General features: G+C 43.5%; 2 protein-coding genes across 3 annotated transcripts; one reads left to right on the forward strand and one right to left on the reverse strand.

The window, feature by feature from the left end:
- Window positions 1-11,464: 11,464 nt before the first annotated feature.
- LOC147458075 (zinc finger CCCH domain-containing protein 30-like) lies at window positions 11,465-16,849 on the forward strand. Of its 2 annotated transcripts, none has more exons than XM_086512824.1 (3): window positions 11,465-11,885; window positions 13,735-13,836; window positions 13,994-16,849. In XM_086512824.1, the coding sequence occupies exon 3, from the start codon at window positions 14,017-14,019 to the stop codon at window positions 16,333-16,335; it is 2,319 nt and encodes a 772-aa protein (XP_086368950.1). In that variant the 5' UTR covers window positions 11,465-11,885; window positions 13,735-13,836; window positions 13,994-14,016; the 3' UTR covers window positions 16,336-16,849. The 2 variants fall into 2 exon arrangements, with proteins under 2 accessions (XP_086368950.1, XP_086368951.1); XM_086512825.1 differs by having other exon boundaries at window positions 13,740-13,836.
- Window positions 16,850-19,652: 2,803 nt separating this feature from the next.
- On the reverse strand, window positions 19,653-87,774 carry LOC147458076 (rhodanese-like domain-containing protein 14, chloroplastic). The gene is made up of 6 exons (XM_086512826.1): window positions 87,478-87,774; window positions 44,931-44,977; window positions 44,735-44,827; window positions 20,770-20,908; window positions 20,585-20,687; window positions 19,653-19,875 (listed from the first exon to the last, which is right to left on the reverse strand). Exons 1-6 carry the CDS (start codon window positions 87,653-87,655, stop codon window positions 19,755-19,757), a joined length of 681 nt encoding a protein of 226 aa, XP_086368952.1. The 5' UTR covers window positions 87,656-87,774; the 3' UTR covers window positions 19,653-19,754.
- Between the last annotated feature and the right edge of the window lie 56,405 nt (window positions 87,775-144,179).

A 144,179-nucleotide genomic window follows, 5' to 3' on the forward strand; every position in this document is an offset into this window, starting at 1 on the left:
ACGTGAGAAAGTAATGTATGAATCTCATGCTCCCCCATATGCAGGGCATAGAGGGATTCAGTCTACCCTAAAGGGAATTGAAACATATTTCTATTGGCCTACCATGAAAGTGAACATACACGAGTATGTTTCCAAATGTGTGGTATGTCAAAAGACAAAATTTGATAGAGGGAAGCAACTTGGATTGCTTCAACCCTTGCCAATCCCTAATTCACCGTGGGAGAGCATATCCATGGATTTTATCTTTGGATTGCCTAAGTCTATCCATGGGAATACGGGAATATGGACGATAGTAGACAGGTTCAGTAAACAAGCTCATTTTATACCTGTCAAAAAGACTATCAAAGCCCATCAAATGGCAACCCTCTTCATTTCACAAATTTTCAAGTACCATGGCTTGCCAATGTCCATAGTGTCGGATAGAGATCCTAGAATGACCAGTAATTTCTGGAAGGGTCTCTTTGAGAATTTAGGAACAAGGCTAAACTTCTCTTCGGCCTATCATCCACAAACTGATGGCCAAAGTGAAATAGCTAACCTAACCATTCTTGATCTACTAAAAGCCTATGTAACGGAAGTAGATCAAAGATCCCAATGGGAGAAGTACTTACCCTTAGTAGAGTATGCTTACAATAACACTGTACATACTTCCACAGGAAAAGCACCTTTCGAGGTAATTGAGGGAAGATCAAAAAGTCCCTTGCTACTTAAGGTACATGGGAAGATCTTCGCTGCAGATGAGTATAGCCGAGACCTACAAGAATCTTTCCAAAAGATTAAGGATGCTATCTCTATCTCACAGCAAAGGCAAAAGGCTGCTGCTGACAAGCACAGAAGAGCCCAAGCCTTTAAAGAAAACGATTGGGTCTTGTTAAAGTTTCCCAAGGCTCGATTAAGGCACACGACGGGCAAGAATCCTACGGGCCACCAAAAGTACTATGCTAAACTAGCAAAAAGGTATTATGGTCCCTTCCAGATTCTTAGGCCAATCAATGAGATGGCCTATCAACTTAAGTTGCCCAATCATTGGCTCATACACAATGCTTTTCATGTGAGCCTATTAAAGCCTTACAAAGGAGAGCCACCTCAAGAACCAACTATTGAAGATCCACCGGAGATCGAGGACCACGAGGAGGTGCTGCAGCCCGAGTCCATTCTCCGACATGAAGACAAGGTATTAAGAGGCGGTAAGACTATCCGACGATATCTTATTAAGTTTAAGAATTATCCTTTTGAAGATGCTAGATGGATGCAAGGCATACAATTAAAGGATAACCTAAACCTTGTCAATGCTTACAATGCCTCCCAAGAGTAAGCAAATGTACAAAATGTTAAAAATGAACAAAAATTTTTGTCTTATAAGACTCTCTTTTTCTTTATTTGTGCACAAAAATGAAGTAGTATGCATGCTTAGATCAAGTTTGCGGAGACGACGTCTCCCGAACACCAAGTAGAGCTTGTCACTCTACTATGGAAGACTGATAGGACTAATGTGCAGACATGCTTGCGGCAGCCTCAGGCTCTCAAGCGCCAAATGGACTAGTCATCCATTATGGAATGATGTCGTAGGGTAACATAGGGATCCTCTACCCGCTAAAGAAAAGGACTCATGCATATGCTTTATCTTCTCTACACCATAGTCGAGGACGACTATGATTTCAAGAGAGAGGTAATGTCATAATAATCAATATCTAATTCTCCTAAATGATTTTCTCATATTAAACTGATCATTTAATGTGGGGAAGTGCCAAGGGAGAAAAAGCTAGAATATTGGTTAAGCTAGCAGACCGGCCACAGTAGGGATCCAAAGGAGGGAAAATAGGGATCCAAAGGGGGGGCCATCTGCAAAAGAGCCATGTGAAACAATGGGCCAAAAAGACCCTAAGGTTCAGCCCATTAAGACTTCCAAAATGCTAAGGTTCCAAAAATTCAAAGGTTGTGTCCAAAGGTCAACCCTAGGGAAAATTGGATGCTTAGTGTGTGCCCTAAAAAGTCTTTGCACATCCCTACATGGGAGGGGGCGAGCCCCAAAGCTAGGGGATGAGAGAGAAAACCACACACACACACACACAGGCTCCCTTTACACAAAGGGAATGAGGGACACATGTCAGCTCCCTAGGCCAGATGCCCACAAGGTGTGCCCAGTTCCTATTGGAAGACCCTTGAAGTGGACCAATGAGAATTAAGCTAGAGTAAATCTAGTTTAATTAATTTAAAAACATTTAATAAAAGAAACCAATGAGAATTAAGTCTCTTAGAAGACTATTGGGCAGTCTCCCAAGGGGTCCAATGAGCATTCAGGAGCCCCATGGCTTGCCTGATTCCTATTGGCCAGGAGGCAAAGGGGTCCAATGAGAGTTTAGTTTAATTATTTAATTACCTAAAGCTCTCACAAAAGGGGAAAGGGGGACACATGTCAAAAGGCTATCACTTATGCTGCTTAATTCCTATTGGCTTGACCTGGGGAGGTCCAATGAGGGAAAAGCCAGACTTAATTAGCAGCTAGGGCTCGCCCAAGAGAGAGGGGGGGCTGATTTTTGCTTGGCATTGACACACACACTCTCACACTTGACCATGTGTGAAGGGAAAATACTCTATCTCCTCCCAAGCTTTAATGGAGAGCTCATCACCTACTCCAAGCTTGTGAGATAGAAGCCTACATCAACACTCTCTTGGCATGTGGATGCAAATCCAACCAAGAGCCAAGCTTCAATGCATGCTCCTCTTCTCTACCAAGCTAATTACTAAGCTAAGCTATGCTAATATGAGTGATTATGTGAGGAGATGTACATCTTTCTCGTAAGATACTTCTTTTTCTTCTCAATCTACTCTCATACCCTGCTAGCTCTCACCATCTTCGAAGGTGTGTGAGGTCTTGGGTCTGAGAACGGGGATAATTCAAGTTGTGTTTGATTAAGTGTTTTGCTTGGTGTATGAAGCTTCCATCTTCATTGCACTAGCTAGTCTTGAAGGAACACAAAGAATTGTATTGTACAATGTCTCTCTTGATGGGAGAAACCATAATACAAAGCCTTTTGGAGGGGGGACCGGCTCCATGCAAATCCGGTCCTCAACTGTTGTCAATAGCTTAATTGCTCTCTCTTTTGAAAGTATTGTCGATGCTATCTAACTAGGTGTTATGCTTTTTGTTGCTCTCTCTCCACCCAAGCACTCTTGTAATTCTCATTAGGAATCTATTCTAATGAAATGCCCACTATATTCATGCTAATTTCCGCTACACATAAGATTTTAGGCCATTAAATGTTACACTTATTCTAACTTGATGATAGCCTGATTGTAAGTCGATCTTGGTAAAGTACTTGGCTCCCTCTAGTTGATAAAAAAGATCTTCCATTCTAAGCATAAGAAACCGGTTCTTAATTGGTGAGATTATTTAGTGCTCTATAGCCGACACAAGGTCACAAAGAACCATCTTTTTTCTTCACCAATAAGATTGGCAAAGCCCATGGAGAATCGCTGGGTTTAATGAAACCTTTATCTATGTAGTCTTGCAATTGCCTTTATACTTCTAAATGTTGTGCTTGGCCTAATCTATAAAGTGGTTTACAGACATGCTTTGCATCTTTAATTAAATCAATAGCACGATCTACTTCACCTCTTTTAGGAGACAAACCTTTTGGCAAATCAAAAGGAAAAACATCTTTAACTTCCTCTAACAAGACCTTTAAATCACTCTCATAATCACCACGAGAAGACAAAGATGAGTAAGAAACTTGATTTTTTATTTCTACATCAGAGTCCTTATTTACAATAGATCGACACCAAAGTATACGTACGTCACAAGACCCTTTATTTACAAGCTTTTGCAACTCAAGAGAACATACCAAAGGACTATTATGTACATCATGCTCATCTTGTCTATAAAAAAATTTATCTTCTTTTTCAAATTCAAGTGAGTTTTGATGGTAACTCCATTTCAAAGAAAGTCCTAGTCCCCACAACCATTCCCTTCCCAGAACCAAGTCCGCATGATCCATGTTCATAATTTAGAAGTCAAGCTTATCTTTATATCCTTGTATCTCAACTTCCAAAATGGATACCAATTTATCCCATATCTTCTTGTCTTCACCATGCATCATGGAGACGATATATTGGTGAGTACTTGGTTGTTGAGAAAGTTTTAGTTTCTTAACAATAGCATAGTTTACAAAGTTGTGTGTGGTAGAGTCATCTATCATAACCTTAACCCTTTTTCGTTTACAAATCCATGCATTTTTACTAGCTCATGTGGACCAAAACTCTATTTCCACATGTTGGTTAAGAACAATAATAATGCTCTTTGTTATCGTGCAACACTTCTATGAATTTATACCTTTCATTACCATTTATCAGAAGTGTTTGGACAACATGGATCATTAGGAAGGGAATGGGATATAGGAGGGCCTCTTTATTTCCCATGCGATTAAAAATGAGATTAAGGAATGAGCAAATGGGGGACTGCCATGTGGACTAAAATGGTGGGTGTGGAAGGTCCTGAAAGTGAGTGGTCGGTTTAGAGGTGGAGGGATCTTTTCTTTATTAATAAAATGAGAAAATAATAAAATTTGAACCTTTTTCCATAAATCTGGGGTAAAAGCCTACTCTTTCTCTCTCTAGAGGCTACTTACTCCCTCCCTTCCTAAAAGGGGGTCTTTCAAAAAATGTGATGGCATTCTCTCTCCTCTTTACTCTTTCTAAGGCGGCTACATACTCTCTCTCTCTCTCTCTCTCTCTCTCTCTCTCTAGCTATGAGACCTACAACTCCTTCTTCAAGGCCGCTTTTCCCTCCAAATACCTCTTGCAATAGAGGCTTGAAACCTCCCTTCTCCATTGATCAAACAGCCTCACCTTCACACCTCTACAAAAATCTATAGATCTATAACATTGGATACTTCTACGACATCTTCATCAACACCTCCCTTCATTGATCACTCATCCTCACCTTCATACCTCTATAGAAGCTGCAAATTTGCAACACGACTGCTTCTAGAGTATCTTTATCAACACCTTCTGTGGTCCTTCTTCCTCATCTAGGTACGAAGGTGAGGTTAATCACTCAACCTCACCTTCAAACCTCTACATGAAGCTATAGATCTGAAACACTAGCTACTTCTTGAGTATCTTCATCAACACCTTCCTTGGTCCTTGGTCCTTGTTCCTCATCTAGATCCAAAATGGTCTCCCCTCACTCATCCACATCATTTTGGAGATTTTGGTATAGGAGCCTTGTTGGGTAAGATTATTAAGCTTTTTTAGCATATGTGTTGGTAGGAACAATGAGCTTCATTCCTATTTTTGGTGTTCTCATAAATTTGGTCACTCATCATAGTGTTTTTTGTTTCCATCTTGCATGTAGAGATAGTGGAGCTACGTAGATAGAGGTTGCAGATCTAGAATGAGATATTGGAGCTATGGAGAAAGAGGTTGCAGATCTAGAAGAAGATGTTGGAGCTATGGAGAAAGAGGTTGCAGATATGGAAGGAAATGTTGGAGCTATGGAGAAAGAGGTTGCAGATATAGAAAGATATTTTATAGCTATGGAGAAAGAGGTTGTAGGTTTAGAAGGAGATGTAGCAGATATGGAGTAAGAGGTTGCAAATCTAGAAGGAGATCTTATAGAGGTAAAATGATGTGTGGTAGACTGCTTTACAAAAAGATGCCCCAGCCCTAGCATGAGAAGAAGAAGAGAGAGAGAGAGAGAGAGAGAGAGAGAGAGAGAGAGAGAGAGAGAGAGAGAAGTCCGTGCATTTTAGAGAGAGAGTGGGGATAAAGATTACAAATCTGCACTTTTCAGCAGCAACAATTGAGGGGAGAGAAAGAGAGCTTGGGACACTTTTGCGGGGGAAGAAAGAAGAAGAGAGAGAAGACAAAGAGGGGATAAGAGAGGGACACTTTAATATTTGAAAATTGAAAAGGTGCTTTTGGGACTAGATCTAATAAAGTTTTCATATCTCTAAGAAAATAAGCAAAAGTATTTTTATATAAGCATGTCTATCCTATCTACCCCACCATTCTAGCCCTTGGTCAAAGCTTGATTAAGTTTGAAGTATTTCCTTAAACTGCAAAAAAAGAGGCCCTCTTATTACCCAGTCTCTTCCTTATGTTGCCAATCTTTATGACTCTTGCCAGGACCCTTATCCTTTTCATCATCTTTTTTCCTTTTGTTCTTTGGACAATTCCATTGAGAATGTTCGATGACAAACAAATGAAGCACAAGTTTTCCTTTTTAGACTTTGCAAAATTCAATCTAGGTCCTAGTGCAACCCTCCTTTTAAACAATGGTTTACTCTCCTTATTATATGGGAATTTCCTTTTTCCTTTCAGAAATGGCCATGATACCCCCATTTCTGTGGACTTGGGCTCAGTATGAGTGGGATTAGAAGCTGTCAAGCGAGTATTATCTTCATAGATTTGTGCAAATTTAATTGCTTCTTCCCAAGTTTTAGGTGCACTTCTTTTTACCTCTCGCTTGAAATGTCTATCTAACCCCATATAAACCCCCTTGTTTTGTGAAAGTTGTCTATCCCCTGAAGCATTAGGATTATTTCTCTATACTCTACAATGTGAGTAAGCAAAGGCCTACCCCGTTGCATAGCTTTATTCCAATCTTCCCAATTTCTTTCTGACTCATTTTTAGGAAGAAATTGTTTCACAAAAATACTCTCAAATTGAGCCCAATCCCCTGGAATCTTTCCTGATGCATTGAGACTCATCCACCATTTGTAGGCTTTTGAACTCAATGATAGACTCACCTCAAGGGTTTGTCACTCAGGTGGAGTGTTCTTTAGCCTATTTAGGTCTTGCCATTTCTGCAGGAACATATAAATAGTATCTTTGTTTCTATCTTTTTCTTCACCATAGAAGGTTTCATATCTTTGAGGACAGGGTTGTCACTAGGTCTCGACTGAGTATCAAGAGGAGGTATAACAACCTCTCTATATATAGCTCCCCCGTCCTTAGACATGGAAGGGACATTTGGATCAAATGGCACAAAAGGCTGTGAATCGGTTGTTTACCCTTCTGTATATACTAAGTCAATTTGGTCATGTGATCTTTGAGACCACCTAGAGCAGCTAGAAAAGTCTGCAAATGTAGTTCTATATTTTTCCCTATACGCACTAGCATCTCATGCACTTCTCCCATGTCCTCTATCCCATACATATTTTGGTCTTGATTGGTATCGGTCTCAAGTGGTATTTTATTTTGATCTTTTTATCCATAGTTATAAGTTTCAAAAGCCGAACTCACTTTAAAGTTTCAAAAAAAGATGGAAAAGATTATGCTAAAAAGGCTATGCACAAATATACATAACACTTCATGAGGTGTGCCACAGATGGCTCTGATGGAGAGTGTTGATAGCGAGCAAAATTTCTCGACGAACGCAGTAGATACCCAAGTATTGCCAATATAGTTTGACCTTTGATAAGTTCGTTTCCTCGCAGCAAACCTTCTTACTACCCAATTAATTGGTTGCGTTATTGTTGTAATGGAATTTTCCTATTCAATTTGAGAGTAGCGGAATTTAATGAGAGTACTTTCAAGAAATGATTTTGTGAGCATAGCGGGTTGACATAATTGAAGATAGCAACATAATCATAGCAATTAGTTAACTTGGCATAGACAATACTTTTGCAAGGGAGAGAATTTAGAGAACATGACAACAGTTGAGGACCGGATTTATGTGGAGCCGGTCCCCCCTCCAATAGGCATTTGTATTATGATTTCTCCCATAAAGAGAGACTTGTTACAATACATTCTTTGTGTTCCTTGTGACCTAGGTGAAGCAATGAAGATGGAAAGCTTCATGCATCACCATCATAGCATAACCTAAACTTGAAGAAAGCTTTAACTATACCAAGCTTCAGTCCCAAGACCTCAAACACCTTCGAAGGTGGAGAGAGCTAGTAGGGAATGAGGGTAGGGAAGAGGAAGAAGAAACATTTCATACGAGAAAGAGCTAGTTCCTCGCTTATCATAACTTTTGTGCTAGCATACATAATAGCATAGTAATGAAGAAGAAATAGATGGCAAGCTCAAGCATTGAAGCATGGCTCTTGGATGGATTTGCACTCCATAGCCAAGAGTGTTGGTGTAGGCTCTCAACCTCTACTTGCTTGGAGAGGGAGAGGGAGCTCTTGCACTTTGCATAGTACCCAATGAGAGTGTTTGTGAGTGTGTGTGGGTGAGTATACCCCCTAAGCACCCCCCTAGCTTGCTTGGGTCGACCCCCCCTTGTAGCTCATGCTTGAAGCTCATTGGACCCCTCCAGGCCTAGCCAATCACAAGCAGGAGCCATTACAAGCAACATGGGTAGCCTTGGGACAAGTGTCCCCCTTTCCCCTTTGAGAGAGAGGACTTGATAAATGCAAAATCAATCGATTAAATATCTTAAATTATCATTGGACCCCTTGGGTGGCCAACCAATAGGCTTCAGGCACACCATGAGGGCAACATGGGGAGGAACTTGACAAGTGTCCTTGCTACCTCTTCAAGCTGGGGCTTCCCTTGTGTGTGTGTGTGTGTGTGTGTGTTCTCTCTCATCTCCCCCCCCCCCCCCTTGTAGGCTCGCCCCCCTCCTTGTAGGGATATTTTTGACTTTGGATGAGCAAGCCCCTTAGTCATCAAGCATGACTAAGCACTTGAAGTAGGGGGTGTTCCCACAAGCATCTCAGGCAAGCTTCTCAAGGCACCTCAAGCACCTTAATCATGCACCAAGTCAAGCACCTCAAGCATCTTAATCAAGCACCTCAAGCATGACAATCACCTCAAGCAGGACAAGCACCTCAAGCACGACAAGCACCTCGAGCTTAGGCCGGGTTCCCACCTCAAGCTCAGCCCTAGCTTACCTAAGGTCAAAGGACTTTTACACACATTATTGGAGGTGTTCAATGAAGCTAACCCTAAGGTCTTATGCTCCATTGGTTAGCTTTGCTCTTGATAGACCATCTTCCATTTGGGCCCCTTTACTATTGGCCCCGTGTTGAGATAGATCTATAAGCACATATCTATATCTTAACACTTGTTCCCATTTATTCTTCCACATTAAGTGATCAATTTAATATGAGAAAATCATTTGGGTTGGTTAGATATTAGATTTTATGACAATTGTTGTAAGCGATTATGCTCTTACTTCCTCTTATTGCATGGGGCACAAACACGGGCAGTGACAAGTAAGTCAACACGCCACAGCCAATGCGAACATGCCTTGGTAATTATCATGTATATGATCTAATGGTAAAAAAAGCAAGTTGACGAGCTGACACGTCGGCAACCAGGGAAACACTATGTGCGTGTGCCTATCAGGGCTTGATAGGAAGATACTAAAGCTTGGTGCAACGGCTTCGACGACAAATTCTAGCAAGCCCTTGCTTTAGGAGGTTGTAGTTGTAAGCGACAACTGGCATGCCAATTTTTGAATACGGCTTGGCCTTCTGTGGTGGCTCATTATATGAGTGGGCAAGGTTTTGCAAGGCTTGCGGGCTGCGTGAAGGAGCGCCGTGTAGCCTGTGTGAGCCCTATGTCCCGCAGAAGGGCGGGGTTGACAAAGCAGCTGACGCGAGTACAAGAAAACGTTGTTGCAATTACAGGCCTTAATTATCAAAGCATGCTTTGATACTAGTGTTGAGTGGCAGCTAAGGCGAGCTAGCAGGAAAACGAAGTAGGAAGCACACACACATAACATCGCCACTCCCCTCTAGAGACCTCGTGTGGGCTGTCGCCCTACTGCATGGGTAAAATCCCCTTTTTTTATTAACACATGGCCTCCTTAACCTTTATCCATGCCTTTAGATGCAGTTCCCACGATCTCGACCCCTAGCCGAGTATGGTGCGTGTGCCCTAGCTATAGGATACTTCACACTCCCCCTACTCTTTGATACCAATTGAAGAGCACGCCAGTGCAAAAGTTTTGTGCATGTTGTGAGAGTGATAGACTACGTGCGGATGGAGTACTCACTACTAAAGAGCGAGACCCCTTATTCTTTTCTGTAGAAAGAATTAGGTCAGTGTTCGATCGAACATTGGATGTCCGGCCCCAGGGCAAGGTACATGCTGCCTTTACCCCAACACAAAATGCATCTAGATTCTAGTCTTTCACCTCGTGTTTGTGACAACGTATAACATACACCTCTTGTTTTTCCTTGCCTGCACTTGCCTTCAATTGGCATTGAAGCACTTTGCCATGATTTTTCTTGGATCCATACTCATACTTCCACCTTTTCTTCGATTGACAGGGCCTTCGGCTGCACCATCATTGCCCAACCCCCATGTTGAGCATTTATGTTCAACCAAAAACCTACTTATTAAACCTGAAAACTTTATGCTAAGCAAACTTGTTATTTGAGAATAGCATACTCTACCATATATACGTCTTGGAACTTAATATGCAAGTTATGCTTTTCATACCTACTTGCTCCATTCTTGGACTCTTGCTAGATTCCTCTACAAGATGTGTTCCTTCCAACTTGGAATCAAATCACTAAGGAATACCCTGGAATTGACCTCGTGACCTTGAGTCTTAGGAAATGCCATATGTGCTATCCAACGTACCACTAAATGCTGCCTGCACATTGCACAACATTCTCCCTGTTGCTCGTCTATGTTTTGCCAGTTGTCCGTCCGTATCTCCCCTTCATGCCCGCCACCTGTCGTCCTCCTCTCTTCAGGCCATGCAATCACTGACGTGCAAATGTCCTCTTCCCCCTTCGTATGTTGGTTGCCTCTCCACCATCTCCAGGCAACCCTCGCCTTTTTTTTTCATAGGGCATCTCCTTAGACACCCACTAATGAAACCACTTCCAATGGTGTACCCACCTAATGCTTCATAACTGGTGAAATTTGATAGATCACAAAAGCTTGCTCACTTCCTTGCCAGTCTACATCTCTCTCTGTCTCTCTCTCTCTCTCTCTCTCTCTCTCTCACATGCTTAGATAGAACAAGTGGATCAATAAAGGTAATGTTTGAAATAATGTTTATAAAAATACAATTGTAAGCAACGAGCTTGCCAAATAGGAGAAGGGAAAGAATTGGCCTCTTTGATTTTTAAAAATTAATAACAAGCAATCTCCACACTCCTCTTCGCCCTTATGCACTAGAGATAAATGAAGCAATTGCAATTATCTATCTACAGTAGATGTAGGGATTTATAGCTTAAATACCCAACTTTTGACCTTGAAAATTAATATCCAGTGAAAGTAGAACCATGTTTTTCGTTTCAGTTGGGAATCTCCACTATAGTGAGAGAATTGAGGGCGTTGCCTGATGCATGTGTGGAAGCTTATCTGGCTCTTGCTCCATGTAAGATTCTCGCCCTGATTTGGTTGTTATCTAGAGTGAGAAATGGTAATGTAATGGGGTGGAGGAGGCGTTAGGGTTAACGGAGGGGGCAAACGGCAGCCGTCAGAGAACAAATTGGAAATTGGATGTCAGGTAGGGGCGGGCACGTGTTAGGCATGCGGAGGGTTTTCACTTCACTTGTGTTGAAATTTTTGCTGGTTCTCTGCCTCTCCCCCTTTTTACTATGCCCCATTTTCACCTGCAACCCAGCGAAGAAGAAGAAGAAGAAGGCATTTGGGCGGCGGTGCCTTGTCCCCTTCCTCCCTCACTGACCCGCCATAGCCCCCATTTTCCCCCACCTGCACTCCTTTACTCTCTCCATTTCCCTCACCTTTTCGGTGGAGCCATGGGAGCCGCACAGTAAGTATGGAAACTCTCTACCTCGCCGGAGGGCCTCTTCTCTGCGCTACCGCTGTACAGAGCCAGAGCTGAAGGAGATGCTGCAACGAAAGGAACTATCAAGGGCATTTCTCCGTTTGAGCAGCTAGCATTTTGTTCCCTAAGGGAAAAGCTTGATTTCGATCTCCGTCAGCTTTGCATCTTGCTCCAGGTTTGCTTATTTTGAAGACCCTTTGGTATGTTAGCTCTCATTGTCACTTTTGCTTTGAATTTATGGAATTTGGTTGCTTAGCTAAAGTTAGATTGCCAAATCTTGGGTACAGACTTTAGAGTGGTCAGGAGTCTGATGATTCTTTGTGATATAAGAGTTTTTATCATATGGGTTTTGTGATTATAATCAATATGACAGATGCAATATATTGATTTTGAAAATTTGTGCCATTTGTTTGATGCCTGTAGTACAGCGGATGACATGTTGCATTCGTTGGGGATGTTATGTTGCAATGCTTGGTCACATAAGATTCTTTGTGATGCTAGATTTTTTCATGTAGGGTTTTACCACTGTATTAATGTGACAGACGTAAAGGATGGTGCCATGTTTTTGGTGGATGGGATGCAGTAGGTGGAAACAGCTGTTTGTAGATGGAAAGCGGTGTCGTATTGATTGGAATGTCCTGCTGCAGTGCTTGTTTACATAATCACCTGATTGGCCCGGTGCATTTGTTGGTTACATGACCTGACACTTTTAAGATGGCCTTAACATACACCAAATAAGTCCACCACTTTCTTTGACCATCATATTTTTAAAATGGCCTTCACATACCCCCACTACTTGGCCATACAAATGCAGTTAGCATTCTCATGCACTGTACAGCATTCTAGAGTGCACTTTGCACATGTTGGCGACTAGAGGGGGAACCTCAAAGTGATGATGTGGGCAAGCGTTTTTCGTACCTGCTCTATGGAGTGTTTTACAGGTTTTTATCTGTGCAGAGTTGCACCCTCTTTGATGGGGAGGCCCGTGACTACTTAAGTGTCTTGACTATTTGGCAGCCCTTTGAGTGCCATTAGTTTATGTGCAGTTGCACTTGCACGGGACGACCTTCCAATGAAAATGCATAGGGTGAACTTTCAAAACTTCTTTCAGTTTGAACGTGGCCCTTTCAAATGAGTAGGATGAGCTTCCGATGAAAATGAGTGGGCCCTTTCAAATGCGTAGGGTGAGCTTCCAATGAAAAGGAGTGGGCCCTTTCAATGCATAGGGTGAGCTTCCAATGAAAAGGAGTGGCCCTTTCAAATGTATAGGGTGAACTTCCACTGAAAATGAGTGGGCCCTTTCAAATGCATAGGGTGAGCTTCGGATGAAAATGAGTGGGCCCTTTCAAATGCATAGGGTGAGCTTCCGATAGAAAGGAGTGGGCCTCCTTTTCAAATGCATAGGGTGAGCTTCCAATGCAAATGAGTGCACAGTGTGTCAAATTTTCATGGGAGGTTGGTCCGTGGCATTTGAAAGTGCCTTGTTGAACTCTAAAGAAATATGTTCAACTCGAGGCAATCTAGCCAACCTTAACAGGGCATTTGTTATTTTTTTATTGCCATCACTCATTATTTGAATTTGTGGTGGAGTGGTATCTTGGCATCTGTGTTACTCATCATCTTTCTTTTTCACAATCATGATTGGTTCCCGACTTCCTCTTTGTTGGTCCTGGCCGTTGCTTTTTAAGACCCTTTCTGAGGGGTGAAAAGTTATGGATGAAAGGGGCATTTGGATGTGGTCGCTTATTTTGATGAGCAGTTTGGATGCGGTGTGTGCTTTTGTTTAGTTTCAAGGAGAAACTGGTTTTGATGGTGTGTGTTAATCAAAGTTTTTTGTGATAGGTTTGTGTAAGCCATGTTTATACATGGAGCAATGCAAGCCTGTCGTGACTCTTCTCTTGTTGAAGACTGTCGTAGATTTTTGATACCTGGCTCTCTTTTGATGAGTTCTCTTCCTTGAAGAAGTGTAAAGTAGAATACTTACTGAAAATGTAACTTAATTACTTTTTTGGGGTGGTTGCAAGGTCAGCAATTTGGAGCTCCATACTGGAGCAATCCCATACCTCTCTAGTGCACGGCTGACTAAAAGCTTAAAGTTTTATCATCCTTATCAAGTCGTATATAAGGTAAACTTTTATCCTTCCATTTCAATTCGTTGCATATGATTTGAGGATTTCATCAGGGCAAGGGTTTGCTTTAAGTTCGTTTGTTTGTGTTTGATACTTTCCAAAAGAATGTGTCATGGACTGGTAGTTGTATTGGCTGTTGATACTTGTTTTGCAGCTTGTTGCTTGTGCAAGTCAAGGATGTGTGAAGGGCCTGAAGAGTTGAATACAGCCGGTTGTAGTGGGCATACAAAAGATGGTGCGGTTGGTGCTTTTGCTGAAAATGAAAATTCTGGAGTGGCGTCTGTTCTGCTGGAACTTGCCTCTTGTAATGATCTGGAGGGATTCCAGAAGGCCGTGGAGGAGCACAAAGTAAAGCTTGATGTTTCTGGTGCTTGGTACTGCAGACAGCATGGGACAGGTCGAATGGTAACGGAGCAACGAACTCCGCTTATGGTTGCAGCTTTATATGGCAGCATGGATGTCGTTAATCACATCTTAACATGCAGCTCTGCCATGCGAGGAGATATAAACCAAAAATGTGGACGTGATGGAAGCTCAGCTTTGCACTGTGCTGCTGCTGGTGGTTCGGAGTTCGCACTGGACATTGTGAAGCTGCTAGTTGATCATGGGGCTGATATGAATGTTCTTGATGCGCAAGGTAGGCGACCTGCCAATCTCATTGTGAAGTTTCCCAAGCATCCTCATTTGAAGGCAGAGTTGGAGATGGTTTTGAAACTTGCAAAACCAAAGCTGTCGTTAGACCTACCTGATGGGTTGGATTATGAGGCCTTTTGTGAAGATAATCGGTTTGGGGTTGCTGCTGGTGATGGGGGGTTTACTACTGTTGCTCAATCTTCAGTATGCTTTCAGACTTTAGCCTTAGAGTCACCAGTTATGTCACCATCTTCTTCATCATCGCCAAGGTCAGCTGAAGTAGCTGCTGTCAAAGTTCTGGGAGAGACATCTGAGAAGGTGAAGGAATATCCTGTGGATCCTTCTATTCCGGATATCAAGAACAGTATGTACACTTCAGATGAGTTTCGCATGTTCTCATTCAAAGTTCGTCCTTGTTCAAGGGCATATTCACATGATTGGACGGAGTGCCCTTTTGTGCACCCTGGAGAGAATGCCCGCCGAAGGGACCCCAGAAGATTTCATTACAGTTGTGTTCCATGCCCTGATTTTCGCAAGGGGACTTGTAGAAGAGGTGATAGCTGCGAGTATGCCCATGGGGTCTTTGAGTGCTGGTTGCACCCTGCTCAGTATCGAACACGGCTTTGCAAGGATGGCACTAAATGTGCAAGACGGGTCTGCTTTTTTGCCCATACAAATGAAGAGCTTCGACCTCTTTATGTGTCTACAGGCTCTGCAATCCCATCTCCAAGGACTACTGGTTCTTTGGATATGGCATCTATGAGTCCGCCCTTGGCTCCAGGCTCGCCGTCATCGGTGCTAATGATGAGCCCTTTCTCAGCCTCAAATCCTGTACATCAGCAAGGATCTCTTGTAACCCCTCCAATGTCTCCGTCTTCTCCATCAGGTTCTCTTCCTAGCAGTTGGTCTCAAGCAAACATACCTGCTCTTCATCTTCCGGGTGCTGGTTTGCATTCAAGTCGGCTGAGAGCTGCACTAAGTGCCAGGGATATATCAATAGAGGATGACTTGGGAAGAGTGCCTGGATTTGAAGGACATTCAGTAACCGAGTTTCCATCCCTCCCATCACAAGTTCTTTCTACTCAAGCCAGATTGAATGCTGCTGTTGCTGCATCTTCTTGTGGGACTACATCCTCACGGGCAAATAAGTATAGGAGCTTGGGCCTCACTGTGGCTCCTACTAATCTGGAGGACTTGTTTGCTTCAGAAATGATGTCTTCTCCGAGGTCAATTGTATCAGATTCTGCTTTGTTGTCTCCTATCGATTCTTCAATGCATGCATTCAAGTCTTCTTTATTACATTCTCAGCTTCAAAGTGAGATGCAGGCTCAACTGCAGCTGCAGGCCCAACAGGTGGCTCTAGATACGCAGCTTCAAGGGTCTTCTTTCCTGTCGTCTCCAACCCATAAGTCATCCTTCAGTCTCGGCCGCCTATCTGCACTCGGGGGATTAGATGTGGATACTACACATGAGAATGGTGCATCTTCTTCTATACCTTCAGCTATGTCTGTCCGGGCGGCGGCTTTTGCTCATCGTGACAATAAAAGCCAGAGTTCACGAGATTTGGGAGCTGGGATGACATGGTCTGATTGGGGATCTCCAACAGGAAAGCCGGAGTGGGGCGTTCATGGAGATGATCTCTCAAAGCTCAGAAAATCGGCCTCTTTTAGATTCAGGAAGAATGAGGATTCAGATGTGCTATGGGAGCAGAAGGGTGTGAGAGAAGGTTCTCCAATTGCCGAGGCCGCCTCTGCTTTACGCTCTCGTGATGAGTCTATTGGTTCACAGAGAGAGTCAGGGGAGCATCACCCGGTGCTAGGGTCATGGATCGACAACATGCAGCTGGATCGAATCATCGCATGAGTGGAGCAGGTTGTTGTCAATAACTCTCTCTCTCTCTCTCTCTCTCTCTCTCTCTCTCTCTCTCTCTCTCTCGCTGCTATCGACCATGACGTTATTACCTTATTGAAAGGTTAAAGATTTGAAAATCGATTAGATTTTCATCTAACATAGGGGCTACGAATTTGCATGGCGGAACCTGCATTTGGATTTGTGCCACTAAATATATTGGCAATTTTGGGTAAAGAGAGGACAGGTGTTTTGCTTTCTCTTCACCTGTCAGACAAATTCAAGGGATCTCGTTGCCTTATATTCTTGATATTTTATGACATTGAGCAGGCATTGACCTGTAACTTAAGAATTTGTAATATCATTTGAGAATATGCCCAAGAATCCTGACCTCCGAGAGGAGCAACCTGGGGGGATGGGTTCTCGTTTTAGTTTAACTGAAGCAAAATTTCATGCCAACTACTCCTGTACTTGGCTTATATTTGTAATGTAAAAATTATCGTTTATAATTCATAATATTTTTCCCATACTTGTCTAGTCAATTTGGATGGAGTTTTACCTGTGAAATTATGGTCATTTGCTGTTTGCAAGGTAAATGGGGGATGCTTCCATTTTGTTGGCACTCCCTTTCGCATGAGTGTGTTGATGGGAGGTTTTTTCAGCGTATGTAAAGAGGGCACGCTTTTCTCAGCCTTGCCATGTTGATGGAAAGAAATAGCAAGAAGTCTCTCTCTCTCTCTCTCTCTCTCTCTCTCTCTCTCTCTCTCTCTGTATATGTGTGTAGTGGCCATCAAAAGGGCGTGCCATAGTTTGCAGAGGCAAATGGCTTGTTTATGTGGCACCGGTAACTTCTGCTGTCATCGTTTGATTTTGGCGTTTTCATTCAGATCATTAAAAGTGTTAAATGCAAGTTCGACTGATTGGAATTCCAAGCGAATGCCTCATACTTTATTGTGAAGTAGGTGTATCAATGTGGCAAGTCTCACAGAATACTCGTCAAGTGGCTGTATCTCTGGCCTTTCTGGGGAAGAAAAATTAATTGCACAAAGAGGGGTGGATTTGTGTTGCCATTATGTGAATTTGTGTGAGGCGGTCTTTAGCTTTTGCTTTGGTCAAGGAATCGTTGTGTCCACATGTTAATTCTAGTTGTTCACCGTCTGTTTGGAATCTATGGGGGCACCACTTTTCTTGTGATTCATTTTGTCATAAATATCTATGATCTCAAGGATAGTGAAGTGTACTTTTATCACTCGGCTCAGCAATTGCGTGCGTTTCCTTAATCCATTGGTTCGGTAACTGTGCATCTAATTGATAGCCATGTGATGATGTTTGTATTTTCCTCTGTTTAGCTACAAAATGTGCACAGAAATCTGGAGTGTTTTTCTTGGAAGAGTTCTTTCCATGTTTGTTTGTGAACCTGTTTTCTACCAAAGATATGTCTGGAGCTTTAACATGACATTGCCGAGTTTTATGTCCTTTTAGAGTACCGATTTGTTAGGAAAATGTAACTTCTCAACATTTCCCACTCGTTTATTTTCAGAAAGAGAATACAGTGTCCGAGAAGAATTTTTTTGCAAAACTGAATGTAATGACAAAACTGAAGTGCTCAAGCCCAAGTGAATGCTTTGAACTTGTTTAGACTAATTTCCAGATACAAGATCTGTAGGGTACTTATGCATGCCAATTACTTATCCTGCACTAGCAACAAGCCCTTGCCTCCCCCTAACATTGATTGTAAAGATCACACAACTGAGTTTGCGCCAAATCTTAAAACAGTTTTGACTACTTTACAGCATGCATAAATGAATGTCAAGTTAGACACTTATTCAAGCCCAAGCCTCCTCTCAATGAAGGTATATAACAACATTGTTTGTAGAGACCATATACTCGAAAATGTGGTTATTGCTTACTTTGGAGAAATCGCCATCAATGTAACGTACATCAATATTTAACAAGATAATGGACTTTCCTCCAAAGGGGTGAGGCAAATGCAGACGATAATGAAAGTGCATACCGAACACTAATGAACGCACGCATGCACAATGCAAACCCATCAACTATCTTACACAGATATGTAAAGGGGGATGAAGATTCAGGTGTTTGCATGTGGATCCTGGCGCTTGAGTGAAGCCCCATGCCCAAATTACTACATTGTGCACCCAAATGCCATATATTTCAACTCACATGTAGGCAGAGTGCACATGGGTTATAGACCCAGGGTGATGGTCTGAAATTTACCTTCACATCCCACCTATGACGCACTATCCCAAATCAACAGAAATGCATCAGATGGTTACATCGCACTCCTAATGCACTTATCCCAAATTTACAGAAATGCATCGGATGGCCCTCGTGTTATTAATTCCAAATGATGTTTGCATGTAAGATAGGGTGAAGAAAACAACAGCATCCTACGCACCAAAGAGGCAAGGCAGATTTGGCTGATGCAGAAATCTGCAATACTGCCGAGAAACAAACCATAGCACTTTCAGTAAATTCATCTCGTAGATAACTGGCCATTCAAAAAGAGTTTTCCATGCTGACATAACCAAATTGAGAACAGATATAGGTTTACACAAGTAGTTCCTTAGATACAATAATTGTGATATTCTGTCCATCTTGCTTAGGAGTTTTAACATCACAAAAACACGTCAATGACCAGTTTAGGGTTATGAATGTCCTTGACATTTGACTGCCACGAACATAATTTGCATGCATAAATGATAAAAACTCATTTCCTCTTGGAAAGCAGAACATATATTATCCCAATAATACCTATCCTCCAAATCCCTGACTGACAGTAACCCAATTGCAGAAAACCAGGAAATCTACGTAACATCTCTGTCGTTCCAAACTTCCGAACCGTAAGTTTTCAAGTAGAAAAGGTGAGCTCTTAGCAGCTTATAATTTATCACATTTTTTGATATGCAGAAGACACACATTTGAATTCAATAAATACTGCAAATACCATTCTCCCTCATACTGTTGCCGCTGAAGAACGAAATTTTTAGTCCAGAACAGAAACTCTCGACAAAACAAGGGGATCACGTTGGAACCTCAAAATAAAACAGCTGAAAAGGAAGCCATGAGGCCCTTAAATGTTACAAACCAAAAGAAGGTATCTTGAACAAAAAGTTGAAAATGTAGACGTGAGGCCCTTAAATGAAAAGATCCATTTACATTTTCCTCTAAGAATGTTTTCAACATGCCAAAAAACATGCCTTTGAAGCTGGACTAAGTTGCAACTATCTTTTGGTTATTTGCTTGAAAATCATGTGACTGCGTGGTATAGTCACAAACAAAAACTGCCTTGAGGCTAGAAAACCTTGAGAGAACCAAAAAAGAACTTTTTTTTTTTAATGATACACAAGCTTCATATTACAGAGAAAATTTTGCTAAACCTATACAAAAGAGGAGTAATGTTACAATAAAAGCTAGCTAGTGTCGGATGAGCTACTTGGTAGATCTTCATTAAACCAGCTGCGTAGCCCACCTTCTAAATGTGCAACATTCTTGTAGCCATCGAGCTTCAGCAAATATGCCGCAATTAATGACCTGCAGAAGACAAAACACTCTCTTTCCAACTCTCGCTAAACAATCCCGTCTATTACATAAATCAAAATGCAGGAATTAGGCTGACTGCAATTTCAATTTTAAACTAGTCTGGTAGTACATCATTTTCCAGTGTGTTATATGACGCTCAACTTAATTCTGCGACTTGAAACCCTTAACCCAAAATGCAACCCTGAGAGCTTCACTTGTCTGCAATGCAATGACCTTCTATTAACAGGTCATATTATCTATGCAACTATCTGCACGTGCACAAACGCACAGCAGGTTGTCTGTGGAATCAACTCTCAAACTAAGTGATCAGTCCATTACAAAACTGTTGTTAGTATATCTCCCCTCTCACAATGACCCAACAACTAAACCAATGGAGAATGCCTTGAAAGATTAGTTGGTTAGTGCACCAGAGAGCAATGGTTGTCATAGAGACGATTGAGTAATTCATATGTTGGTGCTTAGCAGCGATGGTTCCTACCCAATGATATCATAGTGTGTAGTGAGAATCACGTGTGGTGCTTCCGCTCGACATCATGCGTGCTAAATTAGAATCGCCACTGCCAATACGTGCATGGTGCCATTGTGCTATGCATGCCTTGCATCTACATTAAAATCAGTCCCAAATGGCCATCAAATGGAGTTCCTTGCACTCTCATGTATTCTGAGGGTGAGCAAGACTAAATGTCACTCATAACATTACCTTGATTGCTGACCTTCCGCCAAATTTTGTGATGGCCTCATCGTTCCACCAGCTGCACAGGCAACAATAATTCGCTTGTCCTTCTCCAGCTTGGACCTTACCTCTGTTCCAAAGGAAACAAACCTACATTTTTAGCTTTACCAGCTTATTGGCCAAGACAACTCACCCTTCGCTCAAATACATACCATTCAAAAACTCTGGGTTCTCCTCGGTACCCTGAAATATACCAAAGAAAGCAAATGCAGCTCGTCGAGCAATGTCCCAGGCTGTCCACTCTTTAATTAGTCTATAAATTTGAACATTGACAGCTCCTTCAGGATGGATCTGCTTACAAAAAAACAATCATATATTGCTGGAAGAATCAAGAACCTCAGAATCATATGACTGTAACCTCAACAAAGAAAATGAGAGCTAAGCAGGACAAAAATTTGAGCTTCAGCATTCATAAAACCTGGAAGCAATGCTTTTGAAGTCATTTTAACCTGACTCGTGATCTAAACCCCCACAGCTGACAGGTCATAAAAAAACTGAAAGTATCCATGGGGCAACTTCATTCCAGAAAGAGCTCTCGGCCATTAGAAATGAGCCAGAATAACTTTAGAGCATCTGCCACTGAAGTGCAGAAGACATTCAACCGAATACAGAGTACAGAAATCAGAGAAGATATCAAGTCAGGAGATCGACCAATGGTTCTGACGGGAAAAAGAAAACACTAATCCAGTATTTCTACCAAAAATCAGGACAGACAAGGTATCTATGGTTAAATGAGACAACAATTTCGAAAATTTCAGAAAGAATTTGGTTGCATGGTGTCCCCGCTCTCTCTATGGGCGCACCCTCATTGGTTGGATGATTGGACAATCCCCTCCTTGTTCCACTATCAGAGACTCTTCGAGTCCACCATCTCTGTTGTATCGGGCCAGATATTGGAGTTTTCTTTCCTAGGTAGAGGTATCAAGTGCACATGGCTCTGTGTGCCACATGGACATGCATCATCGACTTCTAGAGCCAATTCTGTACATATCCCTAGATAGGAGTTTCAAGTGTCTAGAATCCTCGGGGGATAAGTACCAGCAATTTTGTGAACCTGTTTGCAGGACCTGCATGTCCGGATGAGTCTATTTGGTCAGGTTTTCCAGTTTTGGAACCCCTCTTGCATAAATGGATTGTACAAGCGTTTGAGAGATGTTGTTACACTACGGTGGCATCTGGCATGACGTGCATGTAGTTTTAGGTTAGAGGAATCCAACAAGCCATTCCCCGTGTCAATCTGATTCCAGGTGGACAGCTGTGCGACGTCTTCAACCAAAAACTTTACCTAGACAAATTTTTAATGATCATTTCAAATGATTTATTTTAAAACTTTGTCTTCCAAATTTGCCCTAGCTTAGTCCTAAAAAGTTCATAAGCAATATTTTGCTCTATATAAGGAGCGCGTTTTCCATCATATGAGCCAGCACCAGAGATCAGCCTAGCGTTTCTCCTTGGCATTTTGGACCTTCATCGCGAGCATCCACGTCGGATCAGCCATAGCAGCCAGCGCTTTCAGTTTTCAGCCCTTTCCCTCGCCAGAAGAGCCATGGTCTGCTAATGCTAGTCTCCTTGCTGTAGCCTCGACCTTTGGCAGCCCATCGAGCCTCTTCTCGGCCATTCCCTTGCCGCATTGAGTGCTCCCATTGCTGTCCATCTTTTGCTCCATCATCTGCGTTGTTGCGGCCAGCTTTCAGCCCTTGTTTTTTCTCACATTGGGAGCGCAAATCAGCCCCAGATCTACCCCTTGGAAGTTGGTGGCCATTAGCAACCCCTCATTGAGACTGATCCGAAGGTGCATCAAATCAGTCCCTGGAGGTGCCTCATTTTGAAGAGTTACCGCGGTGACAATTTAAATGTGAGAGCCCTTGTTTCCTCTCACATTGGGAGCACAAATCAGCCCCAGATCTGCCCCTTGGAAGTTGGTGGGCATCAACAACCCCTCATTGAGATTGATCCGAAGGTGCATCAAATCAGCACTGGAGGTGCTTTATTTTGAAGAGTTACTGCGGTGACGATTCCTGTAGTTTGAGCACTGCCAAGAGATACCTCGATTTCTAGTTATCTTCTCATTCCCCGGCATACGGCTTGAGCATCATACTCTAGTGGTGGCATTTGCATGACAATAGGCCTTCGTCATTCAAGGCTCCATCACTTATGACTCAAGGCACCATGATCGGGCCTGCGTTCCAGGTTCCCTAGAGTTTGGATATCTTTAGAGTGGTGTCAGATGGACACGTTATTGAGAGGCTACAAGTGACTAGTCGCCCAGATCAATCTCCGCTGCCACTAGTTTTGTAATGTGCAGCGGAAGTGAATGATGGTGTATGGCTCAGGTAAGTGATCAGTGGGTGCTCAAGGTTCCTTTGTCTGACGGGAAGTGAGAGCCTTCCTTGACTTAATGAGAGAATGTGCAAATGACCAAACAATGAGAGTGGAATGCAAATTGTGAGTGAGAGTGCTATAGAGAGAGAGAGAAGAGAAGACACCAGATGGGGCCCCAAACCCCCCTCCAAGGGCACCCCTCTCTATTGCTAGAGAGGTATTCGCTTTAGAGTGCACATAGTTTGGTACAATGCTTCTAGATGCTCTGGTACTCAACGACAACGAAGATGTTGACGATGACGACGACAAGGCTGAAATCTGAAAATGCTAAGATGCGATGCTGTGGATCTACTACTGCTGCGAGGCAAGGGCTGATTTGCTACCGCCGAGGCCTGCAAGGCTGAGGATTGCAAAAACGCTAACGTTGGCTGATTTGGTCTGAATCTGCAAAACGCTGGTTGGTGTGTGCTGAAAACTGAAAACGCCAGGCTGGAATGGGTACAATGCTAGGGTTGTGACGGCGGCGAGGATTTGCAACCGATGTTGCGGGTTCTCGCGAGGCTGCGGGTTGAAAACTGAAAACGCTGGTCCTCCTTGAGAAAAATGCTGAAGATCCTGAGATCTTCAAAATGCTGAACCTCCTTGTGCTCTTCTGCCTGTTCTGCTGACTACTAGGCGCCTTGGCCTTCCCTTTATAGTTGTCTCAAGCTGGGTCGAGCAGTGCAAGAGGAGGCCTCCACGATTTGACTAATAAAAATGAATAAAGTCACTTATTAATAAGATGACCTTATGAGAGGTGTTTCACATGCAATCGTGAAACTAAGTTCCTATGGTGGAAAATGTTCATGCTATGGGTTGTGCAATCAGAGGGTATGCAGCTACTCTAAGTGCCTGGACATGCACAGCCCGCGTACAGGCTCACAAGGTTGCCAAAACACTTCCTAGGCTACCTAAACCCTAGAATAGGAACATCTTGTTCACATGCACATAGGGTTAGATGTGCACATGACGAGTTCGAACACATGGCACGTGAGTACCCCACTTTACCTCGTCTGGAGCAACAACCACAACGAGCTCATCCTCAATCGACACCCACACCCCCTCGGGACCCAACTTATGTCTAGTAGCCTGTTTACATTCACCATACCTTTCACCATCAGCAACTTGCTCCTTAGTAGGGCGACGAGTCCTGCCTTCATGTTACGTCCATAGACATCAAGATGGGAGTCGACAACTACTTTGACCTAGTGCCTCACCTCAAGGACTAACATCCCATACCATTAGCCCTACCTTGGGTGTCCAAACAAGCACTATATAGAATTCCTAAAACCGCCTTTCTTAATGCAATGTGCAACGGAAGTGATTGACGGTAAATGCTCAAGATGAGTGCTCAGTGCGTACTCAAGGTTCCTTTTACTTCATGGGAGATGTGCAAAGACTCTATAGAGAGAGAAGAGAGGTGATATTGTGAATGAAGGTTCTGTGAGTGATAGGGAGAGAGAGAGGAGACTAACACCGGTCCCAAATCCCCCTCCAAGGGCCCCCTCTCTATCGCTAGAGAGGTATTTGCTTTAGATTGCACAAATACTGATACAACGGTTCTAGATGCTGAAATGCTAATGGGATCTTGCGGTACATGCTTAGATCTACGAGGCTAAAGGGTGAAAACTGAAAATGCTAGGGATGCTGAATGGGATCCGCAAGCTTGACGAGGCTATGGGCTGATTTGCTACGGCCAATGTCGAGGATGGGCTGAAAACTGAAAAACGCTGGCTGATCTGAGGGCTGAATCTGAAAGCGCTGGCTGATCTGCTGTCTTGGGCTGAAAACTGACACGCTGGTACTGATGGCTAGATCTGCGACGATATGGCGAGGTTATGGCTAAACTGAAAATGCTTGTGCTAATGGGGTGCTGTACGCTGACTTGTGCAAAAATGCCAAAGATGTTGAGGTACTACTGGTACTTGGTGTTGGTATTGGAGGTACTGACTTATGCTTGAGAAGTCACTTATATATGGCAATGCCAAAAAAAACCCATGATTTCTTACTAAATCACTTATTAATGAGTTAATAAACTCATTTATAAGAGGTGCTTCACATGCAAATAAATACCTAGGCTGGGTACTAATGCAACTGTATAGGAACACTCCTTAGTACCTACACCTAGCAGACACTGGATGTGCTCATGTGCAATCAGAGGGTATGCAACTAATCTAAAGTGCCTGGACATGCACGTCTTGTGCACGGGCTCATAAGGGTGCCAAAACACTTCTTAGGCTGTCCTAAACCCTAGAAATAGGAGTTACAACTTGTCCACATGCACATAGGGTTAGATGTGCATGTGACACTTAACCTCCGTTCAAGTCGGGGTGTGTTGACACGTAGGGCCAGTTCACACTGGCTAGGAATTGCTCAAATGCTCATCCCAATGTCTAGGGACATATACCACCCCCCTCCAGTTTCTTCAAAGACGGATTTGCCGGCTCCTTCGTAGGTGTTAGATATCCCACCTAGTCCCCCTCCTCTACGCACCCCTACTGCCACTTGGGAGCCTGCTCCTACACTTGATAACCACTCCCCCTCGACCCCTACCTTTGAGTTCCTCACCTCGTAGAGAGCCCGCAATGATGGACATAGACTTCCCTCCATTGCTAGTCATCACTCATGCTACAGCCACTCTAGCTCTACCTCCTCCACCTAGAGCCCCACCATCTCATTGTGATCTTGGCCCCTCCCGATCCCTCGCCTTTGCAACTTAGAGCTCCCTCCACTCATCTTCCCCTTACTCCCTCCTTAATGCCAATTTCACGCATGTTTTGATTGGAACCCTCTCACGGCCTTCCATCGCACTGAGATGAGTGGTGATTGTCTTGCCCCACTCCTTGTGCGGGTTTACTTATTGTGTAGATTGTGATGCTCCATCTTGTTGTAGGGCAATCGGCACCATCCTATGTTTATCTTTCTACCTTCCTTTTACAGGAAAGGAGTCTAGAGAAATGAGATAGTCACACCCTATGTTAGACATCTTTGAAATCTTTGGGTTGGTTAGGCGCATATCCCGGGTATGAATAATAAGGATATCCATATGGGCTCCAACCATTGTACCCTGGTGGAGGTGGGGGCAATGGCGGTTGCACTGGATCAGGGTCAGATGGCTGCACCATATTCCTGAAGACTCCCCCGATTGGAACAGACAGTTGAGAAGGTTGCCGGTTGGAAGCTCTCGTACTTTCTAGTGCCGGAGCAGGAGGTACCACTTGGAGCATCAGAGAGGGTAACATGTAGTTCAAAAATTGTTGAAAACCATAGTTTTTTCTAACGTCAACCATGCGGCATACGCGGGCAGGTATGGAAGCCCGCCACAAGCCCAGTTCAGACCCCCTGAAGATTCCATACGTGGGATACCATACGGCACCCTAGAAAAGACTAGAGAGTAGCACAAAAACCACAGAATACAATAAACCACTCCTTGGTATATTGTAATAGCACTATAGGGCAAAGGGTTCGCACATGGGCGAAATGCCCATCCGGCTCAAAAACGCCCAAAATCTGGCTAGTCTTTAAAATCACTGCCCACGTATGGAAACCCCAATCATACTTCAATCGGGCTCGTACGAGTCCGGAAGCATGGTTGGCCAATTTTTTACTTTTTACTTTTTTGGGCTAGAGCCGGCAAGCCAGCAAGGAACTGCCTTTGCTTCGCGTGCACGCAAACGAGTGAAAGACAAATTACCTTGCGGACTTGCCGACAAAGGGAAAAGCGCTTCCATGCCGTATCGTGGCATGTCAACGGGGAATGGAAGCAAGTTTCCCCCTCGGGGGAGTAAAAAGTCTTTTCATGCCATGTTAGTCAGTCCATGTTCCCTTGTTAGTCACGCCACCCGAGGGTAACGTCGGGAAATCACCAAACGAATTCAGTGATGCATTTAAGGACCAAGGCTGAGAGAGAGGGACAAACCCTTGTAACTCACAGACCGTACTGAATCTTGCCCAGGTACTCCAGGATTTTCGCCTGGTAGAAAAAGGCCCCCGTCCAGCGGATGTCCGGTAGGACTGCCATACCCAAGGTGGGCGTCGGCTCAAAGGAGGCATCCCGATCCGGCCAACCATGGTCACCAAGGCCCGCTCGGAAAGCCCCAGGACCATGTTAGGCGGGACCGCACCGTACGCAATAACTACAAGCCCTACGAGCTTTCAACACCCTCACGGGCCAGAGCATTGTAGTATCGCGGTACGGCCCCGCAGAGGAATGCTGCAACGTTATCCGCATAGGCACTCCTCAGCTGCGGTCCACGACGACCATTATGGGCCCCACGGGGGACAACCCATCCTGGCAATCGCTTTCCGCTAATCTCCCCTCCCAGGAGTAACACTTCGGTATCTTCACCGCTCGGATTGTTCAACAGCCGTCTAGCATGTTCCAAACAGGGTCGTATTGAGCTTCTGAGATTGTCCAGCTCAGGGCACTGTACCAACAAGTGCGTAAGTGACCTTGAACCTTCTTCCAATCCGCATAACGGGCAAGTCCTCGACTGTGCCCGTTCAATCTTATCCTTAAGCCTTAAGCCATCCACTCTTGCTAGTAACAAGACTTTCTCCTCCATCCCACCGGGGTTCTTCCCAATGCTCTGCCTATAGAGGTATCCACGCGTGTCCTCATACTTCCTCTCGATATAAGGATCAAGGGAGACACATTGATGTGAGTGTTCCCAGAGCTTCCAGCTCTCCTGCCTTGCGGCTTCGACAGAAGCGCCGTTGATATACCTCTGCCCCCAAAACTTTGTCCTTTTACACCAGGTCCACTTCTTGAATTGGTTCCATTCTGGTATATTATTAACCAAATCTGCAATCCAAGTTTTTAGACCTGCGTACTTGGTAAAAGCTCGTACCCTCTGTCCTGCACAGTAAGCTGGTACGGGGGGGAGCCCTAACTCCCGGTGAAGAGTTGCTGCTGCCACAGAACTCGACTTCGCGGCCTTACCGACTACCCACCTCATTCCAGTTGCTATAAGCGTCTCTAATGGGTTCAACTTCATCATGTCATGTGAGCCCATAATCTCCGCTCCATAAGTCGCCACTGGGAAGACGCACGCCTTGAGAAAGGCCAACCTTGACCACATCGGAATTTTCTTAGAGCATAGAAGGTGTTTATGAGCATATAAAGACTTACGTGCGCTCTCAATCCTATCTTTAAGGATAGTATCAATCGAGACTTCGCTGTCTATTAAGATGCCCAAGTATCTATATTCCGAAGCTACCTGAATCTCCTCAGGTCCGATGTGTGGTTTGAAGGCAATAAGTTCCTCAAGGTCCCCGTTGAACACGGTCGCCTGGCATTTCTTTATGCCGAACTTCATCCCCCACTTCTCCGCCCAACTATGCAATCTATCTAAACTAGCCTGCAACTCCTCCTTAGACTCCGCAAATAAAACTAAATCATCTGCAAAAAGCAGGCCCTGGATCTTCAGGAGTAGGCCTGGAATAGCCACCCCAAGGTCAGTCGCACTCTCATCCAAGATGTCATTAATGAATATGTTAAAGAGAGTAGGCGACGCGGGACACCCTTGACGCACGCCACGGGCGATTTGGACCTCCTCACTCAACTTCGCTCCCACCCGCACTCTGACCTTGGAAGATTGGTACAAGGCTCGAAAGAAATTCAAGCAGCGACCTCCAATCCCTATGGCTTCCATCTTTAAAAAGAGCGCCTCGTGTGGCACTGTATCGTACGCCTTTTCAAAGTCAATATATGCCGCAAACGTCGGTTTCTTAACAACCTTTCGTCTGAGCACAATCTCTTTCAAGGCAATCACTTGTGCCACACACTCCTCCTGAGTCCGAAATCCGGCTTGCCCACGCAAGAAGAAGTTTCTTTCCTCAAGTTTCACTGAGATCCTATTGATCACAAGTGAGGTCAAGAGCTTCAGAGAGATTGGAATCAGAGAAATCCCTCTGTAGTTGTCCGGATTAGAAAGATCACCCTTCTTCGGGATATACACCACTACCGAGGTAGATGATGCCTCCGGCAACTTCCCTGAATCAAACCAAGTACATAGCAGTTTGAAGACTGCTCTTCCCATGTCTGTATTTGGTTTAAATCGATCTGATCTAATTCCCTTGTCTTGCATAAGGATCTTGAAAATTTCAGGGGGAATGCCATCTATCCCAGCTGCTTTATGCCGCTTGATCTTGCGGCATACCTCTCGAACTTCAGTCCATTTAATAGAGTCATTGATGTCCTCTATTCTAGGCCAAAGTCGCACAGCATGGTTTTGCCAGTGTTCTGGGTCCTTGCTGTGTCCGGAGGGATCGGCGAAGACGCGAGAAGCATGATCCTTCCAAATGTCTCGGATCTTCTCTTCGTCCGCCTGCAGCTCGCCGTTCTGGTCTCTTAGGGGTTGAGCGGGCCCTCCTTTTCTGCTCCCCCCTAGAACAGCTTTCATATGCTTCCACCAAGCATACCATTCCTTGCGTCTTGCCAATTCGACGCTCTTGAGCATGAATCGTTTGAGAGCCTCTCTCTCGCTTCTCTTCGTTTCAGCTCGCGCCTCCTTTCGGCATTCAACAAACTTCCTCCACGCCCTATCTTCCCTAGAGGAATCACTCTCTGCATCCCGCAGAGACTTCCACGCTTCCCGTCTTCGGTTGATGGATCTCCGGGCTCTCGGGTCTAGCCTAAAGCCTCTATTAGGCCTCTTGGGGGGCCTTACGGAGAACGCACCAACATCTCGAGAGACTCTTTCAGCTGCCTCCTCAAAGCTCTTCGACTGACGGTTCACCGCCGCCTGCGTGATTTCCCCCTCCTCCGCTGCTTCTGGTAGGGAATCCCAGAAGTTGTGGTGTAAAAAGAGTTGAGCCGCTGGCTCAATTCTAGTTGCATCAATGGAGGGGGGGGGTGTTGGGGGAGGCTCCGCACACACCGCATCACACACCAACTTCACCTTAACAGGCCAGTGGTCCGAAACATCCACCGATCTCTGGACACTGGCATGGCCGAGGAATTGAAGGGCCAGATCATTGGCCAAAAAGAAGTCAATGTCTGATCGTCCTTTACCACGGGAAGAGTGATACGAGAGTCCAGAGCCTCTCGTTTGGACAATCTTAAAATCAAGGTCTTCATTCCCCAGCCATCTCTTCATCGGGCGCCGTCTAAGATTCCAATCCCCTCCGATCAGGAGAGGAAGGCCCTTTCTGCCCAACCTACGAAGCTTCGAAGCTAACGCACTTAAGACGTCTGCTCGCTCATCCACTAACTGCCTCTGCGGGACATAAACATTTCCATAAATCCAACCATCCTTCATATTTAAAGGGAAGAGTTGAACAAACAAGGAGTTTACGTCCGACATTCCCAACTCAAAGGATCTGAGCTCCTGGGAGACCAAGGTCACAAGTCCCCTGGCTCCTGGTTTATCAGACCCTGGCACTTGGAATGTCGAATACCCCGCCATTCTAAGGGGCCATGCACCCTGAAATAGTCGAGTCTCTTGGAGACCCACCACATTCCAAGTCTTTTGTAACATTATGTACTCCAACTCCCCCCGCTTCGACCGGAGTCCATTAATGTTAAGCGTGGCAAAGATCGGCGATTTCACCACTTCCATCGCCGGCCTCAAACGGTTCCTATCTCTCCTAGCGAAAGGAAGCGAGATCTTAGCAAACCACCTAAGACTACTCTCCGATTGGATGACCTGGAGGACATCTAGGGCTGCTTGTTTACTAGAAGTGAAAACATCAAAGCGGGTGCTCCCCGTTCGATTGTTAAGGAATCGATCCAAAAGCTCAATACTTGCAAACAGGGAGGTTGATCTCAGTGCGCGCCTCAAGGCCTTGCTGAATGACACTTCGGTGTGTTCATTAGCGCCCCAGATGCACAGCTTGCCAACCGTCCCTTCTGAAACACCCCTCCCAAGCCTGCCTCTCATCATTACCCGTTCCTCTCTAGCCGGCTTGCTTGGGGCGGTGACCGGGTCAATCTCGGGTACCGACAAGGATCTTAGCCTGTTAGTTTGAAGTTGATCGGCATTCATGACCTCAATGTACCGTACTTCCCTTGCTGAGTTCGTTCCATCTTGGTCTATGCCCCCGCCCCTCAGCTCCTCAGATGGTTGCCCTTCCGAGTTAACTGTGAGGCGTCCAGTCTCAGCCATAGCTAATGAGTTTTGCTGCCCCGCCACGCACTGGTTCATCCCGTCCTTCCCGGTTTCTGTGAGTTCGGGTTCACCGTAGCAACGACCAGCGGGGCCCCGCTCCCCACTTTCTGGGGTGCTGTCGATCGCAGTACTCGGGGAAGCTCCCAGCGCCCGCCTCCCCGAGGGTACCTGGTAGCAGCCCTCTTCCACGTCAGCCCAGGTACCCTTAACTGGTGCTCCTGGATCGTTTATATAATATGGTTGTGAATTCATAGAAAATGCACGACTATACTTAATGAACGTATCATATAATATGGTTGGCCAATCATGCGCGTGAGAAAAAAACTATGTTGAAAACTTTGCAGCATCGAAAGATTCTGCTGAGGATGCCGCGAAAGAATGTCGTGGAGTTCATTGAGCAGGAACTATAAATATTCTGTTGAATCCATGAATTCCAAGTATTGGGTTCTTAATTGGCTTATGCCCTGTAAGACACTGCGGTGAAGACGGAAGCGCGCCCGATGCGTGATGAAGTAAGGGTGGGAGTGGCTAATTAGTCCGGGTTGGAGGGCGAAGATACCTCAAATAAAATTCCAAAAGCTTTGTCTGCTCTTTTGTAGGCCCGGTATGCTTTCAAAAAAGCACACGCCTGATGCTCTAATACCACTCTCACAAGACAAGCACCACGTGCCAATAGAAAAGAACAGATTGAAACAGACTTTTAGCACTTCAATAACAACTGAATTGAGAGAGAGAGACATGTCACGCGACACGCAGTGGCGGAATTCCACCCAGAGAGAATTGGCCCCAAACCTTGGCGCCCTTTCGGTATTTCTTTATATTGCATCAACACAGTACAAGCCGGTACTCAAGATTCTGCACCTTCTCCAGGAAGCATGCCAGAGAATGAGCCCTAACCTCATATTTAAAGGCACTTGGCCTGAAAAGCAATTACAGTGAAAAGCCTTCAAAACTCAAAAGCTTCTGGTCCAAAAAGCAATGCCAAAAGCTGCCAGCGCATTTACGGAAATCCGTACGGCCTGCCACGTCGTTATGTCAACGCAATTTTCAAAAAACTGCCACGTCATCAATTTTGGTGTGTGTCCGGATCCTGCTTTATTTTAATCCTTTATGTCACTTGGAGCCCCATCGGACGGGGTCCCATAAGTTAGTAGGACTTCTTCTTCTTCTGCTACTTGTTCTTCTTAGGGTTTAGGCCCCTCGGCCGGCATATGTAAGTTGGCTCCATTCTTTAGGGTTTTGCCACGTCGGCAGTTTGTTACATTCTTCTCAACACAAGTGCAGTCAACTGGTTTAAGAGTTGCATTGCTTTTGCCTGCCTATTTCCCTCACTCTAAATTAAGCATGGCAGTTCCCCCAGGTGTGTAGGACTAGAATAGCCGATCTATAGCGAAAGCACTCTAAGGCTCACACAATTACGCTAGCAAATGGTTGATAGCAGCTTGTTCCTTTCAGCTTGGCATCCGGCTCTAACCTCTTCCACCAAACAAGGATATGGTAACAGATGCAAATGCATCTCCTAGAAAGGAGGCAAAGAGAGATCGCACCTAGCTTTGGGGATTGGGTGAGATGCAAGTACAGGTTTGTTGACAGATGCATGGTCTAGACAGACACTCTTCTATATCAAGATTCCTTTTTGTGGGTTACTTACGGATTTGTACATTTTTCCTTGGAGCATGAAAGATTTACTTATTGACTAGTTCTAGTGGACTGCACAAGATGTTGATGCAGCATGATTTGCATGGACATGTGCGTGGGAGTTTGGATATTCTACTTGTGCAAGAGCACAAGCTCTCTCTCTCTTGTTCACTCTCATCGTTGTGGGAAGCTCTTGATTAGAGCCTGTTGCACTTATTGGGATGGCGGCATGCCACATACTTCTTATTGGCACTTGCTTAATTGAGCGCATTCTTTCCACCGTGACACAACAGAGATTCACTTCAAAACAGTTCACAAAAGACGACACGGCCCGGCGTAGTTCCGTGCCAAGAGGGATTGGCCCCAAAGACTGACCCCCCTTTCGGTATTTGTTTTATATTAATCTGTCTGCAAAGTACAGGAGAGTCCGCGGGTACTCACTCTTAGACTCTGCGTCCAGATGCTCTGAGGAGTGAGTCCCAAAGGACTTATTTATTCTTACAAGGGATGCCCAAAAGCAGAGCCCCAAAATCTTTTAAGTTTCAAAAGCAAAGTTCCCAAAAGCAATTGATCTTCCAAAAGCTGCTAAAATAGCCAGCGTAATTTTCGAAAATCCGTATGGCGTCTTTTGGAGAGATTGGATAGGGTTTATGTCGGAGATTAAGAAGCGATGCAAAAAGGGGAGCTCTCCATTTTAGCAAGGATAGTGCTCTCTTTGATCATGCCCGCATCTCATCGATCATTACCCAATAGACTTGCTCAGCTCTTCGCTGTGGCTCCTGCATGCACGACAATGTACTATCTAAGTTGAAAGAAAGCGTCTATTTCACTGGGGTGTGCTCCTCAGGAGCCTACATGCAATATTGTTCATCGTATGGCTTCTTGCATTGTTTTGTCCACCATAGCCTGTAGGGAAACTACCACTTCACAGAGAATCTTTGAGGTGACAGGGGCGAGGGTATCATGCTACTTTGGCTTCTATCTAGTGTATGTTAGAGCAATTCCCAAAATATGCTTTTTTCAATTGGAGAGCAAAAGGTCAACCATGAATTTTTTGAATGTACAGCAATTAAGATCTTAGTTTGTCCATCATGCCTTGGTATTTGCATGGATTGCTAAGGCAAATGGGATGAACAAGGATTTCCCAAAGTCACTTCGCTAAATAATCTAAGGAGACTGGGAACTGACGCATGCAACTCTCCACCCAACCATGTCATATACACACCAAATATAGCCCCTTAACCGCATGAGCGTCCCGGCCCTTGGCCTACTACCTAGACCTACCTTAAGCCTGACATTACTCCCCTCTTGGAGAAGCGTTTTCATCCTCGAAAACAAAAATAGTGATATCTTTGTAAGAACACTAATGTTTTCTACAGTGGCATCCTCCATGGATCCAGCTGTCCATTTGATCGGAACATGGTTAAGTTGAGGACAGAGGAACTGACGCATGCAACTCTCCACCAAACCACACTATATATAGGCCCTTAGCCTCCCAAATATAGCCCCCTAAACCGCATGAGCATCTCGTCCCTTGCCCTACTACCAATACCTACCTTAGGCCTGACATTTAATATGAGGTTAGAGGAACTAACGCATGCAACTCTCTACCGAACCACGCTATATATAGGCCCTTGGCCTGCCATGTATAGCCCCCTAAATCGGATGAGCATCCTGGCCGTTGGCCTACTACCCATACCTACCTTAGACCTGACATTACTCTCCCCTTATAGAAGCGTTTTCATCCTCAAGAACAAAAGTAGTGAGATCTTTGTAAGAAGATTAATGTTTTCCACAGTGGCATCCCTCACGGATCCAGTTGTCCATTTGATCAGAACACGGTCAATAGTAGGTTCAATGAAATCAAGAAGAGCATCTTGATTTTCCATATTTATCCCTTTGCAACCGTCTTGTGTAACCGGCCATAGCCAACATATTGTATAAGAATTCACATGAGTATGCTAAACGAGTTACCACAACTACGAGGTGCCTAAGAGAATAGCTCTTCTCACTTTTCATGAAAGTAACAGGTTGATATAACTCATCAGCAAAGGATAAGTCCTTGACTTGTTATCATTCTTCATCAGTAGACAACTCCATTGTAACTGGTGTTCGAGGTTGAGAACCCGACCTAAAAATAAAGAGACTAAACTTAGACGCAACATGCTTTTCTTCGTGGTAAGCAAACTCCAATTAGAGAGATAATCTTTCTCATTGGATTGCTTTGTGCTAAAGTACGCTCTTAGCATATCCTTTAACACAAGATGAACACTTGTAAATTGCCTATTCACCTCTTGATGACTGACAACACTGAGTTGTGTTTCTCAACTGTTTACGGACAGTCGTCTAAAAATGATTCGTAAACGTGGGTCACAATTCCTTGCAACATTGCTGAAGAATCAACAATGTTAAAAACAACCAACTTGGTTAACTATACAAAGTTTAGTCACTTATCTACCAACACCCAAACCGAGCCATGACCTCTAGCGGTGATTGGTAGACCCACAACTAAGCTCGTAGAGATATTGCACATAAAGTGCGAAGTGCTTCATAAGCTATCAATTTCATGAATTTGCATGCCGCTCCAAATCAGCTTTTATGAAACACTAAGGCCCATAACACCTAGTGTGCATTCCTTTAGCGAAAACCAATCCGAACTTGCATTTTCATGGCTATAGCTGCCAATATGTATTGCAAATGTGATGCTCATAACACACATCAAAGAGGAGAGTAAATAATTCCGAGAAGAAACTAAATACTTCCTACTGCAATTACTTGCAAGCCTTGCTAAAACGTTTGAACCATAATAGAATGTGAAACATAAATCACAACTAGGTACAAACAATGAAACATTTTCATTAACAATCCATAGCCTTGCTATATACATAAATAACCATCCGTTAATGTTGTTTAGCAACATTTGTAACCTTAACAAGTCGTTCTAAGTACCCGACAATTTCTTGCTACTGAAATTAGAGAGATGCATGATGCTTTTGTAGGTATTGATGTTGCCTTTTGTGTGGAGGATGATAGCCTCACTTGACAATTTTTCTTTGGCTATTAACATGTCTTGCATTTGCCTCTTCTCCAAGGTTTCCAATAGATCTTTGACACTGGTCAGATACCTTGGGCTTCATTACGCTGATAACTAAGGGGGGAGATCGCACAATGATAAGTTAGTGGTGTCGCATTATTCTCCTCTCTTCCCTGTATAAAATGCTTGCTCGTTTGATCAATGCTAGACTCCAACCTTTTTTGCTAGATTTGATATGTCCATCTCAAATGGGCTTTGTGCCTGATTGATTCATTTCGGAAAACATCTTCACATTTTATGAGGCAATGGAGCCTGCCAGATAGTTGGTCCTCGCTAATCCTCCTCGCTAATCCTCATCCTTGACTTTGAAAAGAATTATAGCACAATGAGCTAGGATTTTTTGGACAGTTGGTCCTCGGTAATCCGCATCCTTGACTTTGAAAAGAATTATAGCACAGTGAGCTAGGATTTTTTGGAGGGCACTTTACTTAGGATAGGTTTACCCACATGATGGATTCGAGGTATTTTAGTGCTGTACATATTTGGCAGTATTGTGGTCTTCATTAGGGGTTTTGTTGGAGAGTCTTTCCTGTTGTCACCTCTGTATGACAAGGTAGTCCTCTAGCACTACACTTATTTCTTTTCTTTGCTGAGACCATGTCCTCTCATATGCGGTGTAGGATTCCATAGATTAGAGGACTCACTTCGCCCCTTCTAGAGGGAGGGTGCGTGTTTGCTTGATTAGGAGTGTGTGGATATTACTATGCTTTTTGCTGATACTCCTTGCTAGTTTTGGATTCTCTGCGCCATGCTTCGAATAGATTTTGTGTGGCTAGTGGTGCTCTCATCAAATGGAGACAATCGCATGGAAACGCCATTGAGGTGCACAATGCATGCCAGTGAAGCGAGCAGAAGGTTTTTCTTGGCTTGCACCAAGTCAAATGTGTCGATATTTGGGCTTTCACAATGGGATTGATATCCCCCATTGACCGTAGTTTTTGCTAGTTTTACAGTCTATTGGTCAGAAGCTGTGCCATTGGTCCTCCTTGCATTTATCACTAGCTAGTTATGTTTTGGTGACAAACAAGGTGCTTTTGGCTATAGCTTGGTAACCGTTTTATGGTGAATTGTGCATTGGGAGAGTTTGTATAGATTACATCCTCTATTTAGGAATGGGACTATAGATATGAGGGCCAGAGTTGCTTGGCACACATGCATTTGGCTATGATCTACGGGTGGCTTGGGGATAGATCTAGAGATGCACAGTTATGCTTTACTTTCTAAGCTCATTGTTCATGGTTTGTTCTCAGGGAATGAACCTTGGAAAGTCTTTTTGCATCATGCTCTGACATGCATCGTTCCCATATATTGTGCAATGGATGCAGGCTATTGGTGTTGCTTTGTCCTTTGCAACTCATAGTTACAGGGAATGGCCATTTCATGTCCCCGTTCCCATCCCAATTTCCCGTTCCGGATCCCCGTTCCGTGTTTCAAACGTGAGTATCTGAAACCGGGAATGGCATTTCATGCATCTTGCCGTTCCCCATTCCGATTTCCCATTCCGGGTAACCATGCTTTGCATGCATCATTCCCATATATTGTGCAATGGATGCAGGCTACTCGTGTCACTTTGTTCTTCGCAAATGATCCATTGTCCTTTGCATATTGCTCTCCCTTTATTCTTTTCTTCTAGAGGATTCGGGTGTAGATGAGAAAAGATCCTGTTCGCCAATTACCAGAGAGAGAGAGAGAGAGAGAGAGAGAGAGAGAAGAAGAAGAAGAAGAAGAAGAAGAGAGAGATTTTAATGTCGTAGGAAAAATCCCAAGAGACCTCAAATAACGACGAGCCTTGAACTCAAGACCTGATACTCTAGTGAGAAGGGGTAACCAATCTACTACACTTGAGTGATAAAGAAGTTATCCCCTTCTTATTCACATAGAACGCACACAAACCCATGACAAGAGAGATTTTAAGGTCGTCAAGAGACTTCAAAGATCTATCTAACGAGCCTAAATAACCAATCTACCAGTTTCCTCTTCTTATCTCCCCCCCCCCCCCCAATGAGAAGAGAGATTTTAACGTCATGGGAGAGACATCAAAGATCTATCCGACAAGCCTTGAACTCAAGACTTGATACTCCAAAGGAAATTAGGATAATCAATTTACCACACTTGGGAGATAAAAAGGTTACTCCAATTTCCTCTTCTTATTCACACACACATGCCCATGAGAAGAGAGATTTTAACATCATAGGAATAATCCCAAGAGACCTCAAAGATCTATCCGATGAGCCTTGAACTCAAGACCTGATACTTCAAAGGGAATTGGGATAACCAATCTACCAGACTACCACACTTGGGTGATAAAAAGAACATTCCAATTTCCTCTTATTACACACAGACACATAGACATGAGAAGAGACTTTAACAAGCAGGAACAATCACAAGAGACCTCAAAGATCTATCCGGCAAGCCTTGAACTCAAGACCGGATACTCTTATTACACCAAGCCACTGCGACATAAGGTCATGGAAGAGAGTCATGTCCCACCGTATGCAGGGCATCGTGGCATTGATGCGACAATTAAAGCGGTAGAGACATTCTTCTACTAGCCTACCTTGAGGAGAGATGTGGATGCCTTTGTGCGAGAATGCATAATTTGCCAAAAGGTCAAGTTTGACACGCAAAAGGCACCACGATTGTTACAACCACTGCCGATTCCGAATAAGCCATGGGAAAGCATTGCTATGGACTTTATCTTTGATCTTCCAAGAACGCCAACAAGGAATGATGGTATATGGACCATTATCTGCAGGTTCTGCAAGCAGGCCCATTTTATCCCTATCAGGAAGAAGATAAAATCTGATCAGATGGCATGCTTGTTCATGTACAATGTGTTTAAGTACCATGGTATGCCACAATCGATTATCGGTGATCGTGATCCTCGCATGACCAGTTTGTTCTAGAGAGGATTGTTTGAGAACATGGGCACTACGCTCAAGTTCTCGTCTTCGTTTCATCCACAAATTGATGAACAGTCAAAAGAGGCTAATTCTACTGTCTTAGATCTGTTGAAATGCTAAGTGTCAGATAATAAGGGCAAGTGGGAACAGTATTTGCCTATGCTTGAGTATGCGTACAACAATACGGTGCATTCGTCCACAGGCAAGGCACCATTTGAGATTGTTGAAGGCGGCAAAAAGGTTCCTCCCATTTTGCATACAAAGGACAAGATCTTTGAAGCAGATCGATATGTTGAGAATATGGATGAAATGTACAAGAAAATTATAGTTGCCTTGGAGAAGACTCAGGCAAAACAGAAAAAGGTTGTTGATCGTCACCGTCGTGAATTGCTGTTATCACCTGGTGATTGGGTATTGCTAAGGTTCGAAAAGGCAAGGTTAAAGAAGATGGAAGGGCAAGGAACGCTTGTTTCCTAAGCTTAGCATGCGTTACTATGGACCTTTTCAAGTGCTTGACAAGATCAGCGATGTGATTTAGAGGCTGAAATTGCCTCATGCATGGAAGATTCATAATGCGTTTCACGTGAGTCTTCTAAGACCCTTCGTGGGTGATGTGCCAGAAGATATGCCAGATGAGGATCAACCAGAAGTTGAGGAACTTGATGAGATCCTAGTACCTGAGCAAGTTTTGGCACATAAGGACAGAAAAGTTAAAGGACAAGTTGCAAAACGCTATTTGGTGAAGTTTAAGAACTATCCGCCTATGGATGCAAAGTGGATGGAAGAGCATGAACTGTCAGAGTCACCAAATGTATTGCAGCTTTACCTTGAAGCCTTTGGGTTACAGCCTACTTATGCCCCAACCCAATGTGTACAAAGGAGGGGTAATGATAGAGCTAGTACATCAAATGTACATATGAATTCATATAATAGATGGAAATGACAAAAGTATGAAGGTCTCATTAAGTCATTTATATCTATGTGTACGACCTTTCTTGCGGATACATGCGATGATAAAAGAGTGTTGATAGCGCAAGATCATCAGTGGCATGCATTTATGGTATGCAATCGAGGATGTTTGCGATTTCAAGAGAGGGGTATGTCACGAGGACGTGGCCATTGCTAACATTAGTTGTTGGTTTCTTTCCAATGATTTTTGTTTTATTTTTTAGACCCACTTTTTGAAGTAGCAAACGGTCAGACATTGTATGGCCAATGTGAACGCTAGTTTCACCCAGAGATGGAAAGTGGTCGGCACTGAAATTCGTATAGTAAGAGGATGTCTAGGCTCAGAGCAAGATCATATAGGTTCCCCTGTCACACTTAGCAAGTTGGTGGATACTAGGAAGTGAACTCAATAAAGGCCTTAAGAGTCAAGGTGTGACCACCAACAGAAAGTATCCGACAATTGGGCCACATTGCACTTTTGGATGCGGTCCCAATGAGGATAGATGGTCATATGACCAGTGAGAGCCCAACGGAATCATTTCCTAAAATTTAGGGAACTGCTATTTTGGGTCGTCAAATGTGTTCGCGTCATTACCTCCGGTATGACTAGGGAAACATTTTACAACTCTGCCGCGAAGTCAACTGGGCAACCAATCGGGAGATTTTTAAGTGGCAAACCCGAAACGGGAAAATGCTAGTAAATACGCCAGGTGGCAAATTTTCATGCACTTGCCTCATGAAGAAAAATGGGCGCTGAATTTTAAGCTGGAAGGAGACTTCATTTGGTTTTTGTCACAGGTTAAGACCTATGGAGTGCTTTCTTTCCCTCCCACTACAGTGTGGTGCTAGGAGTGATGCCCTGCACGCTACACACTGCTCTCTCTCTCCCCTACGTGCAGTTATGTGATGCCCCACAAGAGGGCTCTTCATTGATTGATGTACAACTCTGTGGGTTCATGCTTTTGTGTTGAGGCAAGAGCCTCCTTGAGCAGGAACAAGGGTAGCTAGCTGCTACTCCAAAGTAGGCACCGGTGAGGGTCATAACCTCACCGTACAGGTGCAAATTCAGCGATGTGTACGCGCAGAAAATTGACTGTTTTTCAGCCATACCGATGCAAAAACCTTTGGGAATCGTGCCCCATTGGCAGAGAACAATTCGGGGACTGTTTGGAGCTGGAAACAGGGCAAAAACCAGTAAATACAGCGATCTGAATTTACTGTTTTTGGGCAGGAATCAGAGGGTTTACGCCAGTGTAAGTGAGATCCAGCAGGGGAATTGATTTCGCGCAAGTTTATGGGTTGTTATGCTGCCGAAATTTGGCCAAATCAGGTAGTATCTAGCGGGATACAGGTAAAGGATTCCCACGACTCTACTCTGTAATTTACCCTCTCAAAGAATAAAGAAATACTGAAAGGGGCGCCAATTTTGGGGCCTACAGGTTGTTGGCATCTACTCGAGGCATTCTAGCTTCCGAGCCGTGTTTGTATTCAAGCATTAATTCCCGTGGCAGGTTCTCTTTGCAAAGTGCTTTGTGTGTGTGTCTAAAGTAAAGAATTTCGGGTGAAAGCCAAAGCCTACCGCCCCACAGGCCGGTTTCAATCTGGCAATGTCATAAGCAAGAAAATAGCTTTCAGCTTATCATCAAGTTGTTGAAGCCCACTATCCTGCAACTGACTCAACGTCTGTAAAAGCAAGAAAATAGCTTTCTGATTATCATCAAATTGTTGAAGCCCACTGTCCTGCAATTGACTCAACACACTTGTAAAAGCACTCAAATGCTCAGAAGTTGAATTCAAGTCATCAAGCTGCATATTCACCAACTTTCGCAAATGGTCTTGCTTTTTTGCTCTCTTCTTTGATAGAACTGTTGCAGTCAAAGGCTCCCCACATCCATAGGTGAGCTTTAGTGTTCAAGCACGCAAGTTCTTTAGATTCTACAATAGCTATCAAATCAAAATCCTCTACGGGTGTTCTTCGTACATCTCTATAGGTGTAGTCGTTTAACGTGGTTCACAGGCATGGTGTTCTCATAATTGGACTTTAGCTTTTGCCATATAGCATAAGAAGTATCCAAACGCTTGATGTCCGTCAAAATGTCATCATTGATAGCCATTTTGATGTAGACCATGGCCTTCTTATTCAACCTGGCCCACTCTAAGTCAGACAAACCTTGCGGCTTATTCTCTTTCAATGCATTTTCACAATCCTTTAAGAAAAGGATACCTTGCATGTGTTCTTGCCGAAGGTCGAAACCTTGACCATCAAACTGTTTGATTTCCATCAAACTTTTGGTATCAGATGCGGAAGAGGTAGCAACCATCTTAACTCAACCACAAGTGTGTATACAAGATAGATGCAATAGGCTGAAAATTTCAGCAAATGGGAGCAACCACAAGACTTTGCATACAAAAGACCACAGTTTCTTTACATAAAACAGTCCAAATCTGAATTTTCAGCTGAATATACGATTTAAATCACCTGTACTCAGCTTTTTACTCAAATCTTTCCAGTAAACATCAATACATGTGATCCCATAAATTTGGTACACCTACGCATTCCTGTTATAACCTGTAATAACTTGTAAATCACCTGTTTAGACCTAAAAACAGCCTGTTTTGGGCTATTTTGGCAGTTTCGGTGACCCTCATGCATGAGGATTCGACTATTTGGACCATGGAAGTGAAAATCTTCGTGGGAAAGCAAAATAGCTTGCTGTCCAACAGCCTGCACAGGTCCTGTTTCAGATCCTAGGGCTCTCATACAGTTGAAAGCGCGAAGGAGAGGCTACCAGGAGATGCGCGAGGTGAAGGAGTGCAGGTTTGGGCCGGGTGGAGCCAGGCATGAGTACAAGAAGACTATAGCGCTGCAGATTGAAAGCAGAGAGAGAGAGAGAGAGAGAGAGAGAGAGAGAGAGAGAGAGAGAGAGAGAGAGTACGATTTGGGGAAACTCAAATAAGTGGTTTTGTGGCCTTCCCACTTTTATTATAAGTGGCTTTTTAAAATGTGTCCAGGTTCAAGTATAAAAATGTACATAAAGGGTGTCATTTGGGGCCTTTAACCCAACACCTACCAGATTATAGCAATCGGCGGGCCATGCCTGACGTTCAAGTTCTCACTGGTGGCTTCTGCTGGTTGAGGTTTTGATATACAATAGAGGAGTTTGCTTTTTGGTGGAAGTGCCTATCCTTCAGAGGCTGCTGTCATCCTCTCTGCCAGGGCACTTTTAGGCCTTCAGTCTTTCCAGTTGCCTGTGGCTCGTTGTATCCATTGGACTATACAAATGCCAAGGGTGGAGCTCTACAACTAGGGACTCAAAATGCAAGACTATATGCGTCGGGAGGTATAATCATGATATGCATAATCTAGCTAGCTCCAAGTGTTAACTGTAGTTTGGGGTGTAAAATTCGTGCACATCAATGAGAGGGGGTAAGCAGGCATCTTTTGGATCTGAACGGAGCTGAGCCAGTCTCACCTCCAACTCTCGATGGTGTCGAGCTCTCATCTCTCTCATTTCTCTATAGTAGACTCTCAGTATCAGGTATCTTGGGGCTCTCCATCCCCTGCACGCCTTTAGGCTCTTTGCAAGCTGAAGTGTGGGCACAGCTGTAGGTATTACTACGACCATGCTCACTAATGATGGTTTGAAGTTGTCTTTTTGGTATTCCTCTTTAGAGATTAACTCAAAGAAAATTTCACACACACACACGTCAGAATTTGGCATTTCAAGGGGCTGCAAATCCCAACTGGTGAATCAAAAGGGTTTTCTTGTCGTAATCAGAGTCTGCCACCGATGGATTGCAACCATGTCAGCTTCCAGAATTAGCCACAACACCTCCTTTGCTTGCCGTCCGGCACATCAGCACTTGGAATTTTCTTCAGCAGCTCCTCTCCTGCCACCTCAGCTTCTGGAAGAACCAGCTCAGTGCAAACAGCTTAGCACACCTTTCCCGGTCTCGCATTGCACCACAAGCTGCCACCTTAGCTAATGGCCATATCTCCATTGCACCACAGGCTACCACCTCAACTGCGGGAATATTTTATGGTGAGCCAGAAAAGCCACCACCTCAATGCGGCAGTTTGTTACTGGCCCCCCTCCCCCGACCTTGACGGCCGGAAAAGGATTCCAAGGGACCTTTCCCTGCAATGGTGCTCCCACATGACTCCTGGCATCCAACAGTCAACATGCAGGCACACACATTACAGGAAAAGGCACTTGGAGACCTTTTCCTACACCAAAAAGTTAATGTTCCCTAGTGACTATGCACTGCAGGCTGTGCATATCTCAGACCATCTAGGACCTTGTCAATGCATTGACAATCCGTAAAGGCGAAACGTTCCTGATTACTGTTCTTGTCTACTTACAATATGAGCACCCTCCCCTACTCAGGCCTTTAGCTCTCATGCCAGAAAATGCAATCTCCTTATTAATTGATAGAACAGAAAGGCTGATTTTGCTGTTTGGTGTATCTTACTTCTTGCAAAGCTGTACGTGACTCTAAAGCCTCCTCAAGAGCCGCGACATTGCATGCAAATATCTAGAGTAAGTGTCATCATCTGTCTTCTTACACTCCTGTCAGTTAAGAGCTTGAAGGCCCCCTCCAGCGATGAGGCAGCTCCTCAATTTTCAGATACGGGACAAAACACTAAAAGCTGAGGTGCTTTGCAAAGGCTGGGTTTGAAGAAGTAACCTCTAATAGCAGATTCTCTCACGTGAGTTCCAGATTAACCACATAGAAAAGTAGCACTATCAAGAATGTAAAGACCAGACAGAAGATGGGCAACCACACGAATTAATTCCAACCGGCCAATTGCCACCTGGAAGACTGGATAAAAGTCCACATTCCTTTTCTTGTAGATTTAAAAAAAAGATCCGTCTCTTAACACTGAATTTGCAAGAACCATAGCCTTGACCATGAGCCCTATCAGTATTCCCTTAAGAGCAGCTTAATTCTAAGCAAGTCAGGGTGATATGGGCAAAACTAAATAGCAAAGAATAATAAACCCTTTGGGGATTTGATTGAAGGTTTCAGGAAACATATAAAGTGCAGAAAGACCAGCTACCTCCTTGAAATCGCCTTCAGGACGAACATCGAGAATAACAAAGTCATCTTCCTTTTGTAGTCGATATGCTTCTTTGGCATTTACGGATCTGACCTGGTAGAAAAAACATTTAATGAACTGATAACAGGAAGAGCATCCTAATAAAAGGTCCATAGACAATCAGACAACCCAGGAAAAACTAAATAATGAGCCTTACTTGATTTTTCAAAAGGTACTCTCGTTTCACCTTCCAGTCCTCTTCCGCTGCTCAGAAAATGAGGTAAGAACATTAAATGCAGATCACATCCATGAGAAAGTAAGCAAATAGGAACAATGGAAAGAGATTGAGACTGATGAATGAGAACCTAAGCACATAGGCATAATACACCTATGCTCAGAAGAATCTCTCTCTCTCTCTCTCTCTCTCTCTCTCTCTCTCTGTCAGTGCAGCCGTTTTTTGACCTAGTAGACAGCAGTCCACTCTTTTGATCATAACTTCTTCATCCGAACTCCAATTTGGGTGATCTATAGCCTCAATCGAAGAGCACGAAGTCCTCTACGCATTGATGTAAAGACAGAAATTTTCAGAGTTATGGAAGGCGTTTCTGTAGCAGCATTTCCGAAGTGAACAGGTTCAACAAAATTGATTCTCATCTCTTATTTTACATACAATGTCTTCCGGCACTCGCAAGGGTTCTTCTTCTTCAACAAGGTCCACAACCATTGTGGAAAATGATCCAAAATCTCCTAAGTATGGAGATAGCAACACAACCACCCAACCAACGACATCAGAAACCATGATCATGGCGTACTTGGTATCATTGCAAGAGACCGTAAACAAACAAGGCGAAGACTTACGAGCACTTGCAATGGAGAATGGCACACTAAGGGTACTTGTGGTTGAGAATGAGAATCTCAAGAGGACACTTGAGATGCAAACAACACGTTTGATGCAACTTGAAGAGGAAGTCAAGGAATGTAAACGCTCTCTTGTGGACTTGAATGCTTTGAAGGAGCGGATGAGCAAAGTAGAGCATGACCATGTATTGAAAGAGGAGAAATTTGACACTATGAGCCGGGATGTATGCGACATGAAAAATGTATGCACAAACAAGTCTTGGGCTGATGTATGTGGTAGCAATGTGGTTTCTAATTCCTCACTCATGCAAGCTATGGTTCAAACAAAGAATGTTGAGAATGTGGATGTGGAGGAGTTGAGGGAACGGGAGCGACGTTTCAAGAACATTGTTATTCGTGGAATTCCCGAAGAGAAGTTAGAGACACCTCCTTCTCTTGCCATTGTTATTGAAGATTTCTTCAAAACCCACTTTGACATATGGTCTATGGAGCGCATAGAGTGGGGAAGCAAGGAGCTCCTCGCTCGGGAGAACGGCCAATTGTATGCACCATGCCAGATGAGACCAAGCGAAAGATTATCCTTGATAATAGTTGGATCTATTTGAGGGATACAAAATGTTTTGTATGTGAAGATCGCACTATTAAGCAACAAAATATGCGTCGCAAGGCATATGAGGAAAAGAATAATAAAAACAAAGAGATTTCTCATGAAGAAAATGTGCCCAAGGAGGAGGCAAGTCTCTCAAGCAAATAGGGATGCGTGACCTATGAGACCGAGTTACAATTGAAAATATGCTTTTGGAATTGTAATGGATACCCATGGAATGCGGGGGTTGGCATTGATGAACTAACAAGCAAAGCCGATGTTGTACTTCTTGTTGAAACTTGGGAGCATGATACACAAAGGATTAACGGCTTGGAGGATTACAATGTACATTAATTGATGTGGTCAAAGAATCTCAAGCAACGAAGAGGACAAGGAGGGTTAGCATGTATGGTTAAGAAAGGATTGGAAGATTTTGTATCAATTGTGAAAGATGACAAGTACAAACGTTATGTATGGCTGAAAATTATGACACCAAAAAGAGCACCCATTTTTGTAGCCGGTTGCTACATTCCTCATCATGATTCTCCCTTTTATGCTTGCATGGATAGAGATCAACCATTTTCTGATTTGGAAGAGGACATTGCTTATTTCAAAGGTGAAGGTGATGTTATTGTATTTGGGGATATGAATGCTCGCACAAAAACATTGCAACATGATACTCAACAATTTGATATGCCATACATTTCAAGGGAGTTGGAGGAAGTTCACTTGTATGATCGTACTTCAATGGATGAGAAAGAGCCGGATCACTATGGAAAGTTACTTTTACACATGTGTAATAGCACGGGTGTGCTCATTGCCAATGGTGTATCTTTGTGGAGTGGAACCAATGGATTTACATGTAGGAGACATAATGGGGATAGTGTGATTGACTATATGCTACTCTCTGAAGCCATCATGTATCGCATAAAGAGTTTTATGTTTGGTCAATGGATCCCGGAATCCGACCATCGCACCTTATGTATTGACCTTTCATGTGGAGAAGCAACTAAGCATGATAATCTCAGCCAAAGGAAAGAGAAGTTATCACTATGTATAGATTTCAAACGGGCACCAATGTACATTGAAATGGTTGAGCAAAAATTATGGATGACAAAGCTTCAATGTGATGCACCATTGGAAACTAAATGGGAAGCTTTCAAGAAAGCTATTTGTTCTTGTGCGGAAGAATGCTTTGCCATAAAGCATCTCCATGGTATCCACAAAGATAGATCACGCAAAAGGTGGTTTGATAAAGAATGTCAAGATGCTCGAAAGTCCTTGATAAAGCTTGATGCAACTATGGACAAAGACAACTATCAAAGTCATTTGCGTACATACAAGGCATTGATTCAAAAGAAGAGAAGAAGATGGGAAGTAAAGCAACAAGAATTTCAAGTCCAAGAAAAGGCACATACATGTGGAAGATTTTGGAGAAACTTGAGAGGCAAGCGGGTTGAGAATTTTGGTAACTTGAGTCTAGTGGATATGTACACACATTGTAGGCAATTATATGAGCAAGAAAATACTGAAAAAATGCCATTTTATGGTTCACTCCCATGTATGCCGTCTTTTTTTACTATTGAGGATGTATGCGGTGGGCTTGAAAAGTTGGCCACTCGCAAAGCGGGAGATCTTCAAGGTATCAAGCCGGAGATGATCAAATGGACGGGAGATTTTACCCATGAGTGGATGTGTGATATGTTCAACCTTGCACTTCAACATGGTATGCCTTATGATTGGAGTACTAATTGGGTTAAGCCTTTGCATAAAGGAGGGGATGTAAAGAATGTAAGCAACTACCGGACTATAATGATTGGGTCTCTTATGGCAAAGTTGTTTGGATGCATAATGGAGATGAAATTGAGTGATTGGGCTGAAGAGAATGACAAGCGTGCAAAGGGACAAGCGAGTTTTCGTCGATGCCATAGCACCATTGATCATCTTGTCACTCTTCGTGTTCTCATGGAGGAAAGTCGGTTGAAAGGCAAGCGATTGTATTGTTGTTTTGTGGACTTTAAGAAAGCTTTTGATATGATTCCACGTAACAATTTGTGGAGAAGGATGGAAGAACTCCAAGTGCCAAGTGAGTTTATGCTTGCGGTTTCTCAAATCTATGAGAAGGTGATTTGTCAATTGCGCATGGGAAGAGAAATTTCAGAAATTTTTGTAAGCACTATTGGGGTTAAACAAGGATGTCCATTATCACCAACTCTCTTTGGTCTATGCATCGATCAATTGGAACAAATGGTACTTGACTTTATGCAAGAAGAAGGCATTGAAGAGGTCACTATTTGCAATACGGTAATCATGCTTTTGTTGTATGCGGATGATGTAGTGCTTCTAGCACACACTTTAGAAGATGCACAAAAGCTTATGGTTGTCCTTGAGAACTTTTGCTTGCATAGTGGGCTGATTGTAAATGAATCCAAAACAAAGGTTATGCTTGTGAAAACCAACCATAAGGAGAAGCCATGCATTGTGTACAACAACGAGACACTTGAAGTTGTTGAGAGCTTTAAGTACCTTGGCCTTGAGGTTCCATCCAATCACAAGTGGCATGAATGTGCTATGCGTCGTTTGGAAGCGGGAAAGAGAGCATATTATGCATTTGAGAACATGTGTAATGCGGGAAACATCAAGTGTTGGGTTCTCAAGAAGTATCTTTTTGATGCATTGGTGACACCGGTTCTTCTTTATGGAGTTGAAGTGTGGGGCGGGAGCATCTCAAAGTCTACTTGGAAAGAGTTTGAGAATGTCCAAAAGCGTTTTCTTACAAACTTTCTCCAAGTTAAGACACAAACACCATATATGCTCTTACTTCTTGAGTCGGGATCTCTTCCAATTGAGGTTATGGGCATGGAAAGGGTTGTGGAGTACATGATAAAGATGCGTCAAAACCCCTCACATCGACTTCCTACAATTGCATGGGAAGCAAGCAAAAAAGTTCAAAAGACGCATAAAAGCAAGATCTTGAGCACGGGATGGATGCAAGACATAAAGAAGTGGTTTGGGAGATGGGATGCATTACACTTGCTACATGATGCTTCAATTGACTCTCAAGTGAATGAAGCTTTTCTACAACGCCAATGTATTAGGGCTTGGGAGAAATCCGGTGGGTCACGCTTCATACATTACACCACCTATATTGCCCCCAACTACAAAACCATGTTCTTCGCTGAGAGAGGAAACCGTACTCACACTTACATGCTTGAGCCTATTCCCTTGTCCGCGATACGCACTATCGCAGCAATTCGGCTTAGCTCCCATTTCCTTCGATGCGAGATAGGGCGTTGGGGCAATGGAGAAGAGTCAAATCGATTGTGCACATTATGCTCACTGCAAGTTCGAGAGTCTGAGTACCACACACTACTAGAGTGCTCAGCTTTTGATCACATCCGAACTTGCTTCTCTCACATTTTCAGCCGTAACTTAGACCTACACACTTTCCTCTCCCAGCCAAAGTGTGGGCTCTCCATTGCGACTCTCATCACTACAATTTTGGAGCATCGAGAGTCACTCATCAGCCATACACATACTACATCACATGTAACTTTGGTCCCATAGGTCATATTTGACCTCCGAGGACGATAATAAAATCTATCTATCTATCTCTCTCTCTCTCTCTCTCTCTCTCTCTCTCTCTCTCTCTCTCTCTCTCTCTCTCTCTCTCTCTCTCTCTCTCTCTCGCGCGCGATGTCTCCCCGCCCCCTGCTCTCCCGCTGCCGCTGCCCCTGCACATGCCCCCCGCCCGCGCACTGACCCTGCACCACCGCCCTCTGCTCCCCAGCACCCGCCCCTCCCGCTGCTCGCGAGCTGTCCCTGCACCCCCGCCCCCCTGCTCCCGTCCTCTACTCACCCGCGTTGGCCCTTGCACTCCCGCCCTCTGCTCGCACGCTACCCCCGCGTCCGCCCCCTGCGCGTGTGTCTATCGCGGTCTCTCTCTCTCTCTCTCTCTCTCTCTCTCTCTCTCTCTCTCTCTCTCTATCGCGCTGTTAATTTTCTTAACGCACTAACCTTTTAACCCCCCATTTTTGTTAAGTCTATCGTTCAAGTCTATCGCTTGTTAAATTTAAGTCTTTTTAAGTCTATCTATCGTACTGCCCCTCTCTCTCTCCCCCCCCTACCCCACGCGCTGTTCCCACGCGCCCCCCTCCCCCCCCCCCTCTCTCTCTCTTTCTCGCCCGCACTCTATCACGTTTTTTCCATTGAGGGCACCTGGCCACACCGCCTCACGCTCCACCACTCGTCGCGATTGCCGTCAGTGTGGGTGCACACGTGCATCCAGTGACTCCCAGCGGCCGCGCCCGCTGCTAGGGTGGGTGCCTAACTCCCTTGCGGACGACAATCAAGCATGAGGAAGATGAACGATAAAGCCGACCCTCTAGAGGATGCCATTCAAAAATGCAAAGAGGAGATGACAGAAATCATGACCAAGATGAACCGTAACCTCTGGGGCACAATAAACATACTCGAAGGACGCGTGCTGATCCAAGAGAGCAAGATAAGCACGCTGGACGGCCGAGTGACAACCCAAGAGGAAGAGATCGCGTCACTCAAGAAAGAGCTCGCCGAAGCACGAGCAAGAAACACATTGGAAGAGGGCGAACTGCAACCCTCAGTAATCGAAGAAATCAACACGATCAAGGAACAAGTACGGGCCATCAAAGAAGGAGAAGAGCAGCATAAAGAAATGACGACCTCTTGGGTGGATGTTCTTACCAAAACTCAACAGAAGGCGGACGAAGCCAAGAAATGGATCAAGGTGGCCAAGAAAGGAAAAGGCAAGGAGATAACGCCCACGCCCACACCCAACAACATCATTAATCAAACACTAGAGGAGGAGCAGAGGAGAAGGGTGCGCGCCCTACATGTGAGAATCTGCGGTCTTAAAGACAAAGGCAATGTGGACGAAGAAGTAAAAGAACTCACAGCCTTGATGGGGATTCATGAGCCGACACACACAAGGGCATGGAGAGTGGGCAACATAAAGAAAAATGGAAGCAATGGAGAAACCTCAAAAGAAAGAGCACTCATCCTCCGTTTTCCCTCCATGGAAGCAAAGAAGTCATTCTTGAAGAAAAGACCAACTCTTAAAGAGACTGGCATCTTTCTCGGGGATGACCTCACCCTCTCGCAGATCGCTCATATGCAGGAAGTAATGCCAGAGATTAGAGCGGCAAGGGAAAAAGGCAAGATTGTTTTTTACCGAGATGAAAAAGTGGTAATACTAGAACGACGCTCCACATGACGGTGCGAGACTTATGGGACCACACTCAAAGTAGCTGCCTGGGACTGCAATGGATCTATGCGTCTTGATGTGGGTGCCTTTGAGGATAGCTTTACTGGAAGAGACATCATCTTTTACTCTGAGACACACCAGGCCCCAGGGCAATCCATGCCTCACATCAGTGGATACAGGTGGGAGGCAGCCTACAGACAGGAGACACGCTCAGAGCACAGAGGGTGGGGCTCTGGGGGAGTGGCAGTGTTATTTAGAGAGGATCTGCAGCCACTGATACATATAGCCCGCAGGGACGAGCAGGCTAGGTACATGTGGGTGAGACTGAAAGCAGAGACATGCAGATACCTCTATCTAGCTATTTGCTACTTTCCCCCGAGTACATCAGGTTTTTCCATCACCCAGAGGATAGTCCCCTTTCTCTATTTTAGATGATGACATATGGGAATTCTCTAGGGATGGTGACATTATCATCCTAGGGGACTTCAATGCCAGGACTGCCCATCACCAAGCAGTGTTTTATGATACTTCAGAGGAGATGCTAAGAGAGCTAGATGTGGTAGAGACGGGCCTTTCCACACTATCACACGATGTGGAATGTACTGAGTATGGGCGACACCTAATAGACATGGGCACTACACATGGATTGGCCATCTTGAACGGCCTACAAAGATTTCCTGCTTCGGGAGGTTTTACATACTTCCCACACAGACATGGAGCCAGCACAGTAGACTTTGTCATGGCACAGCCGAATCTCATCTCTAGTATCCAGGATCTCATAGTTGAGCCCAGACCGATCGGGGTGGCAGTGGATCATGCTCTGGTGTCGATGACCATCTCCTTCCAGTTCAGGGTAGCACACAGGCCAGGAGCAGCAGCCCCTACTCGCTACACATTCACACGGGAGACGGATTCTGTATACATGGACGGAATCTACAGACGCCTATGCACTGAGGACCCGGGGCGACCTCTGGAAGAACTAACTACTATACTAAAACAGACATTACATGAGGCAGCAGCAGAAGCATACCCACACACCCAGCCTGAGCATAGCCGCCGATCAGGGAGCATGCCTCAGAACAACTGGTACGATGAGGAGTGCCGCCAGACTAGAGCCAGACTTCAGAGGGAGGTGTTGTTGGGGGACGTCACTCACAGACAGTCATAGATTGACTTCCGACGCCTGGTGCGGTGGAAGAAGAGGGCTTTTTTGGCTCGACTCGAGCAGGATCTATATCATCTATTCTTGAGTCAGGACTCACGTGAGGCGTGGCGGCTCTTTCATGAGCAGTCCCCCCCCCCCCCTGCTATTTCCTCCACAGAGACCTGGGGGCAATACGCATCATCTTTGTACACAGTACCTGGACAACCGGCCCTTCCCAACCCCCCCCGATCCATGCCCACACGCATGTGTCTTTTCCACCGCTGAGATGGTGAAGAAAGCTATTGACAGGATGAAGACTGGGAGAGCATATGATCATGATGGCCTAGTCGCTGAGCATTTCATGCATGCCAAAGACCTACTAGCAGAGCTTCTAGCAATTATGTTTAACCGGGCCATGTGTGAGGGCCTACCAGACTCTTGGAGCCTATCTATGATCGTACCTATCTTCAAATCAGGAGACCCCATCGAGCCTGGGAATTATCGCACTATTATGATTGGGCACACACTGGCACGGTTGTATGCTTCCATTCTGAAGCAACAACTGAGTAGATGGGCAGAGAGGGAAGGGATACGTGTAACTGGACAGGCAGGATTCAGGAGAGGATTCTCTACTCTTGACCATATCCTAACACTCAGGGCCATCATCGAAGAAGGCAGATCTCATGGGAGACAGATCTATTGTAGCTTTGTGGACTTCCGCAAAGCTTTCGACACAGTACCCAGAGCTAGACTGATGCGCAAACTACAGGAAATGGGAGTACCCACAGAACTCATTTGGGGGATCATGGCATTGTACAGATCAGTAGTAGGACATGTACGCACCCCGGAGGGACTTTCTACACCGGTTCACTCCACTATTGGGGTGAAACAGGGCTGCCCGCTCTCTCCTACTCTTTTCGGTATGTATGTAGATGAGGTTTTTGACTACATTGACAGTGATGGGGATAAAGGTGCTCAGTTGGCAGGGACATGGATTCCACTTTTGTTATATGCTGATGACATAGTGTTGATCTCCGAATCCCCAGAAGGAATGCAACGTCAATTGGATGCTTTGCATACGTTTGCCCACGAAAGTGGTTTGTCTGTCAACCTGGGTAAAACCAAGGTTATGGTCTTTAATACCACCCCACAGTGGATCAGGAGGTCAGCACCTACATTCACATGCGGCCAGGAGACTGTGGAGTACACAGACGCTTACACTTACCTTGGAGTGGTTTTTAGCGGACCTGCATTCTCACTCAGAAGAGCAGCAGAGACTAGACTTACTAGAGCCCACGCAGCATTGGGTAGATTGGAGAGGATGTGTTCGCAGGTTCAGTTTCAGGAGCCCCGGACGAAGCTCTGGCTCTTTGACACACTGGTGGCTTCAGCATTGATCTATGGGGCTGAGATATGGGGACCTTCACTGGATCACCACGGGAGGCCGGGTCGCTCAGACGGATGGGGGAACATGGAGAAACATCTCGTCTCTATGATCTCGCGGCTCATTAGAGCCAAGGCATCAGTACCACGGGCCATTATACGAGTAGAGCTAGCGGCCCCCCCACTAGTGGTAGAGGCGCTCACCAGATCAGTCTCCTTCATAAACCGCACATGGGAACTTCCCAGAGACACATATGCCCGCATAGCACTTGAGGCCTCTCGACAGTTAGCCATACAAGGAGATACAACATGCTGGTATGGGGAGATGACATCATGGTTTCAGGCGCATGGGTTCAGCATAGACAGGCTACCACCATTCCAGTACTCATTGGATGCACCATCTCTCATTCTTACACAATCGGAGATCACCAAGCTCATCCGCCAAGACCTGACCCAGCTAGACACCAGGAGGACATGGATACAACCACCACAAGAACCGGGCACGAAGATGGCTTTCTACAAAGACCACCTTCTCCAGCTTACGGAAGATGGTTTTGTGATGAGACCCAGATACATGGATACCCACCTGTCTCATGGGATACGGTGTGCTATTGGCCAGTTACGCACATCGTCTCACCAGCTGCGGATTGAAACTGGGAGATACAACGGAGTACTAGCAGAGGCCAGGACATGCCCCTTGTGTGACATGGAACCTGAGACAGAGCTGCATTATACATGCCACTGCCCCGTCAACTACGAGATACGAGGCCGCTTCCATTGCTTGTTCAGAGAGGGTTTTGGACCACTCTCAAGAGTAATTGTCACCAGCGTGTGACTACTATCTATCCTTTTTGTTGATTTCTTTCTTATTATCTATTTACTTTCACTTTTTGGAAACACCCCTCGGGAAATCTAACTGCCGTGCATTGCATAGCTAGTGTGGAACTGTCCAGAGGGAGTCCACGCCTGAGGGCAAGAGAGCACTAAGGTTGGACAAGGACTATGGTTAGCCAAGTGGGGTCATTGACTAGCCAAAGTGGAATCCTTTGCTACAGAGGCTACATTTCAGTTCTGGATGTGGCCGCAGTGTACAAAGAGGGTCGGATGACCTAGAAAGATACAATGGTAGTATCTCCTAAAATTTAGGGAACTGCTATTTTGGGACCTGAAAATGTGTTGGCGTCATTACCTCCGGAATGACAAAGAGAACATTTTCTTACTCTGCCGTGAAGTCAACTGGGCAACCGGTTGGGATATTATTAGGCGGCAACCCCGAAACGGGAAAATGCTTGTAAATGTGCCAAGTGGCACATTCTGGTGCACTTGCCTCATGCAGCAAGAAGTGGCGCTGAATTTGAAGAGGGGAGAGCCTCATTTTCAGTTTTTGTCACAGGTTAAGAGCTATGGAGTGCTTGCTTTCCCTCTTATGCACAGTGCGGTGCCAGGAGTGATGCCCTGCACGCTACGCACTGCCCTCTCTCTCCCCTTTGGCAGTATGTTATGCCCCTCTAGTGGGCTCTTCATTTGACCATTGTATAGTTGTGTGGGTTCATGCGCGATTGCCGAGGCAAGAGCCTCTTGCACAGGTACTGGATTAGCTAGCGGCTAATCCCCCGCAGGTACAGGTGAATTCGGAGAGGTTTCACGCCAGAAATCTCGTCCGATTCAAAGGGCAAGTAGCCCTACAGGTGCGGGAGCTCGAGGACTTGCTACGGATGCGACCGGCACGCGAAATGGAGCCCGAAACAGTGAATTACAGCCTGCTGTGTATTTTTGCAGGTTTAGGGTTTTGGCCCTAAACGGACCCTAATACCCCCAGGAGGTTCGGGGACGCAAGGGGACCGCTGTACAGGTGATCTGGCGCATTTTCAGGGCTGAAAACAGAGAATTCAGCGTGCTGCAGATTCTCGCCAGGTTTTGCAAAGTGCCCGTATGCGTCGGGAAAGTCGGCCAATGCGTGGGAATACTGACTGTGAAGGGTTCTAGTACAGTTATGCTGCCGAAATCAAGCCAAAACAGTCAAAATTCAGCCAAGGTTGTGCGGGGCAGCTTGTAAAGAACCACAGCGTATATTCCCTCTTTTGAACAATAAAGAAATACCGAAAGGGGCGCCTAAGTTAGGGGCCAATCTGGTGTCCGTCTACTCATACAGGTGCAATCTAGCCGCCTGTATCCCTCTCCCCTTTATTGTGTCTTGAAAGTACAGGTAAAATAGACGACTAATAATGGGTGAAAGCTAAATCAAGGTTTGAAGTAAAGTCTACCGCCCTTTTTGGATTGAACAGGCCGGTTTCATGGTTCCATCGACGGAATTAAATCATTTTTTCCCATAGAAGTGAGCCTTGGTCAGTTTTGGACTTGAAGACACAGGGGATCATAAACCAGACACACGGAATTGCAATTATGGCTGACAGACCAGATGATGTGACTGAAGAGGTTTCCTCTTCACAGGGTCAACAGACACATGAAGTGGGTGAGTCGTCAAGACCACCACAGACAGATGACGATATATTCAGGACCCAGTTGGCTACTGCTATGGCTATGTTCACACAAGTAATGCAGAACCCGAGGTTTTTAGCCTTTCTGCAACCTCTTGTTCCGTCTCAGCAAGTTGAGTCACTGGATCGTATTCAGAAGCCTGTTAAGGCTCGAGCACAGGTGATTCATACCGCACAGTCAATGGAAACACCTGTACACTTGACGGAGAACATGCAGTCTCCACAATCTATGCCTAAGGTGCAAGAACAGGTGGCTGAGATGCCAGTCTTTCAAGCTGTACCAGTTCAGCCCGCCACCTTTCAGCAGCCTATAGCTGGTTCTAATGGGCAGGGAAGCAACTTACAGGCTATGCAACAAGTCTTCCCACCACCTTCAGTACACCCTGGCTATTTTGGAGGTGGACCGGTATTCCAGAGCATGGCTGGTCATGCACCTGGAAATCAGTTTTACACGCCAGGAACAGTGTTCGGGGGTGCTCAAATGATGATGCCTAACCCCATGTATGGTGTCACGGGCATGATACCAGGGTTTCAGAGCACTCAGGGCCAATTTGGGATGCCACAGGCAAATTTTGGTATGGCTGGAATTACAAATCAGCAGCCAAATATGACGTTTCCAGGTAATAGCGGCCAAGGAACACAGATGAACCCTAATAGTGTTCCCATGTTTCAGTCACTTCCATATGACAATTTAACGCCGCTGGAGAGGCCAACTCCGTACAAAGAAGGTGGCAAAGGTGTGACATTCACGACCTTTACAGGGTTTGATGACAGGAAGAAGGCTCTCTCATTCCTCCAGCAGTTTGACAAGGCCTATGCAAGGGGAAACTTTACAGAGGCTTCAAAGGTCCGCAAGGCAGCCACTTTCTTGACAGGGAATGCGGGACAATGGTGGACAACTTTATTGCTTCAAGGGCAAGCTCCGTCCACATGGATTTACTTCAAGCAGATTTTTGCAGCAGCATGGTTATCTGATGACTTTGAAGCAGATGTCATGACAGAATGGCACCAGCTAAATGCTGCCACTTGCAGAAATAGGTGGTGCCATTGACAGAACAAATTGAAACATACTGTTGTGGCCTACCCAAAGGATTGAGAAAATACTGCACGAAGACAAAAGTCACTACTTTGACGCAGCTCATCGAGGTAGCAAACACTGGCAATGGTTTGCTCAAGGGAGAAGATTGTGAATTTAACACTGGCGTCAAGGCAGGATCAGGCAAGAAAAATTCAGCCAAGAAGCACGTTCCCAATGAGGCTCCTAAAGGGACTTAGGAGTCAGCCAACGCATGGAAAGACAAAGCTACGGCTGAATCAGAAAAGGGACCAACAAAGAAATGGAAAAGACGTTTTCCTCGCAAGTCACAAGAATACCATCAAGAATAGGTTCCCTATACCTAGAATTGATGATATTATGGACAAATTAGAAGGAGCAGCTATGTTTAGCAGGATAGATCTAAAGAGTGGGTACCATCAGATCCGCATTAGATCAGAGGATGTGCACAAGATTGCTTTTAGAACTACATTTGGCCTTTACGAATTTTTAGTGATGCCCTTTGGTCTCACAAATGCTCCTGCTATGTTCAATAGGATGATGGACAGAATTTTCCGTCCACACCAGCAGTTTGTTGGTACATTCTTTGATGACATGATAGTCTACTCAAAGAATGAAGAGGAGCATAGGCATCACTTGGCCATTGTGTTCAAAGAGCTACGCAGTCATAGGTTGCTCATCAATGCAAAGAAAAGTGAGTTTTTTTCTGGAAGAGATTCACTTTCTGGGACACATTGTCTCAAAGGATGGTGTCAGAATGGATCCTGCAAAAGTTGAAGCGATCAAGTCATGGCCAAATTTGAAGACGGTGCATGATGTCCGAAGCTTTTTGGGACTATGCTCCTATTACAGAAGGTTTATCCGAAATTTCGCTGAGATTGCTTCACCTTTAGATGGACACAAAAAGAGATTTCAGCCTTTAATCTCTTAAAAGAAAAGAAGACTTCAGATCCAGTCATTGTGTTGCTAGATCTTAGGAAGTCATTTGTGGTCCAGTGTGATGCCTGCGGTAGTAGCATTGGTGCAGTGCTAATGCAAGATGGCAGGGTAGTAGCCTATGAGAGCAGAATTTTGCAAGGGCCAGAGATGACCATGCAGGTCTATGAGAAAGAGTTACTGGCTGTGATTCATGCGCTCTTAAGTTGGAAACACTACCTGCTAGGTGCAGATTTCGTTGTCCAAACGGATCATCAGACCTTGCGATACTTCTTGACACAAACAAAGTTATCTGAGAAGCATATGCGATGGGCAAATATCTTGTCCATGTTCCATTTTCAGATTGTGCATGTGGAAGGCAAGAAGAACGTTGTGGCTGATGCCTTGTCAAGGAAGCCACAAATTTCAGCTGTGTCGATTCCTTATCATCATGAACTTGATGATATGAGAGAACAGTATGCAAATGATGAAGATTTTGCAAGGGTCTTCGAGCAACTAATGGATGGACAACGTCATGAACACTATCTTCTTAAAGACGGGTTCATGATGATGCATGGCAGATTGTGTCACAAAGCCATTGCGACGCAAAGTTATGAAAGAGAGTCATGTCCCACCGTATGCAGGGCATTGTGGTATCGATGCTACAGTTAAAGGGGTTGAGACATTCTTCTATTGGCCTACATTGAGAAGGGATGTGGATGCCTTTGTGCGAGAATGCCTAATATGCCAAAAGGTCAAGTTTGACAGGCAAAAGGCACCAGGGTTATTGCAACCACTACCTATTCCAGATAAACCATGGGAAAGTATTGCTATGGATTTTATCTTTGATCTTCCGAGAACGCAGACAGGAAACGATGGTATTTGGACCATTATTTGCAGATTCAGCAAACAGGCTCGTTTTATTCCTGTCAGGAAGAAGATAAAGCCAGATCAGATTGCACGCTTGTTTATGAGCAATATTTTCAAGTATCATGGCATGCCACAGTCGATTGTTAGCAACCGTGATCCACGCATGACAAGTTTGTACTGGAGAGGCTTGTTTGAGAATATGGGCACCACGCTCAAATTCTCTTCGTCATTTCATCCTCAAACAGATGGGCAGTCAGAAGAGGCAAATTCTACTGTTCTAGATCTGCTGAAGTGCTATGTGTCAGAGCATAAAGGAAAGTGGGAGCAGTATTTGCCATTGGTGGAGTATGCATACAATAATACAGTGCATTCATCAACTGGCAAGGCACCCTTTGAGATAGTTGAAGGTGGCAAGAAAGTTCCTCCCATACTGCATACAAAGGACAAGATATTTGAAGTAGATAAGTATGTTCAGGACATGGATGAAATGTACAAGAAGGTCAAAGTGGCCTTAGAAAGGACTCAGGCAAAGCAAAAGAAAGCAGCTGATCGTCACCGTCGTGAAGTGGTATATTCACTTGGTGATTGGTGCTTTTACGCTTTGAAAAGGCAAGGTTAAAGAAGATGAAGGGCAAGGAAAGACTGTTTCCAAAGCTCAGCATGCGTTACTATGGGCCTTTTCAAGTATGCGACATAATCAGTGATGTTGCATATAGGCTGAAATTGCCTGACAGTTGGAAGATTCACAATGCGTTTCATGTGAGTCTTCTCAGACCCTATGTGGGTGATGTGCTAGAAGATATGCCAGCTGAAGATCAGCCGGAAGTCGAGGAACTTGACGAGATCTTGGTCCTTGAACAGATTTTGGCACACAAAGAAAGGAAAGTGAAAGGCAAGGTTGCTAGGCGTTACTTGGTAAAGTTCAGAAACTATCAACCAATGGATGCTAAGTGGATGGAAGAAGGTGAACTTGCAGAGTCACCAACTGTGTTATCACTTTACCTGGAAGCCTTCGATTTGCAACCTACCTTGACCCCTTGAGTTTCAAAGCTAAATGGATTGTCAGTGTGACAATGGCTTCTGAAACAAATGATGTACATGGTATTTAAAGTGAGCTCAAATCAAATACCTGTTACATGAATGTTAGAGCTGTACAGATTGTCAGTTTGGCAATTGCTCTTATGGAATGTCCAAAAGTTTGGTTAGTGCTATAGAAGTGAGTATTTCTTGTCAGTTTGTCAAGGATACAGTAATTGCTTCTATTAAAGAGTACATGTGTAACTGCATTCTTAAACTGTCGGTTTGGGTATGCTCGAAAGTGTTACGGGATCCAACGTGTACTATAAGACAGTGGCAAAATGTGCAGCTACCATTTTGTCATTGGAAAGTTAGTGACTCAAAGCAATGGCAGAGTGCGAAGCTACCACTATGTCATTGGGACAGGGTTCACACGCAGGCAATACATGAGTCAACGAGGTGTTGAATACACCAGGGTTGACAATGAGCATGTATGTGTCGTATATGTGTCGACGAGGTGTTGAATACATCAGTGTTGACAGTAAGCATGTACGACATAGATGCAAACGAGGACGTTTGAGATTTCAAGAGAAGGGTATGTCACCAGCGTGTGACTACTATCTATCCTTTTTGTTGATTTCTTTCTTATTATCTATTTACTTTCACTTTTTGGAAACACCCCTCGGGAAATCTAACTGCCCTGCATTGCATAGCTAGTGTGGAACTGTCTAGAGGGAGTCCACGCCTGAGGGCAAGAGAGCACTAAGGTTCGACAAGGACTATGGTTAGCCAAGTGGGGTCATTGACTAGCCAAAGTGGAATCCTTTGCTACAGAGGCTACATTTCAGTTCTGGATGTGGCCGCAGTGTACAAAGAGGGTCGGATGACCTAGAAAGATACAATGGTAGTATCTCCTAAAATTTAGGAAACTGCTATTTTGGGACCTGAAAATGTGTTGGCGTCATTACCTCCGGAATGACAAAGGGAACATTTTCTTACTCTGCCGTGAAGTCAACTGGGCAACCGGTTGGGATATTATTAGGCGGCAACCCCGAAACGGGAAAATGCTTGTAAATGTGCCAAGTGGCACATTCTGGTGCACTTGCCTCATGCAGCAAGAAGTGGCGCTGAATTTGAAGAGGGGAGAGCCTCATTTTCAGTTTTTGTCACAGGTTAAGAGCTATGGAGTGCTTGCTTTCCCTCTTATGCACAGTGCGGTGCCAGGAGTGATGCCCTGCACGCTACGCACTGCCCTCTCTCTCCCCTTTGGCAGTATGTTATGCCCCTCTAGTGGGCTCTTCATTTGACCATTGTATAGTTGTGTGGGTTCATGCGCGATTGCCGAGGCAAGAGCCTCTTGCACAGGTACTGGATTAGCTAGCGGCTAATCCCCCGCAGGTACAGGTGAATTCGGAGAGGTTTCACGCCAGAAATCTCGTCCGATTCAAAGGGCAAGTAGCCCTACAGGTGCGGGGGCTTGAGGACTTGCTACGGATGCGACCGGCACGCGAAACGGAGCCCGAAACAGTGAATTACAGCCTGCTGTGTATTTTTGCAGGTTTAGGGTTTTGGCCCTAAACGGACCCTAATACCCCCAGGAGGTTCGGGGACGCAAGGGGACCGCTGTACAGGTGATCTGGCGCATTTTCAGGGCTGAAAACAGAGAATTCAGCGTGCTGCAGATTCTCGCCAGGTTTTGCAAAGTGCCCGTATGCGTCGGGAAAGTCGGCCAATGCGTGGGAATACTGACTGTGAAGGGTTCTAGTATAGTTATGCTGCCGAAATCAAGCCAAAACAGTCAAAATTCAGCCAAGGTTGTGCGGGGCAGCTTGTAAAGAACCACAGCGTATATTCCCTCTTTTGAACAATAAAGAAATACCGAAAGGGGCGCCTAAGTTAGGGGCCAATCTGGTGTCCGTCTACTCATACAGGTGCAATCTAGCAGCCTGTATCCCTCTCCCCTTTATTGTGTCTTGAAAGTACAGGTAAAATAGACGACTAATAATGGGTGAAAGCTAAATCAAGGTTTGAAGTAAAGTCTACCGCCCTTTTTGGATTGAACAGGCCGGTTTCAGAAATGGGATACGAAGATCAAAGATGCTTGGGTTTGTTCTTGCTCGAGCTGCGCAGACACAAAGAGAGCCTGATGAATGGCGAGGCTAACCAGTCTCAAAGACGGATTACAGACTTCTTCAGAGTAGACACAGGACATCCGCAAGAGCCACTCCCACAACAGAGCTCCCCCCCGTCTCACACCAGAGGCACACTGATTGACCGAGCGATTGAACTGGGGAAATCCAGGCGCCCATGACTGCGCAGGACTACACAGCATCGACGGAGGCTACGTCAAAAGATTCAGAGCACGCTGGCCAGGCATGCACGACGCCCGGTCAGACTACTAACCATGGAGGAAATTGATGAGATTCGCCAACGACCGATGCTAGATCTTTTGTGATTCAACTATCCCAACTAGCCGCCTCCCTTTTTTTTGCATAGTTTTAGACTTAGCTCACATAGACCAATCTAGAATCCCATTATATATATCTTTGTTTTGTACTGTTGTTAGGTTATCTGGTTACTCTGACTTTGTATCAGATCCACCACCTTGTAACTTTCTGGTCTCATAGGTCACTATGGCCTTTTGAAGACGTTAATATAACATTTCATTTCTCTCTCTCTCTCTCTCTCTCACCCATCCCCATAGATCTCATCCACCAAAAGTCCTTTTCTTTTATTCTGAACGAGTTTGAACTATTTTGACTTTTCCGATAGACGGAGGACATACCCACATGTATACTTGATTTGTCTCATAGGCCGACTTTGGCCCCACATAGACGTTAAAAGGCTTTCTTTCTTTCTCTCTCTACAAATCTGGAGGCAGTAAGTCGCCCTTGCAACTTGCGGCTCCTTGATACGAGTTCCTTGCCCCTACAACCTGCGACGAGTTCCTTCCAACCCCACACTCGAAGGCCTTTCTGTCGTTGTAACCTGCGGCTCCAATTTGCCATCTCCAATTTTACTCTATCAAGGGCATGATGTTGTGGCAGGCTGTACGGATTTCCGCGTTTTGCGATGATTGCTGTACGGATTTCCGTGATTTATGCTGGCAGCTTTTTGGCATTGCTTTTGGACCAGGAGCTTTTGAGTTTGAAGGCTTTTCATGTAAAACTGCTTTTGGGACCTAGGGCCTTTAAATATGAGGCTAGGGCTCATTCTTTGGCATGCTTCCTAGAGAAGGTGCAAAGTCTCGAGTACTGGCTTGTACTGTGTTGATGCAATATAAAGAAATACCGAAAGGGGCACCAAGGTTTGGGGCCAATACTCTCTCGGGTGGAATTCCGCCACTCCGTGTCGCGTGTCATCTCTCTCTCTCTCAGTTCAGTGGTTATTAAAGTGCTAAAAGTCTGTTCAGTCTGTTCTTTTCTATTGGCACGTGGTGTCCGTCTTGTGACACACAGAAATGAGTTTGTGCCCCCCCCTCGAGTGGACCCGTTCAATCGTATCCAAGCCGAACTAAAGGAGTTGAAGGTAGAGAATGCAGAGCTCAAGATACGCCTCGCTGCCCTTGAAGCCCGGCTCTAATCTCTCATTCAAGTTGACACAGACTGCATTCTAGCTAAAACTAAGGAGGTAGAGCACACATTTACCACAAACGTGGCCTCATTAGCCACTCAAACTCAAGAAAATGCTGCCGCAGTCCCCTCCAAAATGGAGAAGTGCTTGTAAGAACGTTGCTGTTGTCACAAAGTGATGACGTGGCGGACAGCAGAAACCCTAATTTTTGCCAGAAACCCTAAAATTCCTGCAAAACCTAATTTCTACCAAAATCCCTAATTTGCGAAAATTGCAGAGGCTATTAAATTTTTTTTATTTTTTATTTTATTTTTTGAAATGATGAGCGACGTGAATTTTTCTTTTTTTTATAAAAAAAGAGAAAAGACTCTCTAAGAGAGAGAGAGAACTGATGCTTTTTATTTTAAAAGCTTTTGGGGCTCTGCTTTTGGGCATCCCTTGTATCTTTAAATAAGTGGTGAGGGCTTCACTTCTCAGAGGCATCTGGACGTAGAGTCTGAGAGTGAAACCCTAGCCACTCTCTTGTACTTTGAATTGATTAATATAAAAAGAAATACCGAAAGGGGCGCCAGTCTTTGGGGCCAATATCTCTAGGCACGGAACTCCGTCGGGCCAGTGCAAATCTATTGTGATCTGTGAATTGTTTTGAAGTGGTTATTTGGTGCTGTCGCGATTGATTTTTGACTTGGAGTGTCCAAGTCTGTTACAGTGGTATCAGAGCACGGCCGATTTCTCTTCTACGAGAAATCCGATCCCCAAATTTTTTTTCCGTGGCACCTATGGCTTCAGGCAATGATTAGTCGACTTCCTCTGCAGCTGGAGATGCGGGCTGGGATCACAACGAAGATTCAGACAGAGAGTATGGTCCGCCTCGGCCTACTCAAGCGGAGCAAAGAGAGATGGAGTGTCGTCAATTGATTGGCGATGCAACATAGATGATGCTCAATTTTGCCAAGGACCCGAAGATGGCAAAATATATGAACCAGACCTCTTTGGAAGAGGTACAGATGGAGTGGCAAAGAACCACAACACCACTCCCGAAACCCGCTCTCAAGAAACCTTCTGCCTCCAAGAAAATATCCAAAGAAGGAACTGGAGAACGTGATTGATGCACGGACTGCTCAGCTTTTTGATGCGCAAAAGAAAGCCAAAAAGCACGGAAAAAAGCAGAAGAAAAGCACTGACTTTCCAGGTTATTTGGGTCGTCAGTCGACTTTTGACAAGGCAAAGAAACAGAAGAAGCGTGTTCGATTTGAAGGAGTAGCCAGTTCTTCTTCTTCTTCTTCTTCTTCTTCTGATGATTCTTCTACCTCCTCGGATTCGAGCGAAGAAGACAGAAAAGGTAAAAAGCGAAGCAAAAAACAAAGCTTCGGAAAGGGCAAGAGAAAGGCAAAGAAGGCTACCTCTCGCACAGAGACTGGCAGTTCTACTGAGGACTCGTCTACAAACAACTCAGATTCTGATGACGGAAAGTTTTATGCGAACAAGAAGAATTTTTACAAAGCCAACCAGTATGACTTTCTCGAAGATAAAAGCAAGAAAGTCCGAGAGTTTAAGGAAGGTGGCCACTTGATCAAGTTTGATACTTTTCAGGATACTCAGATGCTTCGAAGGCTTTGTCTTTTATACAGCAGTTTGACATCGCTTTCGCGGGAGGACGCAATTTAGAGCACTCCAAGATTCGGAGAGCTACCTCTTACCTTAAGGGGAATGCTCGTACTTGGTGGTCCACGCTTCTTTTAACAAGAGTGCGCCAGTTAAATGGCTGAAATTTAAGAATCTTTTTATTTCTTCTTGGTTGATGCAAGAATGTGAACGAGATGTACGAGCTGCTTGGAACCATCTTCGGATGACCAAGAAAGATACAATCAATGCTTATTGTGAAAGATTCTGGAGCTCTTTTCTACCCGCCTCTTCATTCAAGCAGATCTCGTTCAGAGAACAGATTGAGTGGTTTACCTTGGGTCTACCTACAGAGATCCGAGATCACTGCTTGGAATAGAAGTCAGCTTCTATTTAGGAGTTGATGAGTCATGCGAAGCGGGGCTTTGCCATTCACTATGGCAATCTGACCTACCCCCCAGATGAGGCCATAACACAACGAGCCGAACAGACTTCTGGGAATGAAAGTAGAAAGAAAAAGAGCAACCCAGAGAAAAATGATGCACGAACCAAGCTTACTCCTGAGGAGAGAGATCGCTTCATCAGAAAGGGGAAGTGCTTTGGATGCGGGGAACACGGACATATCTCCGCGAAGTGCCCTAATAAGGCACATAAAGAACAGAATGATAAAGACGACGACAGGTTTGAGAGTTCGAGAGCAACTGAAGAATGTGGCAGAAAAGGCAGATAGAAAAGCAGAACTGGTACCACATGGCGTGGGACCTGCATTGAATCTAATGAATGAAAGTACAAACTTTGCCGCTTTTGGGGCAAAGTGAAGGATCAGGAAGCTCTTTTGAAGGAGCCAAGGCCAACTTCTTTTCACTTGGAATTGGCGGCTCGATTAGGAATTACGTCCGACAGACTGACGCCACAGGCGGAGGTAGTTCGATTGGCACCCGGATCGGATGTTGCCATTACACCGAGCATTGGCAAACTTCGTTTACAATGACAAGGGTGTTCAGGGCACGCGAGTGACGTTCTACTCAGGATCCCTTGGTACCACAAGAACTACGCCGTGGTTGACTACCGGGCCGAGAAAGCGACTTTGATAAATGAAGGGCTTAGAGATTGTACTTGATGAACTTCAGTGTCTTACTCATTCTTTTGGGAGAGAACTGAACGATGGATAAAGGTTGAATATGTTTTGACCTGATCAAAAGAACGCCAAGATTTTTCTCCACACTCATGCCGATTGCTTTTCAGAGGGCTTGAAGATCAGACCATTGATCTGATACCCGGAAGCACGCCACCGAATCGGCCACCTTATCGTGTGAGCCGAGTACAGAATGAAAAGATTATGAACCCAATGAAAGACCTCTTGAAAAAGGGTCTTGTCCAGCCGATTACTTCACCGTATTGCTCTCCAGTGTTGTTGGTTTTGAAGAAAGACGGATCTTGGAGAATGTGCATCAATTATAGCACTCTCAACAAAATCACCATCAAGAACAGATTTCCGATTCCTAGGATCGATGATATACTCGACAGGTTACAGGGATCCTCGTGCTTTAGCAGGATTGAATTGAAGAGTGGATATCATCAAATCAGGATAGCGCCAGGAGATGTCTACAAGACAGCTTTTTGGACGACTTTTGGGTTATTTGAGTTTTTGGTGATACCTTTTGGCTTAACCAATGCTCTTGTGACATTTAACCGGATGATGGACATGATTTTTCGAGAGTACAGGCTATTTGTTGGCACTTTCTTTGACGACATCATTGTTTTCTCCAAGAATTGAGGCAGAACATAGAGATCATCTGCTTCAAGTCTTTCAAGCATTACGATATCACACGTTGGTGATTAATGCAAAGAAAAGTGAATTTTTCCTACCAGAGATACACTTTTTGGGACACATTGTGTCAACAGCACGAGTGCAAATGAACCCGACCAAGATAGAGACTATCCGTGATTGGCCCGATTTGAGGAATGTCCATGAAGTTAGAAGCTTCTTGGGACTGTGTTCGTACTACAGGCGGTTCATACGAAAGTTTGCAGAGGTTGCTTCCCCTTTGCATACCTTGACACAGAAAGGAGTACCTTTTTCGTGGGGACCCACAGAGGTGACTGCCTTTCGGACATTGAAAGAGAAATTGACTACGGGACCTATTTTGACTTTGCCGGACTTGCAGAAGTCGTTTGAAGTATATTGTGATGCTTGTGGTCGTAGTCTGGGTGGTCTTGATGCAAGAAGGCCATGTCATAGCTTACGAGAGCCGTTTGTTCTCTAGGCCGGAGATGACAGCACAGATCTATGAGAAAGAGCTTTTGGCGGTTATCCATGCTCTTACTCAGTGGCGGCATTACCTACTCGGAGCGGATTTTACTGTCTTTACAAACCATCAGAGTTTGCGCTACTTCTTGACATAGAAGCAGCTTTCGAAAGAGCAGATGCGGTGGGCGAACATCTTGTCATAGTTCCACTTCCAGATTGTCCATGTGCAGGGACAGAAGAATGTGGTGGCAGATGCTTTGTCTCGGAAACCGTTGGTTCTGGCTGTTTCCACGATACATCATAGGAGCTTCGAGGATATGGTCGATCAGTATGCCACAGATACAGATTTTGCAGATATTTTCATACGGATACGGGAAGGGGAGACAGTAGCTAGAAACTCTCTTCGGGAAGGCTACTTAATGAAAAAGACTATGTTGTGCGTTACACAGTCGTTGAGGGATAAGGTTATGACTGAATGCCACTGTCCACCTTTTACGGGTCACCACGGCATTACTACCACCATGAAAGGGGTAGAGAGATACTTCTTTGGGCCGAGACTCAAAAAGGATGTGGAAGAGTTTGTGCGCAGTTGCTTGGTATGCCAGAAGGTCAAGTTTGGCAGGCATAAGGCACAGGGATTGTTACAGCCTTTACCCATACCCACCCACCCCTGGGAAAGTATTGCAATGGATTTCATTTTTGATCTCCCAAGAACACAGAATGATCACGATGATTTTCCGATTACATGGCACGTCTGAGACGATTGTCTCCGACAGAGACCCCAGATTTATGAGTTTGTTTTGGAAGGCAATTTGGGAGAACATTGGCACGCAGTTGCAGTTCTCGTCATCGTTCCACTTGCAGACTGACGAGCAATTTAAGATTGCCAATTCAGTGATTTTAGATTTAGAAGACTCAATGGGAAAAGAACGTACCTTTGGTGGAATTTGCCTACAATAACACGATACACTCTTCGACGGGGAAGACACTATGTGAGTTTGTTGCAAGTGCTGCGAAGGTTCCATCCTTCCTGAGCACGAAAGATTAGATATTTGAAGCGGATGAATATTCGCGAGATTTGGATACGGCTTTTGCCAAGGTTCGCGAGACTTTGCAGGAGTCTCAAGAACGACAGAAAAAAGGCAGCGGATCGCCATCGTCGCGACTTGAAACTGAAGGAGGATGATTGGGTGCTCTTACTTTTGAGAAGGCACGCCTAAGAAAGAAAAAGCGAAAGGAGAGGCTTTTTCCAAAGCTTACTATGTGATACTACGGACCTTTCCAGATTACTGAAAAGATAAACGATGTCTCCTTCCGATTGAAACTGCCAGATACTTGGAGGATTCGCAATGCATTGCATGTGAGTCTCTTGAAACCTGTTAAGGGTAATGTGCCTGATGATGGGGAGCCTGATGAGCAACCCGAAGTGGAAGAAAACGAGGAGATCCTTGTTCCTGAACAGATTTTGGCACATAACGATACGAAGAAAGGTAAAGTCCGAAGGTGGTTCTTGGTTAAGTTCAAGAACTTTCCTGCATTTGATGCGAAGTGGATGGAGAAGGAGGACCTAGCAGATACTCCTCGGATTGTGAAACTTTACCTCGATGTTTTGGTTTAGCATAGTCTACTCCAAACGGAACCCAGAAACTTAGCTTGGCCGAATATTTGGTGCAGTGGGATGCACAAGAGGGGAGTTACTCCGCTCCTTTGTCAACAGATGCCTCGATTTTGATACTAAAGTCACTGATGTATCTTTGAGCTTCAAGGATACTGAGAGCTGACAGTATTCTGCTGGATGACTTTATGAAATGGAATTCCTGATAATGATACTGATTTGTTCTTGACTTCTTGTGAGTGCAGGAACTGATAGACGAAATGACTGCAGCATTTTGGTCTGATTGATCTCGAATAGACATGGTTGCAATAGGGGTTAGTCAATCGGACATCGATGAGGTCTCGATTGGACCTAGATGTGATTGCTATCTATATTGCCGATAAATCATGCTCTAAGATCCGAATGAATGTTGAATGTCATGTGATGTCCTGTGATGTCGTGTGACGTGACTGTCGATTTTGTACATGTGCTAGATGTGTGTTCCTAGTACGTAGGTACTAACAGTCAGTTTCTGCTAAGACGGTTTATAGCTTTTAGTACGTAGGTACTAACAGTCAGTTTCTGCTAAGACGGTTTATAGCTTTTGTCGGTTTTGCAGGCGTAATCGCGGCCAATTACAATGCTTTCAAGAGGGGGGTATGTCACAAAGTGATGACGTGGCGGACAACAACAACCCTAATTTCTGCCAGAAACCCTAATTTGTGGAAATTGCGGAAGCTTAAAAAATATATATATATATATATATTATTTATAATTATTTTTTTATTTTTTTTTGAAATGATGAGCACCGCAAATTTTGCTAAGACTCTCTGAGAGAGAGAGAGAACTGATGCTTTTTATTTTAAAAGCTTTTCGGGCTCTGCTTTTGGGCATCCCTTATATCTTTAAATAAGTGGTGAGGGCTTCACTTCTCAAAGCATCTGGACGCAGAGTCTGAGAGTGAAACCCTAGCCACTCTCTTGTACTTTGAATTGATTAATATAAAAAGAAATACCGAGAGGGGCGCCAGTCTTTGGGGCCAATATCTCTAGGCACGGAACTCCGCCAGGCCAGTGCAAATCTACTGTGATCTGTGAATTGTTTTGAAGTGGTTATTTGGTGCTGTCACGATTGATTTTTGACTTAGAGTGTCCAAGTCTGTTACAGCTGTCGCGAAAGTCTCACATTGACCGTTCGCATCGATGGCTAGGTTTCTTTTATTGAAGGGCAAGAGAGCCTGTCACCAAGAGGTGTAATTTTCTTGTTGCCTTCCGTAAATAAGTATTAGATATATTTATTTTATTTTTACTTGTTTGTTCCGGAACCCTTGAAAAGGTGCAAGTGGACATTGCATGGCCAGTGTGAAACGGCTGCAGCCAAATGGGTTTCTCACATCGGGGATCTAGGTCGGTCAGACAGGGACTGCCCGGGCCAGTTAGCACTGAATTCTGATAAGTATGGAAGCTCGTGTGCGGCAAATTGGAATTTGGGCCACTCGTCAAGTCACTGCAACTTTATAAGTTGGAAGGGGCCAGTAAATTAACCCACATTGTAGATGTTGGTCAAATGGTAGTCTTCAATGATGGTCAGGAGACCGATAGGGACGCCATGGAAGCATCTCCTAAAATTTAGGGAACTGCTATTTTTGACCGGAAAATGTGTTCGCGTCATTAGCTCTGGAATGACAAGGGGAACATTTTATTGCTCTGCTGCCAAGTCAACTGACGCACCAGTTGAGATATTTTTAGCAGGGAAAGCCCAAACTCGGAAACTGGGCGACGTGTCAGCCTGTGAGCCTGTGAGCAATTCTGCCACTCTGGGAGGCAAAAACGAGTTGCATATCAACAAAGGGGGCGCCATTTTCAGCCTCAGGTGGATTGTAGCAGGTACAGAAGCAATGGAATGCTTACCTTGCCCTCTATGCACAGTATGGTGACGGGAGTGATGCCCCGCACGCTACATACTGCTCTCTTTCTCCCCTACGTACAGTATGTTATGCCCCACTAGTGGGCTTCTCATTGACCTATGTACAGTTCTGGGGGTTTATGCGTGTTTGCCAAGGCAAGAGCCTTCTGAACAGGAACCGGATTAGCTAATTGCTAATCCCCCACAGGTACGCACAATTCCATCACGAAAAGATTGCGAGTTTGGAGAGTTTTCTCGCGTGAAAACTTGTCCAATTCACGGGGGAACTGTCCCATTGCGTGCGGGAGCCCTTGGGACATGCGTAGGCGTGTTCGCTCTGCTAAAAACGATCCGAAACAGGAAATTACAGCCTGCTGTGTTTTTCTGCAGGTTTAGGGTTTCGCACCTAAACTGCAAGGGAACATCGGGGGAGCCTCGTGAGAGCCTTGGGATGCGTGTACAGGCTTTTGGGCTCCCGGCAATGAAAAATAGAGAATTACAGCCCGCTGAATTTCTGTGACAGCTCACCAGAAAGCTTCCAGATATCGAGGGAATCCGTCCTAGACAAGTGTTTTTGACCTACAGGGGTTTTTGCGCCGTTATGCTGTCGAAATCCGGTCGAAAACTTGCGTTTTCAGCCCTCGCCAGGTTTGGACAGCTTTGTGAAAGCTTGTGCTAAGTGGTCGGATCGTCTACCTTAATTTGAATAAAGAAATACCGAAAGGGGCGCCAGTCTTTGGGGCCTACAGGGTGTCGGTCTCGTGTGCGCAGTGACATTCTAGTCGCTGGACGCAACCGTGTTCTCTTCCCTTCTCAGTGCTCTGTGTAAAGTTAACAGGTAATTGAAATAGTACCGCCCTCTACGTTGCGGGCCGGTTATATGGTTCCATCGACGGGATAGTCACTTTTTTTTCAAAAAGTGCAGCGTGGATTGTTGTGGGTGAAAGCAACACAGAGCTTGTCGATATGGCAGAGAAGAGAGACCAAGTACCTGAAGAGGGATCTTCCTCACATGGCACAGAGAAAATTCCTTCAACTCTTCAAGAAGAGAACAGGTTGTTTAGAACTCAACTGCGTTGTTGCATGGACATGTTTCAGCAGTTGGCTAACAACCCAAGGATGCAGGAATTCTTACAGGCTCCGACACAGGGTTTTCAGCCTCCTACACAGGGCATGACTGAGCCGTTGCAGGAAAAGGAGATTTCCAATGCGCAGAGGACTCATGATGCTCGAGGGAAAGCCCATGTGGTTGAGCAACTAGCTGTGTCCAATGATCCAAAGCAACTTGCTTTAGCTGGACAGGAACCGTTTGTGAATGGTCAAGGGAGCAATGAACACGCTATGCGTCAGACCCTTCCATTACCTAATACTTATCCTGGTTATTTTGGAGGTGGTTCAGTGTTTCAAGCTATGGCTGGACCTTCCACAGGTTATATGCCAGGGAATGTGTTCGGGACAATGCAAACAGGCATGGGTAACCCTATGTACGCGAACATGGGTGTCCAACCTGGTTTTCAGGGTGCCTATGGCCAGTTTCGAGTGCCTGGAACACAATTTGGTATGGCTGGTTTTTCGCAGCCATACGTACAAAATGCAGATATGACAGGGAAAACAATTGATGCGAGTGCTGGAATGAACACTCATGCAACACCACTGCTACAGGCACCTGTTTATGATAATGTGGCTCCTTTGAGTCAGCCTAAGGATTACAAGGAAGGTGGGCAGGGAGTGAAGTTTGAAACTTTCAGAGGAACTGAGGACCAATTAAAGGCTTTGACCTTCATACAACAGTTCGATGCAGCTTATGTTGGAGGAAACTTCACGGAATCTTCAAAGATACGCAAGGCTGCCACTTTCTTGAAAGGGAATGCGCTCCAATGGTGGACCGCATTGTTGAACCAGGGTCAAGCCCCAACAACGTGGGTCCAATTCAAACAACTTTTTGCGCCTGCATGGTTGACAAACACTTTTGAAGTGGATGTAATGACGGAATGGCACGAGTTGAATGCTAAACAGTGTGCGGATCTCGAAGAGTACAATAAACAGTTTTGGGCCGCACTGTTGCCAGTCACCTCTTACAGGTTTGTGCCTTTGTCAGAACAAATTGAGAAGTACTGTTGCGGATTGCCCAAGAAAATCAGGGACTACTGCACAAAGACTACTGTCATGAATATGTTTCAATTGATAGAGAATGCAAGAGTGGCCAACAATCTGTCGAAGGGAGATTCCGATGGATTTAATAGCCACAAGAAAGGGGCCCAGGGCAAACGGTTTTCAGCTAAGGGCAATGTTGCAGCAAAGCCTTCTGAGTCTCCTGCAAAGAAGCCCTCCACTCAAGAAGCTGATACGTCCAAGAAGCAGTCTAAATCTTCTTCGGAACGAGGACAAGGACAAAAAAGGCATTTTTCTGGCAAAACTTTTCAAGAAAGGAAAGCTCTTAGGGAGGCCAAGAAATGCTACATTTGTGAACAAGAAGGACACTTTGCAAATGAGTGCCCACAAAAGAAGTCACAGGATAAGGATGACAAGTCAGACCATAAAGGGAAGAAGCCAAAGCCGAGTGCAGGAGTTGTTCCAGATTTGGTTGGAGATCAGCCAAACACAGATGCCACGGAGCTGTGCAGAGCTTGGGGCAAAGTTAGAGACCAGACAGTGCTGGTTTTCTTTGATCTAGGAGCCCGTGCAAATTTCATATCACCAGAATTGGCATCAAAGTTGGGCATTCGGGCAGAGGAGATGGGTATGACAGGCGAAGTAGGTTTGGCATGCCCAGGACATTCAGAGCCTGTTACTCCCATTCTAAGAAAGCTTCATCTGCACATTAAGAGCTATGTGGATGTGGAAGAATTTCATATTATGCCGCTTGAGGGCTGTGATGTGTTATTGGGTATCCCATGGTGTTACAGGTTGCATGCTATGGTGGATACTTACAACAAAAAGATTACCCTTGTACATAGAGGAAAGACTCATGTCCTCGATGTAAAGCTTAAAGGCGAGTCTGTTCCAGTTGTTTCTGCTTCTGCTATTTCATCTGTAATAAAGAATCATCTTTCTGCGTACTTGATCTTTGCAAAAGAAGTACCTCAAGTTGTATCTAATTTGTCTACCTTAGATAAAGACAGGTCAACTTTTTTGAGTGGTTTCAGTGATTGTTTTTCGGACTCTTTGCCAGGGGAGTTACCTCCTGAGAGACCTAAGGATCATACTATAGATCTTGTGCCAGGTTCTAGTCCACCGAATAGACCACCATACAGGGTTAGTGCAACCCAGCAGAAAGAGATTATGGGTCAGGTCGACGAGCTTTTAGAGAAGGGGCTGATTCAGCCCAGTTCATCCCCTTTTGTTCGCCTTACTCTTAGTGCAGAAGAAGGATGGTTCATGGCGCATGTGCATTGACTATCGCGCCTTGAATAAGAATACTATCAAGAACAGGTTCCCCATACCGAGGATAGATGACATTCTTGATCGGCTTCAGGGAGCGTCATTGTTTACAAGAATAGACCTAAAGAGCGGGTATAATCAGATACGCATTAGACCAGAAGATGTCCATAAGACTACGTTCACATTAGACCAAAAGATGTCCATAAGACTACGTTCAGGACAACATTTGGTCTCTATGAGTTTCTTGTCATGCCATTTGGTCTCACAAATGCTCCTGCCACATTTAATAGAATGATGGACAGAATTTTTAGACCACATAGAAACTTCGTGGGTACCTTCTTTGATGACATGATTGTCTACTCAAAGTCTGAAGAGGAGCATAGGGATCACTTGACCGCAATTTTCGATGAGCTACGCAAGAATAGGCTACTCATCAATGCGAAGAAAAGTGAGTTCTTTTTGCAAGAAATTCCCTTCCTTGGGCACATTGTTTCAAAGGATGGGGTACGCATGGATCCCGCTAAAGTGGAAGCAATTAGGTCATGGCCAGACTTGAAGTCCGTACATGACATTCGAAGCTTTCTAGGCTTATGTTCCTATCACAGGAGGTTCATCTGAAATTTTGTTGAGATTGCTTCTCCACTCCATGCACTGCAAGGAAAAGGAGTTACTTTCAAGTGGACAGCCAAGGAAATTTTAGCGTTCAAACACTTGAAAGAGAAGCTGACTTCAGATCCGGTAATTATTTTGCCAGATCTTTCTAAACCTTTTGTGGTTCAATGTGATGCGTGTGGCCATAGTCTTGGTGCAGTTCTAATGCAGAATGGCCGAGTAGTCGCATATGAGAGCAGAATTCTTTTGAAGACTGAAAGGAACTTGCAAGTCTACGAGAAAGAATTGCTGGCAGTAATTCATGCTCTCACTAGTTGGAAACACTATTTGCTAGGGGCTGATTTTGTTGTCCAAACGGATTATCAAACCTTGCGATATTTTCTTACACACGCGAAGTTGTCTGAGAAGCACATGCGATGGGCAAACATCTTGTCAATGTTCCATTTTCAGATTGTGCATGCGCAAGGGAAAAAGAACGTGGTGGCTGATGCGTTGTCACGAAAGCCCCAAATTTCAGCAGTGTCAATTCCGTACCATTGTGAACTAGACGAAATGAAGACACAATATGTTGAAGATTCAGATTTTGCAAGGATCTATGACCAGCTTGTTGATGGGAAACATCATGAGCACTATATGCTTAAGAATGACTTTCTCATGATGCATGGAAAGTTATGCGTTACTAAACAGTTACGGCCAAAGATTTTGATGGAAAGTCATGCTTCACCTTATGCTGGGCATCGTGGAATTGATGCGACAGTGAAAGGGGTTGAGGCATTCTTCTATTGGCCAGCTTTGCGTCAAGATGTTGACACATTTGTAAGATCATGCTTAGTATGCCAAAAAGTCAAATTTGACAGACAAAAGCAACCGGGCTTGTTGCAACCATTGCCGATCCCTGATAGGCCAATGGAAAGTATAGCAATGGACTTTATCTTTGATCTTCCAAGGACGCAAACAGGAAATGATGGGATTTGGACTATCATTTGTAGGTTCAGTAAGCAAGCCCATTTCATTCCTGTTAGGAAGAAGATAAAGCCAGAACACATGGTAAAGATATTCATGAGCAATATCTTTAAATATCATGGGATGCCTCAGTCAATTGTCAGTGACAGGGATCCACGTATGACGAGTCTTTTCTGGAAGGCATTGTTTGAGAACATGGGCACTGCGCTCAAGTTCTCTTCTTCGTTTCATCCGCAAACTGATGGACAGTCAGAAGAGGCAAATTCTACTGTCTTGGACCTACTCAAATGTTATGTCTCAGAGCACAAGGCAATTTGGGAACACCATCTCCCATTGGTTGAATATGCTTACAATAACGCTGTGCATACATCAACAGGTAAGGCACCATTTGAGATAGTGGAAGGAGGAAAGAAAGTCCCACCCATTTTGTAGACTAAGGACAAGATATTTGAGGCAGACAAGTATGTGCAAGATATGGATGAAACATACAGGAAGATAAAGATTGCTCTTGAGAAGACTCAGGCTAAGCAAAAGAAAGCTGCTGATCGTCACCGTCGTGAACTTGTATTTTCACTTGGTGATTGGGTACTTTTGCGCTTTGAAAAGGCCAGGTTAAGGAAAAGGAAAGGCAAAGAACGCTTGTTTCCTAAGCTCAGTATGCGATATTATGGTCCTTTTCAAATTTCAGAAAAGATCAGCGATGTAGCTTATTACAGGTTAAAGCTACCAGAAGGCTGGAAAATACATAATGCTTTTTATGTCAGCCTTCTAAGGCCCTTTGTTGGTGATGTGCCAGAGAATATGCTTGATGAGGAACAACCCGAAGTGGAAGAATTGGATGAAATCCTTGTTCCTAAACAGATATTGGCACATAAAGAAAGAAAGGTTAGAGGAAAAGTTGCAAGACGCTATTTGGTGAAGTTCAAAAACTATCCATCATTAGATGCCAAATGGATGGAAGAGTCTGAATTGCTTGATTCACCTCAGCTATTGCAATTGTATCTTGAAGCCTTTCATATGGAACCCACAGTGACTTGATGCAGCCTTTTTGGAGCAAGGCAAGAGCATGGTTCATGATGCTCAAGAGAGTAGTTAAGCAATTGTATCTACTCTTTCCATACAGAATTTAGCTAGAGAAGTTTGTGCTCAAGAGTACACTAGAAGACTTCTATGCTTGATATATGTGTCGTAGCCAGGTTGGTGGGATTGTTTAATCGTCCAACGCTACATTTCCGGAAGCATGTATATCTTGGATTCCCATCATAGAATATATGTGATATCAGGAGATATCTGCATGTATTATTGGCATGCAAGCGAGGTCGCTTGCAGTATTTCAAGGGTGGGGTGTGTCACCAGGAGGTGTATTTTTCCTATTGCCTTTCGTAAATAAGTATTAGATATATTTATTTTATTTTTACTTGTTTGTTCCGGAACCCTTGAAAAGGTGCAAGTGGACATTGCATGGCCAGTGTGAAACGGCTGCAGCCAAATGGGTTTCTCACATCGGGGATCTAGGTCGGTCAGACAGGGACTGTTCGGGCCAGTTAGCACTGAATTCTGATGAGTATGGAAGTTTGGAATTTGGGCCACTCGTCAAGTCACTGCAACTTTATAAGTTGGAAGGGGCCAGTAAATTAACCCACATTGTAGATGTTGGTCAAATGGTAGTCTTCAATGATGGTCAGGAGACAAATAGGGATGCCATGGAAGCATCTCCTAAAATTTAGGCAACTGCTATTTTTGACCGGAAAATGTGTTCGCGTCATTAGCTCTGGAATGACAAGGGGAACATTTTATTGCTCTGCTGTCAAGTCAACTGACGCACCAGTTGAGATATTTTTAGCAGGGAAAGCCCAAACTCGTAAACTGGGCGACGTGTCAGCCTGTGAGCGATTCTACCACTCTGGGAGGCAAAAACGAGCTGCATATCAACAAAGGGGGCGCCATTTTCAGCCTCAGGTGGATTGTAGCAGGTAGAGAAGCTATGGAATGCTTACCTTGCCCTCTATGCACAGTATGGTGACGGGAGTGATGCCCCGCACGCTACATACTGCTCTCTTTCTCCCCTACGTACAGTATGTTATGCCCCACTAGTGGGCTTCTCATTGACCTATGTACACTTCTAGGGGTTTGTGCGCGTTTGCCAAGGCAAGAGCCTTTTGAACAGGAACCGGATTAGCTAATTGCTAATCCCCCACAGGTACACACAATTCCATCACGAAAGATTGCGAGTTTGGAGAGTTTTCTCGCGTGAAAACACGTCCAATTCACAGGGGAACTGTCCCATTGCGTGCGGGAGCCCTTGGGACACGCGTAGGCGTGTTCGCTCCGCTAAAAACGATCCGAAACAGGGAATTACAGCCTGCTGTGTTTTTCTGCAGGTTTAGGGTTTTGCACCTAAACTGCAAGGGAACATCGGGGGAGCCTCGTGAGAGCCTTGGGATGCGTGTACAGGCTTTTGGGCTACCGGCAGTGAAAAACAGAGAATTACAGCCCGCTGAATTTCTGTGACAGCTCACCAGAAAGCTTCCAGATATCGAGGGAATCCGTCCTAGACAGGTGTTTTTGACCTACAGGGGTTTTTGCGCCGTTATGTTGTCGAAATCCGGTCGAAAACTTGCGTTTTCAGCCCTCGCCAGGTTTGGACAGCTTTGTGAAAGCTTGTGCTAAGTGGTCGAATCGTCTACCTTAATTTGAATAAAGAAATACCGAAAGGGGCGCCAGTCTTTGGGGCCTACAGGGTGTCGGTCTCGTGTGTGCAGTGACATTCTAGTCGCTGGACGCAACTATGTTCTCTTCCCTTCTCAGTGCTCTGTGTAAAGTTAACAGGTAATTGAAATAGTACCGCCCTCTACGTTGTACGGGCCGGTTATAGAGCCCCCCTTACTACTTTATGAGAGATTGTGCAATGGACCAAAGCAAAAGAGAATGAAATTGTGAGAGAAAATGTTGAGAGAGAGAGAGAGAGAGGATCGACACAAGATGGGGTCCCAAACCCCCCTCCAAGGGCCCCCCTCTCTATTGCTAGAGAGGTATTTGCTTTAGATTGCATAGAGTCTGGGTACAAATATGCTAGATGCTGAGATGCTTGTCGACGAGGAGGAGGAGGCTAATAGGCTCAAATCTGAAAACACTACTGATGCTTGAGGCTGAAACTGAATCGCTGCACTAGGGTTGAAATCTGCATGTGTTGTGACGGTGACAACGATGATGGCAATGGCGACGGGGACGGCGATGGCACGACGATGCTTGGTCGAGGTGCGTGTGTGGCAAGGCTATGGCTGAATGCAAAAGCACTGGGGATTTGTTGACGATGGTGGCTAAATACCGCGAGGAACAAGAAGCGAATCGAGTTGCAATGGCACAACAAGAAGCGAATCGCGTAGCGATGGCACAACAAGAAGCGCAACACGTTACCTTGGAGCGTGAGCGCCAAGAAAGACAAGCATCCTCAGAGGAATGGATCATTCGCGAGCGTAAACAAGCGCGCTTGGCGGACAAGGAACGAAAAGAAAGAAAGGCAGCTTTGAAGCGTGAGCGCAATGAGGCGCGCTTGGCGGCGAAAGAAAGGCAGCTTTGAAGCGTGAGCGCAATGAGGCGCGCTTGGCGGCGAAAGAAAGGCGAATGACCTTGGAGGCGGATCCTGAGGTGCAGAGAGACCTAAGCATGCAAGAGTTGATCCGACAAGTTCTCACCTCGAAGTCCGAGCCAGCCAAAGATGTTGGTAGTTTATCAAGTGGCGCAAGCCGAGATTCGGACTCCAACAACCCAGCCACAGAGAAGATCCAGTTCAGTAAGTATGATGGTAAGATGGATGCTACTTGTTATTCATTCTTGGTTGGATCAATTTAATGCTTATTTTGCGACAACTAAGAAGACAGGCAATAGCAAGGTTTTGACGGCAGCTATGTACCTTGCCGGTGATGCCATTAATTGGTACCACGCATGGCAAAGAGGCATAGTTGGCCACGTACCTAGAGGAAGCCGACGAAGACACGCCCCTTTCTTTCAATTGGACAGACTTCCAAGACAAGCTCAAGGCGCGGTTTATGCTGCCCCAGTACCTCGCACGATTGAAGGACGATTGGCGCGGTCTCAAGCAAATTGGTATGCCAGTTATGTCTTTCTCTAATCGTGTTTTGCAGCTCGCCACTCAATTACGCAAATCGGATGCGGAGCGCAAAGAGGCATTTCTTTATGGATTGGACGAGTATATCCAAGTATGATGTCGAGGTACTCGATCCAATCGATCTCAACAAGGCGGTAGTGATTGCTCTCGCACAGGAGATGAAGCACAAGGGAAAGCCTAAGGAACACAAGACTTCCACAAGTATATCTCAGACTTCTCAGAACCCTCCAAATGGTAAGAGCGGTAAGAATGATAAGAACAGTAACTCTTCTAACCGATCTTCCAATAGTCTCTCAGAAAAGAACTCTCAAAATAAACCTAAGGGTAAAGCTAACACAATTGCTAAACCTAAGCTCACTCCAAATGAAAAGGTAGCACAAGGAATTTTAGGAGGATACATCACGTCAGAAGAGCAAAGCACTTATTCTAAGGAAGGTCGTTGTTTTCATTGTCACATTAAGAATCACATAAAAAGAACATATCCTAAGCTTGACTCTAATGAATCTAAAGAATCCACAGAACCCACTTCCTCTGTCAATGCAATAAATGAGAACACGAGTGTGCCCCAAGTTTCTCATGACCCTCCCATTGATGAGTCTCTCATTAAATGTTATGGACATATTACGGGGGCAGCGTTTTGTCATATTGTTTGACCCAGGTAGTATGCATGATGTGATTAGTCCCTCTCTTGTTGAGAGAGCCCGCCTAGAGGTTGGTCAGAAATCTCCTCTTGAGGTCTCTAGCTTCGCTCTCGGTATGGACTCTCTCATCACGAAGGAGTGCCTTGATGTGTTGTTTACAGTTCAACAAGCTGTGTTCCGTAGAAAATTTTTAGTCTCTCCTCTCTCAGGATGTGATATGATTTTGGGCATTCGATGGTTCCGTGAGCATAACCCTCTCATTGATTGGGCGGAAAATACGTTCACTTTCAATGCCAAAAGTGACTCTCCCATTGTCATTCGTAGAGAGCAAGTTGTTCATTCTTCATCTCTCATTTCTAATGTGCAGGCGAAGATTGAACGGATTCAGGAAAAGGGGACTCTCTCAGTCTCTTCTTCTCCAAAGCATGACACACAAGATTTGCATGATGATAAGCATAATGAATTGCATGATAATGATGAGCATGATGATTTGGATGATAAGGACAAGCATGATGATTTGCATGATAATCAAGATGTGATTTCTCACGAGCATGATGATTTGTATGACCACGATGTGATTGTTAACAAGAATGATGGGTTAGTTGATACTGTTTCTAGTTCAGCTAATCTCATTACAGATTCGATCAATCACGAAGAACCGATATTGGCTCTCGAGTCGAGGACCACAGAACCCCCACAGGATGATTCGATCAAACACGACGAACCGATCTTGGCTCTCAAGCCTAGGTCCAAGAAACCTCCACAGGAAGTTCTATGTGTTCGAATGATTAGTCAGCACACATTGTACGAGTGTTTCATTCGTGATCGTTTCTTGTATTTTAGTCAGCGTCTTTATGTGATCCCTTTCTTAGGCATGACATATTGAACGTTGAGCACGTTTCACTCATGGATGAGACAGATGTATGCGGATTTCTCATGAAACGATGAAAAGTATGCATTCAAGGAATTCACATTCTATGTCTCTTCCTTGGCATGACACAGTTGTCAAAAGATCACTAGAAGAATTGAGCATCAAGCCTCGGCATGTCCATTGTGTTTTGCCACAGTTGATTGACTTAGATTCGATCTCATTGTTTGCGTTTGTGTGGTGAACGGGTTGGCACTCCGTATATTTGTTCATTGCATGCGCAGTCTTTAGAGAAGACGAGAATTTTTCCAATCACTTTACATGGAACGGGTATGTTCATGTTTTTGTGTTGGAAGTGGTTTCAGGAATTTTCAGCCTCGGAGATTCTTGAAGAAGGTAGGCGCATGACTATAGACGAATTGGAAGCATTGAAGATGACTTTGTGTCGCTTTCGGCGCGGCCCAAAGAAGCAAGCGTTGCAGACCTTTATGAAGTTCAAGTATCGCATGACCCCCACATCAGAGTGGGCCGACAAAGAGTCCCTTCCAGGATTCTAGACCCTGTTGGCGATCTCCCTCGACGCCATACAGTTTGGTACCAATACCTCACTTTAAAAAGGAGGGGATGTCACGTGACACATCCAACCCTATGTGTACGTGGACAAGCTACAGCATGACAAGGGTTCAGTTCAGTCAAGTCAATCTAGAATAGGAAGTGATCTGGCACTTTTGTGAGTCTGTTCGTAGACCGTGCATTTCCAAACACTTAGATTAGATGCATATCCTCTGGTTGCACACAGCATGATCATCAGCATTGCAATCAGAATCCATCAAAGGAATTTTCCAATGCATTAAACCTATTTTTTCTATTTTTGACATTTTTCACTCATTATTAAGTGACTTTTGTTGGGAACTAGGTAGGGCAATTTTGCTAAAGTAATATATAAGCAAACCTAGGGCTAAGCTAATCTGACAGAAGTGGAGAAGGTGCAACAGGAAATTCACTTGCAACAGGCTACTCTCTCTCCCTCTCAGCCAAGGTTGTAAGGTACGTAGTATTTGTTACGTGTTCGATACGTACTGTACGTTGTACTGTATGGATTGGGCCATAAGGTGCGTAAAATTCGTAGTATATTTTTTAAAAGATAAAAATACAAAGAATTTCAAATTTATATACAACCTATCTAGTTTAAAAACACTGCACAATACTTAAACATAGCCACAACTTTCAAAAAACACTTAAAATCACCCCACAAGTTAAGTAACCGCTAGAATCGAGTCCAAGCCACATGGCATCGTGTAGGTCAAAAGTACATAACTGAATACTGAATCCTGATACAAAAATAACATAGTCACTCAATAAAGAGTCTGGGTGGCTCAAGCAACAACATAAAAAGCATAAATGAGCCATGACAAATGTCCAAGTCCCAAGACCCAAAGCACTGGGCAATCACTACTACTCAAAATCACTACTACTCCTTGCAGAATCCAAACACAAAGGGAGAGAGGAAGGGAGAAAGAACCTTATCGGTGGCGGCAAATCCTTCCTTGGTCTCTGTGCAGACACTGTGCAAAGACTCTGTTCACAGTTCTACTCTCTGGTTCTCTGTTGTAACTTGTGATAATAACCAGTATAGGATAGGTGGACTTATTAAAGGCCTCGCCCAACCAGTCCGACCAAGGCATATTAGGCATCGTCGGTGGATTTTTTTTTTTAACACCTGGCACGTACGGAATCATACGGAACGTACGGATACCGTACGGACATACCATGCGGTACGGAATCAATCCGTACGTGCATACGGAAACAACCTTGCTCTCAGCAAGAACAACCCCCACTTCAACCTGGCGTTTTCAGCAAGGGAAGGCCAGTGTTTTCAGTCCCAGAAGCCTGGCATTTTTCAGCCTGCACACTCAGCCACTTCAGCAGATAGATCAGCATTTAGCAGTAGCGATTTCAGCCTCAGGTTCAGCGTTGTCCAGCCTGCTGTACTAGCATTTTTCAACCTGCTGTACCGGCGGTTTTCAGCCCTAAAAGCCACCGTTGCAGCCCATTCAGCCTGGCGTTTTTCAGCCCTAAAGCATCAGAGATTCCACCATACAGATCAGCGTTTTCAGCAGGAAAATTCATCAAGCAAAGGACCAGCAGAGCAGCGTTTTTCATAAGCAAGTAAGTCAGCGTTCAAGCACTCAGTTTTCAGCATTAGACTCGTCCTCGTCGTCCACACCGTCGACCTCGACATCGCAGCAATTAGACTCATTGCATTAGCCCTTGTATCAAATTGTGCAATCAATAGTAGACCAGTCTCGCCATCGAGAGTGGGGCCCTTGGAGGAGGGTTTTACAACATCCCTGGTGTCGTATTCTCTTCTCTCTCTATCTCTTGTCTCAGCACCTTCACTCATAGTGTCCATTCACTTTGTTTGTGTCCAGTGCACTCTCTCATTAAAGAACGGAAGGCTCTCCCTTCCCTAAGTAAAAGGAACCTTGAGCACAGTTCGGAGCACTCATCTTGAGCAAAGTTCAACATTCATTTATGTTGCACCTAACAACGGATATGGACGGAGTTGGAGACAGGATCCCTAACCCTCTTCTGCATTCGCATTCGCATGTAGCGTGCATCCACTTCCGTCGACATGGAACCCTTGGAAATACCTCCGAACACCCTTGCCTTCATCTTCACCCGCATTTTCAAGAAAAGTCTATTCGAGTGGTCAGTACTTGGCACTTGCTCTCAAGGAAGGGTCAGGACTCAGCACCAAGGCTAGTATTCTGGGACAGTTGTCATGGATGCTTGAGAGTCAGTCGCTGCCTGCATCATCGCCTATGTCAACGCCTACATCATCACTAGAAGGCTCTAGAAGAACTAGAAGATTCTAGAAGTTTCTAGAAACATGGAGAAGATTCCGGAAGAATCTAGAAGTTTCTGGAAAGCTCTAGAAAGTTGAAGAAGGATCTAGAAGGTTAGAGAAGAACTAGAAGGATCAAGAAGTTTCTAGAAGCTCGGAGAAGATTTCGGAAGAATCTAGAAGTTTCTAGAGCTTTCTAGAAAGCTCTAGAAAGTTGATTGAAGGATCCAGAAGGTTCTAGAAGAACTAGAAGGATCAAGAAGGTTCTAGAAGATTCTAACCTCCTCAAGAAGAACCTAGAAAGTCCTAACCTCCTCAAGTAACCTCCTCAAGCACTAGTATAAATAGGGGTCTTGGGCCACAAGACCCTCAGTCTTGCCAACACCAGTTGTGAGCCTCCTATAAGGAAATCCCTCTTCTAGTTCTTGTCTTATGTTCAAGTCTTGTCCTTGCAATCAAGCCTTGTCTTGTACTCAAGTCATGTAATCCAAGTCTTGTATCTAGCTCTCTTAATAAAGTATTAAGTCTTGTAATCATTATTAAGTTTATCATCAAATCCAAGTTCTTGTACATTGTGAGTGCCTCCTCTTGCTCTCTTCTAGCTCTATACGCGCTCATAACAACAGTAGTAAGGCTACTTAGTAACTCGACAGTACCTACATCAGCAGTACCCACCTCTTTGGAGGAGTTTTCATCGGTTTATGCATCCACATGCATTAGAAGCATTCGACATCAGAAGTACAGGTAGAAGTGCGGCAGTTGTGCCTCACCTTTAACAGGGGGATGTCACATGCGCACTGCACTTGCGCCACGTTGACAAGCTTTTGCTATAGTCTAGCATCAGTCTTAGCTTAGGACCTAGCCTGGCATTTTGTGAGCCTCTAGAAGGACGTGCATGATCAGGCGGTCATAGTTGCATAACCTCATTTGCAAGGGCCGGTGTGGTTTGCAACAATGTCCCAAGTCCTCACTATTGAATGGTGAATACAAGTATGATGTGTTAGTATATCCTCTCTAAAGTGGTTTTCCCAACTCTAGGGCAGCCCTAAGGCGCCCTAAGGGGCCTGTCCTTGGGGGCATCTACCGCGTGCTCAAGAGGCCCTCCATGGCCCTGCATATAAGCTGCCTCAACATGGTTGCCTGACCCACACTCCTAGCCCCACAACATGGAAAATGGTAGAAATAATGAGAAAATGGCGAAACAGAGCAACAAAGGCCACTATGGCCCATGGGAAAAATAGTCAAGGCTGAGGAAAGAAAGTCCCAGCCAATAGGAGCCTACATGGCCATGGGAGGAGCAAAAACCTCAGCTATACATGGTAAAATACATTCCAGCATGAGAAAACTATCTGGCACAACCACAAAACAACCCTCCCTCCCTATCACCCGTCCCTAGGAGATACCGGGACTGCTTGGACAAATCCACTGAGATGCACAACTCTTACAATTATATCCAAGAACTCCTTAAAGCATAGAGTGAGTATGATGCTATCTGATCCAACAATACCAACTTCCAAGATGGCAATCAAGGACCACCCAAATAGAACTTCTGGCTTAGATTTTCCTATGGCATCAAAGGATGCCATAGACAATGGGTGTACCCTATAAGGTGAGCCATTATAGTTTATATGATATCAAAAGACATAAAAGGAGAAGCCAACACGCATCACAAACACCTTGATCTATCTCTGATAAGTTTATTCTTCTTGACTTAGAGAGTTTTTTGATGAATAATGAAAGTATGCACTCTCCATCGACAACCAGAGTCGTGGCTATGACTCTTAGATGAATAAGTTTATTGGGCCTCTCTGAGGCTGCGTCTCCAAGTAATCGAGTGCAAGCATACGCCTTTGAACATGAAAATGCTGACTCAATTTCTCACATGGAGCAAACAGCAAGCGACCCTAAAGAGGGCAAGGTAGGACACTAGCATAGGTCTCTCTCTCTCTCTCTCTCTCTCTCTCTCTCTCTCTCTCTCTCTCTCTCTCAGTTAAGAGGAGCATTCTAAAGCACCGTCGACATAAGGATTGTGTCGTACATACTATGCATGACAGCATTATTAATGTACTCATCACTACACGGCTACTTTATCATTGTAAATTGACAAATGGCAATGGAAGATACTCTAGATTAAATGATCTTTCGTTTTTACTCATCTACGCTGCCTGTGTGCTCAATTTTGCACCATGAACTAAACATTTTGTATCAAAGCACGTTTTGACAAAGTCAATGCTAGAGGTATGCCAACAAAAGTCATAAGATGTGTAGGCTCATGCCTTGATCGTGATATCTAACAAGCGTACAATTATTCCACATGTTCACTAATGCAAAACGTTTTAGGACACATTCAAACACTTGCTTGTTTTCTTATTTGTACTAGGTTATACATGATACTCAAGATGCTTACCTACATAAGCAACTAGGGAGAGAGCATATGAATGAAAGTGGCTCGAGTTATTTCACAAAGATCAAGGATCTTAAGGGGCTAGTCATTGTTGAAATGTACTTTGCATCCAACCAGCCCACGTACGACACTTTTGGGATAATTTTGTTTCGCATGGATCATGTTCTATCTCTCCTCTCTCTCTCTCTCTCTCTCTCTCTCTCTCTCCCCCAACTGCCCCAACAGGGCATGTCACTAGGACCGACCCTATTCAAGAGGTGAGAAACACGGGAATCAAATGCAAGACTCGACCATAGAGACTGATGCCAAATCTTCTCCTTCTTCTCTCTCTCTCTCTCTCTCTCTCTCTCTCTCTCTCTCATACACACACACACACAGAGCACTGAGGTGAAGCGAAAGACATACCTGGAGATTTGGATGGCTTCGTAGCAACACTGGCCCTGAGCTGGAGCTGCACGGGCCGCTTGAGGTGTAGGTGAGGATTGAGGGGGAGGGGAAGGATCTTGAACTGAGGCGAGGAAACTCTTGGATTGTTAGAGGATGTGTGATGGAGAGTCGAGAACGTAGCGCAGTTGAGGGCCATTCTCACTTGCTAAAAAAGACGCTGTTAAGACCCGTCTTCACGTTTCTCTGCTAAGCCCTCAGCGCGCTCGCTCGCATTCTTTGAGTGTGAGAGCTCTTCGTGATTTCTGCAGATAAGAAATGTAGTTTGTGGGCCAATCACATCCCTGTTCTTGATTCGTTGTAAATTATATACGGTGACACCATCTACTATTTGGGGTCAAAGATAGTTTTTTTAATTATTATAAAGAATTACTTACAACCTTGAAATTACAACACACACACACACACACCTAACCCCCCTGGGTGGAGGTAGCCCAAGTCTTCAGGTGAGTCTTCCCAACTGGATAAGGTTGGCCAAACCACATGGGAAACGCCCGTAAGGAGCTAGAACACCCCTTGACTGTTCGAAGACATGTTCGAGACATAGTTTTTTGGTGAGCACACAGCCATGCTCTCTGTCACCGTATTGCCGGTTAAGTGCTCCCTTAAGTGCCCAATCTTCCTACGTGCTATGTTGATGGTCCAAGAAGCAAACTTATGTTAAGATTGCTCGATCTCTGACTACTTATGATCATTTTTCCATCAAAGCTCTTAGTTCTACATCATCGACAAGTGCAAGGGGGTGCTGGCTATTTGTAAATCATTGGAAGTCATTTTTCTCAACATCATCATTTGCAGATGGTGTGGTAAGAGTTTTGCTTGATCTTGCCATGGTCAAAGCTTTTCATGTTATGTTTGCCTCTTCATTAGTCAACTCAACTGAAGGGAAATTTTGGTAAGAGAAATTACCATTCAAGCCAATGTCCTAGTCTTCCAACTCCAAGGGACTTAGTTTAACCAAGTTGCACAAGTCAAAAGATGAGCACATGTTTCTTTTTGGCTTTCTAAAAGAAACCCTTAGTGTTGGGTTTGTTCCTTACATCACCTTCTTTGAGAGACAAGTGTCCTTAAGGGATTCAAAGGTCTTGTGAATAGAAAGTTATTCTTCAAGGCAGCATTTACTTTCTCTACATGTTTGAAAATGACTTTAGAGATCCAAACGTTAAACAAAATATTCAAAAGGAGTTTGATCTTATGATGCAGTCTTCGAAAAAGTCATTTTTGTCTAAGTGGCAGGTTTCCTCCTTATACAAATTAAAATGGAAATAATAGTAGAAATTTTTAAATTTGCTATTTTATCGGGTTTTTTATCCTTTGCAACCGGCTAATCTCGATTTTCAATCGGCTTAAGCCTAAGCTCAGACACACCTTTCTCAAACACTTAGGTATTGATAAACGATACTCTCATTTGAGGATTTAAAAAAAAAATCACTTCACTAAATTGTTAAATTATTTTCTAGGCCTATTTGAAGCATTAAAATATTCTTTTGTTTTGATTTTTAATGTGTCTTTTTATTTTACTTATTTTTGTTTTATTTTGTTTCAAAATACTAATGTGCAATGTGCACCATTTACCTTATTATTGGGGCCCATTCATAATATATAAGCCATTTGCGAGTAGCGGGTACCAACTAGAAGAACATAAAAAAATGGCATGATTGAGACTACCTTAAATGTTATTTAAATTTTATAATATTAAATGGATCTTTTTATTTCACATGTATATGGACAATACAATTTTATATTAAAACAATACAATTGCAACACTGATTAAGACCTACTTGTGATAAATCTTTCCTCCCCCCCTTACCTTCAAACAGGCCATCGTGAGTCCTCACCTTGTTTTGCATTCTATTGTTTTAGAATGCTAAAGTGAAGCTTCACCTTGCATAATTTTAATAAATTCTACACACACTTATATATTAATTAGTTTTTTTTATTTTACCTTTCATTTCACAACTTCACATGGCTTTAAATTTCTTGCATTTTATAGCTTGATTCCAATTAGTGTTAACGTTCGACAAAGTCTCTTTTATTAAGTGGCTGCTAATCGAGTTTCCTCCTCACAAAGAAGAAAACCGAAAATACTAGCAAAAATTTTGAGATTTGCAAAAATTTTGGACGACTTTCTCACATATTTCATCTGTTTTTCTTTCGTTTACCATGGTTTCAGCTAGCTAGTCTTGATTTTCAATCGGCTCAAGACTAAGCTAATGCAATCCTTTCCGAAACACTGATACATACATCAATTTATGAAACCAAAATGCTTTGAGAGATCAGCAAGTCCCCTTTATCACTGCAAGGGATTGACAACAAAAGACCTTGTTTCTCGTTCACCAAAGGTGTCTCAAGCTGTTTTCTTTTCCAAAAAGATTCTATATGTTCTCAAAGGGCCAATTAAGATAAAATATTGAATAAGATACACATACGCTAACATAACACAACCTCCACCATATACTAAGTTGGGCAACAAGACACTGGACAAAAGGGAGTTGGAATAATGGATCTACATAGGACAAAACCATGTCTCTTGGAAGAGACATAAGGTTACAAGAAAAGGAACCAATGCTTTAGGTGTGTGGAGCAAGGTCTATCCTATCCTGCATTTCCTCTCAAAAATGATACTATGCACCCAAAAGTGCACACTTATCAATTGATATCTGGTCAACCTTGGACAAAGCGATCAAAGCTTGGCTAAGCATCATAAATGGAGATAAGAATGATTAAAGTGGAGTATCGTGGCCTAACATGGCTATGTGAAGTTTAGATGCATCACTTGGAGCCCTATTGGACCTATTTTAAAGGGTTGCGAAAATACTGAGAAAAGGCTAAAAACCTAGTCAAATTGGTGATTTGGTGGAAGTCAATCATAAAGATATCAAATATGGTCATGTAGTGATTAGCTGAACAAGGGCAAGGAGAAGAGAAACCGTACAAGTTTGGGCTCTTATTTGAGCTACTAGTTGCAAATACGGAGTTAAATAATGTTTTGATCATTGCTTGGACATTACACATATTTTTTGTATTGTATTCCGAAGTGGTTATATGGTGATGCCGGATGTAATCTAATGTTCCTAGGATAGCTTGGCTCATATGATTTCCAATTTATATCTCTCAATCTCTCATTTTATGCCTAGAGTAGTTATTTTGTATGTTGCTAGCTCGGACAATTAGTTTAGCTTTAGGTATAAATATCACTTTGTAGAATGTGAAAGGGTTTTTGACCTAATCTCTAAGCAAGAGCTCTCTTCTCCTTAACTACAAGCTCAAGCTTCCATGGCTTGCAAGCTTGGAATGTAATCTCTATTGATGCAATGAAGAGCTTATCTCCTTCTTTACTCTCTTGTATTCTCTATAGAGTGTGTATGCTCTTTCTTTCTCGCATTTCAAGTGTGCTTGTGGCACTATGTGCATGCCTGTGTGTGTGTGTGTGTGTGTGTGTGTGTAGGTAGAGAGAGAGAGAGAGAGAGAGAGAGAGAGAGAGAGAGAGAGAAGTGATCTCTTCAATGCTCGTGCGTGTGTTCTCTTGAGTGTGAGCATGCGTTTTTTGTGCATTCCATGTTTGATTGATGAGAACCATTGCTTGCTTTGTTGATTGTAGATTGTAGATTGAGTAGGATTGAGAAGAGGTATCTTCAAAATAGATACACTCATCATGAGTACTGTAGCTAGGGTAGAGTAGATTGAGCACTTGATGCACTATGTGGGTAGCCAAAGTCCCATACAGATATATGGTCGCTATAGCGGGGCAGCCCACCGGATCTGATGATTTAGAGGATTAGTATGTCACAAACACACAACCTTTTTTGGAATCATTGTTGGGGAGCACCAACCTAAGCTAAAGAGTCCACACATGCGTATGTTGTATTTTTAGGTTTCAAGCCATTACATTAGCTTCGTTGGTTGCAAAATCAGTGGATTTAGATAAAGACTTTGGCTTTCTTTTGGACATTGGAGTATGAAAAGAGAGTGCAACCTCTCTAAAAACTTGCAAAACCCTCACAATTGAGATCATTTCCATCGATTAGGGGTAGGTTAAGTAGAGAATTAGTGTAAAATTAGTTCGGATTTGTTTAAATTTTGTTCTCTTTGCTCTTTTGCACAAAGGAAAAATGCAAAAATTCAAAAAAAAAGTCTAACCAAACGTTCTCTTATTTTGTGCTTCATTTCAAAGTTTGGGTGGGTTATTGTCTACATCAACACTAGGGCTTGTTCTAGAGAGGATACATGCACCAAAATTCTCATTCTGCAGCTCAAATCATTTGTGAGCCCTCAGATCCTTTTGAGTTAGAGTGCAATTTTGGGATCTACAATGGGCTATTGAGGACTTAGGATCCCTAGAGACTCATAGATCAGCTTTAAGTCTCATTGGATATCATATGCACAAAAATGGTATAAGAAATTTTGGGGTTACAACTTAGATTTTGCCATTGAGTTAGTGCTGCGAGGCCTTCAAGGGGCCTAACTTTACATAATTTTGTCAGAAATCCCTATTGGCACAAAATGATTTGAACTTAAATTGTTTTGAGAACTTAGGGTTATTGGTAAAAAAATTGCATTGTTGACCCTTCTTGGCCCTCCTCTCAAGATCCTAGATGGTAGGCTGATAAAAAAGTTATAGTGGGCACAAAACGATCTAAGCCCCTATTTTGCTGCATAAAATTATCATCACAATTGGACTTAGAAGGCGAGCTATACCCTATGAAGCATGCCAAAGCTCAAAAAATTGATAGTTGCAAAAATTATATGAGCCAAATCGATATGGGAGACACAAAAAATTGCTCTCACTAAATCAACCATAACTTTTTCATACAATGTCTAATTGGAAAACCTCTTTTTACGAAAACAAAGCTCTCAAGCTCTACAAATTTCGTGCCCAATTTTTTTTCCAATTCACAAGTTTAAGGGGTCGATTTTTGAAAAGAACTCAAGGTATTTCAAAAGTCTACCCAAAAAAAACTGCTCTTTGTTGCTCAAATTGTTTTGAAACTAGAGAGGCGTTCTTGAGCAAAAAATAGACCAAAGGGCTTAAAAACACTTGTAGACACAAAGCCCTACTCAACTTTCACATTGCGATCTGAGCCTATATAGGGTTATTGGAGCAGAATTTCAAAATTCTAACATCACTAAGAGACTTGGTAGGGGTGTTTTACTTTAGGGGGCATGTTAACCTCCAATTCAAGAACAACTTTTTCCAAAATGATCTAAGCCAATAAGAGCTAATAGAAGCAAATTTTGGCAAAACTAACATTACCATTGGACTCAGAAAAGTGGTTTTACCCTTGGGGACAGTGTTCATAGAAAATCGGCCTTTAGTGTATTTTAAAAGGACAAAGATTGAAAATTCCCGGTTTTGAGGGCTGCCTTGAAGGAAACCGGCTAAATTTTGAGGATTTTAGTGTAAAAACCAATAAAAACCGATTTAATTTCTCTAAAAACCGATAGATTTTCAAAGCTTTCCTTTTTTCCATTGGTTCCTAAAAAAGCTTTTGGTGAACAATGCTTGGGGAGGTCCAAGTATGAAAAAAATCCAAGGTGTCCAAAACGATATGATAGACAACAAAAAGTAGCTCTCAGTAAAACAACCTTAACTTCTATTATGTCTTACCATAGTCGCTCAGACAACACACATGGTTGTGCTTGTTAAAAATACTTTTTATGTGTCTACATTTCCTTTGGGTTGTTAGGTAGGGTAGGTGTGCACATACGAATTAACCAAGCCCTAGGCATCACTGTCCTAGAGGAGGCCACCTGTCGTTTAATGCATGTCGAGGTCCTATAGTCCCATAAAGTAAAAAACTAATGTAAAGAAGATCAAAATAAGAAATACTAGGCCAATGTAATGAATTTTGAATCATACAACCATCTTTTGTCCCTACTTTTGGCATGTGAGTTTAATTATTGAAGTGTGTTATAGGGTGTGTTGAAGAACCCCACATCCCTTGTGCCATTTTTTTGGGGGAAATTTTTAGCGAGTGCTTTTTTGGAATCGGGTGAGCCGATTCCAAAAAGATTCTCTCTCTCTGTCTCTCTCAATGCTCACTCACCCTTCTGGACTTTCTTCATATGACATTCCACGTTTCATCCTCCGTTCAAATTTTTTGATCTCTTACTCACTTCTTCCCATCTACCAACGCAGCCGGCAAATGCATCATGCTGGAAGGCAACCCAGAAAACAAGATTGAGACTCCATAAGGATAAGTGATCCTCCTATCTTTCCCTTATGGAGTCTCTCTCTCTCTCTCTCTCTCTCTCTCTCTCTCTCTCTCTCTCTCACACACACACACACACACACACATTGGTCTCCAAGACAATGGAGATTGGACCCTGTGCGTTCCTTGCTTGCTCTGCAAAAAAAGACCGACACAAATGGGGGATGCCATCATCTACAGTAGGACGCCCTCTCACACATCTCCCACATTCTCTCAGTACGGGCTCTTCTTTCCTACTTCCACTTGCACATGTCCTAGGCACAACACACACACACACACACACACACACACACACACACACACACACACAATATTACTTACCTTTAAGTGTCTCTAACATATTTGACACCTACTTCCTAAAGCGCCACTGTATTGGGTATCCACCATGGACATGGCCCTTCTTATAAGACATAATTGAACTTTTTACATTCAAAAGACAGCTGGCTTTAGAAAAAAGGAAATTATAAGTACAAAAACAACTCAGCCTTAGAATTATTTTTGTACACACACATCCTAAACATAAGGTTTTTTTCATTTTATGGAAAAACCAGGATGCTGGCTTTGGAAACTAATTTTGAAACTTAGTTCTAAGATGGACCCAGAATCTATAATCCCTTGATTGGTTGACTGGTGTTAGGTGGTCCTTCATAGACTATTTTTTTGGTCTCCTGCTCACGGCTATTATAGTCTTTGACTTTGCCGATTCAAGGTTTGCAGGCCCAATCTACAACAACTGATTTTATTTATGTTTATATATTTCCTCTTAGGGCCATAAACCTTTTAGAATGACAGCCCGTATGATTGTAAAACACATCCCTCAGAATCATACAAAGATTCTTGAGCAGATTAAGTTGTACCTTTATGACCATAAACCAAAAAATTCTTTGGCAGTAAGAACCCAACCTTTCCTTGCTAGAAGGCCAAGGATTGTATTACTTACTACAATAAGTAATCGTAACCTCACTAAACTTTTTTGATATATTGCAGACCCTTGCTCTCTCACAAGGATTGGAATTGACCTCTGAGCCTCTCTCTATGGCCACGTCTCTTGTCCTCAGATGTATTAACATCTTGGATGCATCTGAACTAATATATGACTCAACTCTTACCACAGACAAGAAAATTTCTATCTTGCAAATGTTATCTTTTAATGATTGGGTTAAAGTTTTGGCTACCTTAGACAATGACTCCAAGGAAGGGGTGAATTTGGTTTGTTAGTACATAGCCCAAATTCCCATACTCTCTATACAATACCAACAAGAGCTTGCCTCTTCTTGTGGGACTGGTTTGTCTAATCCTTTGAGGAAGCTGTGTGGCCTCAATCCATCTTTTGTTAGTACCCCGGCTACCCCTATTATCCCTCAAACTGGTGGTATCTTTTGTAGGGTTAGTGCAATTGTTGAAGCCATCAAAGAATTTTAGAGTAATCTTTGTTCCCTCAATGACTCTAACCTCGGGGAAATGGTGCCAAAAATCTCTAAAGTTTTTTCCTTTTTTCTTACATGTTAGACAAATTGAAATCGAGTCTTTTGGGTGGACCATCAGCTTTGGGTCCTGCCCAACAAGGTTTTCTTAGCACCTATTTTATGTGAAACCTGGGTTTACCTTGCCAACCTCCCTGCCTCTACTGCCGAAGACTGTAGACTCAAGATCTTAAAAGATGGACAATTTCTTTGCAGAGGAGAACTCATCAAAGCACCCTTCAACCTCAATCTCATTGACCATTCTAAATGCCCTTCCAATACTGGCCTCTAGATCCGTACAAAAGGGAACATGGAGTTTGCTAAAAGCAACCTGGACTTCTACACAGAATCCACATGGAACATTTTCCGGCCCTATGTTAAATGTGCCTGCAAATTTCTTGACCCTAAAGCCTCTTGTGAATCCAGCATCATGTGGTTTGATCATGCCATTTGGTTTATTCTCAACCATCTTAACCTACTCTTCCCAGAAAAACTCGTGGATTTTCACCTCTCCCTTATTTTCTCTTGGTTGGGTCGCCAAGCTAAACAGATAGTGATTGCTCAGATTGCCTCCTAACATCTTTCATGGATTAATACTGGATATCTTGAAGGAGCTGAAATCTGATGAACGTGGAATCTACCTAACCACTTATGCTAACTACAAAGGTGTAAAGATCATCACTAGCTTACTCAAACTATGTATCGAGGAGGATGATTACCCTACTTTGAAAAGACCCAATTCTCTTACTACCCCCAACTCTTTTACTTCTTTTTTAACACCTAGCTCTTCCTCTAACCGGGGGAAGCCTCGTAGCTACACTAGGGGAAGAGGCAGAAACTCCCCCATCAGGAATTTTCTTGAAATGTAATCCTTGGTGGAATTGCACGTTGCTACGAGCCCTTGTGGACGAAGGTTTCTCAACAAAGTAGCTCCAAACCAAGGCTATATCTACGTACACTATCTCTCCCATGATGTACTTCTCGATTGGATACAACGTAAAGCTCTTTTTTTGTGAGTGCTTTGACCTACTTTTTGGCAATCACAAACTGCTTGATAATGTACTCATTGGTTGGATGTATCAACATCCCATAAAAAACTTGGTTTGCAGAAATGATTTTCTTAAGGATGAATTAGTTCCCGAATGTACATGCAGTCAGTTTACCACATTTTGCCAAAACTTTGATACATATGTTATGCATGTTTCTACTTGTGATCTTAACATAATTAAAAATATCAAATTACGAAGAATCTTGGCCAGTGGGCTCAATCGCATACCTAACTATCCCAAAAACCCTTACCTCGCTCTATCAGCTTTACTTAGCTGCCTAATTGACCTTGTCAGTTCTCTCCAACTGGAGAAGACAGTCCTACTGGACTTAACAAAACTTGTGGAGGAATCCTTCTTTCAGAAAATATCACAAATTCCTAGAAAATGGTTATCCACTGATAACTCTTGGTTAACACCACAACTTGCTCTTGATTTTCAAAAAATATTTAATAATTGGTTCATAGTCGGGCTGGATAAAAGCTCTAATTGTCCCACTCTTATCTGCAAAAACCTACTTGGAATGCTGCTCGCGATCGGGTTTCTGGGAAATAATTCATTAGAATTAACTCTTCCTTACAAACAGTTACTAGTAGCATCTTTAGACACTTAGAGGATTTAGGCTATATTTTACAAGACACTAAACTACCAGTACTTTTCCCCGTCCATAAGATACATAAACATATATTCAGATGGATAGCTGATGCTGCTAATGGTATCTTTACTAATATCACCAATGATATCACTCTATGCCTTGACCTAATATTAGCTGAGTTTGAACTTATTTGTGCCTCTAAACGAAAATCTGCCACGACTTTCTACAAATATAGTACAACCCCTTTTGGATAACAAAAAACTCTACTGAGGTCTCTCTTAACCTCCCTAAGCAAATCTCCCATATTTTTTCAGCAAATATCACACAATGTTATGAAAACATTCCCCTCGATGGGGATCTTGGCTTTAAAAATGTTATAGCCAAGGTTCTTAAAATGGCTTTCTCCAATGCAAAAAAGAAGAGTCTTTTCTACATATCACTTTCCAAAAAACCTAGATGGTTAGAAAAGACTTACTCCGTACATCCCTTACACTTTAATGAAGAGAAGCTTTGTCTTTACATCTCATGGTTGCTTGATAAGTGTACTATCCTTTCTGGAGGACATTGTTTTAACCAATGCCCAGTTGGGCATCCCCTTGGGGTTCTCCTGTTCTCCACTTATGTGTAATATATACTTGGCCTTCTTCGAATACAAATGGTTTCTCAAAGCCATGGAATGCAGGAATAATAACCTTTCACTGTTTGGACACACTTACAGATATACTAAGCATCAACAATAAAGCCTTCCTTGAGGAAATCTGCCTTTTATATCCTCACTGCCTAAAGATTGAACCAACTTCTTTACACGAGTTTGTAACACCCAATGGGGCTTTTTGTACTTTGGTACAGTTCCTTAACTTTTCTATCTCCCTTCATATTCCTTGTGTTGGAGGATACGACCTAAGATTTGTGTGGAAAAGAGATCTTCTTAAACTGCCACCTTTGGAGTTCATTAAGAGGAATAGTAATAGGCCTCACAAAGCAACACTTAGCACTTGTATCAGCCTGCTATATTTGATCATCTACTCTTCCTTCAACTACCTCCTTGCCTGGGAGGATATAAAATTACTAATAAGAAAGTATTGCCGTAATGGCTTTAGTAGAAACAAAATAGTCAATAAAATTATACAGTCTCTTACTCAGCATGACTGGCCTGGGTTACACTTTAACCGTGAAAATCTCATTTCTCTAATAAGGTAGTAGGCCCATTCACAATGGGCCTACTATCGACTCATTGTGTTTGGTTCCTTGGACAGGGCGGGTACACACACACACACACACACACACACACACACACACACACACACACACACACACACACACACACACACACACTGTATTACTTACCTTTAAGTGTCTCTAACATATTTGACACCTACTTCCTAAAGCCCGACTGTATTGGGTATCCACCATGGGACATGGCCCTTCTTAGCATAAGTAAAATGGTGGTTTACTACCTTGTGTAAAACCGGCCATGAAGGCGCTAGGGTAGTTTTTTTCATACTACATCGTGGGCGGCCTCGCTGTCTTAGGAGGGGGTCTCTCCACTCATGGCGCTCTGCTCACTACACAAGAATGGCAACCTTCCTCCTTCCTCTATTTAAGAGGTGAGGGCGTAACTCTGCCCCTCACTTAGCTTTATGTGTTGTTCTGCTTGCATAAAGTTGGATTGTGTGTCTATTTCTCTATTAAACCGAAGTATGGAGCTCGCAACATAGGCTACTCAGGTTGGATACTCTGCACACCTACTGTTTTAAGGGCATTATCAATGTAATAATGTTGTTTTAACATGTTTTGATGGTATGGCTCTTAATGTGGGTTTCACTCAGTATAGCAGTGCCTGCTTAGGGTTCTTTGGTCAGTAAGTATACATGGGTAATGGTGTTTTGACTGTGTAATTAATGTTCGCAACATTTTGGAATGGTTTCGGGGTATGGCATACCAAGCCGTTGCTATTTAAAACTTTGTAAAATTCTGTTTTGGGTTGCTTTACGGTACTTATTCTCTGGCTTTTTTAGGGGTTGCTGCCGCTTGACTTAGCAAGGCAATACTATGTCAAGAGTAACCGGATGTACCATTGATGCTCATCAAAATACTTTGAGATTTGCTTAGTACTGTCGCTTTTTTCATTGGTTATTGATCACTGAGGCCTGATTAGGCCCTTTGTATTGGTTGGATATGGGAACATAAAAAAAGGAGGGTGGGGTTTTCTAGCCCGATTACTTACAGGTACTTGGTATTTTATTGGTCGTCTTGTTAAGATATTACTGTAATTTGTTTACTTCCACTAATGATAGATGAAATTGGAAACGTAAAGCGCGATGGCATTTTTCCTTTAATCTTTTTGGTTGGACTCGAGGTTGGCTAAGGGCTCATTGCCACTTGATTTGCTAAAGAGACATATAAGATAAGTGATATACAAATTGGGGGATGATTTGAGGCCATATACCATGATGGGCTTAAGCTGTATCTGACCTAAAACTAAAAAGATCTTGATGCTTTGAAGAACTATAAATGGAATTTTCTAAAAAACTTCTTTTTAAAAACTCATATGATGGAGCTTTCATTAATCTAGAAAGATAACTTATAAACTGATACAAATATTAATGGATGATTCAGACACTTGGATTAGAAGGGGGGATGGCCTTCTATTCAAAATGATATTCTTTATCTTTGGGGTTTTTTATTAGAAAAAGAGGAACATTTCTTACATAAATACTTTGGACTAAGCTTGTAAGTTAAAAAAATGTTTGTAACATGGACATGGATAACAACTGATATAGTCCATTGATACTTGTAAAACACATCCAAGGCTAATGTATTTGTTGTCTTGTTTGGATGGATGCAGGTAAGGACTCTATCTTATCATGGAAAGTTTTTTTGGCTCTTGCAAGTTGTCCAACATTGGATTACACATTCACCTACTGCCAGGGAAGTTCTTTTGTTATTTGTATATTGGAATGGGGCTTCATTCTTACAAACATTGTACAAAAATAATTTTAAGTCTGAGCTGTTTTTGTACTTATCATTTCCTTTTTTCTAAAGCCAGCTGTCTTTTGAATGTAAAAAGTTAAATTATGTCTTTATGGTAAAATAGCTACACACACACACACACACACACACGACATCCTCTGACAACATCTACGCATGATCAACTCAGTACAAGAAGGCTTGCTAGGTCAGCAGAGGACAAAATCTACCTCTTTCTCACCCATCGGCCCGACACACGAGGAGCTCCTTCCCTCGCTCTTCCCCCCCCCCCCCCCCCCCTTCCCCCCCCCGTCTCTCTCTCTCTCTCTCTCTCTCTCTCTCTCTCTCTCTCTCTCTCTCTCTCTCTCTCTCTCCCTCCACGTGCCACCTCCTCTGTTTTTTCCTCAAAGGGATGGAAGCATCTTCCTATATTCCAACTAATGAAAGCATGTCAAAAAGATTGTGCCCACCTACTCAATATATTTAGTGCATACAAGCTCTTCAATTTTCCTTCTTTCTCTAAAGATCTCTTTATCTATCAAGCTCTTTCTCTCTGACTATGAGGACCCAAAATCAATCCAAAAGTGGTGTCACAGATGAGATTCCCACTAATGGTACGCAAGAAGTGCCTTTGCAAACCACCCAAGAAACTGATCAATCTCAACCGGCTAGTTTTGTAGACTGTGTCATGTTTATAGTGATTGATGGAGCTGGAAATGAACCATCAAGTGGAGGGTTGGATGGCGACACCGGCAATGAATTCTTTGGAAATGTGGTCGACAAGCACATATCTTTGGGTTGGATAAATGCTCATAGAGTTTCTTACCAGAGCAAATTGCCACGCTTACCTCTTTGTTGTCTACTTTCAAACCGTGCCATTCACATGTATGATGATCAAGTAATGGATTTGCAGCTTTCCGTTGTAGATAAAGGTTACCAACCTACCATGGCAAGGTTTATTGTGAGTGAGTGGATTCTCGGCAAAGACAACATTCGGTTTGTTTGTTGCGGTCATTTCGCTCGAGATCTTGCAATGTCATATGATTTAGATGAAGAGCATTGTCTCATCCCCGAGCTTAGTCATACGATCGAGAGATATTTTGTGGTCTGGAATGAAAATCGTAGATTGGAGGCATGGATGCGCTTGATGAACAGAAACGACATCCTTGTGGAAGAGGCGCCTCGCGTGGAGTGTGTGCTTGTAGAGTTCAAACCGGAGGAGAAAGCTAAATTGCTACTGGTTTTACCCAAGATAAATAGGTACACCTAATTGTTGGTGCTTATGACTTTGTTTGCATGTTAGTTTATTGGGCATCTTGTTTTACGTTTGAGTGTTGCTAGGGCTAGGAGAATATCAATCCCTTACACCACAACACACAATATATTTATGATGCGAAAGTTAGGGATAGCAGATCCAACGTCACTCCTTGGAAAATTTTATGAGCGAGCGAGATTGGCAGCGGAAAGGGAATTGCACTTTTGGGGACCGAATAAATCAAAGTAGCTCAAGTTGCCCATGGCTCTCCTTGCTCAACTCATTTGGAAGGTATGTGTTGAAAGGAATGCGAAATGAGCATGTGTTGACCTTGTACATGTTTTGAGTGCATGTTTTTTAATCGTTAGGAAGAGTTTGATGCTTTCTACAACAGCAATTTAGAAGGTCTACCACAAAATGGGAGCTTCAATTAAAATTTGGCACTGGAAGTGTATGAGTAGAGTATTGCCTTCATGCTTTCTCAAACGGAGCAACATTTCTCTCGCAAAGGCCTTGAAATAGCAGCAATTGGAAATCCAACAAATGGCAACGAGTTCTTGCAGAAGTGCATAGCATATACCAATTGGGCGAGAAGAGCACAAAAATGACACCATCTAGAGTGGCCAAGGCTGGACGGGCACGAATTAGCATAGAAAAGTAATCTAAGTGTTTTTCATTGGTCATTTGTGGAGTGACTAAGATTATGACCTCATAAACATAGAATACTAATTCATTTTCCCATGATCCAAGGTGGTGATTTGACCTTAAAGTGGTGACGTGCTCCAAGGTGGTGATTCAACCTTACAGGAGAATGGCATAGTGTTGACGGAGAAGGGTTGGATCCAATGGCTTCGCTACCATGTGTATTGGTGGCAACTAGAAAGGTGGGAGTAGTGATTATGTTTTGGTAATTATCTTGTTAGAAGTTTTAGGCATGCATTTCTATTTTGTGCATGCGAGTGCTTGAGATGGTAGAGAAAATGGAGTCACAAAACAAACATGTTACCGAATTGCACTTGAAGACCAAAGAAAAGCATGGTTGCACATTCAAACATACATTGAAAACTTACCAAAAAAGGCACTTTCACAAAGCTTTCAGGAAATAAAATGCATGAATAAAGTCCACACACGAGCCCGAAAAACAGCCCCACTTCACTTGCACGGCACGACATGTATTTTATACGTTGGACTTTGGTGATCATCTCTTTACGCACGTTTTTTAAGTTGGACTTTGGTGCCATGCAACATTTTTGTCATTTTTGTATACCATTTTCCAAATGGTGGAGAGACGCTCTAGTCTACCTAGTGATGCATGGTGCAGGTATGAGAGAGAGGAGACATGCTTTTATCCAGATGCATGGATAGATGACCTGCAACCAACGGTGGCTTGGGAAAAATGTCCATAGTGGTTGGATTACCCCGACAAGGAGTACCCGCCCGAAGAGGATGAGATTTATGCAGGTATTGTACTATATATTTTTGGGCTTTGCCATGCAAGGGGTAATGGGTATGCTAAATCAATTTCCTTTCTCAATAGTGGAGCATAGAGGTTCACAAAAGAAGGCCGTTGAGCCAAAGGATGCGCTCTATCCCAACATAAGCAAGTGATCGGCTGTAAAGAAAGACACAAAGAAACGCTCCACAATGGACAAGCCAACACCCTTGCCAACTGGTGGATGAGGGAAGACAAAGAAGAGAGTAGTAATTGATGTGGAGAGCAATCATAGCAGACATGAAGAGGTGGAGAGCGAGCATGCAGATGCCAACCATAGTGCTATGAGTGAATGGAGATCACCATCACTCTCCTTCTCCCCTCGACCATGGGAGGCCACATATGAGTCACCTCCATCTTCACCATCACATGGTAGACCTGCGCAGCTCTCGGATATGGCCAGAGTGGTCGTGGGAAATAATCCAAGTGTGCTAAAACTCCTGCTACAACATTTTTCTCTTTATCATTGCATGCTCAATGAAATTGATCTTAAGTTGACCATACAAGAATACACATAGCACCACGCCACCTTGCAGTGCATGCTAATCTCAAGAGGTTGTCAAAAGCTACTCCTGATGTGATACGTGACAATAGGTAAGCCATGCGATTTTGCATATTTGGTCATTGCTCAAAGCGCTAGTGGTAAGCAAGGGTGTGTGTAGGCCCCCCCATTCAATACGCAAATTCTTGGGCTCTCTATCAACCCGAGAGTAGGTGTACATTTGGCATAGATGGTTTTTCCCATACACATCAGGCCACACATGGTTGGGATAGGTAAAGTTCCTTTATGGAACTAGTGGGATAGCGATCTTGTGGAAGTAGCATTTTATATTGCGACCGAGTTCCTCCTGACAGATGGCATGATTGTGGAAGCATGTTTTACGGAGCATCTATCCATTGTTACTTCGACAGCAGACGGATCTGGTTATTGCTTGCTAAGTATACTACATATACGGCTCCTAGAGACTAGCCACAAAACTGTCAAGGACTATGTAGAGGGGGTATGTTTGCCTATACAATTGTGTTAAGGCACATCAATTGGTTCTACATTGCAAAATGTATAGCTGTTCATGTCCTTTGCAGGTTGGTACTTTATTGTTGTCCATATTCGCACCCCTAGAGGTGCTGGGAGTCGGCTTCCAAAGTATTATGGGTAGATGGAGAGATTGCAACAAATGTACGTGGCTTCTTTGCAAATGATGACATCTTGTGGGAGAAGCTACCATGCACGAAACCCTCACAGTGGACGCTTGATCGTAGTGGGAGGCCATTCCATAGAGGCGTTGAGAGAAGTCAACTGTTTGCTAGGTACTTGAAACCTATTCTTGGTTTTCACTTCATTACTCCACAAAAAAATGCTTAAGATTTATGTGGGTTTGCAGTGGCTACTAGGTACCTTTACCAACATGGAAGATGATGTGTTATATTGTTTTGCCAGAGTGGGGACATTGGCCTCATAGTGTCAGCGCCTCCTTGCAGAGCTAGGCACATTATTGATGCTTGGAAGGGTATCTGGCACACTAGAGTTTGAAGCATCCACAACATGAGGAAGAGAAGATTCATCCACTAGAGCCACCTTTGTGCACATCTCATAGTAGCCAGGGCGGCACGACATCAGCTACACCTAGCTCTTTTCTCAGTCTCGATCGTAGTGTGGCCCGCATATGGAGCAGCCGCACCCACATTCACCTCAAAACCTAAGTTTCCCCTAGGATTTTATGTGAGTGTCACCACATCCTCTACAGTAGTTGTTGCCCAACCCATATTTGGCATAGCCCCTATAGGGTCTTCTACATTCGGTGCAGTCCCCGAGGGCTCCCATGGAGTTGATGCGGTTCCACCCAGATTCCTTGCAAGCATCACCACATTTGATTCGTACCCTCACCCATATAGAGTAATTCCTCCTCCACCTCCTGTTGCTTTTGAGGCTGCCCCTGTCCCATTTGTTGGAGCTTCCTTAGTCATGGATGCAGCTTCCACAAGGCCACCATTGGCACGACCTTGTTTCCTCTAGGAGCAAATCTAGCTTCATCATCCTTCTATCGCCCACCTCGCATATGGTGTATTCAGTATTTCACATGTACTTATTTTGAAGGCTTTAAATATTGGTTTATATCGGTTGTTTTAGTAGTCTTTCAATGTTGTTCATCAATTGATGTAAATGAACAAAATTGAGTTGGATTATTTTGGATTGTAAACCCTTTAAATTGGCTTCTTGAAAATGATTCGGGTGTATGTATCATTGTCCGATTGGTTGTTAAACTTATTGCTAATTGTAGATCATGATGTTTGATAGAGTGTTTTTTTGTACTTGCATATGATTATGCATGTGTATGAGTTGAGATCATTGAAACGGAAATCTGAGAGAGAGAGAGAGAGAGAGAGAGAGAGAGAGAGAGAGAGAGAGAGAGAGAGAGAGAGAGAGAGAGAGAGAGAGATAGATAGATAGATTTTATTATCGTCCTCGGAGGTCAAATATGACCTATGGGACCAAAGTTACATGTGATGTAGTATGTGTATGGCTGATGAGTGACTCTCGATGCTCCAAAATTGTAGTGATGAGAGTCGCAATGGAGAGCCCACACTTTGGCTGGGAGAGGAAAGTGTGTAGGTCTAAGTTATGGCTGAAAATGTGAGAGAAGCAAGTTCGGATGTGATCAAAAGCTGAGCACTCTAGTAGTGTGTGGTACTCAGACCCTCGAACTTGCAGTGAGCATAATGTGCACAATCGATTTGACTCTTCTCCATTGCCCCAACGCCCTATCTCGCATCGAAGGAAATGGGAGCTAAGCCGAATTGCTGCGATAGTGCGTATCGCGGACAAGGGAATAGGCTCAAGCATGTAAGTGTGAGTACGGTTTCCTCTCTCAGCGAAGAACATGGTTTTGTAGTTGGGGGCAATATAGGTGGTGTAATGTATGAAGCGTGACCCACCGGATTTCTCCCAAGCCGTAATACATTGGCGTTGTAGAAAAGCTTCATTCACTTGAGAGTCAATTGAAGCATCATGTAGCAAGTGTAATGCATCCCATCTCCCAAACCACTTCTTTATGTCTTGCATCCATCCCGTGCTCAAGATCTTGCTTTTATGCGTCTTTTGAACTTTTTTGCTTGCTTCCCATGCAATTGTAGGAAGTCGATGTGAGGGGTTTTGACGCATCTTTATCATGTACTCCACAACCCTTTCCATGCCCATAACCTCAATTGGAAGAGATCCCGACTCAAGAAGTAGGAGCATATATGGTGTTTGTGTCTTAACTTGGAGAAAGTTTGTAAGAAAACGCTTTTGGACATTCTCAAACTCTTTCCAAGTAGACTTTGAGATGCTCCCGCCCCACACTTCAACTCCATAAAGAAGAACCGGTGTCACCAATGCATCAAAAAGATACTTCTTGAGAACCCAACACTTGATGTTTCCCGCATTACACACGTTCTCAAATGCATAATATGCTCTCTTTCCCACTTCCAAACGACGCATAGCACATTCATGCCACTTGTGATTGGATGGAACCTCAAGGCCAAGGTACTTAAAGCTCTCAACAACTTCAAGTGTCTCATTGTTGTACACAATGCATGGCTTCTCCTTATGGTTGGTTTTCACAAGCATAACCTTTGTTTTGGATTCATTTACAATCAGCCCACTATGCAAGCAAAAGTTCTCAAGGACAACCATAAGCTTTTGTGCATCTTCTAAAGTGTGTGCTAGAAGCACTACATCATCCGCATACAACAAAAGCATGATTACCGCATTGCAAATAGTGACCTCTTCAATGCCTTCTTCTTGCATAAAGTCAAGTACCATTTGTTCCAATCGATCGATGCATAGACCAAAGAGAGTTGGTGGCAATGGACATCCTTGTTTAACCCCAATAGTGCTTACAAAAATTTCTGAAATTTCTCTTCCCATGCGCAATTGACAAATCACCTTCTCATAGATTCGAGAAACCGCAAGCATAAACTCACTTGGCACTTGGAGTTCTTCCATCCTTCTCCACAAATTGTTACGTGGAATCATATCAAAGGCTTTCTTGAAGTCCACAAAACAACAATACAATCGCTTGCCTTTCAACCGACTTTCCTCCATGAGAACACGAAGAGTGACAAGATGATCAATGGTGCTATGGCATCGACAAAAACCCGTTTGTCCCTTTGCACGCTTGTCATTCTCTTCAGCCCAATCACTCAATTTCATCTCCATTATGCACCCAAACAACTTTGCCATAAGAGACCCAATCATTATAGTCCGGTAGTTGCTTACATTCTTTACATCCCCTCCTTTATGCAAAGGCTTAACCCAATTAGTACTCCAATCATAAGGCATACCATGTTGAAGTGCAAGGTTGAACATATCACACATCCACTCATGGGTAAAATCTCCCGTCCATTTGATCATCTCCGGCTTGATACCTTGAAGATCTCCCGCTTTGTGAGTGGCCAACTTTTCAAGACCACCGCATACATCCTCAATAGTAAAAAAAGACGGCATACATGGGAGTGAACCAGAAAATGGCATTTTTTCAGTATTTGCTTGCTCATATAATTGCCTACAATGTGTGTACATATCCACTAAACTCAAGTTACCAAAATTCTCAACCCGCTTGCCTCTCAAGTTTCTCCAAAATCTTCCACATGCATATCCCTTTTCTTGGACTTGAAATTCTTGTTGCTTTACTTACCATCTTCTTCTCTTCTTTTGAATCAATGCCTTGTATGTATGCAAATGACTTTGATAGTTGTCTTTGTCCATAGTTGCATCAAGCTTTATCAAGGACTTTCGAGCATCTTGACATTCTTTATCAAACCACCTTTTGCGTGATCTATCTTTGTTGATACCATGGAGATGCTTTATGGCAAAGCATTCTTCCGCACAAGAACAAATAGCTTTCTTGAAAGCTTCCCATTTAGTTTCCAATAGTGCATCACATTGAAGCTTTGTCATCCATAATTTTTTCTCAACCATTTCAATGTACATTGGTGCCCGTTTGAAATCCATACATAGTGATAACTTCTCTTTCCTTTGGCTGAGATTATCATGCTTAGTTGCTTCTCCACATGAAAGGTCAATACATAAGGTCCGATGGTCGGATTCCGGGGTCCATTGACCAAACATAAAACTCTTTATGCGATACATGATGGCTTCAGAGAGTAGCATATAGTCAATCACACTATCCCCATTATGTCTCCTACATGTAAATCCATTGGTTCCACTCCACAAAGATACACCATTGGCAATGAGCATACCCGTGCTATTACACATGTGTAAAAGTAACTTTCCATAGTGATCCGGCTCTTTCTCATCCATTGAAGTACGATCATACAAGTGAACTTCCTCCAACTCCCTTGAAATGTATGGCATATCAAATTGTTGAGTATCATGTTGCAATGTTTTTGTGCGAGCATTGATATCCCCAAATACAATAACATCACCTTCACCTTTGAAATAAGCAATGTCCTCTTCCAAATCAGAAAATGGTTGATCTCTATCCATGCAAGCATAAAAGGGAGAATCATGATGAGGAATGTAGCAACCGGCTACAAAAATGGGTGCTCTTTTTGGTGTCATAATTTTCAGCCATACATAACGTTTGTACTTGTCATCTTTCACAATTGATACAAAATCTTCCAATCCTTTCTTAACCATACATGCTAACCCTCCTTGTCCTCTTTGTTGCTTGAGATTCTTTGACCACATCAATGAATGTACATTGTAATCCTCCAAGCCGTTAATCCTTTGTGTATCATGCTCCCAAGTTTCAACAAGAAGTACAACATCGGCTTTGCTTGTTAGTTCATCAATGCCAACCCCCGCATTCCATGGGTATCCATTACAATTACAAAAGCATATTTTCAATTGTAACTCGGTCTCATAGGTCGCGCATCCCTATTTGCTTGAGAGACTTGCCTCCTCCTTGGGCACATTTTCTTCATGAGAGATCTCCTTGTTTTTATTATTCTTTTCCTCATATGCCTTGCGACGCATATTTTGTTGCTTAATAGTGCGATCTTCACATACAAAACATTTTGTATCCCTCAAATAGATCCAACTATTATCAAGGATAATCTTTCGCTTGGTCTCATCTGGCATGGTGCATACAATTGGCCGTTCTCCCGAGCGAGGAGCTCCTTGCTTCCCCACTCTATGTGCTCCATAGACCATAACTCCGGATATGCCAAAGTGGGTTTTGAAGAAATCTTCAATAACAATGGCAAGAGAAGGAGGTGTCTCTAACTTCTCTTCGGGAATTCCACGAATAACAATGTTCTTGGAACGTCACTCCCGTTCCTTCAACTCCTCCACATCCACATTCTCAACATTCTTTGTTTGAACCATAGCTTGCATGAGTGAGGAATTAGAAACCACATTGCTACCACATAGATCAGCCCAAGACTTGTTTGTGCATACATTTTTCATGTCGCATACATCCCGGCTCATAGTGTCAAATTTCTCCTCTTTCAATACATGGTCATGCTCTAATTTGCTCATCCGCTCCTTCAAAGCATTCAAGTCCACAAGAGAGCGTTTACAATCCTTGACTTCCTCTTCAAGTTGCATCAAACGTGTTGTTTGCATCTCAAGTTTCCTCTTGAGATTCTCATTCTCAACCACAAGTACCCTTAGTGTGCCATTCTCCATTGCAAGTGCTCGTAAGTCTTCGCCTTGTTTGTTTATGGTCTCTTGCAATGATACCAAGTACGCCATGATCATGGCCTCCGATGTCGTTGGTTAGGTGGTTGTGTTGCTATCTCCACACTTAGGAGATTTTGGATCATTTTCCACAATGGTTTTGGACCTTGTTGAAGAAGAAGAACCCTTGCGAGTGCCGGAAGACATTGTATGTAAAATAGGAGATGAGAATCAATTTTGTTGAACCTGTTCACTTCGGAAATGCTGCTACAGAAATGCCTTCCATAACTCTGAAAATTTTTGATTTTACATCAATGCGTAGAGGACTTCGTGCTCTTCGATTGAGGCTATAGATCACCCAAATCGGAGTTCGGATGAAGAAGTTATGATCAAAAGAGTGGACTGCTGTCTACTAGGTCAAAAAATGGCTGTGTTTTTTGAGAGAGAGAGAGAGAGAGAGAGAGAGAGAGAGAGAGAGAGCACAAAGTGTGGAGAGAGAATAAATGGGCAAATCCTAAACTATGAGTGGGGTTAAGAGAGAGAGAGAGTGAGGGAATATTTTTAGAATCTACTTGTTGGATTCCAAAAAAGCGCTCGTCAAAAAGTGGTCGCCCAAAAAATATGCCCTTTTTTTGGTTTTCTAGGGCCATCTTGGGTCATGGAAAGGCCCTTCTAGCTTGCCATGTGACTTCAAAATCATTGATGTATGCAATTTGTGTAAGTCTTATCTGAGCCCATAGGTCGAAAAAAATGACTTCGACTCCAATGGAAACGTGCCAATACCATTCAACACATGAATTAAACAGATTTATACATAGTTTCAAAAAGCTTTTGACATCAATTTCAAAGAGGGGACATTACAAAAGTAGGTCTATGTGCTACATAGGCATTTTGTTACAATATCGAGGGAGTACGACTCATGGATGTAATATCTAGTTCCTTTCTCCTTGAAAGCGGTGGGGTTGGCTTCAAAGCTTTCGTCATCATAATGACCCGCTTCACATGCATGACACATTGGTTGTATCTTCAACTTATTAATTGCCTCCATGACCGCGGCTTGCATTCATAACTTTGGGTGTTGGGCCCTAGCTTTGCATGATTTCTTTCATTGTACAAGCAAAGGGAGCCTTGCAATTTAGAAGTTTTGTGCTTTTTCAATATTGGTTGGTCTCTAAAAAATTCTTGAAAGTCAATGTGAAGGGTTTTGTTGCATCTTAACCATGTACTCCACGATGCTCTCCATATCCACAAACTCAATGGGATGGGATCTAGACTTGAGAAGTAACAACATGCATATTGTTTGTGTCTTGAATTGGAGAAAGTGAATGAGAAAATGCTTTTGGACATTCTCAAAACCTTTCCAAGTAGACTTAGAGATGCTACCACTCTATACTTCAACTCCATAAAAAAAGCACCGATGTCATCAAGGTGTCAAAGAGGTATTTCTTTGAGAGCCCGACATTTAATCTCTCCCACATTGCACATGATCTCAAATGCATAGAAGGCTCTCATCCAGGCTTGCAAGTGTTGCTTAGGGTAAGCATTCAAAACCTTTCCAAGAAGACTTAGAGATTCTATCACCCCATACTTCGCCTCCATAAAAAAAAACCAATGTCACCAAGGTGTCAAAGAGGTATTTCTTGAGAACCTGACATAAATCTCTCCCACATTGCACATGTGCTCAAATGAATAGTAGGCTCTTGTCCTAGCTTGCAAGTGTTGCTTAGGGTAAGCATTCCATTTATGACTAGTTGGAACCTCAAGGCCAAGGTACTTGAAACAAATGTCAGCAAGGTGTCAAAGAGGTATTCTTTGAGAACCTGACATTAATCTCTCCCACATCTCACATGTTCTCAAATGAATAGTAGGCTCTCATCTTGGCTAGCAAGTGTTGCTTAGGGTAAGCATCCCATTTATGATTAGTTGTAACCTCAAGGCCAAGGTACTTGAAGCTCTCTACCACTTCAAGGGGCTCTTTATTGCACCCAATGCATGGCTTCTCCTTATCAAGAGTATTCACAAGCATAGCCCATGTTTTGGAGCCATTCACAATCATCCTACTATGCAAGCAAAATTTTTCCACGACAATCAAATCCATTTGTACATCTTGTAAAGTATGGGTGGAAAGCATTACATTAGCCGCATGCATGATCTTTACATTCCCAATCACAACCTCTGCAATGTCTTATTGTTGCATAAACTCAAGTACCATGTGTTCCACTTCACCAATGAGTAGCCCAAAGAGAGTCAGTGAAAGTGTGCAAACTGGCTTGAAACCAATAATTTCTTCCTCTAATTATCTAAGGACTTCTTCTTCTTCTTTACATATTTGTTCATCTAATCTTCTAGATGCTTCTTGCCTCCTTAAATCTTCTTGACCTTAGCTTTGGATTATTTACTTTGTGCTTTGGCTATTGCATCAGATCTTTTCAATCTTGGCAGCCTCTACTCCTCACTTCTTATCCTCAGCTAGTGTTGGGCTTCTTTCATAGTAATGTTTATCTCTATCCAAGTAGACTTTCTTTTAAGCAATTATCAATCCGGTATTATAAAGGTTGTGTCCATATTTTCTTGGTTCCTCCCTCTAACTTAGGTTAGAGTTACTTATGTTCTTATTCATATGTAGAATCTTCTTTGTCAATGTCATGATCTGGCTCTTCTATAGAGGAGTGTATTATCTGCAGCTTTCTTATCAAGTGGGTCTTGGATGTTGATACTTTTCTTTGTACTTCCTCTTTAGGATGCAAGCAAGAACTTTGTTTCATTGTGGTGGGAGGTTGTTTAGGATCTCAATGCATGATAGGTACCCCCAATATAATTGATTTTATCTCCCTTCTTGGTGAATCGCTTAGCTATTGTGTACACCTGATTTGGAGATCGATAGTGAAAGGAACGATTGTGTGTGTGTGTGTGTGTGTGTGTGGGGGGGGAGAGAGAGAGAGAGAGAGAGAGAGAGAGAGAGAGAGAGAGAGAGAGAGAGAGAGAGAGAGAGAGAGAGAGAGAGAGAGAGAGAGAGAGAGAGAGAGAGAGAGAGAGAGAGAGAGAGAGAGAGAGTATAGAGATTTGGTGGAGCATAGGCACGATAATCGTGAAACTCTTTATTCTCTATTATCCACATAGTATGTAAAAATGTGTTAGTGATGGATGTCATAAGTAAGGGGATGGGTGATCAACCATGTATGACCACTCGACCACAGTGTCCTCTATCTCAATAACCTTCCACTTAAAGGCCAATGTGGCCTAAAGTGATTAAAAACAATCAAATATGTACAAAATTTGTACAAGTGTGAAGCATGTGAGTGGATTCACCCTACATCCATCAAGTCAATGCAATGTGCAAACCGCTCTGATGCTAGGCTCTTCGTAAGAGCATCCGCAGGGTTGTCATCGGCATGAACTTTCACTAGTCAATCTACGTGTCTATCAAGACATCCCAAACAAGGTGATACCTCATATCATATCAAACCATATGGCATCCCACTGTCAAGTCCGCATAAAAAATACATAAACCAAATATATTGCAATGAGCTGCAACAACCAATGCGCATGTGCCCAATTTATGTGTCCATAAGCACATAAAACACATGCTCAATATTTGGAGCAACAACAAAGCATCCGAAATGCACATACCAATGCACAAAAATGAGCACCCACAATGCTTAAGCCACTAGAGCATCTAATAGAAGCGTGTACAAAGCATGTACATCAAGTATGGATAAGAATTATAAGCATAAACATGTCACTCCAATGTAATCTTGATTTGTGTTGACAACAAATTCATATCAAAATATGCACTTGCATCCACAAAGGCAAGATCAAATCACTCCCAATGAGCATTCCAATACATATCTAAACAATTACAATATACACTACTCTATAGTGTCTGTATCAATTTGGCATAACTCTTATGTATCAAATTTGCTGCAGATTGCTACAAATTATGTATGTGTACATAATTTTCAAATTTTGATATTACCAACATATCCAAAACATGCCAAAACATCGAACTAGACTCCTAATTATCTCTATCCAACTTTGTATGAGGGAGATACACCAAAAATTACGTTTTGGGACCCAAAAATAGAAAAATGATATACTGACAAAAAGTTTACTATTTAGAATTTCAAAAATTTAATCACACTATTGCATTTCAAACATGCTAAAACCTTGGGACAGATCCCTAGATTAGATTATCTCAATGAGAGAGAGAGAGAGAGAGAGAGAGAGAGAGAGAGAGAGAGAGAGAGAGAGAGAGAGAGAGAGAGAGAGAGAGAGAGAGAGAGAGAGAGAGAGAGATGCAAAAAATTGTGTCGAAAACAGAAAAACAACCTGTTGAAATTTGTTTCTTCTACTTCTTTTCTAACAAAATCAGCCAAGAGCTTACTCCTTATACTATACACAAGCTCAAGAGTCATAGTCAAGCTCAAATCTCCACTCCCTCTTAAACATTGCTCGAGATTCTTCACTGAGCATCGTGCCTCTTTGCTCCGTCAAAAACAGCATCACAAGTGCAACTCTAATACTAGTTGAAAGGAATGATTGTGTGGGGATGGGGGGGTGGGGGGGGGGGGGAGAGAGAGAGAGAGAGAGAGAGAGAGAGAGAGAGAGAGAGAGAGAGAGAGAGAGAGAGAGAGAGAGAGAGAGAGAGAGCAGAGTAGAGAGTATTTGGAGATTTGATGGAGCATAGGTATAGCAGTCATGTAACCCCTTATTCTCTATTATCTACACAATATATAATGAATGTGCTAGTGATGGGTGTTAATAAGGGTTGGGCGGATAACCACATCTTGTTAGCCCCAACCGTAATGGCCTTTATCCCAACAGATAGGCTTGTTTACCCTACTTCTGCCAATGTCACTTCATTGGTTGATTAGGCTTCCATTGACACACCCCAAAATCTTCCAATTTTTTAATCTTGTTTTTATTTCATTATCCTCATCAATTGCTTGAAGTCAAATTCTCCATAAAAAATCCATGCATATTTATTATTTTTTAATCTTTTTATTAATATTTAAAGAAAAATAGAAAAATTCAACAAAAAATAGCACGCGCGTGCACACACACACACCCCCAAAAATCACAATCTGTCCTAAAACCAACATAAGATTTATATTTTTTGTAGATTACTCCCATTGTCATTGTTTTGGCTAAAAATTAACAAAAATATATACAAAATCACTAGTATGTACATAATTTCACATACTAGTGCACCTAAGTCAAATTGACACAAGGAGTTGACCAAAGTAGGCATTTTCTACTAAATGTGAGCATGATGCACTGTTTAAACACAAGACAAGAGTAGATGGATGCAAGCGGTACATGAGATGATGAAAAAGAAGGGGTTTCTTCTAAACCATGCAAATCATGAGGTTAGAATGGTGCAAATGGGCGAGTTATGAAGAGGAAAGTGAGTCAAAGCTAACTATGGTGCACGTGAGGAAATGGATCTATCGTGAAAGAAGACTGATGATTAGGAATATTTGGGTTGAAAGAGATTGTGTGGTTCTACTTGTGTTTGCAAGTGAATTGGGGTGATGTGTGTATAATGGGCTATAGAGAGGAAATTATGTGTATTTTGTGTGTGTTCTCCATTCCCCCATTCCATCTTTTGGTGCCCCCACTAAGGAGCATGTGCTGATTTCTCAACAAAGCTTTCTGGTGTATTTTGTGCGAAGCACGCCTTCAATTTAGGGCAAATTGCATAGAAGTTCCCAAAGTTTGGAATTTTCTATTAGTATATGAATTCGGGGGAAACTTTGCAACCTGTGTGAATGCTTTTTTACTAGAGGTCAACATGAACTAAGCCAAGAGGGCGCATGGTTCGTACGATGGCTCTCTATTTCTCAGTATACATGGCTATGAGCCAGATTCAAGCCAAGACAACAAAATTAGACTACATTTCCTCGTTAAGCAAGAGTTTCCTTCTAACTTTTTAGGACAAGTGGCCACAAAGGGGTGACAAGGCTAGACAATTTCAAGTTTTGCTTGTTTTTTTGTGTTACCTTTCATTTGGAAAAGATCTCCCTGATGTGTTGTGCAAAGCAACGTGCTTTGACAAACTTAACAAGAAGCAAGGCTTCAACTCCACGCTAAACTATTACCCATTGATTTAGGATCGAAGGTGATGGCACATAGGTTTAGCAAATTGGCCATTTACAAATATAAGATCAGATTTTAAATTGGCAACATCGAACTGTGAGTATCCATGCTAGTATAGATTGTGCAAGGCACATATGGTATCGGCTCAAACTGTTGAGACCGTCATTGTAGCCACAGGGTTATTACTTTATTTTCCTTAATTACATGCATGGCATGCCAGTAAGGTGGAAGTAGTTCCACCCCATCATTGTTTATGCTTCCACTATAACAGCATAGCTAGTCTGTCAAGGACATCCTTATCCGCCTCATTGTCACAATGGATTTCACGGGACAACATGAATAGACTAACAACATGAATAAACTAATTCATGGGACAACATGAATAGACTAAGAGAGCCTCAAAGCATGTAATCCCTTGTTTGAACACCAAAGAAAATCTAGTATGACTTACATCTTTGGGTATTGTGAATATTTCTCTTGTTTTCATGGGGAAAGATGATTATTTCAAGATCTAGTTGTGAATAAAATTCCAACTTGAGAGGATTTGTTGTTTAATTTATTGCATTGATTGTGCCTATAGGAGTAGTATTTTTAGGCGTATGACCGAAATAATGCCAAATCACTCCATGAGTGTTGATGTTCATTGATTGATCTTTTTATAGTTGTACGTTCTAGGAAAGACGTCCTCGATCTTCAAAGGGGTAGTGGATAAGTTCAACTTCACAAGTTGATTACTATCATTATTGGACACGATCATAAACTATATCGATCATCATTTTAAGCAGTTTCCATGTAAAAACCTACCAAGGGGTTTGAAATTGTAGAATCTCACCAAGGGGTTTGGAATGCCATAGCAATATCCAAGGCTACCAATCCAATATTCATTTATTTTCACTAATCTTTCATTTAATGTTTAACATGTTAAAGATATATTTGGTCTTGTGAAGCTGGATTTTGTATAATGTACCTTTTCCATTCTATTACACTCAAAATATGTTAGCCAATTTTCATGTGATTACAGTAGAAAGTATTTACTTCTTTATCTATGTGTTGTGAGCATAAAATTTTCCATAAGCATTGGCAATCAAAGTCATTAAAATGCAGGTTCGTTGTTAGTAACTACATGCACACTATGTGTTATGGGCCCTAGTGTTTAACAAACTAATTTGGAGCGGCATGGAAACTCATGAAAATGATAACTTCTAAAGCATTTCACACTATATGTGCAATATTTCTATGAGATTAATTGTGAGTTTACCAATCACCATCATAGATTGATGTGGGTGCTTGTAGATAAGTTGACTAAACTTTGTACAGTCTATTCAATCCACTTTTCCAATCTCTAAAGCTAATCAAGTTGGTTGTTCATAACATTGTTGATTACTGTAGCAATGCTGCAATGAATTGTGATCCCTGTTGACAGATTGACTGAACAGGTGATCACTTGGCCAGACATTTAGCCGGACACCACATTTGTACTCGATTACTTTTTTGAGCTAGTGTAGCTTCACTGTCTGTAAATCTTGATTCCAGAGTAGCAAGTCGATTCCCTGAGTTGTAATTCTATCATGACATTTGTAAAGGACCATGTGAGCCAGTCAATGGCCATTTAGAAAGCCCTAGGTATAAAACTCAATAACCTTAATGTGAAAGGAGGCTTATCTTTTGAGAAGAAAAGAGCTATGCTGTACATACGCTCAAGCGACTAAGCTGCTCCAATTGTAATCATCATAACTAATGATTGGGTAATTTGGTTCTAGTGTGTCTTCTTGCAACCCTAATTCCAACAATTGGTATCAGAGCAGGTTGCGTCCTCCCAAGATTAGTTGTTAGTATCGCCAGCACATGCCTGCTCACTTTCTCAAATTTTTGTGAGCTTTGGTGAGCATCAGTAGGTCCACAAATATTTTGGGTAAGCTCAAAGAGCTTGGTTTGCTCAGAATCTCCATTTGGACTCATTTCGGCCTCCGTTTCCACTACAGGTAGTATTGTGCTGGCTATTTTGTCATTTTTTGAAATTTTTTTATCAACGCCGTTTTTTGCATAACATGTCCCTATAGTCTTCTATGGTTTGTGCTATATAGCACGTGTTGTTTTCACTTTGTTTCTCCTCTTTTTGAGCAGTTTTCACATCAGGGGCAAGCATTCGCCATGGCTGACAACAACACATATGTGTTCAAGATGTTTGCTATTGAGGACAGATTGGATGGGGACAATCACCCTATGTGGGCTTCCATGATGCAACATGTCCTTGTGTCAAAGGGTGTTTGGAACATTGTGCAGGTTATTGATGTACATCTTGGTTCTATGGACATAGGCGATGTTGAGGATGCTACAGGTTTTGCTGGCAGGATTGCTACTGTTAGAACAATTTTTCCTATGGCTGAGCAAGCTCGTTGGGATGTAAGGGATGCACAGTCTCATGCATTGATTGCATTGTCTATGAAGCACACTAGTACTCCTCACGTTCGTTCATCAAAATCTCCAAAATTGTGCGCGTCTATCGCACGTGTCAATGCAAGGGACTTGTCGATACACTGTGTGCAACCCACAAATGGCTGCAAGCACACAACCAGACTAATCTAGCAAGCTCAAGAGAGCAAGGGCGTGTCACTCACCGCCCTATGCTCGCCTTCGTGGAGGATTCCTCACCGCCGCGAAGAAGAAGGAGCTACTGTCGTGCTGTGCTCAACCGCTCACTGCCGCCGTGCCGTCGTCACAATGCTCGATCGCGCACACACACACACACACACACACACAAAAGGAGATGAAGAAGAAAAAAATGAAGAAGGAGATGCCGTCGTCACAATGCTCGATCGCACACACACACGCGCACACACACACACACACACACACACACACACACACACACAAGGAGATGAAGAAGAAAAAGATGGAGATGGAGCAAGAGCACTCTTCAATTGCACAAATGAGAGAATGAATGATTTTTAGGTTTATGTGACTTTTATATGAGCTCGCCCATTCACACTTGGGCGCCCATGCTTAGCCAACTAACTCTTGAATGTTCCAGTTAGAGTGCGCCTGTCAGTGGTGGTCAGCCTTACCCTTTTTCTATTGGAACGACAAGCCAGGCCCATGTCTCAAAACAATGTAAAGCCCGTGGATGTACCGACACCTATTTGCCAAGGTCAGCACCAAGCGATAGGTGGTGGCGTTGGGTAGTCCCAAAGCCTCCTAGTCACTCGGTGTTGACTTCACTGTCACATATCATGTCTTCATCACCAAGGTCAACACCAAAGGATAGGTGGCGTTTGGCAATTCCCAAGCCTCATATTTGCTTAGTATTGACTCTACTGCCTCTTGTAATGTCTTTAACCCCAAGGTTAACACCAAGCGATAGGTAGTATTGGCTAGTCCCCAAGCTTCCTATTTGCCTAGTATTGACTCCTCTGCATGAATTGTAATCACCTCACCAAAACGGTCTCAATCGTCTGTTACACCAATGTCAACACCAAGTGATAGGTGGTGTTGGGCAGTCCCCAAGCCTCCTATTCGCCTAGTGCTGACTCACTGTCTGACTTGTCGATTAACATGTCCCCTTCCTGATGTAGATTTCGTCCTTGGAATCTATTGAGTTGAAGCTCATTGTCAAGGTGGAAGAGCATATGAAATGAATGTCCTTAGCTTTTTCAGTCACTGCAAAATCAAACAAAAGTGGCACAGTAATTGCATTCTTATATACAGTTAAAAAGCATATGCAGTTGTAGGCAGTCAAATTGATTGGTAACAGAATTTTAATCCATTTGCTAGCAATAAAAATTAAATTGTAATATAATTAAACGCATAAACAGTTGTGAAGGTAAAAAACTAAACAAGTATGGGGTCGCTTATGTAACGGTCGAAAGGCACTAGAGGTAAACTATTAATACCATGGGCAAGCTTCTCAAAATTTTCCGGTCAATTTAGTTGTTTAATCTCGCGAGCGCCAAGTATTTCATGTCCGAGGGCTAACTAGAGGCTATACCTAGAAGACCTTGTAGTTAAGCTACGATAAAAGGAATTGCTCATAAAATCATCGCCTGACTTATTTCCTTTTCTTTGCCCCCCCAAAGTCTTTTCGCATTGATTCAATTTTGATGTGTGTGCTTATTTCGTATGCCTTGGGTTTTTTTCTTTTCAAGGAAAAGCGCCCACACTGGGAACCTCTAGGGCTCTAGTACCATACGTGATACATGTGAGTGAAGTGCCAAATCAAGCAGAGATTTCTCTTCTCGCTTAAGATTTTACATTGTGGCACTTTTGATTTTTTTTTTGGTTCGTTTTCAGCATTTTTTTGTAACTTTGGGGGGTCATATACCACTGTTACCCTCCCCAAGCTCATCACATTAGTAAACTCCCTTTATAATACTTAAGCTCAAGGTCAATAGGGACTAAGCCCCCTAGAAAGCCCTAGTACATTGCACACAATGCTGCCTAAATCGGATTAAGAACCTAAGTAACCATTGATTATTAGGAAGGCATTCCCCATGGTATCAAGAGAAGATCTCTAACGCCTAGCTTGGTCCAACTAGCTTAGTCGGACTGCTTGCTTTTTAAACCTAGACAAGTGATTATGACAAAAAAGTACATTGAATTTAATGTTTGGTACTAAGCAAATGCGATGAATATTATGATACCAATCACAATTAAAGCAGACAAACATAGATGCAAAAAAGATAAGGGATAATGCTAATGGACAAGAAACACCTATTTGTGTTGATGATTGCGCTTGGTTTGAAGAGTGAACGAGATAAATATTCCATGAAGGTCCAAATCCTAACAACAGCAACACGTTCCTATACACACTAGGAAACACAAAGAATACCTCTAGGAGGCACATCAGTGGGAAAAAAGAACTTTGCTAATCACTAACCTCTAAAACAGAAACACTCTTATTGTATTAATCCTACCTACCCTCCATCACTCGAGTGATGAGGATCAAAGGTGTTTGATGACATAGGCTTCTGTTTCAGTGTACCGGATGTGAATTTGTAGGTCTGGGTCAATGTTTTGACTTTTATAGTGCACACTCATTTGCTAATTGCTCTTGCTCTTTACTATTTTTGTTTTTTGTGAGTATAAGGCTTTATATATACATTCCCTAAGATCGAAAAGCTCAAGGATCAGGGATATAAGGGTAAGAGGGAAATAAATCAATAGGCTGACGTGAATGAAGACTCCCCCCTTCCTTGGGTAGATTATACTTTAAAAGGATGTCATCACCTTTTGGAACCAGTTATTCCAATTGGTAATAGGTGAGGATTTTAGCCAATAGTTCTCTATTACCTTGGGTGCCTCATCGAGTTGCAAGGGTGGTAAGGTACTCTCCCATGAACGAACTTGAAGTAGTGCATCAGGTAATAATTGAACAATGGGAGGTGGCAAATCTTTGTAACTTCATGGAGGCTGCCTATGGTAGATGGAGGTTGTGTAGAAGCTTTTACCTCTATGGATGCATTACATGAGGAGCTAGAAGCTTTATTCATTTTTTCTATGGTTGAGTTGAGCAAAACAAGCCTTTCTCGCTTGCGAACCCATACTAGATCCGGATCCAGTGTGTAGCATTCCATGATTTTTTCCTTTCCGCAATCTTCAATTCGTTTTGGAGCCACAAGATTGGGCTCACATGGGCTAGGTGACAAGTAAGAGCACAATTTACGTTTTGGCACCCAGATTTGATCATTTCCTTCATAGTAGCCTTGGGCTTCCAATAGTTTTTTAGGAATCCAACAGAACGTTTCTTTACATTTCTTGGGGCGAGTGGGACGTCTCTTACCAAGCTCTTGTCTTTTAGCACTAGCTATGGTCGCTAAAGAAGTTTTAGGGACCCACTTGTATGTTTTTTTTGGTTATATTTGGATGGGTCTTGTGTGTCTCAAGCTTTATTTCAACTACATCAGTTGAAGATCTAGAGAGTTGGGCTATGGGGACATATGGTTCAACCTCTTGGACGTGCAATGTTTTGGTTTTATTTCCTTAAGAGGCAATATCTTAGGGACTATGGCTTGAGTGGCAGGGCTAAGAGTTGGTTTCTGTGTTGTGACATCCCCAGTCCCCCAATCAATAGTGCACTTGGCGACTATCATCCACGTGTGTCCTAAGTTTATATTACCCTCCATAGTTCTAGTAGGCATGACAAAAAATTCTTGAGCTACAACCCCATTTTCATAACTGATAGAAGTGTGCCAAATTCCAAAAACCATAATTTTTTTCTTGTTGACACCCTTGACTTGGATAATACTCTCAGATAGAGGTGGCTTCCCTAACTGACACCACACCCCATATGATAGCAGATTATATATAGCACCCGTGTCCAATAAGGTGCTATATCGCACTTTTCCATAGGTGCTGTTTAGCTCAATAGGGTATCCAAGAGGTGTGTCAGAGTCTAACCAATCCTCGTCAATTTCAACGTGAAATGCATGTGTAACTCCAAGGTTAGCCTCTCATTGGCGTTTTATGCATTGTTGTTACTCCTTAGCCTCAGCTTGAGCTTGTATCTTCTTCAATTCTGTTTGTGCCTTGGCTGCCTTTTTTTCATGGATGGCACATAGCTCCTCTTGGCTTAAAGGATCATAGTATCTTTTAAATTTGCTCCCATTGAGGAATCTAATGGTTTCAACTCCATCAAGAGTATCCAGATGAATGGTTCCTTGTGGGGTGATCTCACATACTCTATATAGTCCTTTTCTCGCATATTTCAACTTTTCTTTTTGTTACATACTCCATACATAAGGACTTTATCACCAACATTGATATCTTTGTTCTTTAGATGACGGTCAAACCATTTCTTCCTCCTATCTTTCTCCACAAATGCATTTTTCACAGCTAATTGCCTCTCTTCATCTAGCCTTTCAAGGATATATAATCGCTCAACTAAGGGGTTACCATCCCAACCTTCTTGAGAAGCTACTCGAAGACTAGGAACGACAAACTCCCATGGCATAACCGCTTCTTGGCCGTACACCATCTAATGGCAACTTTGTACGCAGTACGATAAGCCCATAGAGATGATGTAAGCTTTAAATCCCAATCTATATGATGAGCGTCAACTATCTTTGTCAAAGTGGAGTTGAGAGTTTTGTTGGTACTCTCAGCTTGGCCATTTGCTTGTGGATAATAAGGTGTGGACTTATGGTGAGCTATCATGAAGTTGGTGGTGAGTTCTTTTATCACTCCATTTAAAAAATGAGTGCCATTGTCACTCACAATCTCAAAGGGACAACCAAATCTTGTAATAATGTTCTCAAAGAGAAACTTGGTAGTTGACCTTGCATCAGCCTTGCGTGTCGCCCTGGCTTCCACCCACTTTGTTACATAGTTAGTGGAAATGATAATATATCGAGATTGAGTGCTACGAGCTGTCGGATTAATTGGGCCTACAAAGTCCAAACCCCACTTTTCAAATGGTTGAGTCACTTTAACAGGATGTAAGGATATCCTATCCTTTCGTTGCATGATCTTGTAACATTGGCATTCATCACATCCTTTTGCAAAAAGTGATGCATCCTTGAATAAGGTAGGCCACCAATAGCCTCATTGCAACACCTTTCTAGCTGTTAGTTCCCCTGAGAAATGTCCTCCGGCTATACCTATGTGGGCTTCTTGCAGCATGTATAAATACTCATCCTTAGAGTAAGGTTCACATTCTTTTAACAGTTTTTGAGCTACGTCCTTATGAAGCTCTTTGGGTGGAAAACCATTAACTAGAAAGTTCACAATCTTCTCACTCCATTCATGTATGGTTTCGACTAGGAATAGAGAAGTATCGGGAAACTCATCATCGACTCCAGTAGGGGCTTCACCATTGGGTATGTGAGACAAATGATCCGCCATGACATGTCCTTTTACTAGGTCTCACCACAACGGTAAAATCAAACTCAAGGAGAATTAACAATCATCGTGTAATTCTTCCCGTGGAACAAGGTTTATTTACTAGATACAACAAGGCTTGATGATCAACATAGAAAACAAACTTGTTGGCCAAAAGGTAGTAGCAAAATTTCTTCACTGCATAAATCATACCTAAACCTTCTTGCTCTGTAGTGGTGTAGTTTCTCTCGGCATCATTCAATTGATGACTTGCAAAGCTAATGGGGTAGTCCAATTTATGTTCTCCTGGTTGAGCTAGAACACACCCAATAGAAAAGTTTGATGCATCAATATGCACATGGAAAATTACATTCCAATCGGGCACTCATAGAATAGGAGTGCTAGTCAAGGTCTTTTTCATGTCTCATAAGCATGGTCACACTCCGCGGTCCAGTGGAACTCAATAAGAAGATTGTACAAAGGACGAGCTATCTCGATAAAGTTTAAAATAAACCGTCGATAATAACCAACATGGCCCATGAACCTTTGAACTCCTTTATAGTTTGTAGGTGGTGGCAATTAAGCAATGGCTTTAATTTTGCTCTCATTTGTGGAAATCCCATTTTTGGACACTATATGCCCTAAAATGACTCCATGTTTAACCCAAAAATGGCATTTGAAAGGGTTTAAAGAGATGCGATACAATCTACACTTCTCAAACACTTTTCGTAAGCATGATAGATGTTCTTTCCAAGAGGAATAAACACAAAGTTCATTTAAGAAAGCTTCGCAAAACTCCCTCAAATATTCTCTAAAAGCAGTGTCTATTAATCTTTGAAAGGTGGCAGGGGCATTGGTTAAGCCAAAAGCCATAACACAAAATGCGAACACTCCAAAGTCGGTTATAAAGGTTGTTTTAGCTTGGTCCTCTAGCACAATTGTGATTTGATTGTAGCCAGAGTATCCATCTAAAAAGCTATAAGCTTCCTTCCCTGCAACTCTTTCAAGCACATGTTCTGAATATGGCAAGGGGTAATGGTCCCTCCTAGTGGTTGCATTGACCTTCTTGAGATCCATGCACACTCTGATTTTACCATTCTTTTTTGGCACAATCACTATTGGAGACACCCATTCTTCGCGCGCACAGCACGACCGCGATGACCTTATCTCAAAAAATAAAAAAAGTAAAAAATATAAAAAATATTAGATTTTAAAGGTAGGATCGGGATCGGGAATATCCCTGAGACCCAAGCCGAAGCTCACGCTCAGGCTCAGGCCTCAGTCCCTTTTTAAAATTACGTATTTTAGTCTCACGTGTAGATAAAAATCGACCTTTTTGAGAGCCAACGGAGCTTCGGGTAACCGAACGCTGTGTTGTAAAGCACACCACGACCCCCTGAGTCATATGCTCGTTTTGAGCTATCACACGCTCTAATCCAAAATTGATCATTAAAAAACATCAAAAAATGAGTAAAAACGGTCGCCTAAAAAAGTAAGCGGTTAACCTTCGAGGTTATTCACCGACGCTTGAAGGGTGCCAAAGGCACATACATCTGCGCTCTGGTCGTGTGCTAGAGACCGAGAAACTAGCGAGCATTTTGACTTACGTGAGTTCTCAATACCCACCTACTTTAGGTTCCGGGCCCTCGGCAAGAACCGAAGGTAGTACCACTCAGGACCCGCATATAGCATTTAGTGACTCTTCCTCTGACTACGACGTCATCGAGGGTTACCCAATGCCTAATCCCGGTAGCTCAAGCCAAGACATGCATGGCATGGGTCCACGGTCCGGGCCGAGCGTGCTTAGCCGCTTGAAGGAAACCTTTAGTAGAGCCACTTGCTCCGAACATGGAGCTAATGATATAAATGAGGGGGGTGGGGAAGTAAATTTGCCATTCATGACCAACATAGAACCTATGCTCTTAGAGAGTGTGCATGTGAATACTTCATTCACTGTACCCCCTGACTCCTCAAAGCTATTCCCCTCCGAGGTTATATTACCTGATGGTAGAAGCCTTGCCGAAGTGCAAGAGGTTGAGCGATATATCATTGCAGCTAGGGAAAAGGAAATTGAGAGCTTACGCATGGCGAAGCAACAAAGAGACTAAAAAGCGAAAGCTCCAATGTCAATATCATTGCTAGGAGAGAAATCGAGTGCTCCTGAATTAGCGACCACTAAAGGCCAACCCATAGAGAGCAACATTTCATCTAGCTCAAAGTACACCCCTAACACCTCAAGCCTAGATGGAGCGTTCTTAAATGAGAACTAGAAGTACGAACTACAAATGGAAACTCTAACCGACCTATACACAAGTCACACCTATCATGTGCGTTGGTTAGATGTCCTACAATGCACAACGGGTACTACTAGTGTGGAGGATCAACAACAAAGAGTTTGTGAGGTCATCCATAGGGTTATTGAGGTAGACAGACAGAACAAGGGGATCCACATGCCTTGAACGGGTCTCATGAGATTCTTGGATACAGGGAAGGCTAAACAACCAACCTTATTGCAAATGAAAACTCCCTCGGTAAGTCCGATGGATCCTCCATATGTTGTTTCGCCAGGGCTCTCAGTGCAATATGAGCCCACAAGTGATAGCTTTACTTTTCCAAGTCTAGCTCATCTTTCCCTTGATGACACCACGAGTACCATGCCTACCCCAATGATGGGCATGCCAAGAAACATGCCATGGACCTCATTTGTTAGTAAAGCACCGCTACATGGTAGCTCAATGCCGACAACGGCCCCTACAAGTGTGTACCAATTGTATGCACCTATGGGTCATCGCACTCATGTAGTCCCTACCCCTCCCATTGTTTCAACAACCTATGCTCCATAACCACAACACCCATGCTCTTATTTCCATGGGACCATACTGGCTAGCATTAGCATGTCACATCCAACTTCTGCTATGCCTAGGGCCACACATATGAACTTTGGACCGCCACATGGCACAACACCGTACCAAACGTGGAACCCAAGGGCTTCCTATGCGCCAAGACCAATGCCAATACCAATACCTACTCCACATGTAGTCTCTGGAGCACCTCCACCCACGGTTCCTGCTCACTTAGGTGACTTGGCAACATTTGCTCAAGTCATCGGTCGATCTATTGCTGAGAATATGCGTAACACGCCTGATAGAGAGCCTAGAAGTAAGGCAGTACAAATAGCCAAGCTCACATAAAAATTTAGTGGAGACGGGGATGTAAAAAAGGATATCGAAGTGTTTGAACAAATATGTGATTCTCTAGGAGAACACAATGACCTGCATAAGAGTAATGCTTTAAGACTAACCTTAAGTGGGAAGGCTGGGGATTGGTATAGAACCCTAAGGGTGGAAGAAAAAATGATTTACCCTACTCTTAGGAGACTGTTCTTAAAAGAATACATACAAGAGGGAGTGCTTTGGGGTGTAGCCTCTCAGCTCCAGAAAGCCTAACGAGAGGAAGGAGAGTCGATGAGAGACTTTATTAGTCGCTTGAAGCATTTGAATTCTCGTTGTAATCCAAATGAGAGCTTCAATAATAATCAATTGCTTGATAGATTCATTAGGGGATTACGACATGAGGATATCTACAATGGCCTAGTCATTAGAGGTATCACCACTTGGGAAGCAGTCACCACCAATGCGATCCAATTGGAGGATAATTTAATGATTCAAGGAGAAAGAGTGTCTGTTGAGCCTAAATCTATTAGCTCGCAAGCATCAGGGCATCAACCAATGACCCTAAAGCCTATTGCTAAGGAGCCAAAGATATCTGAGATGACTTTAGCATATCTCACCAAGGCCATTCAAGATTGTCTTAGAGACAATTGTGCTCTGCAAAACAATCATATGTATCCAAGAAGGGAGCAACAATGGTGCTCAGTGTACTATGGACCGCATAGTACCAGTGAATGCCCTACTTTAAGAGTAAAATTCAATGGGAACTGCAAAGCCTATGGGAGGTATGGTCATCAAGCTAAGGATTGCATAGTATTTAAGCGCACGATGGCCAATAGACCAACCTTAGCATGGACAGACACACCTCGAGTGCCTGCATTGATGCCGGCCCCACATCTTGAACAAACGTCACAACACATGGTCCCTAGGGCCCCGAATGTTGTTCAAACAACACCCTTACCACCTACAGTGCGAGGATCGCAACCACCACATCCGAGAATCATGTCTGTGAATCAAGTGGGTTGTGAGTAATCTATTGCTTGTTTGGAAGGCTGTGAGGAAGATATAGACCCTAATATTCCCTATGGGATTGATGTGCTTGAAGAAAGTCCACAATACTTACATGGAGGACTATTGGGGACAAGTCAAACCTGTCTATCAAGTAGCTGCTCTTGCTGCAAGAGGCCAAAATATGAATTACATTGCTAAGAGACCACCTCTTCAATGCTATGACTGTGGAGGTCCACATCGTGTGGCCGAGTGTCCTATTAGGCTACAAAGAACACCACACTAATGCAAATCAATCAAGCGAACACGTCTATGTTAACCCTCACGGCTCACGGACACCCCATCACCTACGATGGACGTGTATTATGTATTTGGTAGAGTCAGGTACCGGGCTTGTTGGACCAATAGGAAAAGGGTAAGAGTGATCGCTGATGAGAGGCGCACTCTAACTGGGACATTCAAGGGATTAGTTGGCTAAGCATGGGCGCCCAAGTGTGAATGGGGTGAGCTCATATAAAAGCCAACTAAACCTAAAATTCACTCATTCTCTCATTTGTGCAATAGAAGAGTGCTCTTGCTCCATCTCCATCTCCATCTTCTTCTTCTTCACCTCCTTGTGTGTGTGTGTATGTGTGTGTGTGTGTGTGTGTGTGTGTGTGTGTGTGTGAGTGAGAGAGAGAGAGAGAGAGAGAGAGAGAGAGAGAGAGAGAGAGTGATCGAGCATTGCTACGAAGGCACGGCGGCGGCGAAGCGGTTGAGCGCGGCACGACTGCAGCTTCTTCTTCATCGCGACGAGGAATCCACCACGAAGGCGAGCGAAGAGCGGTGAGCGACACACCCTTTGCTCTCTTGAGCTTGCTAGATTAGTCTTGTTGTGTGCTTGGAGCCATTTGTGGCTCGCACACAGTGTATCGGCAAGTCCCTTGCTTCGACAGTGCGGCAACTAGCAAGCTCAAGAGAGCAAAGGGTGTGTCACTCACCGCTCTACGCTCGCCTTTGTGGTGGATTCCTCGCCGCGATGAAGAAGAAGCTGTAGTTGTGCCGCGCTCAACCGCTTTGCCGCCGTCGTGCCTTCATAATGCTCGATCGCACACACACTCTCCCTCTCTCTCTCTCACACATACACACACACACAAGGAGGTGAAGAAGAAGAAGATGGAGATGGAGATGGAGCAAGAGCACTCTTCTATTGCACAAATGAGAGAATGAGTGAATTTTAGGTTTAGTTGGCTTTTATATGAGCTCACCCCATTCACACTTGGGCGCCCATGCTTAGCCAACTAATCCCTTGAATGTCCCAGTTAGAGTGCGCCTCTCATCGGCGATCACTCTTACCCTTTTCCTATTGGTCCGACAAGCCTGGTACCTGACTCTACCAAATACGTAATACACGTCCGTCGTAGGTGATGGGGTGTCCGTGAGCTGTGAGGGTTAACATGCCTCCCTTCCTGATGTAGATTCCGTCCTCGGAAGCTATTGAGTTGAAGCTCGTTCGTCGAGGTGGAAGAGCATTTGAGATGAATGCCCTTAGCCTTCTTCAGTCACTGCAAAATCAAACAACATTGGCACAGTAATTGCATTCTCATAAGTGATTAAAAAGAATATGTAGTTTTAGGTACACAAATTGATTGGTAAAAGAATTTCAAACAATTTGTCAGCAATGAACATTAAATTGCAATGTAATCAAATGCATAAACAGATGTAAAGGTAAAAAATTAAACAAGTCTGGGGTCGCTAATTTGACGGTCGAAAGGCACTAGAGATCGAATATTAATACCATGGGTAAGCTTCTTAATTTTCTGTGGTCAATTAAGTTGTTTAATCGCGAGAGCCAAGTATTCATGTTCGAGGGCTAACTAGAGGCTATATCTAGAAGACCTTGTAGTTAAGCTACCATAAAAGGAATTTCTCATGAAATCATCGCGTGACTGATTACTTTTTCTTTGACCCCCCAAAGTCTTTTCACAGTGATTCAATTTGATGTGTGTGCTTATTTTGTATGCCTTGGGTTTTTTGCTTTTCAAGGAAAAGCGCCCATACTGGGAACCTCTAGGGCTCTAGTACCATAGGCGATACATGTGAGTGAAGTACCCAATCAAGCTGAGATTTCTCTTCCAGCTTAAGATTTTACAATGTGGCACTTTGATTTTTTGTTTGTTCATTTTCATCATTTTAATTTTGTAACTTTGGGGGGTCATATAATACTGATACACCTCCCCAGGCTCATCACACTAGTAAACTCCCTTTATAATACTTAAGCTAAAGGTCAATAGGGTCAAGCCCACTAGAAAGCCCTAGTACATTTCACACAATGCTGCCTAGATCGGATTAAGAACCTAAGTAACCATTGATTATTAGGAAGGCATTCCCCATGGTATTAAGAGAAGATCTCTAACACCTAACTTGGTCAAACTAGCTTAGTTGGACTGCTTGATTTTTAAACCTAGACAAATGATTATGACAAAAAATTACATTGAATTAAATGTTTAGTACTAAGAAAATGCACTGAATATTATGTTACCAATCACAATCAAAGCAGACAAACATAGATGCAAAAAGATAAGGGGCAATGCTAATGGATAAGAAACACCTGTTTGTGTTGATGGTCGCGCTTGATCTAAAGTGTGAACGAGAGAAAGATTCCATGAAGGTCCAAATCCTAACCACAGCAACACGTTCCTGTACACACTATGAAACACAAACAATACCTCTAAGAGGCACATCAGTGGGAAAAGAGAACTTTGCTAATCACTCAACTCTAAAACAGAAACACTCCTATCGTACTAATCTTACCTACCCTCCATCACTCAAGTGATGAGGATCAAAGGTGTTTCATGACATAGGTTTCTGTTTCAGTGTACCGGATGTAAATGTGTAGGTCTGGGTCAATGTTTTGACTTTTATTGTGCATACTCGTTTGCTAATTGCTCTTGCTCTTTATTTTTTTGTTTTTTGTGAGTATAAAGCTTTATATGTACATTCCCTAAGATTGGTGATTGAGAGGTCAGGGAAAAAGGTTGAGAGGGAAACAAATGAATGATGACTGTCAGCAAACACTCCCCCCTTCCTTGGGTAGATCATACCTTTTGAAATGAGCTTGTCACCCTTTGAAACCAATTGTTCCAATTGGTAATAGGTGGAGATTTTTGCCAGTAGTTTTCTATTACCTTAGGCGCCTCGTCGAGTTGCAAGGGTGGTAAGGTACTCTCCCAAGATCGAACTTGAAGTAGTTCATCAGGTGATTCTTGAACACTGGGAGGTGTGGATTCCTTTGTAGCTTTATGGAGGTCCACTATTGTAGGTGGAGGCTGTGGAGAAGCTTTTACCTCTACGGATGCATTACATGAGGAGCTAGAAGCTTCATGGGACTCCCCCCTTCTTGAGCTAGGTGGAACAAATCGTTCTTTCTTTCGTACCCAAACTAGCTCTGGAGTGGGTGTGTAGCATTCTGTGATTTTTTTTCTTTCCAAGATCGTTGATTCGTTTTGGAGCTACGGGATTGGTCTCACATGGGTCAAGTGATAGGTAAGAGCACAATCTACGTTTTGGCACCCAGATTTGATCATTTCCTTGATAGTAGCCTTGGGCTTCCAATAGTCGTTTAGGGATCCATCGCAACATTTTCTTACTTTTCTTGGAGCGAGTGGTACGTTTCTTACAAGGCTTCTGTTTTTTAGCACTAGCTATGGTCACTAAAGAAGCTTTAGGGACCCACTTGTATGTTTTCTTCGTTACATTAGGATGAGTCTTGTCAGAAGCTATATGCATTGCTTGTAGCATATTTAAGGGTACATACATTTCATCCCCCTCAGGTGTTACCCAGGTCGTCCCCCTATTTCCCCAAGTGTCTATGGTTGCTGCTAGGTGGACCCAATCCACATTGTCCGACTCAGTCATCCCAGGTAGGATATCCATATAAGGAGAGTTCTCCCCAATATCCGTGTCTTCGTTACACGTGTAACAATACTGTAATGGAGCTGAGTGAATTGTTGTGTCTGATCGATTATCAATGATGAATTTATTTCCGAGAGGATGCGTTCGACCACTTAAAAGATCAACTTGAATGACAGAGGATGCTTGGAAAAATCCAGTCATGCACCAGTCATGCACCATTTTTGCTTCCCTCATGAATGGACGCCCTAAGATCATCTCAAATGACATAGGATGCTTGGAAAAATCCATAACAATGAAAGTCTGCCTTACCTTGTGTCCCAAGACCTTGATCCTGAGATCCTTTAGCATTCCAATAGGCGTAACAATAGATCCATTAGCCATTTTTACCACTACGCTTGTGGCTTCAAGGTGAGGTTGCCCCATTGACTCCCAACAACTCTTTGTCACCATGCTGACTCCCGCACCACCGTCAAGGACCCCCTTTACAGTTAATCCTTTAGTAGTGATTGGTAGAGTAGCATTAGATTCATCACCTTCAAAGTATTGCCCCAACTTGTTAACGGGTACTTCAATTACAGATTCATGTCCCGCTAGGTCAGATGGTGGTGCTAAATGTTCCTCATCATTCATTACCGAGTCAGGTTTGTTCATATGTGCAAACTGTGGTAATCTGGCCTGTAATTCTCCATTGAGGAAGGCTCGAAGAGCTGAGACTAGCTCGGGGTCTTTATATAGTTTGGACATGATGGTGGTTCTAACTTCTAAAGACATGAAATCCATCAATTTGGCAACATTTAATGGCATCTTGTGGGACGTAGGACCCTGACAAGAGAATGGTGAAGATGGAATCTCCACTTCCTCAAGGGGGTCGGGCATTCCCTCACCAAACATTCTCTCTAGTAGGAAAGGTGTGTGTCCACTTTCAGATGTCCTACCCTCACTCTCTTCCCGAATGATACTTGGTATAGCTAACGGCCTGTAGTTCTTGTGAGGTTGAACTTGTGTGGGAAACACTGTGTCCGACATCTGGATATGTTTGGGTTCAGGTTCTAAGGTTCGTTGAGTTTCTTCCACCAAACCCCTCAGTTGTTGGACTCGTTCAATTTCCACTATTGGGTTTGGATAGGTTCCAATCTTTCTCTTGCAATCCTCATTTTTTGTCTCTCGTGGCTTATCTTGGGCGTTTGCAACTGGGTGGTTTAACTTTGAATACTCTTTTGGTGTTCGTCGTAATTCCCTCTCGTGATCCTCCTCACTGGCTTTTTCCTTTGTAGTAACAGTTTTGGTCTCCGTGGTCTCAATCGAATCTGAGTCATCCTCAGGGTCATTCATATACACGGGATCCTCTCCTGTGCCTTGCCCGGCCGCCCAGAGTCTGGGCGCCCACTGACTTGTATACCTTATACATAGCATAAGTGTATAGGGGGCTGCTCACTCTTTGAGTCTCCCCACCCATATCTGTGTGTTGTGTGTCTCCTTCTCTCTCCTACTCTCTGTCTGTGGTGCTCCCCGATCCCCTTCAATTGGTATCAGAGTGTAGGTGCGGAGGGAGCGCGTGTGTGCACAGTCACGACGACAGCGGAGAGACAGTTTCATTCCCGAAATCGCATCCGCGCGCGCACACACTTTCAAGAGTGCAAACAGGGTTTCGACTTCGGCATCGGAAAATTCAAGTTTCCGAGAGTGTTTTTTACAGGTGTTCTGCCGTTTTACCCCTCTTTCGAAGCCATTTGAGCCATCAAAAACTTCATTCGAGCTACGGTTGAGGAGCTGCATTTTTCAGCCCTCTTTTGGCAGTTTATGCTGCGTTTTTGGGTCGAAACGGTGGTTTTTGGCATAGCTTTCACACCCGGACTCAGATACATGTGATCCGGGAGTCTACCTTGGGGTTTTGGCACGCTCTGGACGCGCTCGTCATATCAGAATTTTAAAATTCTGAATGCTGAATTTTCTGCAGCAGCAGTTGTTTATTGTGTGTCGAGGATTCTACACATGGTTTGCTCTCAGATGTGAGAGTGATGTTTGCTGCAAGTTTCCTCACAGGTGGAAGGATACGATGTATGCCTTATGTGGTTTGATGCTCAGGGAGACTAATGTGATTGCATTTTGAGCTCGGCAATGTATGCCTTGAGCATGTTTTTTGGCAGTCACAGGTAGATCAGATATTTGTGTACTAGATTTGCAGGTGTTTGCAATGATGTATGCAAAGTGTGGAGATTGGTGCATGCATTTGGAGTGCGGTTTGATGTGCTTTGGTTGCTCATGGTTTTGAGCGTGCAGTCAGTTTGGTTACTGGTTTTGTGGCCATTTTACTGACAAAACTCTGGCGAAATTTTCCCAGGAGTTTTATGCGTATCATTTATGCGATCTAGGTAGAGATTGCGGGTTGCACTCAGCATTTGCGTGCGGTGTTCTCTGCAGGTGGGAGATTTGTGCGTGTGTATGCATCGATACCGCACAGTGTGGGCTTGGTGATTAGCTCACGGGTTTGACAGGTGTACAGTTATCTTGGCACACTCACAAGAGTGAGTATTGTGATGTATGCTTGTGTGGCTACGAGCTAGGTAGCCGGATTCGAGCACTTATGGCTTGAGGTTTTTCAGCAGGTTTCAGCTACAGGTTTACAAGTTTATAGGCAGGTTTGAGGGCTTATTTGGGCGCTGAATTTTCAGCCATTGTTTCCTCTTTGCAGGTGTCCATGTATGGCTCAATTGTAGGCTGATTTGGGACACATTTGTGACTTGTTTATGCAGCTGTTTAAGAGCTGAATTTTGGGGCTGATTTGCAGCCATATTTGCAGACTTTTGTTGATGCGATTCGAGCCAGTTTAGGGCTGATTTGGTTGACATTTGCTACTCATTGTTGGTTGCTCTTTTGCGAGCATTATGGCTGATTTGTCATTTGACTTCCAGCGTTATGGTCTGACACAGTTTGATGGTACAAATTTTGTTGCTTGGAAGGAACATATGCTTGTTGCATTGACAGATTTGGGGCAGGATAAACCCTTGCGTGGTTTATCGACGAAGCCCAAGTCTATGAGTGATGATGATTGGCAGGATCTTGATGAGTTAGCAATGTCTACGATTCGTTTGCATCTGGTTGAGTCTGTTGACTGGCAGGTCTCGAGGGAGACTACAACTCATGCTTTATGGCAGAGTTTACATGCTATGTACGCGACATCCATGTCTACAGGGGAGTCTAGTCCCACTTCTATGTCCATGGGAGAGATTGGTCCCACACGCAAGTCTCGACGGCATAGAGACTTGACATGTTGGCATTGTGGACATAGAGGGCACATTAGGCGTCGATGTTTCAGGCGTTTGAGACAACGGAGGCGACAGATGCGTGATGCAGATTTGGGCATGAAAGATGCTAGTGAGATTAGTACGGTGGTTACTGAGTACGATTGTGACGGCGATGTCACATTTACATCTAGCTTGTCTTCAGACGATCTTATGTCTACGGATTGCATATCGGATTGCACATTGTCTTCACATTGGTTACTAGATTCATATGCTACTTTGCATGTCACGTCGCATCGTGAGTGGTTTAGCACGTTTTCTAGTGGGAGACTTGGTTGTGTGCACATGGCTGATGGTGCTCTGTATGACATTGAGGGTACAGGAGACGTATGTTTGCCCTTGCCCAGTGGTATGAGATTTACCCTGCGTCATGTGTGTTATGTGCCAGATCTGAGTCGGGATTTGATCTCAGTCAGACAGTTACGGGATAGTGGATGTCGGGTATCGCTGCTTGAGCAATCTTTTGCGTTGCATTTGGGTTTGCTAGTGATTGTGAGAGGTGCCATGAGTGGTACAGGTTACCCATTGCATGTGGATCACGAGAGAGACGGTGTTGTCTCTGTGATCACGCATCCAGGTAGAGAGCGAGAGAGCAGGCGAGTCTCTTTTACTTGTGGGTTGCAGGATGCTTTGCATGGAGTGCAGAGTAGTGAGCTCGTTGTGCACACAGTTGGGGCACGACTTGAGCAGTCACACAGAGAGGTGACAGAGTCAGACATGCATGCTTTGCTAGTGACTGAGCAAAGCAGAGAGTCAGTTGTGCGAGATACTTCTATGCAGGATAGACAGGTAGAGAGGTCTTGCTCTAGTGAATCACGACAGGAGGACGTTGTGCAAGAGTCTATGCATATGGAGTTAGAGCATGAGAGCTCTAGTGAGTCACAGCAGATTGAGTGGTCATGTTTGCAGTGGATGATTGCAGAGGAGGCTGAGATGTCAGGTATTATGCAGTCATTCCTTTCTATGCTCGACAGTGAGCATGGGGATATAGTTGTGCAGGATATGTCTTCTAGCAGACATCTAGAGCAGCTGGTTTGCTCTGAGGTTGCACGACAGGTTGATGCATCTTTTGTGGACAGTCAGGAGATGCATGTGGCTGACACGCCTTGTCAGTCAGAGATGCCTATTTCCAGGGATATATATGTTGATGCATGCTCCGTAGAGCTAGCAGGGCCCGCTAGCATTGCATCGGCATTCGGTGGTCTCATGTATGAGATGTTGATCTTGAGACTAGATATCGCAGCTGCAGTGGGAGCATTTGCAGTTGGGGTTGTCAGTCGTTTGTTGACTGATGATGGCATAGTGCACGAGGGAGATATGCAGATATTGCGTACATACTTGCAGTACGTGTGCGGTACGTCTGTTGGTGTATGGACTTACACGGGATCAGGACAACCGGATGCACACGATCACAGCCAGCCAGTGGGCATCGGTTGAGAGCGATTTTCTCTCACCTTTTGTAGTCTTTAGACTAGGTTCCCTTGCTTAAAGGCACAGTCGCCTTTAAGTGGGAGGTTGTTGGGGTATAGGCGTCTGTGCCTTGCCCAGCCGCCCAGAGTCTGGGCGCCCACTGACTTGTATACCTTATACATAGCATAAGTGTATAGGGGGCTGCTCACTCTTTGAGTCTCCCCACCCATATCTGTGTGTCGTGTGTCTCCTTCTCTCTCTCACTCTCCGTCTGTGGTGCTCCCCGATCCCCTTCACCTGGCGTGCTGGAGCTTTCCCTCAAAGTGGAAGCATTATTGCTCCCCATTGCTTGCCCCTCCGTGACTGCTACCTTGGGAGCACTCGGTTGCTCGGCTGGCATGATTGTTGTCATAGGAGCCTTTGCTTTCAGGGCTCGACTTTGTTCTAGCCTTCGTAGGTTCTCAATTTCCCTCTCCCTTGTTGCTTGCATATAGCGTTCGATCTCTTGCACTTCGGCAAGACTCCTACCATCGGGTAGTAGAACCTCAGAGGGAGATAGTCCTAAAGGATCAGGAGGTGCAGTGGATGGAACATTCACATGCACACTCTCAAGAAGCATAGGGTCTATTTTAGGCATGAATGACGAATTTACTTCCCCACTCCCTTCATTTATTTCATTAACCGCATGTTCAGAGCGAGTAGCTCTACTAAGGGTCTCTTTTAAGCGGCTAAACATGCTGGACCCGGGCCGTGGGCCCATGGCATGCATGTCTTGACTTGAACTATCAGGGTTTGGTGTAGGATACCCCTCCATGACTTTGTAGTCAGAGGAAGAATCACTAGATGCGATATGAGGATCTTGGGTCGCGCTACCTTGAGTCCCGGTCGAAGGTCCAGAACCTAGGGTGGAGGAATAATGGGTGCCCGCGTAAATGGAGGCACTACCAATATGCTCGTGCTCTAACACTCGTCCAGAGCGTAGGTACATGTGACCTCCACACTCTAAACGCGTTGGTGAGTGCCCGTGAAGGCCGCTCACTTAGTTTTTTTGTTTATTTTGTTTTTTTTTTGTTTTAGGTGTTTATAACCCAAGTTTTTCGTTATTCTTGGTTATTCTTTGTAACCGAGCCACAAAATATGGCGTGTAATAGCTCAAGACGAGCGTTTTGGCTAAAGGAACGTGCCGTGCTTTACAGCTCCCTATTCGGCTACGTGAAGTCCTCGAAATCCTAAAAATAGTCTTTATAGTCCTCGAAATCCTAAAAATAGTTTTTAAATATAAAAAGGTGTATAAACTATATTTTAAAAATGAGGACTGAGGTTTGGGTTTGAGCTTGGGCTTGGGGAATGATCCCCAACCCGATCCTTCTTTTTAATTTTTTTTAAAAGATTTTTAAAAAAAAAAACTTTTTCTAAAGTCGCCGCGGCCGCGTTGCGCACGCGCGCACACACACTTAACCTACACCTAACTTATCTACTTACATCTAATAGAGATACTCCCACACACACTCTAACACTGTTTACACAGTACTACAGTAGCTAATAGATCTACAAAACTAACCTTACATAACTAACATTGAACCTTACAGAACTAACATTCCATAGCTAATACCTTAATTCTAACAGTACATTGCAAAAAAATTGTAACTCCTTCTTTACAGAAAACAAAAAAGACAGTATAGTGTAACAAAAATCTTCTCCACACAACCACACACCTTCCTTCTTCACAAATCCTTCAATTGAAATTGCATCACAAGAAAGCGTAAAGTGCTTAACCGAGCTTAGTGTAGGGCATTTCCCCGGCAGCGGCGCCAAAAATGTGCGCTCCTTGCCGCACTGTCGAAGCAAGGGACTTGCAGATACACCGTGTGCGAGCCACAAATGGCTCCAAGCACACAACAAGACTAATCTAGCAAGCTCAAGAGAGCAAAGGGTGTGTCACTCATCGCTCTACGCTCGCCTTCGTGGTGGATTCCTCGCCGCGATGAAGAAGAAGCTGCAGTCGTGCCGCGCAACCGCTTCGTCGCCGCCGTGCCTTCGTAGCAATGCTCGATCACACACTCTCTCTCTCTCTCTCTCACACACACACACACACACACATATACACACACACAAGGAGGTGAAGAAGAAGAAGATGGAGATGGAGATGGAGCAAGAGCACTCTTCTATTGCACAAATGAGAGAATGAGTGAATTTTAGGTTTAGTTGGCTTTTATATGAGCTCACCCCCATTCACACTTAAGCGCCCATGCTTAGCCAACTAATCCCTTGAATGTCCCAGTTAGAGTGCGCCTCTCATCGGCGATCACTCTTACCCTTTTCCTATTGGTCTGACAAGCCCGGTACCTGACTCTACCAAATACATAATACACGTCCGTCGTAGGTGATGGGGTGTCCGTGAGCCGTGAGGGTTAATAGTCTACAATGCCGATACTCATGTGTAATTGATGTGGCATAGATCATTTGATTGCCCAATGTCCAAATAATCCAAATGCATAGAAGATCACGCCATTAAACTTGAATGAGGCTACGAAGGAGCCATCACAAAGTATACATGTGGTACCGATAAACATACTCAAACGATCGATGCTCCAAAAACAAAATTATATTCTTGAGGCAGGAGACATGACATCAATTGCCCAATCTCAGAAAAAGAAGAAAACCCGAAGGAAGAGATCGCAAAAAGCAGCGAAGTCAGACCCCAGTTCAAAGACCAACATAGGGATTGGTGACGACCTCGTATATATGAACGACGTGGAAGAGGATTCTGATTCAGGTGAAACCATGGAGACCAAAACAACCACTAAGATAGAAACCAACAAGGAAGATCTTCATGAGCCACAATGGCCAGGATCCAAGAAGAAGATAGGAACTTATCCAAACCCTATAGAGGAGATCGAGCGAGTCAAGCAATTAAGGAGTTTTTTAGAAGATACCCAAAGGGATCTAGAACCAACACCTAGGCAGATCCAGATTATAGACACCGTGTTCCCTACGCAACAAAAACCTCACCAAGTCCATAGAGCCGTAGCCTTACCTAGTGTCATCCAAGAAGAAAGTGACTTAAAGTCATGGGAAAGTGGGCGTACTCACTTCTTGATGGAAAGAATGTTTACAGAGGGACTATCTGACCCTATCTAAGAAATGGAGATCCCATCTTCCCCACGTTAAGGGGATGAAGCCCAAAGGTGCCATTAAACATTGCCAAATTGATGGATTTCATGTCTTCAGAAGTTAGAACGACCATCATGTCCAAACTATATAAAGACCCTGAGCTAATCTCAGCTCTTTGAGCCTTCCTCAATGGAGAACTGAAGTTTGGGCTACCACAATTTGCACAAATGGATGGAGCTGGGAGATGCCAATAGAGGAGGAACACTTAGATCCACAACCACCTAGATGAGAACCTTGTGTTAGAAATACCTGTTAACAAGTTGGGACAATACTTTGAGGGTGATGAATCCAATGCGACCATACCAATCACTACTAAGGGATTAACTGTGAAGGGAATCCTTGATGGTGGCACTGGGGTTAGCATTGTGATTGAAAATTGATGGGAAACTATGGGAAGACCTCACCTTGCGACCACAACCATAGTAGTGAAGATGACCAATGGGTCTATTGTTAAACCTATTGGGATGCTATAAGATCTCAAGATCAAGGTCTTTGGACATAAAATAAGAATTACCTTCATTGTTATGGATTTTTCCAAGCACACTATGGCATCAGAGATGATCTTAGGATGTCCTTTCATGAGGGAAGAAAAAATGGTGCATGACTGGTCTAAAAACCATGTCTACCTGCAGTTCCAAGATTCTGGCAATTGAGTGGATCTTGTAACTGGTCGAGCACATCCCCTAGAAAACAGGTTTATAATTGATCATAGATCTGACACCATAGTTCAGTCGGCCCCATTGCAGTATTGTTACACGTGTAAAGTGGACACTGATGTTGGGGAAGATTCTCCTTATATGGATGTACTACTTGGGATGACTGAGTCGGACAATATGGATTGGGTCCACCTAGCAACAACCATAGATACTTGGGGAAATAGGGGGACGACCTGGGTAACACCTGAGGGGGATGAAATTCCACCACTCGTACCCTTAAAATTTCTAGAAGAAATGCATATAGCTTCTGACAATACTCATCCTAATATAACGAAGAAAACATACAAGTGGATCCCTAAAGCTTCTTTAGCGACCGTAGCTAGTGCTAAAAAACAGAAGCCTTGTAAGAAACGTCCCACTCGCTCCAAGAAATGTAAGGAAACATGGCGGTGGATTCTTAAACGACTATTGGAAGTCCAAGGCTACTATCAACGAAATGATCAAATCTGGGTGTCAAAAAGTAGATTGTGTTGTTACCTGTCACCTGACCCATGTGAGCCCAATCCTGTAGCTCCAAAACAAATTGACGATTGTGGAAAAAAAAAATTACAGAATGCTACACACCCGCTCTAGTGCTAGTTTGGGTACCGAAGAAAGAATGATTTGTTCCACCTAGCTCAGGAAGGGGGGAGTCCCATGAAGCTTCTAGCTCCTCATGTAATGCATCCATAGAGGTAAAAGCTTCTCCACAGCCTCCACCTACAATAGTGGACCTCCATAAAGCTACAAAGGAATCCACACCTCCCACTGTTCAAGAATCACCTGATGAACCACTTCAAGTTTGATCCTGGGAGAGTACCTTACCACCCTTGCAACTCGATGAGGCACTTAAGGTAATAGAAAACTACTGGCAAAAATACTCACCTATTACCAACTAGAACAATTGGTTTCAAAGGGTGACGAGCACATTTCAAATAGTATGATTTAACCAAGGAAGGGGGGAAGTCTTCATTCACGTCAGCCTATTGAATTATTTTCCTCTTACCCTTCTTTCCCTGACCTCTCAATCACCAATCTTAGGGAATGTATATATAAAGCCTTATACTCACAAAAAAGAAAAAAAATTAAAGAGCAAGAGCAATAGCAAACGAGTATGCACAATAAAAGTCAAAACATTGACTAGACCTACACATTCACATCCGGTACACTGAAACAAAAACCTATGTCATCAAACACCTTTGATCCTCATCACTCAAGTGATGGAGGGTAGGTAAGATTAGTATGATAGGAGTGTTTCTATTTTAGATTTTAGTGATTAGCAAAGTTCTTTCTTCCCACTGATGTGCCTCCTAGAGGTATTCTTTGTGTTTCCTCGTGTGTACAGGAACGTGTTGCTGTGGGTAGGATTTGGACCTTCATGGAATCTTTATCTCGACTCATTCTTCAAATCAAGCGCGATCATCAACACAAACAGGTGTTTCTTATCCATTAGCATTGCCCCTTATCTTTTTTGCATCCATGTTTTTCTGCTAAAATTATAATTGGTAGCATAATATTCAGTGCATTTGCTTAGTATCAATTATTAAATTCAATGTAATTTTTTGTCATAATCACTTGTTTAGGTTTAAAAATCAAGCAGTCTGACTAAGCTAGTTTGACCAAGTTAGGCGTTAGAGATCTTCTCTTAATACCATGGGGAATGCCTTCCTAATAATCAATGGTTACTTAGGTTCTTAATCCGATATAGGCAGCATTGTGTGAAATGTACTAGGGCTTTCTAGTGGGCTTAGTCCCTATTGACCTTTAGCTTAAGTATTATAAAGGGAGTTTACTAATGTGATGAGCCTGGGGAGGGTAACAGTGTTATATGACCCCCCAAAGTTACAAAATTAAAATGTTGGAAACGAACAAATAAACAAAAAAATCAAAGTGCCACAATGTAAACTCTTAAGTTGGAAGAGAAATCTTAGCTTAATTTGGTACTTCACTCACATGTATCGCCTATGGTACTAGAGCCCTAGAGGTTCCCAGTGTGGGTGCTTTTTCTTGAAAAGCAAAAAACCCAAGGCATACAAAATAAGCACACACATCAAAATGGAATCACTGTGGAAAGACTTTGGGGGGTCAAAGAAAAGGAAATAAGTCAAGTGATGATTTCATGAGAAATTCCTTTATCGTAGCTTAACTACAAGGTCTTCTAGGTATAGCCTCTAGTCAGCCCTCGGACATGAAACACTTGGCTCTCGCGATTAAACAACTTAATTGACTAGAGAAAATTGAGAAGCTTGCCCATGGTATTAATAGTCAATGTTTAGTACCTTTCGACCATTAAATTAGTGACCCCATATTTTTTTAGTTTTTGACCTTTACAACTGTTTATGTGTTTGATTATATTGCAATTTAATGTTTATTGCTGACAAATGGTATAAAATTCTATTACCAATCAAACTGTCTGCCTACAACTACACATGCTTTCTAATTGTATATAAGAATGCAATTAATGTGCTAGTTTTGTTTGATTTTGCAGTGACTGAAGAAGGCTGAGGACACTCATCTCAAAGGCTCATCCATATTGACGAACGAGCTTCAACTTAATAGCTTCTGAGGATGGAATCTACATAAGGAAGGGGGGCATGTTAACCACTGGCGTCCACTTCTATTAGTCATGGGCCGGGCTTGTCGGTCCAATAGGAAAAGGGTAAGAGTGATCACCGATGAGAGGCGCACTCTAACAGGAACATTCAAGGGTTAGTTGGCTAAGTATGGGTGCCCAAGTGTGAATGAGGTGAGCTCATATAAAAGTCACGTAAACCTAAAATTCATTCATTCTCTCACTTGTCCAATTAAAGAGTGATCTTGCTCCATCTTCATCTTCTTCTTCTTCATCTCCTTGTGTGTGTATGTGCGTGTGTGTGTGTGTGTGTGTGTGTGAGAGTGAGTGAGAGAGAGAGAGAGAGAGAGAGAGAGAGAGAGAGAGAGAGAGAGAGAGAGAGAGAGAGAGAGAGAGAGAGAGAGCATTGCGACAACAACACGGCGGCGGCGAGGCAGTTGAGCACGACACGACGGTAGCTCCTTCCTCTTCGCGATGAGGAATCCTCCACGACAACAAGCGTAGAGCGGTCAGTGACACACCCTTGCTCTCTTGAGCTTGCTAGATTAGTCTATTTGTGTGCTTGGAGCCACTTGTGGCTCGCACACAGTGTATCGGCGGCAAGTCCCTTGCATTGACACGTGCAACAGACGCGCACAGTGCATTTGGACTATTTGGACATTGGGCAATCAAATGACCTATGCCACATCGATTACACATGAGTATCATCATTGTAGGCGTGCTTGCTTGATTGGTTTGCATTAGTGTGGTGTTCTTTTGTAGCCTAATAGGACACTCGGCCACACTATGTGGACCTCCACACTCATAGCATTAAAGAGGTGGTCTCTTAGAAATGTAATTGATGTTTTGGCCTCTTGCAGCAAGAGCAACTACTTGATAGACAGGTTTGACTTGTCCCCAATAGTCCTCCATGTAGTATTGTGGACGTTCTTCAAGCGCATCAATCCCATAGGCAATACTAGGGTCTATACCTTCCTCATAGCCTTCCAAATAAGCAATAGATGACTCACAACCCACTTAATTCATAGAAGTGATTCTCGGATGTGGTGCTTGCGGTCCTAGCACTGGAGGTGGTAAGGGTGTTGTTTGAACATAGGGAACATGAGTTGTGATGTTTGTTCAAGAGGTGGGGCCGGTATCAATGCAAGCACTCGAGGTGTGTCTGTCCATGCTAAGGTGGTCTATTGGCTTGATGACCATACCTCCCATAGGCATTGCAATCCCCATTGAATTTTACTCTAAAAGTAGGGCATTCACTGGTACTATGGGATCCATAGCATACTGATCACCATTGTTGCTCCGTTCTTGGATACATATGATTGTTTTGTGGAGCACAATTGTCTCTAAGACTCTCTTGAATGTCCTTGGTGAGATATGCTAAAGTCATCTCAGATATCTTTGGCTCCTTAGCAATAGGCTTTAGGGTCATTGATTGATGCCCCGATGCTTGCGAGCTAATAGATTTAGGCTCAACAGACACTCTTTCTCCTTGAATCATTAAATTATCCTCCAATTGGATCGCATTGGTGGTGACTGCTTCCCAAGTGGTGATACCTCTAATGACTAGGCCATTGTAGATATCCATGTCGTAATCCCCTAAGGAATCTATCAAGCAATTGATTATTATTGAAGAGCTCATTTGGATCACAACGAGAATTCAAATGCTTTAAGCGACTAATAAAGTCTCTCACCGACTCTCCTTCCTCTCGTTGGGCTTTCTGAAGTTGAGAGGCTACACTCCAAAGCACTTCCTCTCGTATGTATTCTTTCAAGAGCAGTCTCCTAAGAGTAGGGTAAATCGTTTTTTCTTCCACCCTTAGGGTTCTATACCAATCCCCTGTCTTTCCACTTAAGGTTAGGCTTAAAGCA

Source organism: Adiantum capillus-veneris, chromosome 5 (assembly GCF_014529385.1).
Source record: "Adiantum capillus-veneris isolate H3 chromosome 5, ASM1452938v2, whole genome shotgun sequence".
NCBI classification, from domain to species: domain Eukaryota; kingdom Viridiplantae; phylum Streptophyta; class Polypodiopsida; order Polypodiales; family Pteridaceae; genus Adiantum; species Adiantum capillus-veneris.

Bases quoted from the DNA above. Each gene is read 5' to 3' on its own strand.
- LOC147458075 (XM_086512824.1), top strand. From the start codon at position 14,017: ATGTGTGAAGGGCCTGAAGAGTTGAATACAGCCGGTTGTAGTGGGCAT.
- LOC147458076 (XM_086512826.1), bottom strand. From the start codon at position 87,655: ATGGCCCTCAACTGCGCTACGTTCTCGACTCTCCATCACACATCCTCT. The intron at 44,828-44,930 runs GTAAGGCTCATT...TTTTTCTACCAG, and splicing joins AGTACCTTTTGAAAAATCAA to GTCAGATCCGTAAATGCCAA. The intron at 19,876-20,584 runs GTAATGTTATGA...TGTCTTCTGCAG, and splicing joins GCGGAAGGTCAGCAATCAAG to GTCATTAATTGCGGCATATT.